The sequence below is a fragment of the Lissotriton vulgaris genome, chromosome 2_1 (genome assembly GCF_964263255.1).
Source record: "Lissotriton vulgaris chromosome 2_1, aLisVul1.2, whole genome shotgun sequence".
Classification (NCBI taxonomy): Eukaryota; Metazoa; Chordata; class Amphibia; order Caudata; family Salamandridae; genus Lissotriton; species Lissotriton vulgaris.
Genome location: NC_141687.1, coordinates 1535242236 through 1535386414, shown reverse-complemented (window position 1 = coordinate 1535386414; position 144179 = coordinate 1535242236).

Genomic DNA, 144179 nt, shown 5'->3' with positions numbered 1-144179 from the left:
TTAGACATCATTTAGGTCATGGATGGCATTGGATTGTGGTGTTTTTTGTTTTCGATTTTTTGGGGTGTTGTTGGGGCCTGGTCATGTGGGTGGGAGGCATTTTGATGCCTGGTCCAGGCAGGGCCATGTGGGTGGGGGTCAAGGGGCCATTTTGAAGTCAGGCAGTGTACTTTGTGCTATAGGCCTGCACCTAGTCTGCTCTGCTTTCATCCAATATGCCCAGGGGTACTCAGTGGTGCATGGACCAAGGCTTTCTGTGGGGTCTCTTTAATTTAAACATCATTTAGGCCATGGATGGCATTGGATTGTGGTGTTTTGTATGTTTAAAAAAAAAAATTGGAGTGGTGTTGGGGCCTGGCCATGTGGGTGGGGGCCATTTTGAGGCCTGGTCCATGCAGGTCCATGTGGGTGGGGGTCAAGGGGCCATTTTGAAGCCAGGCAGTGCGCTTTGTGCCATAGGCCTGCACCCAGTCTGCCCTGCTTTCATCCATTATGCCTAGGGGTACTCAGTGGTGCATGGACCAAAGCTTTCTGAGGGATCTCTTGAATTTAAACATCATTTAGGGCATGGATGGCATTGGATTGTGGTGTTTTTCGATTTCTTGGGGTGGTGTTGGGGCCTGGCCATGTGGGTGGGGACCATTTTGAGGCCTGGTCCAGGCAGGACTATGTGGGTGGGGGTCAGGGGGCCATTTTGAAACCAGTCAGTGTGCTTTGTGCCATAGGCCTGCACCCAGTCTGCCCTGCTTTCATCCAGTATGCCCAGGGGTATTCAGTGGTGCGTGGACCAAGGCTTTCTGTAGGGTCTCTTGAATTTAAACATCATTTAGGGCATGGATGGCATTGGATTGTGGTGTTTTTTGTTTTTTATTTTCGATTTTTTGGGGTGTTGTTGGGGCCTGGTCATGTGGGTGGGAGGCATTTTGAGGCCTGGTCCAGGCAGGGCCATGTGGGTGGGGGTCAAGGGGCCATTTTGAAGTCAGGCAGTGTACTTTGTGCTATAGGCCTGCACCTAGTCTGCTCTGCTTTCATCCATTATGCCCAGGGGTTCTCAGTGGTGCATGGACCAAGGCTTTCTGTGGGGTCTCTTTAATTTAAACATCATTTAGGCCATGGATTGCATTGGATTGTGGTGTTTTGTATGTTTTAAAAAATAAATTGGAGTGGTGTTGGGGCCTGGCCATGTGGGTGGGGGCCATTTTGAGGCCTGGTCCAGGCAGGGCCATGTGGGTGGGGGTCAAGGGGCCATTTTGAAGTCAGGCAGTGTACTTTGTGCTATAGGCCTGCACCTAGTCTGCTCTGCTTTCATCCAATATGCCCAGGGGTACTCAGTGGTGCATGGACCAAGGCTTTCTGTGGGGTCTCTTTAATTTAAACATCATTTAGGCCATGGATGGCATTGGATTGTGGGGTTTTGTATGTTTAAAAAAAAAATTGGAGTGGTGTTGGGGCCTGGCCATGTGGGTGGGGGCCATTTTGAGGCCTGGTCCATGCAGGTCCATGTGGGTGGGGGTCAAGGGGCCATTTTGAAGCCAGGCAGTGCGCTTTGTGCCATAGGCCTGCACCCAGTCTGCCCTGCTTTCATCCATTATGCCTAGGGGTACTCAGTGGTGCATGGACCAAAGCTTTCTGAGGGATCTCTTGAATTTAAACATCATTTAGGGCATGGATGGCATTGGATTGTGGTGTTTTTCGATTTCTTGGGGTGGTGTTGGGGCCTGGCCATGTGGGTGGGGACCATTTTGAGGCCTGGTCCAGGCAGGGCCATGTGGGTGGGGGTCAAGGGGCCATTTTGAAGTCAGGCAGTGTACTTTGTGCCATAGGCCTGCACCTAGTCTGCTCTGCTTTCATCCATTATGCCCAGGGGTACTCAGTGGTGCATGGACCAAGGCTTTCTGTGGGGTCTCTTTAATTTAAACATCATTTAGGCCATGGATGGCATTGGATTGTGGTGTTTTGTATGTTTTAAAAAATAAATTGGAGTGGTGTTGGGGCCTGGCCATGTGGGTGGGGGCCATTTTGAGGCCTGGTCCAGGCAGGGCCATGTGGGTGGGGGTCAAGGGGCCATTTTGAAGTCAGGCAGTGTACTTTGTGCTATAGGCCTGCACCTAGTCTGCTCTGCTTTCATCCAATATGCCCAGGGGTACTCAGTGGTGCATGGACCAAGGCTTTCTGTGGGGTCTCTCTTTATTTAAACATCATTTAGGCCATGGATAGCATTGGATTGTGGTGTTTTGTATGTGTAAAAAAAAGATTGGAGTGGTGTTGGGGCCTGGCCATGTGGGTGGGGGCCATTTTGAGGCCTGGTCCATGCAGGTCCATGTGGGTGGGGGTCAAGGGGCCATTTTGAAGCCAGGCAGTGCGCTTTGTGCCATAGGCCTGCACCCAGTCTGCCCTGCTTTCATCCATTATGCCTAGGGGTACTCAGTGGTGCATGGACCAAAGCTTTCTGAGGGATCTCTTGAATTTAAACATCATTTAGGGCATGGATGGCATTGGATTGTGGTGTTTTTCGATTTCTTGGGGTGGTGTTGGGGCCTGGCCATGTGGGTGGGGACCATTTTGAGGCCTGGTCCAGGCAGGACCATGTGGGTGGGGGTCAGGGGGCCATTTTGAAACCAGGCAGTGTGCTTTGTGCCATAGGCCTGCACCCAGTCTGCCCTGCTTTCATCCAGTATGCCCAGGGGTATTCAGTGGTGCGTGGACCAAGGCTTTCTGTAGGGTCTCTTGAATTTAAACATCATTTAGGGCATGGATGGCATTGGATTGTGGTGTTTTTTGTTTTTTGTTTTTGATTTTTTGGGGTGTTGTTGGGGCCTGGTCATGTGGGTGGGAGGCATTTTGAGGCCTGGTCCAGGCAGGGCCATGTGGGTGGGGGTCAAGGGGCCATTTTGAGGTCAGGCAGTGTACTTTGTGCTATAGGCCTGCACCTAGTCTGCTCTGCTTTCATCCAATATGCCCAGGGGTACTCAGTGGTGCATGGACCAAGGCTTTCTGTGGGGTCTCTTTAATTTAAACATCATTTAGGCCATGGATGGCATTGGATTGTGGTGTTTTGTATGTTTAAAAAAAAAAATTGGAGTGGTGTTGGGGCCTGGCCATGTGGGTGGGGGCCATTTTGAGGCCTGGTCCATGCAGGTCCATGTGGGTGGGGGTCAAGGGGCCATTTTGAAGCCAGGCAGTGCGCTTTGTGCCATAGGCCTGCACCCAGTCTGCCCTGCTTTCATCCATTATGCCTAGGGGTACTCAGTGGTGCATGGACCAAAGCTTTCTGAGGGATCTCTTGAATTTAAACATCATTTAGGGCATGGATGGCATTGGATTGTGGTGTTTTTCGATTTCTTGGGGTGGTGTTGGGGCCTGGCCATGTGGGTGGGGACCATTTTGAGGCCTGGTCCAGGCAGGACCATAAGGGTGGGGGTCAGGGGGCCATTTTGAAACCAGTCAGTGGGCTTTGTGCCATAGGCCTGCACCCAGTCTGCCCTGCTTTCATCCATTATGCCCAGGGGTATTCAGTGGTGCGTGGACCAAGGCTTTCTGTAGGGTCTCTTGAATTTAAACATCATTTAGGGCATGGATGGCATTGGATTGTGGTGTTTTTTGTTTTCGATTTTTTGGGGTGTTGTTGGGGCCTGGTCATGTGGGTGGGAGGCATTTTGATGCCTGGTCCAGGCAGGGCCATGTGGGTGGGGGTCAAGGGGCCATTTTGAAGTCAGGCAGTGTACTTTGTGCTATAGGCCTGCACCTAGTCTGCTCTGCTTTCATCCAATATGCCCAGGGGTACTCAGTGGTGCATGGACCAAGGCTTTCTGTGGGGTCTCTTTAATTTAAACATCATTTAGGCCATGGATGGCATTGGATGGTGGTGTTTTGTATGTTTAAAAAAAAAATTGGAGTGGTGTTGGGGCCTGGCCATGTGGGTGGGGGCCATTTTGAGGCCTGGTCCATGCAGGTCCATGTGGGTGGGGGTCAAGGGGCCATTTTGAAGCCAGGCAGTGCGCTTTGTGCCATAGGCCTGCACCCAGTCTGCCCTGCTTTCATCCATTATGCCTAGGGGTACTCAGTGGTGCATGGACCAAAGCTTTCTGAGGGATCTCTTGAATTTAAACATCATTTAGGGCATGGATGGCATTGGATTGTGGTGTTTTTCGATTTCTTGGGGTGGTGTTGGGGCCTGGCCATGTGGGTGGGGACCATTTTGAGGCCTGGTCAAGGCAGGACTATGTGGGTGGGGGTCAGGGGGCCATTTTGAAACCAGTCAGTGTGCTTTGTGCCATAGGCCTGCACCCAGTCTGCCCTGCTTTCATCCAGTATGCCCAGGGGTATTCAGTGGTGCGTGGACCAAGGCTTTCTGTAGGGTCTCTTGAATTTAAACATCATTTAGGGCATGGATGGCATTGGATTGTGGTGTTTTTTGTTTTTTGTTTTTTGTTTTCGATTTTTTGGGGTGTTGTTGGGGCCTGGTCATGTGAGTGGGAGGCATTTTGAGGCCTGGTCCAGGCAGGGCCATGTGGGTGGGGGTCAAGGGGCCATTTTGAAGTCAGGCAGTGTACTTTGTGCTATAGGCCTGCACCTAGTCTGCTCTGCTTTCATCCATTATGCCCAGGGGTTCTCAGTGGTGCATGGACCAAGGCTTTCTGTGGGGTCTCTTTAATTTAAACATCATTTAGGCCATGGATGGCATTGGATTGTGGTGTTTTGTATGTTTTAAAAAATAAATTGGAGTGGTGTTGGGGCCTGGCCATGTGGGTGGGGGCCATTTTGAGGCCTGGTCCAGGCAGGGCCATGTGGGTGGGGGTCAAGGGGCCATTTTGAAGTCAGGCAGTGTACTTTGTGCTATAGGCCTGCACCTAGTCTGCTCTGCTTTCATCCAATATGCCCAGGGGTACTCAGTGGTGCATGGACCAAGGCTTTCTGTGGGGTCTCTTTAATTTAAACATCATTTAGGCCATGGATGGCATTGGATTGTGGTGTTTTGTATGTTTAAAAAAAAATTGGAGTGGTGTTGGGGCCTGGCCATGTGGGTGGGGGCCATTTTGAGGCCTGGTCCATGCAGGTCCATGTGGGTGGGGGTCAAGGGGCCATTTTGAAGCCAGGCAGTGCGCTTTGTGCCATAGGCCTGCACCCAGTCTGCCCTGCTTTCATCCATTATGCCTAGGGGTACTCAGTGGTGCATGGACCAAAGCTTTCTGAGGGATCTCTTGAATTTAAACATCATTTAGGGCATGGATGGCATTGGATTGTGGTGTTTTTCGATTTCTTGGGGTGGTGTTGGGGCCTGGCCATGTGGGTGGGGACCATTTTGAGGCCTGGTCCAGGCAGGACCATAAGGGTGGGGGTCAGGGGGCCATTTTGAAACCAGTCAGTGGGCTTTGTGCCATAGGCCTGCACCCAGTCTGCCCTGCTTTCATCCATTATGCCCAGGGGTATTCAGTGGTGCGTGGACCAAGGCTTTCTGTAGGGTCTCTTGAATTTAAACATCATTTAGGGCATGGATGGCATTGGATTGTGGTGTTTTTTGTTTTTTGTTTTTTGTTTTCGATTTTTTGGGGTGTTGTTGGGGCCTGGTCATGTGGGTGGGAGGCATTTTGAGGCCTGGTCCAGGCAGGGCCATGTGGGTGGGGGTCAAGGGGCCATTTTGAAGTCAGGCAGTGTACTTTGTGCTATAGGCCTGCACCTAGTCTGCTCTGCTTTCATCCATTATGCCCAGGGGTACTCAGTGGTGCATGGACCAAGGCTTTCTGTGGGGTCTCTTTAATTTAAACATCATTTAGGCCATGGATGGCATTGGATTGTGGTGTTTTGTATGTTTTAAAAAATAAATTGGAGTGGTGTTGGGGCCTGGCCATGTGGGTGGGGGCCATTTTGAGGCCTGGTCCAGGCAGGGCCATGTGGGTGGGGGTCAAGGGGCCATTTTGAAGTCAGGCAGTGTACTTTGTGCTATAGGCCTGCACCTAGTCTGCTCTGCTTTCATCCAATATGCCCAGGGGTACTCAGTGGTGCATGGACCAAGGCTTTCTGTGGGGTCTCTCTTTATTTAAACATCATTTAGGCCATGGATGGCATTGGATTGTGGTGTTTTGTATGTGTAAAAAAAAGATTGGAGTGGTGTTGGGGCCTGGCCATGTGGGTGGGGGCCATTTTGAGGCCTGGTCCATGCAGGTCCATGTGGGTGGGGGTCAAGGGGCCATTTTGAAGCCAGGCAGTGCGCTTTGTGCCATAGGCCTGCACCCAGTCTGCCCTGCTTTCATCCATTATGCCTAGGGGTACTCAGTGGTGCATGGACCAAAGCTTTCTGAGGGATCTCTTGAATTTAAACATCATTTAGGGCATGGATGGCATTGGATTGTGGTGTTTTTCGATTTCTTGGGGTGGTGTTGGGGCCTGGCCATGTGGGTGGGGACCATTTTGAGGCCTGGTCCAGGCAGGACCATGTGGGTGGGGGTCAGGGGGCCATTTTGAAACCAGGCAGTGTGCTTTGTGCCATAGGCCTGCACCCAGTCTGCCCTGCTTTCATCCAGTATGCCCAGGGGTATTCAGTGGTGCGTGGACCAAGGCTTTCTGTAGGGTCTCTTGAATTTAAACATCATTTAGGGCATGGATGGCATTGGATTGTGGTGTTTTTTGTTTTTGATTTTTTGGGGTGTTGTTGGGGCCTGGTCATGTGGGTGGGAGGCATTTTGAGGCCTGGTCCAGGCAGGGCCATGTGGGTGGGGGTCAAGGGGCCATTTTGAAGTCAGGCAGTGTACTTTGTGCTATAGGCCTGCACCTAGTCTGCTCTGCTTTCATCCATTATGCCCAGGGGTACTCAGTGGTGCATGGACCAAGGCTTTCTGTGGGGTCTCTCTTTATTTAAACATCATTTAGGCCATGGATGGCATTGGATTGTGGTGTTTTGTATGTTTAAAAAAAAAATTGGAGTGGTGTTGGGGCCTGGCCATGTGGGTGGGGGCCATTTTGAGGCCTGGTCCATGCAGGTCCATGTGGGTGGGGGTCAAGGGGCCATTTTGAAGCCAGGCAGTGCGCTTTGTGCCATAGGCCTGCACCCAGTCTGCCCTGCTTTCATCCATTATGCCTAGGGGTACTCAGTGGTGCATGGACCAAAGCTTTCTGAGGGATCTCTTGAATTTAAACATCATTTAGGGCATGGATGGCATTGGATTGTGGTGTTTTTCGATTTCTTGGGGTGGTGTTGGGGCCTGGCCATGTGGGTGGGGACCATTTTGAGGCCTGGTCCAGGCAGGACCATGTGGGTGGGGGTCAGGGGGCCATTTTGAAACCAGGCAGTGTGCTTTGTGCCATAGGCCTGCACCCAGTCTGCCCTGCTTTCATCCAGTATGCCCAGGGGTATTCAGTGGTGCGTGGACCAAGGCTTTCTGTAGGGTCTCTTGAATTTAGACATAATTTAGGTCATGGATGGCATTGGATTGTGGTGTTTTTTGTTTTCGATTTTTTGGGGTGTTGTTGGGGCCTGGTCATGTGGGTGGGAGGCATTTTGATGCCTGGTCCAGGCAGGGCCATGTGGGTGGGGGTCAAGGGGCCATTTTGAGGTCAGGCAGTGTACTTTGTGCTATAGGCCTGCACCTAGTCTGCTCTGCTTTCATCCATTATGCCTAGGGGTACTCAGTGGTGCATGGACCAAAGCTTTCTGAGGGATCTCTTGAATTTAAACATCATTTAGGGCATGGATGGCATTGGATTGTGGTGTTTTTCGATTTCTTGGGGTGGTGTTGGGGCCTGGCCATGTGGGTGGGGACCATTTTGAGGCCTGGTCCAGGCAGGACCATGTGGGTGGGGGTCAGGGGGCCATTTTGAAACCAGGCAGTGTGCTTTGTGCCATAGGCCTGCACCCAGTCTGCCCTGCTTTCATCCAGTATGCCCAGGGGTATTCAGTGGTGCGTGGACCAAGGCTTTCTGTAGGGTCTCTTGAATTTAGACATAATTTAGGTCATGGATGGCATTGGATTGTGGTGTTTTTTGTTTTCGATTTTTTGGGGTGTTGTTGGGGCCTGGTCATGTGGGTGGGAGGCATTTTGATGCCTGGTCCAGGCAGGGCCATGTGGGTGGGGGTCAAGGGGCCATTTTGAGGTCAGGCAGTGTACTTTGTGCTATAGGCCTGCACCTAGTCTGCTCTGCTTTCATCCAATATGCCCAGGGGTACTCAGTGGTGCATGGACCAAGGCTTTCTGTGGGGTCTCTTTAATTTAAACATCATTTAGGGCATGGATGGCATTGGATTGTGGTGTTTTGTATGTTTAAAAAAAAAAATTGGAGTGGTGTTGGGGCCTGGCCATGTGGGTGGGGGCCATTTTGAGGCCTGGTCCATGCAGGTCCATGTGGGTGGGGGTCAAGGGGCCATTTTGAAGCCAGGCAGTGCGCTTTGTGCCATAGGCCTGCACCCAGTCTGCCCTGCTTTCATCCATTATGCCTAGGGGTACTCAGTGGTGCATGGACCAAAGCTTTCTGAGGGATCTCTTGAATTTAAACATCATTTAGGGCATGGATGTCATTGGATTGTGGTGTTTTTCGATTTCTTGGGGTGGTGTTGGGGCCTGGCCATGTGGGTGGGGACCATTTTGAGGCCTGGTCCAGGCAGGACCATGTGGGTAGGGGTCAGGGGGCCATTTTGAAACCAGGCAGTGTGCTTTGTGCCATAGGCCTGCACCCAGTCTGCCCTGCTTTCATCCAGTATGCCCAGGGGTATTCAGTGGTGCGTGGACCAAGGCTTTCTGTAGGGTCTCTTGAATTTAGACATCATTTAGGTCATGGATGGCATTGGATTGTGGTGTTTTTTGTTTTCGATTTTTTGGGGTGTTGTTGGGGCCTGGTCATGTGGGTGGGAGGCATTTTGATGCCTGGTCCAGGCAGGGCCATGTGGGTGGGGGTCAAGGGGCCATTTTGAAGTCAGGCAATGTACTTTGTGCTATAGGCCTGCACCTAGTCTGCTCTGCTTTCATCCAATATGCCCAGGGGTACTCAGTGGTGCATGGACCAAGGCTTTCTGTGGGGTCTCTTTAATTTAAACATCATTTAGGCCATGGATGGCATTGGATTGTGGTGTTTTGTATGTTTAAAAAAAAAAATTGGAGTGGTGTTGGGGCCTGGCCATGTGGGTGGGGGCCATTTTGAGGCCTGGTCCATGCAGGTCCATGTGGGTGGGGGTCAAGGGGCCATTTTGAAGCCAGGCAGTGCGCTTTGTGCCATAGGCCTGCACCCAGTCTGCCCTGCTTTCATCCATTATGCCTAGGGGTACTCAGTGGTGCATGGACCAAAGCTTTCTGAGGGATCTCTTGAATTTAAACATCATTTAGGGCATGGATGGCATTGGATTGTGGTGTTTTTCGATTTCTTGGGGTGGTGTTGGGGCCTGGCCATGTGGGTGGGGACCATTTTGAGGCCTGGTCCAGGCAGGACTATGTGGGTGGGGGTCAGGGGGCCATTTTGAAACCAGTCAGTGTGCTTTGTGCCATAGGCCTGCACCCAGTCTGCCCTGCTTTCATCCAGTATGCCCAGGGGTATTCAGTGGTGCGTGGACCAAGGCTTTCTGTAGGGTCTCTTGAATTTAAACATCATTTAGGGCATGGATGGCATTGGATTGTGGTGTTTTTTGTTTTTTATTTTCGATTTTTTGGGGTGTTGTTGGGGCCTGGTCATGTGGGTGGGAGGCATTTTGAGGCCTGGTCCAGGCAGGGCCATGTGGGTGGGGGTCAAGGGGCCATTTTGAAGTCAGGCAGTGTACTTTGTGCTATAGGCCTGCACCTAGTCTGCTCTGCTTTCATCCATTATGCCCAGGGGTTCTCAGTGGTGCATGGACCAAGGCTTTCTGTGGGGTCTCTTTAATTTAAACATCATTTAGGCCATGGATGGCATTGGATTGTGGTGTTTTGTATGTTTTAAAAAATAAATTGGAGTGGTGTTGGGGCCTGGCCATGTGGGTGGGGGCCATTTTGAGGCCTGGTCCAGGCAGGGCCATGTGGGTGGGGGTCAAGGGGCCATTTTGAAGTCAGGCAGTGTACTTTGTGCTATAGGCCTGCACCTAGTCTGCTCTGCTTTCATCCAATATGCCCAGGGGTACTCAGTGGTGCATGGACCAAGGCTTTCTGTGGGGTCTCTTTAATTTAAACATCATTTAGGCCATGGATGGCATTGGATTGTGGTATTTTGTATGTTTAAAAAAGAAATTGGAGTGGTGTTGGGGCCTGGCCATGTGGGTGGGGGCCATTTTGAGGCCTGGTCCATGCAGGTCCATGTGGGTGGGGGTCAAGGGGCCATTTTGAAGCCAGGCAGTGCGCTTTGTGCCATAGGCCTGCACCCAGTCTGCCCTGCTTTCATCCATTATGCCTAGGGGTACTCAGTGGTGCATGGACCAAAGCTTTCTGAGGGATCTCTTGAATTTAAACATCATTTAGGGCATGGATGGCATTGGATTGTGGTGTTTTTCGATTTCTTGGGGTGGTGTTGGGGCCTGGCCATGTGGGTGGGGACCATTTTGAGGCCTGGTCCAGGCAGGACCATAAGGGTGGGGGTCAGGGGGCCATTTTGAAACCAGTCAGTGTGCTTTGTGCCATAGGCCTGCACCCAGTCTGCCCTGCTTTCATCCAGTATGCCCAGGGGTATTCAGTGGTGCGTGGACCAAGGCTTTCTGTAGGGTCTCTTGAATTTAAACATCATTTAGGGCATGGATGGCATTGGATTGTGGTGTTTTTTGTTTTTTGTTTTCGATTTTTTGGGGTGTTGTTGGGGCCTGGTCATGTGGGTGGGAGGCATTTTGAGGCCTGGTCCAGGCAGGGCCATGTGGGTGGGGGTCAAGGGGCCATTTTGAAGTCAGGCAGTGTACTTTGTGCTATAGGCCTGCACCTAGTCTGCTCTGCTTTCATCCATTATGCCCAGGGGTACTCAGTGGTGCATGGACCAAGGCTTTCTGTGGGGTCTCTTTAATTTAAACATCATTTAGGCCATGGATGGCATTGGATTGTGGTGTTTTGTATGTTTTAAAAAATAAATTGGAGTGGTGTTGGGGCCTGGCCATGTGGGTGGGGGCCATTTTGAGGCCTGGTCCAGGCAGGGCCATGTGGGTGGGGGTCAAGGGGCCATTTTGAAGTCAGGCAGTGTACTTTGTGCTATAGGCCTGCACCTAGTCTGCTCTGCTTTCATCCAATATGCCCAGGGGTACTCAGTGGTGCATGGACCAAGGCTTTCTGTGGGGTCTCTCTTTATTTAAACATCATTTAGGCCATGGATGGCATTGGATTGTGGTGTTTTGTATGTGTAAAAAAAAGATTGGAGTGGTGTTGGGGCCTGGCCATGTGGGTGGGGGCCATTTTGAGGCCTGGTCCATGCAGGTCCATGTGGGTGGGGGTCAAGGGGCCATTTTGAAGCCAGGCAGTGCGCTTTGTGCCATAGGCCTGCACCCAGTCTGCCCTGCTTTCATCCATTATGCCTAGGGGTACTCAGTGGTGCATGGACCAAAGCTTTCTGAGGGATCTCTTGAATTTAAACATCATTTAGGGCATGGATGGCATTGGATTGTGGTGTTTTTCGATTTCTTGGGGTGGTGTTGGGGCCTGGCCATGTGGGTGGGGACCATTTTGAGGCCTGGTCCAGGCAGGACCATGTGGGTGGGGGTCAGGGGGCCATTTTGAAACCAGGCAGTGTGCTTTGTGCCATAGGCCTGCACCCAGTCTGCCCTGCTTTCATCCAGTATGCCCAGGGGTATTCAGTGGTGCGTGGACCAAGGCTTTCTGTAGGGTCTCTTGAATTTAAACATCATTTAGGGCATGGATGGCATTGGATTGTGGTGTTTTTTGTTTTTTGTTTTTGATTTTTTGGGGTGTTGTTGGGGCCTGGTCATGTGGGTGGGAGGCATTTTGAGGCCTGGTCCAGGCAGGGCCATGTGGGTGGGGGTCAAGGGGCCATTTTGAAGTCAGGCAGTGTACTTTGTGCTATAGGCCTGCACCTAGTCTGCTCTGCTTTCATCCATTATGCCCAGGGGTACTCAGTGGTGCATGGACCAAGGCTTTCTGTGGGGTCTCTTTAATTTAAACATCATTTAGGCCATGGATGGCATTGGATTGTGGTGGTTTGTATGTTTTAAAAAATAAATTGGAGTGGTGTTGGGGCCTGGCCATGTGGGTGGGGGCCATTTTGAGGCCTGGTCCATGCAGGGCCATGTGGGTGGGGGTCAAGGGGCCATTTTGAAGCCAGGCAGTGTGCTTTGTGCCATAGGCCTGCACCCAGTCTGCTCTGCTTTCATCTATTATGCTCAGGGGTACTCAGTAGTGCATGGACCCTGGCTTTCTGTGGGGTCTCTTGAATATAAACATCATTTAGGGTATGGATGACATTGGATTGTAGTGTTTTTGTGTGTTTTTCGATCTTTTGGGGTGGTGTTGGGGCCTGGCCATGTGGGTGGGGGCCATTTTGAGGTCTGGTCCAGGCAGGGCCCTGTGGGTGGGGGTCAAGGGGCCATTTTGAAGCCAGGCATTGTGCTTTGTGCCATAGGCCTGCACGCAGTCTGCCCTGCTTTCATCCAGTATGCCCAGGGGTATTTGGTGCGTGGACCAAGGCTTTCTGTGGGGTCTCTTGAAATTAAACATCATTTAGGGCATGGATGGCATTGGATTGTGGTGTTTTTTGTGTTTTATTTTTTTATTTTTTGTGGTGGTGTTGGGGCCTGGCCATGTGGGTCAGGGCCATTTTGAGTCCTGGTCCAGGCAGGGCCATGTAGATGGGGTCAAGTGGCCATTTTGAAGCCAGACAGTGTGATTTGTGCTACAGGCCTGCACCCAAACTGCCCTGCTTTCATCCATTATGCCCAGGGGTACTCAGTGGTGCATGAAACAACTCTCTCTGTGTGGTCTCTCTTTTGTCAATGTAAACATCCATTTTTGATTAGAAATAATTGCAATTTTTATTTTTGGTCTTTCCGTTTTTGGGTGTGTTGTAATAATAATAAATGAAAAACCTAGTTGCAAATATTAATTGAAGCACAACATATGCAACATATATTTAACTGATGTTCCTCTGGCTTCCTTTGCTTTTAGGTGCACAAAGAGAACCAGGAATAAATCATCCTCATCATTCATCAGCAGTGCCAGGAAGAAGTCCTGCTGCGGTGTGTGCAGCACAACGTCACGTGACGTCACGTGTGGCCACAGACAACTCTGCAACTCGTGCAACTGCGGCCTGCTGTTCTGACATCTGAAGAAGATGGGCCTAAAGAAAGGTGGCTGTAGCTCCTCTACCAAGAAAGTTGCCAGTGCCACTTCCAGTAAGAAGGAGAAGAAGAAGAAGCAAGTGGAGCCACTTACCAAGGAGACTGGTGTGCCCACAGACACTTTTTTGGGAAAAAAAACTACGCCTGCTGCAGAGGTGTCCGCCGAGGACCAAGCTGGGAGCAGCACCTCAGCTTCATTGGTCTCAGTGCCACCACGCCAAGTTTGGCCCAAGGCCATGAGTGCCGCAGAGGCAGCCACATTAATTGCTCAATCACAATCGACCAGTGATGTTGGTGTTGACTCATCGCAAGTAAGTAGCTTCCAATCAACGCAGGGTGTAACTCATCTGACGAGTGTTCAACCACAGCCGCAACGACAACCACATGTGCAACAAGGAGAGGCGCAAGGAGAGGCGCAAGGAGAGGTGCAAGGAGTGGCGCAAGGAGTGGCGCAACTAGAGGTGCAAGTAGAGGTACATGGAGAGGCGCATGGAGAGGCACAACTGCCCACAATGCTTTTCCTCCAGAAGTAGGGGCACATCAGGAAATCGAGATTCAAGCAGAGGCATTATCCATGCAAGCCACTCCTCCTGATGATCCATTGTCTTCCAGATTCCCAGCAAAAAAAAGGTCAAGGAGGGCTAGTACAAGTTCTTCTTCAAGCCCCCTTCCATCTGATGTTCTTGATCTTGATTGGAACCCACCAATACAGTCTGAGAGGGAGGTACGCCATGAGCCGACAAAGGTAGCTAAGCCTAAAAGGAAGTTTCCCGCAAGGCTTTCACTTATGGGTGATGACGACGAACAAGAAATAGAAGTGGTGGATTCTGCTGCTGAGGAACAGTCTGACGATGACCTCCCATTCATCACAGTCGTCACTCCAGCCCCAGCAGGCATGCAGCAGACAGATATTTTGACCCTATCCCGAATTGCTGCCGAGCGGGATATGGGCAGCGTGGCACTGGTACCACCACCAGCACAGGTAACTACTACACCAACATGACCTACAGCTTCCATATTTTCTCATCAGAGGGGCCGTCAGGTCGACCTCCATTACCTCAAGTAGTGGTGATGTAAGTGCACAACAGAGTCACATTCAGCCACGCCCATCCTCCACTTCATCTGGCATTGAAAGTAGCACCTCCACCACTGCCAGAAATCTCCAGTCCTCAGTTTGGGACTTCTTTAGTATTAGCAAAAAGGCGGAAAACCTAGTCATTTGTTCGATTTGTAAACAAGTAGTTATTTGGGGTAACCTTGGTACCAACTATGGTACCGGAGGCCAGAGAGATCATCTAAAAAAACACCACATTATCCAGTGGGAGGCACGCCTAAGTAGCATCCGGAAAGGCAAAAGTACAAATCCAAATGTAGACATTGATATTGCATCTGATGCCGAAAAGGAGCTGATCGTGCAGGGGGGAGGTGAACAACCGAGAGATATTTTTTCTGGTACACACAGTACCCCTGGCAGCAGCACTGCAGTGGTAGCGCACACACACTCCTCTACCCCAACAACATCAAGTAGATACAGTAGTCTGGTAGAGACACCAATGCGAAAAAGTACATCAATGAGCCTAACTGGGTTGAAGAGTTCTGCATCCTCATCACATATAAAAACAGTCCAGGCCACCATTAAAAGCATGTTTTGGTCAGAGGCGCCATGTGACCGCAACGACCCAATGGAACGTCTTTATAATGCAATGCTGGCTAAAACGTTAGAGCTGGACCTTCTCCCTTTTTCTTTCGTGGAAGGGGTGGGTTTTCGACAATTTGTGGCAACAGTCTGCCCTAAATGAAAGGTTCCCAGCCGATCCTATTTTGCCAGAGTTGCGGTTCCAGCACTACATGAAGGTGTGCTGGAGGTGATTGCAGAAGAGTGCTGTTCACACTATCCACCTGACAACAGACATGTGGACCAGTTGCCAAGCCCTTGATTATATGTGTATCACTGCACACTGGGTCTCTTTTGCAGAGGTTAGAGAAAAGATGTCTGCAGGTGTTGACCCTGCCACAATTTTTCAAGCTAGTCGGAAACATGCAACAGTAGCCATGTTTGCCATGGAGAAATCTCACACTGCAGTAAACATTTTGGCGGAGTTTAACAGTAAGGTCTCTAAATGGCTGGTGGCAAGAAGTTGCATGATTGGTTATGTTTCCACGGATAATGGCAGTAATATAGTTAAGGCCATGAATGATGGTGGCTATTTCAGAGTGCCGTGTTTGGCACACAGTATTAACTTTGTTGTTCAAGATTTCTTGAAAAAAGAAAACACAGTCAGCAAGTTACTGACCACCTGCCGAAAAATCTGCACACATTTCAGCCATTCTTTTAAGGCCCGGTAGCAGCTGAGGAAACTTCAACATGAACGTAGAGTGCCAGTCAGAGGACTCATCCAGGAGGTGGTAACACGTTGGAACTCACCTTCTACATGCTTTAGCGTCTGTCTGAGAAGTGCTTGGTAATAAATGAGTATGTCTTTAGACTGGGTTCTGCTATGAAAGACATGAGGCTAGAGTTAAACACCTGACAGACATGCTTCATCCTTTTGAGGTCTTCACGCGTGCAGTCAGCAGGGAGGACTGTACTTTGGTCAAAGCTATCCCACTGTTGCGCATGCTAGAGCACCAACTGACGGTGGTGTCTTCAATGTTCAAAGATGATACTGACAAGCAAGATGCATATCAGTTGGCTGAGAGCTTATTAACACGCCTAGTTGACAATGAAAGGCTTAAAAAATACATACAGAACAACATTACATTTGTGCCACTATTCTAGATCCACGGTACAAAAAGGCAGTGGCCAGCAAAGCATTCATTCCTTTTACTGAAGCAGATGTTTCAAAGTACAAACATTGGCTAGCTCTGTCAGCCACTCGGTTCAAAAAAGAGCGGCAGGAAATTGAAGGAACCGGTAGAAGCACTACTGAATCAGCAGGCCATCCGGCGTCAAGGTTCACTTCTGTGGCCGAAGGCAGTCACTTTTCCTCACAGCCGTTACCTACACCAGCAACCGTATCACCATCCTCACCTGCACCAGGACCAGCCATAATATTGTCGCAAGCGGATTGGATAACTCATCAAGGGTTTGCTTTCTCCAGTGCTGATGCAAAGGCCACAGATGGTACGCAAAGTGGAGCAGCCCTGGATGACAATGAATGGATGGTGCAGTCCTATCTGGATGGCCCAACAGAGGTCTACATTGATCACAACCCATTGGTGTATTGGTATGGGAAAAGGCCTCACTGGCCACTGATCGCCAAGCTGGCTCTAAATTATTTGTCTTGCCCACTCGCAAGTGTGTCTTCTGAACGTGTTTTTAGTGCTGCTGGTGCCATTGTAACTTCAAAAAGGACCCGCCTCTCGCCCAAAAATGTGGGGAGGTTAACAATGATCAAGATGAATCAGCACTTAATACCACCAGATTACAAAATACGCGAATCCACACAGGAAAAAGAGGACACCCAGTTAGGTGACAGAAGTTCTTCTCTGTTAGCTGACATACTCCTGTCTCAATTCACAGAGTTTGAGGACGAGCTATACTTCCCTGACACCTAGGCCTGAAACTGACTTCCTTTTTTTTCCGTCCTGACTCCTTATTCACTTTTACTCCCGTGTGTCTTTCTTTGTTTTGCAACTTTTACCACAACAAAACTCTAATCACAACAAATCCATCAGCAGCTCTGTCTTCATCTTATTTCCTTATTGAAGGTGCCTCTGTCTGCAATCCTGAAGTTTAAAAGTTCACAACATCCATGCAAATATTTTTTTTCCCATACTTATCTTCAGCATTGCTTAGGCTACAAATATATACTGTTCCTTCTAATACTCCTCTCAGGCCACTCAATGTCTCATTTCCTTTTTTTTCATATGCTGCTACTGCTAGTGTGGTACCACTCCTGCTACCACCACAACAATAGAATTTCTGTCCTGGATGGATTTCATAGGCAACCGTAATCGCCATTTGCCATGCAGCCAGCGCTGTGCCTAGCTCTATTCTCAAACACGAATCACAGGTAAGATAAGCTTTATGGGGAGGTAGAATAATGGGCTAGGACTCGGAGGAGAGGAGAGACTGACAGTAGTACTAGTAAAGTACTAGTAGGGCAATTGAATTCACTAACTCTGTTAGTGGCACTTTTGTACATTTTTGGCCATTTTAGATAATTCATGCTGGTAAGTTTGAGGAAACCAAACGTACAGTAACCCCCGCCCACCACCCCACGAAATAATATGAACGCGTACACTATGTTGATGTATGTAAAATAAATAATTATATTTCCCTAACAAAAATAAACTATTTAAAAGACCCAACCCACCCCCCCTCCCTAACCCTAACCAATGTCCATAGGAATGTCCCTCAAAAAGTCCCTCCGAATCGCCAATGCCCAATTCCCACCCCCCAACAGTCTTTAAAAAAGGGGCAAGGGACAGTCACTTCCGGCGGTGTCCTGTGGACAGGTGGTCCCGCATCTCTTTACGGAGGTCCTGGAGCTGGCGCTTCAGCTTCTCAACCGCGCGCACCAGGTAGTCCACTCTCCGGCGGAGACGGCGCTGACGTGCCATCCAGGCTCTGGGGGGGGGCAGCTGCTGTTTTTTTTGCTGCTCCGTGGCGGCGGCGGGAGGCTGTCGGACCACGGCGCCGTACCACTGGATGCTTCTGGCTGGTGGACCCAGGGGCACTGGAGGAGGATGCAGCTGTTGCTGCCTCCTCCTGCTCTCGAGCCACCAGCTGCCAATATTCAGCACAAATTGCCTCCAGCTTCCGGGCCCTGGCCCGGACAGCTATCTCCTTAGGGCTGAATTTTTGTGGAGCATCTATATGAAGAAAGAAAGAAAAATACTGTAACCAATACTCTTTAACATTAACACAAAAAAATTCAACAGAAAGTTGTCTCACAGTAACACTAGCACAGTATAACATTTTGGCATGTATATTTCCGCTGTCTTTGTAGGCCTGTAACATTAGTGGGAGTTTCAAGAATTCTACTAGCAGCACTATGGACTCACTACATAGTCAGAGAGTTAGAGAGTACACCAGTCTTCTTCTTTTTTACTCTTGTTTTGCGAAAGAAATTACTTGTACGTGTACTTGTGGTAGCCAGCATAATGCCAGCTCAGTCAGCTTGCACCCAAGAAAAACAGACACAAGCCATGATGACGCAGACTCATTTACTTTAAGCAGTACATGCGGGTGGGGATAGGGAAGCTCTTACTTTTCTATAGGGTTGGTACTGGCCATACTCGGTTACATCAAGGGCTACTGCTCAATGTAATTTATATTTTGCACTGCCCCCCCCTGGTTTTGAGTACTACAAAGGGAAAATGAAGATATTTCATTTCTGATCATATAGCCAGCCGAACACATGATCTTTGCTTATATGATGGATGACTTTAGTTGCTTTGTTTTGATAGATTGAGTGAACAACAGCGATAGGCCACCCATGTTTGACACAGCTGAAAGGAAATTATTAACAAAGGGAGTGAGTGTGGTACCCATAATTATCGAAGGAAGGGACTTGACTTGATATAATGTGAACTATAGAATATATACACAATATATGCTGTGCTTGCAAAGTAAACTACTGTACTGTTAGTCAGGGGAGTATTTCTGAACAATCACAACTTCTAGTATTTGGATTTTCGCTGCTTTGCTACTCTGGCACGGACATGCTGTTCAAAGTAACACTCTTAATCCACTGAGCGTCTGCTCTACATACACCTCTGCTATCTATGAGGAAGAAGATACATCTCAGGCTTCCAAAGTAAACGCTTATCATTCTTCTTAATGTCTCAACTGGACCAACTATACTTTTTCTCAACAACCAACTAACACCCTTTTTATTTTATTTGGTAAACCACCGTCTTGACTTGATTTGAGTTTCACCCAAATGATATATTGCAATGCACACCACACATGCATTTTCTGATTCACCAAAACAGGCAGTCATCTTTTCTTTCTCCTCCAACCATCCTTGCTTCAAGCAGCCATGCATCTGATTCCTTCCTATCAGCCATCTCTGCATGCATTCAAAAACACGTATCATTCTTTACAGTCATAAATGTTACGACTCGCTCGTCCTTCCTTATACCCTTCTTTCCCTTTTAGTTCATCACATCCCTCAAGTTCATCTGATCTGACTTGGCTTCAAGATAAAAGTTTCACAGCTGAGTTGAATCAATAGAGGGGGCCATTGCTTACTCGAGAACTACCGCTGCTAAGGCTATTGCTAAGTCAAGGGTGACTGTCTTCTCCATGATTGGCAAAAATGTAGTTGTAAAATAGTAACTGTTCTTAAGAGTACAGTGTACTTGTACTAGTGTACTGTCTACTGCACAGTACATCATACACCCCTTTGCAAGCCTACTCTAAAATGTCAATAAGTAAGGAGTATAATAACTTACCACCGTCCACCGCTTCTGAGCAATCCCCCACAGCAGCTCCTTCTGGTGGCACTTGTGGCGCCGCCTTATCAGCCCCTGGAGTGGTTACCTCCGCGATGCTGGCCCCGGCACTGGTGGTGGTATGTGCCGCATCCGATGTTGTGACGCCTAGAAAAAACATGTCATATTTTTAGATGCCATACACCACCCCCTATTTCTTCTCGTAATGGAAGAAAATGTTAATACATAAACAATTTTTAATTATTGGGACTGAAAAAATGTGACGGTTTTGGGGAGGGTGTTAACTTTTTATATGCTTAGCCATAACATGCAACACTGTTTGGCACAACTGATGAATGCTTGCTTTTTAACGTGCACAATTTTTCTAATTACAGACAGAAGATTCCATTGCTCTTCTGCCAATAAGAGCTTTTCAGTTTTCACCACCTACTCCTCATCACCACCAGTACTTGAAGTTCAAACAAGGTCAGGGCTCCTGCACAGTTATTATACTAATTAGATGTGTTAAGTTGAAGTATATTCTAGGGAAGGGTGTTTAAACTTTAACGTCATCTATCACCACTGCTCGCTGGGAATACTGCGCTATTAAAAATAAAGAAATTGTTTATTTATTTCTTATTTGAAAATAAAACTTTAAAACTTGGTAGTCTTCTTCTGTTCTTCTTGGTCGTATAATCATTGGTCAGACACACTAGATAGTCGGTCAGGGGATTTGGGGTTCAACTTCTGTTCTGACTGAGGTATGTGGAAAGCCGAACTGCACCTATCTTCAACAATGCCCTATTTCTCTTGTCCATACTCTGTATGTGCAGAATAGTCCCTAAAACACTAGCGGAATGGTATGTGCTCCTATCAAATCAAAAAGACAACTACTAGCTTATTCTTGGTGGATATTGACAATTTGTTGTTGGGAATTGTCGAAGCACTAACATTAAGAAGACTGGAATAGACAGCAAGGGCAATCCAGAGGACTGCACTCAGTGCCTAGAGCTATTTCTGGATCAGAGTTTTGTTTAACACAGTTTGCCGACTGGGCAAGCTTAGTTACCTACACAGACCGATTCATAATATTAGTATATAGTAGTAGCACAAAGAGTGATAGTAGAGGCAGGATAAGAATGTAGAAACAGTCTACAAGAAGATAAAAGACTATTTTGTAAAAAATAGAATTAGGAAACAGTTTGGAATGAATAGGTGCTGTAAAAGTTAGGGAAGTATAAATATTAATATTTACAACAGGACAACTTACTGAGGCCGATTCAGAAAAGGGGGTGGTGATGGACAGAGTGTCTGAATTAAGCAGACCACTCCTACCCAGTCCAAAGATCAGAGCTTGATCCATCACTGTTTTTTAGCTCACTGCACCATCCCAGCTCAGAACCTGGCTACATGCAAATTAGTCTGTCCCTGGCCCAGTGCATCATGGGAACAGGGCAGACCAAACTACCAAGCCAATTCTTATACTGGAAAGGAAACAAGCTTCCGGGGACCGGTTTCTGGCATTACAGCCGTCTTCGGCCCGGCTTGCTTGAATCCTGATGGTGCAGTGAGCAAGGGACTCATGTCTGAGTATACCCTTCCCCGCTTATGGTGAACAAAACGATTCAGAAAAGGGGGTGGTGATGGACAGAGTGTCTGAATTAAGCAGACCACTCCTAGCCAGTCCAAAGATCAGGGCTTGATCCATCACCGTTTATTAGCTTGGTAGTTCGGACTGGACTGTTCCCATGGGGCACAGGGTCAGAGCTGATTTGCATATAGCCAGTGTCTAACCCAGGGTGGTGTGGAGTGCAAAAAAACGATGGATTTAGGCCCAGATCCTTGTACTGGGGTGAATGTATGACATTGTTCTACATTCTGTCCATCAACTGTGTTTTTTGCAACTTACTGAGGCCAGCAGAAGAGACCCCGGAGGATTGATTCTGCCCACCTTGTTCGGCTGGCATCTCTGTCGTCGCCTTGCCCCTGGGAGGTGCTGCTGATGATCATGAAATAAACACAAACATGTTTGTATTCTTTGACCATAATCTAAAATTATCTCGGGGAAACAAATTACCAACAATTGCACTACATGTACTGACCTATCTGATCTGCTCAACTAGGAGGATAGTACAGTATTGCTCGATTCGCAGACCGTCTACTTGGAAAGTTATGTATATCAATAACTAAACCAACAACAAAAAGGTTCTACTATGACTGCCAGCACTCAGCAGCACGCGACGTGACAGACACAGTCCGTCATCATGATTGCAGAACACTAAGTAATGTCCTACTACTAAATAACAAGTCATAATATACTCAACCTGTCAATCCACCACTATCTCTTCTTAGTGGCAGCAGGAGTACAAATGAAGGACTAGACTTGAGTCTCTAGTCTCTCTAGCATTACGCAGTTCTGTAAAGTACTCACTCATACATAAACACTCAGGCCAAATGAGCACAAAATTGAAAACAAGTAAGCATAGTAGCACTGCCAGTGAGCAGGCGAGCACCTGCAATCACAGAAGCTTTTGAAACATAATTTACCTGTAATGTAATCGGCAGCATTCTTGCTCTTTGGAAAAAACAAATTGCAACATCATAACACAGAGCAAGAGAAAACAAAGTAGTGATTCAAATCTAGCTACTACTACTCACCAAGGTCCAGGATCTCGACTCCAAGCAGGTCGAGCAGGTCTTGCTCCTGGTCCAGGATGTCGGACCACCAGTGCGTCACCTAGTTGTAGGTGTGCCGGACCCCAGACTCCCGATACATGGCCCGGCACACCTTACCCCATAGCTGGTGATGCTCCCGGAGCCTGTACCCAGCACCGGGCCTGCCGCCTGCCGCGACGGTCTTGGGATGGTGTCGCTGGACGTAGAAAATCAGTGCGGCCACCTCCACCGCGCTGAAGATCTCACCGGGCTACTACTGCCTCCTCCCTTAAGCGCCTGCAAGGGAGCCGGGTACAGGGTGCGGGACCCTTCCCCTTCATGTTCTTCCCGACTCCCTTTGCCATGGTCCTGGACAGGAAAGGAAAGAAAGAATAGGGAAAAGGTAAATAAAAGAAAAGAGTTAAAAAAGTAGTTTTAAGTTACCAAACGTAGAAAAAAACACAAAATATGGATGTAGAAAAATAAAGAGATAGATAATGAGTAAAAAAAATTAAAACAAAGTTCAAAGAAACAAAGGATTGCAAAGATTAAGGGAGGATTGAAAAAGCATGCCCAGAACCATAGCAATGAATGAAAAACAAGATGGCTGCGCCCATTGCGACCACCTGGGTAAGTTTGCGTGATATTTTCCCCGCAAGCACGCAAAAACGGACGCAATCACGTAATTGCGCCCCGCACTTAGGAAATGCCCAACGCAAGTATGCAACTAGCGCCAGGAAACAGAAATACGCAACGTGAACACTGAAAACAAGATGGCCGCGCCCATGTACAACCGCATGGGTTACTATGCGGTCGGTATGCTGAAAAAAACCCCGCAAAGTGCCCCGCAAACACGCAAAAATAAAAAAATTTGCACGAATTCGTGGATTTTGCGTACCGCAAATTCGCTTTTGCACGAATTTGCAGACCGCGAATTCGCAAATTACGCCCATACTTAGTTTTGTATCAAGAGTATCCCATGAAATTATTAGGCCCCCGCTCCAGTAGAAGACTGTTTGCCCTTGGAAACTATTCTGCAGTAGGTTTTAGGTTGTAATTCTGGAAGATAATTGAACTCATAGAGGTATGCTGAACAAACTGAAAGTTTTTCTGATTTGCACAGATAAAGCAACAAGTACAAATGTGATTTTTAATTTTAGTTTTTTAGTTTGTTTAACTGACTCAATAGAAACCTTGGTGTTCAATATGTAGAAAGATGTAGAGTCATAATACTAGTAGTAGTGGCAATTGCCTTAGTTATACAAATGACTGGCTTATTAGTGGCTCTTAACTCTTCTGTTGAACTATTTATAAAACATTTTATTTGAATTCTGGAGCTAAATCTGTGGAAATGATGGGTCATTATTTGAAGTCTGTCACAGAAATTGATATTCCTAAATTTACTAAAGCTCGGGTTGCATGTAAGGCACTACACCTGAGAAGGACTTTATTGAAGAATTGGATGAAAGGTAAAAGAGGTTGCAAGAAGGTCAAGGAGAGTAAGTAAGATAGGTTGGGAGAAAGAGGGGAAAAAGATAAAATAAGCAGAAATACATCCAAAGGTACATTTTGATTTGAAAAGGGAAGGAAAGTTGTGATTAATGTGACAAAAGTTACAGGTTAAGAACCTGGTACTTTGGCTCGAATTCATACAGATCTTTGTGATTAGGGTGAGCAAATATTTTCATGGCAAGATCCAGTTATTCCTGTAGTTTATGTATGTGGGAAGAATGTATGTTTTCAACTTGCTGCAAACTGAAATTGCAGTTGCTATTTAGCTTTAATATGAATCAAATTGATGATAAAAAGACAGTAACACATGGAAGAGCTGTACAAAGTTTTTCAGAAGTAGTATGGGATATCTTTGGTGCCTGTATTTCTTCTGTCGGTATGGTTTTGAATGTTTTAAAAATTAAAAAGCAGTCAACTTTGTTGGATCACCTCACTACTAACTCTGCATTACTTTAACTGCTGTTAACTTTGAACTAATTGCAATACCGGCAATGGTTTTGCAGAATAGACTTGCTTTAGATATCTGACTCGCAAAAGAGAGTGGAGTCTGTCCAAAGTAACAATTTCACTACACGGATGTCCCTAAAAATGTAAGGAAATTTGCAAGTTTGTCCATCACATTTTGGATGTTTCTGGAGAGGTGAAGGAGTTGGAGAAAAGACAGGTGTCTTTGAAGCAATAAGGAAGGAATTTTTCCTAAAATTGGGAGTGGCTTAGTAGCTTTAGTAGTGGATTACTAGGCAATCTTTTAACCCCCATACTAATCATTGAAAGTACTTTGATGTGCCTATATCTTTTTATAAGAGGAGTAAAAATGATTACTGCAAAGGGTGTATAAAGATGAAATGGAGAAAGAGGACGGCCTTAATGAAAGGGGAGAAAACATATATGTGCAGAGGAGGATTTAGATACGTTGCAGGGTCACCTGTATGATGAGATAAAGAATTTGCAAGATTCCAAGTGCAAAAGGTAACAACTAGTGTGTAAAGGTAGATTTTAGAAAGAAATGTGGCTGCGAAGGTTGGTGACTTCCAGAGTTACCAGAGGAGGAATTTGAAGGTGATTTTTTCTTGATTCATTGTTTTGTACTTTTATTGATATTGAAACAACACGCTAATTTATTGAGTGTTTATTTTTCAGATTCTTATCAACAATAGCTAATGCAGGCCACATTTTAAAAATGGCTAACTTCTGTCTGTCATTTTGTGTTCTCACGTGTCTTCTTATTTCAGGAGAATTCGACTTCAGACATATTATATTGATGTGTCCTTGGTGTTGTGTTCTCATGTTGAATGCTTTCTTCTACATATTCCTTGTATTATCTGCTGAAAAGTTGATGTGATGCACCTGGAGAGCAAAGCTGACGTCATCAGCAGTGCATTGTGGGGGCGTGAGTTATAGTTAGCTGAACTAACTATAACAAACAAATTTCCCTGGTTTTTGTAAAATTGAAATGTCCAACTATCTATAACGTCCCTGAAACCTCTGGTTATTTCAGTGAATTTCAAAGGATTTTTAAATGCTAATTTCTAACTATAAAATCCCTGAAACCTATTTTTGTGAATTTTGAAGGTTTTTTAAATGCTAATTTCTAACTATGACATAGCAGTCGCGCTTGCAGACTCATGGAGAAAGGTGAGCATGGCCTCCAAATACCTTTAAATCCCACTGTGTGGGATTTAATGAAGGTAACAGGAGGGATATATAGCCCCCAACGTCAACCTTGGGGGCCAACTACCCCTTTTATTATCTCCAGTAAGTCCCACAGAGCAGGATTGTTAACTTGTTATATCAGGCCCCTGCCCCTCCCTGCACCACTGTACAAACGCACCCCCTGGCGTGTTGTCAGTTGAGGGATTAAATCCCCTTGAATCCTGAGGATCCCTGGGGGACAACTAGCCCACCAGGTACCTCCAGTAAGAGCCACAGAAGTGTGTTGCAGAGAGGTGTAGAGGTGTAAAAAGGGGTGGGCCTCGAACCACCTTTCTGCAACGCAGATCATTGGAGCTTACTGGAGGTACCTGGTGGGCTAGTCTGGGCCAGACTGGGGGAGCCCTCCTTGAGTCACCCGATAAGGTGTATACGATCACCATGGCCAGCTCCATATTTTACAATATTGTCCTGTGATTGAACACCCCTTACATTGCAGAGGATGCAGGCCATGAAGACCCACTGGTTGGGGACATTCGTACACATTCATTATATGTAGTAGATTTCATCAGCTGTGTGTAACAGGATGCATAGGTGTATGAGTACATATGATGAGTGAGTACATGTATGAGTGACTATATAGAACTGTAGGTGAATGAGTGGATGTGGATGTAGATATTGGAATTACTGAATAGGTTTTGTAACTGGTATTGGTATCTCCTTTTTCAAAAAAATGAGTTTCTGTTTTTGAATGTGTATATCAAAGTTTATATTACGGTGAGAGGAGGTCTGCCACAAGGATGATGTCATCAGTGATGTCATCACTGATGCCATTTGAGATGTCATGAGTGATGTCACTGACCATATGTGATGTCATCAGCAGCGCATTGCGGGCACGCGAGTTATAGTTAGCTGAACTAACTATAACGGGGGAATTTCAATGGTTTTTGTGTGAGTGAAATGTCCAGCTAACTATAACATGTGTGAAACCTATGTTTTTTTCAGTGAATTTCAAAGATTTTTTCAATGATAATTTCTAACTTTAACGTAACTGAAACCTATGATTTCTTCAGTGAATTTCAAAGGTTTGTTAAATGTTAATATCTAACTACAATATCCCTATAACCTATAGCGTTTGTGAAGTAAAATTTAAAAACACGTGTATACTTTTTATAGTAAAAAAAACTTAACAGTAGTGTTTTTTTACTTATAATAATACCTCCTGGTTTTATGGTATTTATTTTTTGGACATTTCCATCTATATGTATCTATATTTTTTTTAAATAATTGTATATCTATTTACACATATATATTTTGGATTTTGTAAAAAAATTAATCTGAAATTAGTATATCTCCACATTGATTTTACTGATAAATATGCACTCATGGCTGAAAGACTTCCTTCCGTAGACTACTAAACAACCAAAAACTATATAAACCACACCTAGTGTGCGATTAGTTTCATTTTCCCGAGTTAATTCTGAGTCGCCAATCTGTGATGCAGATTCCGTTTTCTAGCATTGGATTCTTCTTTTACATCAACAAACATATATCGGAGTTGTAAGTTGTTTCAATATGGCATAGGTATAATACTTAGTTATAATTTGTGGCAATTAGTCAATATTTAAACATTTATATCTAGAAAAAAAAGTAATTGCATGTTTTTTGCTTTTTCTATGTAACGTCAGCAGCTTGTTTTTAGAAACAGATAGATTTCAACAAACGTTACTCCTTTTCTGGCTCTTTTCACCTTATATATTGTGACTTTTTATATTATAATATTGCCACTGTACTTCGCTTGAGAGGTGTTGGTGACCCGTCAAATCAAACCCTAAACATTTACAATACACGTCACCATCTTCCAGTTTTCCCCTAGAGATCATATATTGTTAATATGTATATTATAACATTAACAGTTAGAGTGATCTCAGTGGAGTTCAAGGAGCATCAAGGAGTAAGGATATGTAAGCAACGTTTCCGGCTTCCAGTTTTCAGTCTGTTTCCTCCTTGTGATCATGAGCTGTAAGAACATATACTTATTTTAATTCTCACTGTCATGATCTCAGAGGAGTTTATGACCCGTCGCCATGAAGATCAAAATTTTTCACCTCCCGGAGAAAAGAAGTTCAGTAAATACCGCTCGAAAGTATTTCATTATGGATGTTCTGTTAAATACATAACTTTATTTTCCTTTTCTTCCTACTGTAACAATGGTATCAATCGTTATATTGTAATAGATTGTCCTATTGTTACAGAAGAGAATAGGAGATTTTTGAACGCCATCTGTATTATAGCTTTCAAATATAAAAAACCTACTTGATCAGATATTTTTTTCAAGAAACATATTTTATGGAAACTGCAGAATAAAAAATATAGCTATCATGCATACTTTGTTACTTTAAATATTTAATAAACCCTACATTTCTGAATGTTATTTTCTAATTTCTATTCTTATTTCCGGTTCCTATTCTCCTTTTCCTTAAAGAATATATTGGACCAGTACTATATATTATAGGAGTACCATCCTATATATTCTTTAGTGAGTATGTGATTTGTTAGAGGAACAGTGTCCAGCCTCTAAGCACTACGACAGAACGTTCCTGAATTCTACAGAATACAAATTTGAAAAATAATAATGCATGCATTTCTATGTAATATGAAGTCACTTGTATTTACCTGTTTTTTACTTGCTCTCTTGATCTCAGATAATGTAGTGCGGGAGTGTTTGTTGTAGCACTTCTATTCTACTTTATCTAAAAGTAACTGATGCCCTCTTACATTATCAAGAATGTGGGGCAACACTTTTACTAACTGTAGCAGAAAAAAGAAGGATATAGCCATGCTTAACTGATATTTTATGAAATTCCATTTTTAATTGTCACCCCTTTCATATATACAGCAACAGTTTATTTGTATTTGCTTGATAAAAACTTTTTCAAAGCTAGACTGAATTTTTTGCTGTGCAACCACACCTCCCCATCAGAAAAGTAGACACCACATTATAAGTAAATAGTACTCCTAAGAAGGATGTCACCCGCAAACTTGATTAAAAAACAGCGCAAGACACTGTCATGTTTCCGCCGTGATTTATACACCACACTTCAATTATATAAATGACCCTTAAAACATATAAAAACAATTTTTTCCCTCATAATCCCTCTCCAACACCTTATGGGCACTGTACAGAGTTAATAGTCTTCCTAACCTGCCCTCTACAACTTTCTTTTCCCATACTCCTTTGGAAGTGTTTCACAATATCACTAACAACAGTTAACCGTTCCCACCCAATATGGAACAAACTTGTGCTTGGAACACTGTAGCCAATAAAATGTCCATGTTGTTCCGCACAGGAGGAAGGAATAACTGCCAAAACGTATACTTTTAACACTTCACAGCCAATGAACATTAAGCTACGTAAAGTCCCGCTTGGAGCACGTTACCCTGATACTCCCCGAACAGGAAGGAATCGCCAAGAACACTTTTCCACTGACTTCTTCTACGACTAATGGTTCCTATGAAAAAAAAAATCTCCAGCACAGTAACTATTTCAATTAGCAACATATTGTGGTGAACTACGAGCCTTTGTGCTCACGTAAGTGTTCCATGAACTGTTACTATGGTAACAGGCAGAAAGCTGTTTGAGAGTAGCGTTGAAAGGTACTGGCTGTACGAAAACCGTTATATTTACCCTGGATCCTCTACAAAACAGAAACAAAGCAAAGTAAAACAAAACACTCTGTACAAGATTTACAACCCCCTTGTGCCACTTTCGCATACACAGACCCCCCCTACAAAATTAAAAGTGTGTGGACCTCAATGACGCCCCTCAAACCCCTGGAACAACCACCCCCCGGAGATTTCTGTATTGTGTGACAGGGGCTCGGTGGACCTCCGCCTGGTGCCTTCGAAAGCCCTGGAGACCGCCACGCCCAGAGCCGGTTCCTGCAGTGTCCCGGGGTGCCTACCCCTGGGACACTGAAATTTGCTATGAGAAAGCGGCTCCCGCCCTCCCATAGCAATCTTAGCTTGAACTTTAAAAGACACAGCAGTGAAATCTGTTCTCACTTTCAAAATCCAAACAAGAGTGCATATCCCCATGTGTAAAAGCAATGCCGGCTCCAGAAGGACACGAGGAGTCGGCGGGACAGTGGGGGCATTGTACGCTCCGTCTTTTTTATTGGTAGGGTCACCTGTGTTGTGACGTATGCACTGGATGGGTGTGGAGTGGCTATATACCAGCCATGAGGGAGTATGCGTGCCAGTCTGACAACTAGACATGGAACTAAGAAATCACTACAATGGAAATCTGGGCCATATAGTGGAGTTGTATTTTTCTGGTAGCGTAAGCAGAGTGGGCTGTACTAACGTATTCAGCCTCGATTAATTTACCACCACCCCGGGGCTTTTAAATGTTGGGAGGGGGACCGCGCGACTCCGGGACATTGCAGGAGCTGATCCTGGGGCGTGGCAGTCTCCAGGGCCTTTGAGGGCTCTGGGCATAGAGTCACGCAGTCTGCCTCACACAATTCACTAAAAAAGTTTTAGAAAGTGATGTGAAATGATGTCTGACGTGTTTAAGCTTCAGAGCCTGGATAATCCTTCAATGGGGTTTTGCAGTGAAGTGAGTACTTATTCTGGAAGAAGCCTTTTAGGATCTTCAAAGATATCTGTTTTGCTCGTATGTTAAAAACAGAAACTTTCAACACCTCTTTTTGATTGGTTGTGAAGCATTGTAAAAAGACTTATTAGTGACCAATCCCTTTCCTTGCGCAGATTTTGAAAAAAATGTCATTGGCTGTTGTGTACTTACGTCTACCCCTGATGCTAATTTTGATTGGCTTTCTTTATTGTATGTGACGTTACGATACACTAACCATGTATGTAGCCCATTTTGAGACGCACTTTATTTTACTATGCGTTTCAAAAACTAGTTGTGGTAGAGTGTTTTTAACTTAAACTGTGTACTCTACTTACGAGTTTGTTGACTGTTAAGGTATTTAAAAATATTATTATATTTTCGATTTTATCATAATTGTCCTGACTTTTCTCCTTTTGCGTGGAGTACTATGTTCTTTTATAAAATGTATAATTCTTCAAACCATCCTTGAAAGAAAAATGTTCATGTTTTCAAAATATTTTTATTGAGTCTTTTATATTCATCATATAGGTGAAATGCAAAAATTATTTTACATTCATTGGTATCACGTGTGGACCACATTTATTTTAATTTCTCATAAGCACTCATTCCTTATGTTTACATTATATAAGTGTTGCCCCATCATCTTTTCATAAAAGTTTGGGCTTTTTTTACTTTCAGATTTTTTACTTTCAAGAAAGGGCGATACATTATCGCCACTTTTATCGGCAGGAAACTGCTGCTAAAGCGGCGATAATGGGCTTGATAATATCCTTTTTGAATTCCCATAGAAGCCCAGGTTAACAGTAGAACCTAAGCTTCTATGGAAATTCACAAGGGCATATTATCGAACCTAATATTGCTGCTTTAGAGGCAGTTTCCTGCCGATAAAAGCGGCAATAATGTATTGCCTTTTCTTGATAATATGGCCCTCACAGATTCTGTGTATATTAAAGAATTTAAGGTCATATTGTCAAGACAGGGCAATACATTATCGCCACTTTTATTGGCAAGAAACTGCTGCAAAAGCAGTGATAATGGGCATGATAATATCCCTTGTGAATTCTCATAGAACCCAGGTTAACGCCAGAACCTGGGCTTCTATGGGAATTCACAAGCCCATGAAGCCCATTATCGCCCCTTTAGCAGCAGTTTCCTGCCGATAAAAGCGGCGATAATGTATCGCCCTTTCTTGATAATAGGGCCCTTAGTACTTCTCATTTCACTACCTTTAAGAGTTACAGACAGCCAAAGCAATGACAGGGCCTGTTCATAACACTCAAACACAAACTGTAGTGGCGTTGGAGTGAATCAATTAGGGATGTATAGAGCTCACTATTCAACTGTGAGGGTTTCCAGGCACTGGGAGAGTTTGTGGGGAGGATTTGTGCAGATTCGGTCATTCAAAAAGGCGGGTGTTATGACTCTTCCTGAATGCTTTCAGTGTGGGGGTTCCTCTGATACTGAGGGGGAGTTCTTTCCAGGTCTTGGCCATCATGTACAAGAATGGTGTGCATCTTGACTGGTTTTGTGAATACAGAGGATTTTGGAGAAGCCCTGGTCAAAGGAGTGGGCCCCCTACTGGGCCCCCCATGATAAATAAAATATTCCCCCGGGATTTAGCCCCCCCGGGGTTTAATTAACAATAAAGCGGGCTTCAAGTTTTTTTTCTTTTTCACGGCGTACGCGTACCCTATGAGTATACCGCGACTTTAAAAAAAAAGGGGGGGGTTTGCCTTGGGGGTCCCCCTGAACAGAACTAGGGGCTCAGGGTGTTTCTACCCTGCCCCTTTGCGTGTTTTTCACGCTTCTTTCACTGATTTCTTGTGCCTCGGTTCTACCGATGCACAAAATGGCTGCCAACACTTCCTGGTTTGGAGTGTTGACAGACAGTCGACAGCCAATTAGCATGCAGCCCGTGCTCGTAATGTTACGCATACTATCCTCGGTCAGTACACGTACGGTATTCCGTCTATAGATATATCTATGACTTTACTTTTGATTTTCTCAAGAACTACTGAACAAATTCACACCATTTAACTAAAAGCGTAAACTACAAACCGAACTCTACCTTTTTGCCAAATTTGGTGTAATTCCGTTCAGCAGTTCGGGCTGTAGCCTCACTTAAAGGTTCCTATGAAAAATTGCATGGGGAAAACACGTTTTGGGACCCCCCTTTTTTCTCGGCTCCCGCTTCACCAATCACCCCAAAACTTTCAGGAAAGGAACGGACGCCCAATCTTCTTGTAGAATTTCGCGAAGATTCCTCAACCGGCGCCAAAGTTATTCCAAATAGAATGTTGCGGATTTCCAATGGGAACTAGGTCTTAACTATAACTACCTACTGGCGACTGCCAGTTGGTAATATATATATATTCCACAGAGTTTTTTCGCGAAGGAACCCCAGCCGCTTAGGTGTGGCGGGTTCATACGGGGTCGCGAACCCCTAAATCTCCACACTATTGTTAAACACGTTTTTCAGAAAAACGAACTCTAAGCCACAAATCCTTTCCAGCACGTATTTAATCATAGCCTGGTCACTCTACACGTTTCGGAGGTAGACCTCCTTGATCAGGAGTACGTGTGTATGTAAATTCTCCATGTTTATACATAATCATGTGACACCTTTGTCAAAAACAACAAGTGAAAACAGACTCCTCTCGTGGTATACAGGTTTTAGCATGCAAAACTTTACACAATGCAAAGGAAATACGCATTATTTTAACACAAAATAAATATTGAATGTTAAAGGCAGCATGTAATTACTTCATTACATTTTTGTAAATATACATTGCATGAAATGCATACTATTCTGCACGCTGCGCGGTTCACTTCTTAATAATGATTAGGGGCAATCACCATAAAGGACAATTTGAAACTGTCTCAACAGTGTTTCTACACACTTGTGTGAATCAAATTATCGCACAGAAAAAGTGAATGCTAACAGAGATGCTGCCCCAGTGGGCTAAAAGATAATAAGGTAAGGAATGGTGGTTTCTGTGCGCCAAAGCACAAAACAGGTCCTGAATCGGACCTCTACTCACAACATGAGTTCATATCAGAGCATGTTTTTTTGGTCTATAGCCCAAGTGGGCGCAGTCTTTAAACCACTCCTTAACTCATACAACACTGTCCTTAAGTCCTGGGTCTTACCAATAAGCCTGTGGTTGCCCCTGAAAATAATGTTCTCATTCACAGTCATGCGTACTTTCAAAATTCATTAACATGCCTATACAGTCTTGCATTCCACTCTCCTTTCTAGATTCAGTGAGGACCTGTGTGAAAAGTGAAAAAGTAAAAAAGGGAAGGTGAAACAGTCATTCTTGATATATTGTTCATACACTGTTAAACATTAAAATCTAAAAAATTTCTAACAGAGCTAAAGGCTGGAGAGTCTAAAAATTACTGCAAATTACATTATCTCTGGCTAAAGAACTAACATACAATGGGTGTGAACAGATGTCATCTCTTTTATCCAAATGTACAGATAAGGCCTCATCGCAATTGTGTCCTTCAGGCTGCATCGTATGATATTTAATGATAAACCGGGATTCTAATCTTGGGTCCTATCACCCCCCCTCCCTCTGACTGGGATGCTATCTAGGACACAATATGAGATCAAACTGTTGTTACTTTTGTGGTGAGTGAAAAAATGTCTAGCTATTGGGTACTGTCGGTCATTGTTCTTGATTGCCCTCAGGTGTTCTAAGATGCGTTTCTTAGCTAGGTGTTTGGTGCTCCCTATGTAATATTTATTACATGGACATTTTTGTGCGTAAACTGCAAATTCTGTATTGCATGAAAAATGTTTCTGTATTTTGAAAGGTTTGCACTGTGAGGAGAGTTTAACCTCTTTCATGTTTTTGCTACATTTACAGGCTTTGCACTTTCCGCAAACATAAAACTCCTGTATAGTATTTATCTTGATCTTTGGGGGAATGAGTGTGGTGTAAACAATGTCTTTAAGAGATTTTGCCTTACGGTAAGTAGTCTGCGGGTAGTCCTCGATCTCAGTTATTAGATCTTTATCTGTTTTCAGGACATCCCAAAATTTTCTCAAGGAGTGTTTCACTTCCCAGGAGTGTTTATTGTATTCTGTGATGAAACAAACCTTGTCTGGGCTAGTGGCGGTTTCTTTAGGTTTCTCAGCTAAGAGATCTTTGCGATCTCATTTATTAACCTCTATCAAGGCATTTTCAATGCTAGCTTTAGAGTATCCTCTTTCCTGGAATCTTTCAATCATAATATTTGCCTCAGAGTCAAAATCTTTCTGTGTACTACAGTTCCTTTTGGCTCGTAGAAGTTCACCCAAAGGAATAATTTTCACTAGGTTACTAGGGTGACAACTATGGGCATGCAGGAGGCTATTGCCAGCTGTTTCCTTCCTGTTCAGACTAGTGTTCAATGTGTTGTTTTCAACAATGACTTTAAGATCTAGAAATTCGATAGTTTCTTTCTCAATGTGATTAGTGAATGCCAGATTGTAAGTGTTGATGATAAGTTCCTCAACAAACTCCCTGACTTCTTGTTCACTACCTTCCCAGATGCAAAAAATATCATCTATATATCGCACCCAGAATCTTATTTTGGTTTTGAATTGTTCCATGTTTCTAACCACCAGCTCCTTCCACCAGCCAAGATATAAACCCCCAAAACTTGGGGCAAAACAAGTGCCCATCACAGTCCCCAGTGTTTGGCGGTAGGTGACACCATTGAACACAAAATCATTCTGGGTAAGGCATGTTTGGATCATGTCCAAGATCATTTCTGTGTGAAATAAAAAATATATCGATCTTGTACTGAGGAAGTGTCTACACGCCCTGATGCCCATTTTGTGGGGTATGCTCACGTAAAGACTATTAACATTCAGTGTAATTAGTACACACTCTGAGTTCCAGTCAGTTTGCTTAATTTTTCGTAAAAAATCACCAGAATCCTTGAGGTATGAGGGAAGGGTCTGCACTAAAGGCTGGAGGTAAAAATCAACATACCTCGAGGTATTCTCCAGGCAGCTGCCTCTGGAGGAGACTATCGGTCTTCCTGGGGGGTTAGTCAAACTTTTATGTAGTTTGGGTAATAGGTATAAAGCTGGTATTTTTGGGTGTTTACAAGTTAGGTAATTGAATTCTTATGTTTCCAGAAAACCCCTGTCTTTCCACTCACCCAGCTATTCCTCATATTTCTGATTAGCCAAATTGCCTAGTGCTTTTTTTCATATTTCCTTTTGTCATTCAATTGTGACCACCCTTCCTCCAAATACATTTATTTAGATAACACAACAATATTTCCCCCTTTATCAGATTTTCTTATCACAATTTGGTCATCGTTCTTAAGACTGCTTATATCAGACATCTGGTTGGTAGTTAAGGTAGCTCTTGTGTGTTCATTCTTTTTAGATATCTTGTTGATTTCTTTGATTACACCCTTTTCGAATACATCAATTGCCTCATTAGTTAATTGGGGCAGAAAAATTGATTTTGGCTTAAAGCCACTGTCGTGGTTAAGGTCAAGTTGTGTGTTTTGATTAATAAGGTTCAAGATAAGGTCATCAACAACATTGGGGTCACCACCTAGATCATGAAATACATGTAACATTTCAGCATCACAAATCTGTAAATTATTTGGCTGATTTGGTAAATCTATTTCTTTGTCTTTTTCATTCCCTTTTGTGGCAAACCATTTTTTTAGTCTAAGTTTGCGCGTGAATTGAAAAAGATCAATTCTACTCTGTGTGTAGTCAAACTCGGTTGTGGGGCAAAAAGAGATACCATATGAAAGTACCTCAACTTCGGCTTCACTGAGCTTACGTTTTGAGAGGTTCACAACAGTCATGGTGTTCTTTATTTTCTTTTTTCTGTTGTCCCCTTGCCCTTTTTCCCACAGAGCTTGATATCTCTTCTCTGAAAGAAACGTTTGGTCTTCCTTCTCCTCTCCCACCTCTTCCACGTCCTCATTGTGTCCTGAGTTTAGTTTGTTCAGTATAGCTAGCCAACCCTGTGCGACCAGTGAGAATTCCTTTAAAAAAATTATTTTGGTCTAAGAAGTTCAATGCATGGCTCCTGGCCTCTTTCAGCATTCCGTTGTAGTACACTGGTCTGGTTTCCACTGGTAGTCGCATCGCTCTCTCTGGAAAATAATTCTTCCACCGGGGCTTCAGATGAATGGTGTCCCTTTGTTTTTGTGCGCATATGATTGTACTTTTTCGCAAAAGTTGGAATTTGTCCTTTTTCATAGTCAATAAAGTCTCGCATACATTTTCTTTGTATTTTGTCTTTAATATCCTTTTCAATTTTCTCCAATTTTGCATCCATTTTGGCCATATCTGCCTCAAATTCTTCTTTGCCACACAGGGCTTTTAGTTTCTCAGTGATTTCTTTAATTTCTTCTGCCATTCTCTCACAGTCTTTTTCGGCATATTTAACTAAGAGTTTCAACATAACCATTGAACATCGATGGCTATTATTTGCCCACTCCTCCACTAAATCTGGGTCCGGGTCACTAAATGTGGGTGTCGTATTTATCCTCAAGCCTCTGGGGACACGGCCAGCCTCCACGCATTTGGCTAATGTGGTTGCCTCCCACCATTTGTTTTGTTCTATCTTGAGTAGTTTCCATAATCTGTCCCAAATTCCTTTTTTATCGACCGCGCCTTCACTGACACCAGGTGTTTCTGCTCTGCCAAAGTCCTGTCTGGAATTGGTATTTTCGAACATCTTACTTGCCGCCTCGCTCCGTTTTAAATTTCTCAACGTGACCATTATTCTTCGCTTTGGTTTTAGACGCGTTACTCAAATGCATACACGCTGGCAGAAACCCGGGCTGAACTGATAATTCTTAGTTTTTTCCCGTTCCACTTGCCCTTCTTAAAGTTCAATACATCGAAAAACACATATGTTGCTCATTCACCAATTGCACCACTAAGCAGGAGTCTAATGGGTAATATTTAACCGTTGGGGCTCACTGCTAGTAGGCTGCCCCTGCGATGGCAATCCCGCTTTCTTTGCAATCCGGTAAATAGAAATGAAGGGCGGGCAGGGGTTCTCAAAAAGAACTCCACAGAGTTTTTTTCCGAAGAAACCCCAGCCGCTTAGGTGTGGCGGGCTCAGACGGGGTCGCGAATACCTAAATCTCTACACCATCGTTAAACAAGTTTTTCAGAAAAACAAAGTCTGAGCCACAAATCCTTTCCAGCGCATATTTAATCACAACCTGGTCACTTTACGCGTTCTGAAAAGCGTAGAGTGACCCAGGCTTTGATTAAATACGCGCTTTTAACGATAGTGTGGATATATAAATATATATATATATATATATATATATATATATATTTATATATATATATATACATATATATATATACAAACTCTCCACGCACCACTGCATTCTGTACTGCACCCCTACCTTTTATATATATAATTTACGAATGTTGCAAGGGTATGAAATTAATACTAAACAATGCATGTGCTCTAAACAAACATGAATTGGCAAAATACTTTTTTTATTTCTATGCACGCTGCGACGTGCATCACACTTTCACTTTAAATATGTGGGAATTTTCAGATGATCATGTGATCAAGAAGTCAGCCGAGATTGAAACACGTTGTAACTGTTTGCCTGAATAAACCTGTGGAATTTTTACCTGCATACCTGTTGTGGCTCGTCTTTGTTGCCCTGGATCGGCGAAAATCTTTGTGGAATATATATATATATAACCTTAAATATGGGCGTGTCATACAACACGAACTTTTGCCGAGCCTCTGATGAAGAGTAATGAACTCAGAAACGCGTCAGGCTTTTAATGATCGGCACAAGAGCTGTAAATCCTATCGGAAGACGAAATCCAACCTTACCCGATTGAACGCCTCTGTGCGTGCTGCTGGCCGTGTGCGCCTTTGCCTGGGGGCATTTGGGAGCAGATATATATATATATATATATATAGATATATATATATATAGATATCTATATATATATATATATATATATATATATATATATATATATATATATATATATATATATATATGTATATATATATGTATATATATATATATATATATTCTCTGCAAAGTGATCCTTCGACTCTGGGCGCTCAGCTGTGGGTGCTCTGCATAGGCGCCGGATCCAGGCCCAAACATTCAATTTTCTCACAAGGAATGCGGCACACAAAGTTCTGAATGACTCACAAAAGAGTTTATTACTCCAGCTCAGACCAACGCGTTTCAGCCTGGAAGCAGGCTTTGTTTAAAAAAAAAAACCTTTGAGTCTCTCCGTTCTTTTCTTCCATGAGAGAAACCATCTTGGACATATTTTGCGTGCAAGTCCTGGGCGGGCAATGGAGAGACCCACCTCATCAAAGAGGATCGAGCATTCCAGACAGCTTTGGCATTTTTTCGACTCACGGTAGTGAACAGCTCTTTCCCACCACACCCGCCATCGTTACCTGCCCACTGCCCAGCAGGATGTGACTTCACAGGGGGATCTCTGCCACTTGGAAGGAATTTCCCGGGCCACGTATAGGAGCGGAGTTGTGTGGTTGAGGCGTCACGGGGACGTGAGAGGAAAACTTTGTTTTAAATGCCCGGACTGCAGCAGATCCACACAGCGCTTCTGCATCAACCTGATCAACACGGAGCACACCGTTGTCGGACGCTGCACCTATTCAGCATGCGGTGGCAGTGCATGCTGGGATATGTGGTTCACCACACGAACTACAGATCTGCAGGTGACGCGGATCGACCAATCAGGAGGACAATAAGAGTTGAAGCGAATGGAGGTACACATATGGACTGCTTGCGGTTAGGGGGTGAGAGTCAGCATTTGATAAAGGCAGTTAGCCGAAACGCATCATGCTTTTGCTCGCATAAATAAAGCCTGCCTCCCACAGTACCCCTTTGTGTCTCTCCGTTCTTTTCTACCATGAGAGGAACCTTCTTGGACATATTTTGCGTGCAAGTCCTGGGCGCGCATTGGAGAGACCCGCCTCATCAAAGAGGATCGAGCATTCCAGACAGCTTCGGCATTTTTTCGACTCACGGTAATGAACAGCTCTTTCCCACCACACCCGCCCTCGTTACCTGGCCACTGCCCAACAGGATGTGACTTCACAGGGGGATCTCTGCCACTTGGATGGAATTTCCCGGGCCACGTATAGGAGCGGAGTTGTGTGGTTGAGGCGTCACGGGGACGTGGGAGGAAAACTTTGTTTTAAATGCCCGGACTGCAGCAGATCTACACAGCGCTTCTGCATCAACCTGATCAACACGGAGCACACCGTTGTCGGACCCTGCACCTACTCAGCATGTGGTGGCAGTGCATGCTGGGATATGTGGTTCACCACACGAACTACAGATCTGCAGGTGACGCGGACCGACCAATCAGGAGGACAATAAGAGTTGAAGCGACTGGAGGTACACATATGGACTGCTTGCGGTTAGGGGGTGAGAGTCAGCATTTGATAAAAGCAGTTAGCCGAAACGCGTCATGCTTGTGCTTGCATAAATAAAGACTACCTGTCAGGAAGGCCTGCTGGATCCACAGGAGTCGACGCTTAGTCCCAACGCCCCTCTGCCTCAGAAGCCACCCGACACTGCAATGTCAAGGTAACCCCTAAAACAGAAGGGAAAGGGGAAGTGGATAAAATAACAAAAGAAAAGAGAGACTGCCCTTGAGTGATGGAGTACACTCGTTGTATTGGTCTTCTGGGTCTTCTGGTATCACCTGCAAGGAAACCCTATTTAATTTCATGCAATTTGGTTAACATTCAGAGTCATATTTTACACTATCAAAACGCTTACCCATGGACCACAGGCAATTGCTTCTCTCTCACTAATTTTCAACTGAAACCAGGTTTTCTATTGACCTACGTAAAACACAGTATCATTAGCTATCAAGAATACTCTATGGAAATTATTTAGCGTGACTCTATGATTTTTCTTATATAAAGGTGTACCTGACAGAGTTGAGGTGTGCTCTGTAAACGTAGTCCATAAATGTAGTTTTCCGTAGTTCACAACATAAATATATAGTTCCAAGGAGACACAAACCCTAGCTATGAGTAAAATATGAGGAAAGAAATACAGCTTCCGGCGTATAAGTTCAGTCACTTGTAAACGCCTTAAATTGAGGACGCAAAGCGCGTCAAAATTGATTCAATACAGTCTAGAATGAGGCTTGAAGGTTCTTACTTCTTGTCCCTCGTTGCGCATGTGAATGTTGAATACCTTTGGACGATGAAATCGAAGATTTCTCAGGAAAACTCGGAACTCCGGAACTTCACTCTGACTTCGTGGACGATTCCAGTTGAAGTGCGCAGTTCGTTATCAGAACGCGCGCCTCACCTGCAGCATCAGTTGCGAGCGAAGAAACACTAGACCGGCAACCTTGCACTCTGCCGCGCCCCGTTCCTTCCGCCATGTGGCCGCTGCTATTTTGGAGTTCAATCAAACACCGCTTAAGGAAAATTACTGGAACCACATGACGTCTTTTCAAACGCGTATGTTTACATTGCGTCTGACCTCCTGACCTGATTTTAGAGGTTTTCCCACTACGTTGACTAGTGGCTAGGCAAGTCTTGACAGTACCTCCCTCCAAAATAGGCCCCCCCAGTTTTGGCTTTGTAGGGTACATTCTATGGAAGGTTTGGACTAACCTTGGAGCATGTACATTCGAAGAAGGTTCCCAGGATCTCTCCTCAGGTCTATAACCTTTCCATTCGACCAAGTAATGTAACTTCCCTCTGGAAATTTTAGAGTTTAGAATCCTGCTAACCTCAAACTCTTCTCCAGATTCTACATCTATGGGGGAAGGAGCCACTTTAAGTCTAACATTTTTTGGATTCTTTTTAAGTAGGAAAACATGAAAGGCTGGATGTATTTTTAATGATTTTGGAAGTTGTAACTTAACTACCACTAGATTTATGACTTTTAGCACTTTAAATGGTCCGATATATCGGGGTTGAATCTTCCTGTTGCCTTTTAATCTCAAATGTTTAGTGGACAACCACACCTCATCATTCACCTCATAATTTGACCCTGCTCTTCTTTTTTTATCTGCTTGTCTTTTGTATGACTCTTTAGCCTTAGTTAGATTCTTCTGGGCCTTATCATATGCAACCCTTAAATCAGTTATGACTTCAGTGATTGCTGGCACTCTTGTATCCATTTTGCCCAGAACTAGTCTCGGGTGTCTTCCTGAATTTAGATAGAACGGGGAATACCCAGTGGAGTCATGCACAGCATTGTTATAGGCAAACTCTGCCGACCACAACAACTCGGACCAATTACCCTCCTGTTCCAACAGAAAGAGCCGAAGATACTGTTCTAGCTCCTGGTTGACTCTCTCCGTTTGACCATCTGTTTCTGGGTGGTAACTGGTCGAGTATCGTGTGTCGATTCCAAGACTATGCATGAATTTTCTCCAAAATTTGGATATGAATTGCGTACCCCTATCTGATATAAGAATTTGTGGAATCCCATGGGCCCGCACTATGTGTTGATTAAACAGTTGAACTAACTGAGGTGCAGTGGGAACAGCCTTTAGGGGAATCAAGTGTCCCATCTTTGAAAAGGAATCAATGAGCACCAAAATGACCTTATGCCCCAAACTAGGTGGAAGATCTACGATTAAATCTAACGACACAGTATGCCACGGGCCTGGAGCATTAGGCAAAGGTTGTAATAACCCCTGAGGAGCACTTCAATTAGATTTCCCTTTGATACACACTTCACAGGTTGCAACATACTGTCCCACCTGAGCTGCCATGCCTGGCCACCAAAAATGCCGTTTTATTAGTTCCAGAGTCTTTTTGACCCCCTTATGACCAGCAAGACCATCATCATGAAAGCTTTTCAAAACCTTTTCCTGCATTTCTTTGGACGGTAGGTACAACTTGCCATCATAAAAGGGGAGGCCATTAATCAAGGTTTTCTTGTCGTCGGACATCAACCAATTGGTGAGTTCCGTAGAGTGATTCTTCAAAATGTCTTCTGTAATTTCTTCCAGCTGGATAACTCCTATTACCTTTTCCAAGGGAATGATTAATTCTGGACGTGATGTTTTAGTTTCTTCTGGAGAATTCAATCTTGACAAAGCGTCAGCCTTGCCATTTTGAGATCCCGGTTTGTAGGTGATGACGAAGTCGAACTCAGAGAAATACAGGGACCATCTCAGTTGTCGTGGCGTGAGAGTTTTAGCGGACTTCAAAAACTGTAAATTGCTGTGATCTGTGAATACAGTCACACAATGTTTGGCCCCCAACAGATAATGACGCCAATCCTGGAAAGCTTCTTTCACTGCTAACAATTCCTTGTCGGCTATGGAATAATTACATTCTGGCTCTGACAATTTTCTTGATCGGTAGGCTACCGGGTGGAGTTGCCCCGTTAATTTATCTCTTTGAGATAGTATGCCTCCTGTGGCGAAGTCTGGCGCATCGGTTTCCACATAAAATGGTTGTTCAGAGTCGGGGTGTTTCAAAATTGGAGCCGTAACAAAAGCCTTCTTCAGGGTCTGAAACGATTTTTCTGCCTCTTCTGACCACTCAAACTTCTTTCCTTTCTTTAATAGTCGAGTGATAGGTGAAACCTTATCTGAAATATTGGGTATAAACCTACGATAAAAATTAGCAAACCCAATAAAACTTTGTATTTCTTTTACACTTCTTGGAGAAGACCATTCTTGTATGACCTGAACTTTAGAGTCATCCATTTCCACGCCGTCGGCTGATAACACAAAGCCCAGGAATTCCACGCGATCAGCGTGAAACGAGCACTTTTCTAACTTAACGTAGAGATGATTCTCAAGCAACTTTTGTAAGACAGCACGTACGTGCTGCACATGCTCCTGGACGTTATTTGAAAAAATCAAAATGTCGTTGATGTAGACGACCGCCACTCGATCCAAGAATTCCCGCAGGACATCGTTAACGAAGTGCTGAAACGCTGCTGGAGCGTTGCTCAATCCGTAGGGCTTCAATTGATACTCGAACAGGCCGTATTTGGTCCGCAAGGCCGTCTTCCACTCGTCGCCTTCGGTCACTCTTACCAAATGATACGCGCCCCTAAGATCAAGTTTGCTGTATATTTTGGCCCCCTTAACTTGATCCAACAGCTGAGATATTAGGGGAAGGGGGTACCTGTTCTTTACGGTAACTTGATTTAACGCTCTGTAATCTATGCAGGTTCGAAGACTGCCATCCTTCTTAGGACGGAAAAACAGAGGCGATGACACAGGGGACTGGGACGGCCGGATAAATCCAATCTTCAAATATTCGTCCAAGTTTTCCTTCAGGTACACATTCTCGGCTTCTGTTAACGCATAAATGCGACTACACGGTAACACAGCCCCGGGTTCTAGTTCAATTTTACAGTCATATTCTCTATGAGGTGGGAGTCTCTCAGCATTTTTCTTATCAAACACACTAGCAAGATCACTATATTCTTGGGGAATTTCCTGAGTTATAGTGGCACAAATTCTGTTGCCTAGTTGAGCAAGCTGAGAAGCCGGTGAGTCTTCACTTTTGGGCTTAATTCTCGAAAAGCAATTCTTCAGGCAATGTTGGGAAGTCATTTTCACAGTTCTTCGTTCCCAATCTATGGAAGGGCTGTGTTCCGACAACCATGGTAATCCTAAAATTAGTTGGAATTGTGGGGCGTCTATAAGATTGAATCTTATGAATTCATGTGTCCCTGCAACCCAACCAATTCCAAAGTTTCTGTCTCGTTAATGATGGGACCGGAGGTGAGGTTAGTACCATCTACAGCTTTTACTACTTCGGGATGCCTCTTCTTGCTGGATCTGACTCCAATTTCCTGAGCATAACGCAAATCACAAAAGTTTCGTGTGGCCCCAGAGTCGATCATGACCGAGACTCCCTGGATTTCTTGGATTCCGAATTTCACTGTGAATGAGACCGTAAGATGAGGGGCCGTCGACTGTAAGGTGTTAATCAATTGTTGAGGTTCCTGAGTTGACTCATTGCAACATCCCACCAGGGCAACTCCTTCTACTGATGGGATCTGTCTTTTACCCCTTGACTTGTCTTTGGTCTTTTCGGGCATTCTTTTACGAAATGCCCCGAAGTACCACAATACAAACACAGCTGATTGGTACGCCGCTTCTCCTTCTCTTCTCTAGACAAAGGCCCCCTTATGGAGCCAATTTGCATAGGTTCTTCGCTCCCGTTGACTTTGGTCTTGTTGCTCTCCGACTTGATCCGGTCTAAACGAGGAACGTAGGGTTTAAAATCCTTCTTTTTCTCGGATCTCCTTTCGAATTGACGGTGGTCAAGTTGGAGGACTAAATCAATCAATGCTGATATGTCCTGCGGCCGTTTCGGTATCTGAGCCAAAGCGTCTTTCAGCTCGTCCTTGATCCCTCGATAAAAAATTGCTGAGCGCTTTTCTTCTGGCCAATCTGTTTCCACAATTAATTTGTTGAACTGCGCAATATAAGCCACCAAGTCACGGTTCCCTTGTTTGAGGTCTAATAGTTCGTTGTCGATAGCTTGATTTGCAGTTCTTCTGTCAAAGATTCTCAAGAACTCTTTTTTGAAAAGATCAAAATTATACAGGGCTGGGTCATTGCGGGAGACCAAAGGCATGGACCAGGCAGCGGCATCACCGCTCAAATACGACAGCATGAAAGCAACCTTAACTTCATCTTCTTTAAACACCACAGCCCGACATAGAAAATGTAATGAGCACTGGGTGAGAAAAATCTGGGCTTTATGTGGATCCCCACTAAATCTCTCTGGGTTTGCCAATGGCACTACTGGGGCTACTGAATGAACTACTTGTGTGGCTACTTCCGAAGCTGAACCCATACTAGAATGGATTCCAGGCAATGGGGTAGCACCTGCTAACAACTCTTCCATTTTTAATTTAATTTGGTGAGTCTCCTGTTGGGAACGTTTAACCTCCTCTCTTAAGGCTCTATTCTCCTCAACTGAATGGGTTAACTGATTCTGCAACCCCTCCAGAATTCCTGCCAACGCCTTTAAGTCTAACCCCTCGGCCATGTCGACTCAGGTGGATATTTAGGGCACTTCAATCTGTCAGGAAGGCCTGCTGGATCCACAGGAGTCGACGCTTAGTCCCAATGCCCCTCTGCCTCAGAAGCCACCCGACACTGCAATGTCAAGGTAACCCCTAAAACAGAAGGGAAAGGGGAAGTGGATAAAATAACAAAAGAAAAGAGAGACTGCCCTCGAGTGATGGAGTACACTCGTTGTATTGGTCTTCTGGGTCTTCTGGTATCACCTGCAAGGAAACCCTATTTAATTTCATGCAATTTGGTTAACATTCAGAGTCATATTTTACACTATCAAAACGCTTACCCATGGACCACAGGCAATTGCTTCTCTCTCACTAATTTTCAACTGAAACCAGGTTTTCTATTGACCTACGTAAAACACAGTATCATTAGCTATCAAGAATACTCTATGGGAATTATTTAGCGTGACTCTATGATTTTTCTTATATAAAGGTATACCTGGCAGAGTTGAGGTGTGCTCTGTAAACGTAGTCCATAAATGTAGTTTTCCGTAGTTCACAACATAAATATATAGTTCCAAGGAGACACAAACCCTAGCTATGAGTAAACTATGAGGAAAGAAAAACAGCTTCCGGCGTATAAGTTCAGTCACTTGTAAACGCCTTAAATTGAGGACGCAAGGCGTGTCAAAATTGATTCAATACAGTCTAGAATGAGGCTTGAAGGTTCTTACTTCTTGTCCCTCGTTGCGCATGCGAATGTTGAATACCTTTGGACGATGAAATCGAAGATTTCTCAGGAAAACTCGGAACTCCGGAACTTCACTCTGACTTCGTGGACGATTCCAGTTGAAGTGCGCAGTTCGTTATCAGAACGCGCGCCTCACCTGCAGCATCAGTTGCGAGCGAAGAAACACTAGACCGGCAACCTTGCACTCTGCCGCGCCCCGTTCCTTCCACCATGTGGCCGCTGCTATTTTGGAGTTCAATCAAACACCGCTTAAGGAAAATTACTGGAACCACATGACGTCTTTTCAAACGTGTATGTTTACATTGCGTCTGACCTCCTGACCTGATTTTAGAGGTTTTCCCACTACGTTGACTAGTGGCTAGGCAAGTCTTGACACTACCTCCCACAGTACCCCTTTGTGTCTCTCTGTTCTTTTCTACCATGAGAGGAACCTTCTTGGACATATTTTGCGTGCAAGTCCTGGGCGCGCATTGGAGAGACCCGCCTCATCAAAGAGGATCGAGCATTCCAGACAGCTTCGGCATTTTTTCGACTCACGGTAGTGAACAGCTCTTTCCCACCTCACCCGCCCTCGTTACCTGGCCACTGCCCAGCAGGATGTGACTTCACAGGGGGATCTCTGCCACTTGGATGGAATTTCCCGGGCCACGTATAGGAGCAGAGTTGTGTGGTTGAGGCGTCACAGGGACGTTGGAGGAAAACTTTGTTTTAAATGCCCTGACTGCAGCAGATCCACACAGCGCTTCTGCATCAACCTGATCAACACGGAGCACACCGTTGTCGAACGCTGCACCTACTCAGCATGCGGTGGCAGTGCATGCTGGGATATGTGGTTCACCACACGAACTACAGATCTGCAGGTGACGCGGATCGACCAATCAGGAGGACAATAAGAGTTGAAGCGACTGGTGGTACACATGGACTGCTTGCGGTTAGGGGGTGAGAGTCAGCATTTGATAAAGGCAGTTAGCCGAAACGCGTCATGCTTGTGCTCGCATAATAAAACCTACCTCCCACAGTACCCCTTTGTGTCTCTCCGTTCTTTTCTACCATCAGAGGAACCTTCTTGGACATATTTTGCGTGCAAGTCCTGGGCGCGCATTGGAGAGACCCACCTCATCAAAGAGGATCGAGCATTCCAGACAGCTTCGGCATTTTTTCGACTCACGGTAGTGAACAGCTCTTTCCCACCACACCCGCCCTCGTTACCTGGCCACTGCCCAGCAGGATGTGACTTCACAAGGGGATCTCTGCCACTTGGATGGAATTTCCCGGGCCACGTATAGGAGCGGAGTTGTGTGGTTGAGGCGTCATGGGGGACGTGGGAGGAAAACTTTGTTTTAAATGCCAGGACTGCAGCAGATCCACACAGTGCTTCTGCATCAACCTGATCAACACGGAGCACACCGTTGTCGGACGCTGCACCTACTCAGCATGCGGTGGAAGTGCATGCTGGGATATGTCGTTCACCACACGAACTACAGATCTGCAGGTGACGAGGACCGACCAATCAGGAGGACAATAAGAGTTGAAGCGACTGGAGGTACACATATGGACTGCTTGCGGTTAGAGGGTGAGAGTCAGCATTTGATAAAGGCAGTTAGCCGAAACGCGTCATGCTTGTGCTCGCATAAATAAAGCCTACCTCCCACAGTACCCCTTTGTGTCTCTCCGTTCTTTTCTACCATGAGAGGAACCTTCTTGGACATATTTTGCGTGCAAGTCCTGGGCGCGCATTGGAGAGACCCGCCTCATCAAAGAGGATCAAGCATTCCAGACAGCTTCGGCATTTTTTCGACTCACGGTAGTAAACAGCTCTTTCCCACCACACCCGCCCTCGTTACCTGGCCACTGCCCAGCAGGATGTGACTTCACAAGAGGATCTCTGCCACTTGGATGGAATTTCCCGGGCCACGTATAGGAGCGGAGTTGTGTGGTTGAGGCGTCACCGGGACGTGGGAGGAAAACTTTGTTTTATATGCCCGGACTGCAGCAGATCCACACAGCGCTTCTGCATCAACCTGATCAACACGGAGCACACCGTTGTCGGACGCTGCACCTACTCAGCCTGCGGTGGCAGTGCATGCTGGGATATGTAGTTCTCCACACGAACTACAGATCTGCAGGTGACGCGGATCGACCAATCAGGAGGACAATAAGAGTTGAAGCAACTGGAGGTACACATATGGACTGCTTGCAGTTAGGGGGTGAGAGTCAGCATTTGATAAAGGCAGTTAGCCGAAACGCGTCATGCTTGTGCTCGCATAAATAAAGCCTACCTCCCACAATACCCCTTTGTGTCTCTCCGTTCTTTTCTACCATGAGAGGAACCTTCTTGGACATATATATATATACATATATCCTTGTAAACTCTGCATCCAGTGTACTTCGTACCACAGAATAACGTACCACCACGCAGCAGGGGTAAATATTTCAGGAAGATTTATTCTCTCTTATCGCGGCTCTTCTTGGCATGATGCGCTTCGGTTAATAACAGCCGAGCCCTCGAGAGAACCTGGCGCAGAGACCCAACACCGGACAACATGACTGCCCTCAAGCTCGCCACCCGAAAACACCACCAACTCATCCACGCCACCAAGAAAACCATATTCAAGAAACGACTGGACAACAACGCACACAACAGCAAGGAACTCTTCAACATCGTTAAAGAGCTCTCCAACCCCAACGCCGGAAACAACGACATCACCCCTTCGCAAGACCTCTGCAACTCCCTCGCCTCCTACTTCCACAACAAGATCGCGGACATACACAACAGCTTCAGTACTCAACCGACGCACGCCACGACCGAACCACCGCCCCCCACCACCACCCTCCGCGCCTGGACCCCGATCAGCATCGAAGACACCGTCTGCACGATGAACTCCATCCACTCCGGATCTCCTACCGACCCCAGCCCTCACCACGTCTTCAACAAGGCCGACGCTGTCATCGCACCCCACCTGCGGGACATCATCAACACCTCCTTCGACACCGCCACCTTCCTGTAGAGCTGGAAGCACGCCGAACTCAGCGCTCTACTAAAGAAGCCATCAGCCGACCCCACCGACCTCAAGAACTACCGCCCCATCTCGCTGCTCCTGTTTCCTGCAAAAGTCATCGAGAAGACTGTCAACAAGCAGCTGGCCGCCTTCCTCGAGACGAACGGATCCCTCGACCTCTCGCAGTCTGGCTTCCGGGCCAACCACAGCAACGAGACCGCCCTGATCGCAGCCACCGATGACATCCGAGCACTGCTTGACAACAGAGAAACAGCAGCCCTCATCCTCCTAGACCTCTCCGCGGCCTTCGACACTGTCTGCCACCGTACACTAGTGCAGCGACTCAGCAACATCGGAATCCAGGAGAAGGCACTGGAGTGGATCATCTCCTTCCTCGCCGGAAGGACACAGAGAGTTCCGCCTCCCCCCGTTCAGATCTGAAGCCACCAAAGTCATCTGCGGCGTTCCTCAAGGCTCCTCGCTCAGTCCAACCCTCTTCAACGTCTACATGAGCCCCCTCGCAGACATCGCACGCCAGCACAACCTCAACATCATCTCCTACGCTGACGACACCCAGCTGATTCTCTCCCTCACCAACGACCCCGCCACCGCCAGAGCCAACCTTCACAAAGGGATGAAAGAGGTAGCCGAATGGATGAAGAACAGCCGCCTGAAACTGAACTCGGACAAGACGGAAGTCCTCATCCTGGAATCCTCACCCTCCACCTGGGATGACTCCTGGTGGCCCCCCGCCCTAGGCAGCGCACCCAAACCAACAGACCACGCACGCAACCTGGGCTTTATCCTGGACTCCTCCCTCTCCATGACCAGACAAGTCAACGCCGTCTCCTCGTCGTGCTTCAACATCCTGCGCATGCTACGTAAGATCTTCCGGTGGATCCCCACCGAGACCAGGAAGACGGTCACCCAGGCCCTCGTCACCAGCTGTCTGGACTACGGCAACTCCCTCTATGCGGGAACCACCGCCAAACTCCAGAAGAGACTCCAGAGGATCCAGAACGCCTCAGCACGACTCATCCTGGACATCCCCCGTCGCAGCCACATCTCCGGACACCTGAGAGACCTGCACTGGCTCCTGGTCAACAACAGAATCACCTTCCGACTCCTCACCCACGCACACAAAGCCCTACACAACCAAGGCCCAGGATACCTCAACAGCCGCCTCAACTTCTACGCTCCCAAACGCCAGCTTCGATCGACTGGCCACACCCTCGCCGCCGTCCCCCGCAACCGAAGAGCCACCACAGGGGGACGGTCCTTCTCCTAACTCGCCGCCAAGACATGGAACTCCCTCCCGACCCACCTCCGCCTGACCCAGGACCACCTCGCCTTCAGGAAGCAACTCAAGACCTGGCTGTTCGAGCAGTAGCGGACCCCCCTCCCCTAGCGCCTTGAGACCCTCTGGGTGAGCAGCCTAAATGAGAGAATAAACTTATTTGGAATCAACTATTTTCACGGAGTCAGTGCCTTACTTGCATGAGAAAGTTTGGAGTGTTCCAGATATATATATATATATATATATATATATAAATGTTCCTCAACATGAGAAGTGATGAGTCAGGGTTCGCCTAGCACAGCAAATCAGCTGTGTTTCCTTTATGGCTCACAAATATTTGGTTACTCGATTGTAATGATGTCACTGATACCATCATTTCTTCTAGTTGATGGGTCCTGGACACCATCAAGCAAAGTATTGAGACGGATATCTGAGTGGAGCATTGTCTGTACATTGCACAGTCCATGATGAGTGAAGATCAGCAGTAACATGAGAGATAAGTGTGCCAGGGCCAAAGGAGTGTAGCTTCTTGGTTAGATTTGCAAGTCACAGGCACTCATGGTAGTAGTGTAAGCTTGCCTTTCTAAACTTACCAAGGCTTGACACATGGTAACTTTTATGACGGGATGATCAGTAGTAAAAGTGGAGACAAGTGAGAAGGGGCAAGAGGAGTGTAGCATCTTAGTTTGAGTTACATTGACTAGGCCTCCTGGTAGTAGTAGTCACTTCAATGTCTCCTTAGCAAAACTTGACACATGATAACTTGCATGAACAGTTAACATCAGTTGTAACATGGGAGACAAATGAGAAGGGGCAAGAGGAATGAAGGAAATTTGTCAGAGTTGGAGGTACTAGGCCTCATGATAGTTGTCGTCACTTCTATCTCACATTATAAACACCTGAGCAATGGTAGCCTGTCTGACTAATGAACTTCAGTAGTAACATGGCAGACAAGTGAGAAGGGGGCAAAATAAGTGAAACATCTTGGTTAGAGTTGGAGTGACAAGCCTCATGGTAGTTGTAGTCAGTTCAATGTCACTTCAGCAAAACATGAGAAATGATAACTTGCATTAACAGTTGTATCAATTTTAGCATGGCAGACAAGTAAGAAGGGGTAATAGGAGTGTGGCATCTTTGTTAGAGTTGAATTTACAAGGCCTTGTTGTAATTGTAGTAATTTCTATCTAACTTTAACAACACTTGACAAATTGTAACCAGCATGAACAGTTAATATTAGCTGTTACATGGAAGACAAGTACGTATGGGCAAGAGGATTGAAGCATCTTGGTTGAAGTTGGATTGAAAAGACCTCATGGTAGTTGTAGTCAGTTCAGTGTCACTATAGCAACTCTTGCCAAATAGCAACATGCAAGAACACTTAACATCAGCTGTAACATGAGAGACAAGTGAGAAGGGACATGTGGAGTGTAGCATCTTGGTATGAGTTCCAGTCACAGGGACTCATGGTCATAGTGGTAGCTTTTCAAGGCCTCATGGTAGTTGTAGTCAGTTCAATGTCACTTCAGCAAAACATGAGAAATGATAACTTGCATTAACAGTTGTATCAATTTTAGCATGGCAGACAAGTAAGAAGGGGTAATAGGAGTGTAGCAACTTTGTTGGAGTTGGATTTACAAGGCCATGTTGTAATTGTAGTAATTTCTATCTAACTTTAGCAACACTTGACGAATGGTAACGTGCATGAACAGTAAGGGTGGGCGTAAAATCCGTTTCGCAGGCGAATTTGCGGATTTTCCGTGATTTCGCGATCCGCGAATCTCGCAAAATCGCGGTAAAATCCGCGAATCAGCAGGGACGAATTTTCAGCCAATCAAGGGTTACAGCAGCAGGTGCAAAAGTTGAACCTAATTTCTTTGTAACCTTTTACAAAAGGGTTACAAACAAATTAACTTCAACTTGGACTCCTGCTGCTAATTGCTTCCTGGCGCCTCGTTGCCTACTTGCAACTATTCTCTGACCCTGCTCTGACCCTTGAAGCAGGGTCAGAGAATAGTTAAAAGTAGGCAACGAGGCACCTGTCCAAGGAATTAAACCTCATCAGGAAGCACTTACAGATATAAGAAACAGGAAGAAGGGAGAGGATGGCAAATACACCTATTTTGAGTTGTCAGGAGGGGTTAAACTAAAAGAGACCTTTACAGCACAATTTTCATATGCATTTTGCTAAAAATAAAAAGCTGTATGTTCTGTAGGGGCAACTCAGGAATCTGGCCCTTCAGAGATCCGGCCTCTCTTTCTTTCTCTCGTTCTCTCTCTCCCTCTCTCTTTCCCTCTCTTTCTCTCTCTTTCTATCTATCTATCTATCTATCTATCTATCTATCTATCTATCTATCTATCTATCTATCTATCTCTCCCTCTCACATAACGACTGCATGGGTAACTTCACTATGCAAGCGGCTCGCGAAGACGCAAAAAGCCCCGCGAACACGCAAAAAACCCAGCGAACACGCAAAAAACCCCACAAACACTCAAAAAACAAAAATCCGCAAATTCGCGAATTTTGCAGATCGCGAATTTGCAAATCCGCAAATTCACAGATCGCGAATTCGCAAAATTCGCCCATGCTTAATGAACAGTTAACATCAGTTGTAACATGAAAGACAAGTTAGAAGGGGCAAGAGGAGTATAGAATCTTGGTTTGGGTTTCAGCCACAAGGCCTCATGGTCGTAGTAATAGCTTTTCATCCTCACTTAAGCAACACTTGACAAATGGCAAACTGCATGAACAGTTAACATTAGTTGTAACATGGAAGACAATTGAGTATGGGCAAGAGGAGTATAGCATCTAGGTTAGAGTTGGAGTGACAGGTCCTCATGGTAGTTGCAGTCACTTCTATCTCACTTTAGCAACACCTGTGTAATGGTAGGCTCATTGACTAGTGAGCTTCAGTAGTAACTTAGCAGACACGTGAGAAGGGGCAAAAAAAGTGTAGCATCTTGGTTAGAGTTGGAGTGAAAAGGCCTAATGGCAGTTGTAATCAGTTCAATGTCATTTGAGCAACACTTGAGTAATAGTAAGCAGCCTGACTAGTGAATCTTCAGTAGTAACATGCAGACAAGTGAGAAGGCCCAAAAGAAGTGTAGCATCTTGGTTAAAGTTAAAGTGACAAGGCCTCAAGGTTTGTTTAGTCCCTTCTGTATCACTTCAGCAACACTTGATAAACAATCTATATACCATAGCTGTTGGCAACATGCCTTTTGGATGTACCATACAATCATATTTTCACACATTTAATGGGTCCTGGATAGAAATTTTGATGGAAACGTACTTACCAACAGCATTACAACATGTGGTATATCCTGGAGATGGATACATCTGCTCTTTTACGCAACAATACACATTGACACAGACAAAACAACGTCTCAGATACTTTGAATATTTCTTGTTCGGAAAGTAGATGGAGAACAGAGTAGAAATGTAGAGTTGAATGCAAATAGGACATTGTAATATTTTGGCGGTTATTGAAGTTTAACTTAGCAGAGCTGACTCTGCCCTCAATTCCTGACAAGCTCTCAGTATGCAGGATGGCAATGAACTTCTCCTCTAAGGGTAAGAGTTGTGATGGTGTGCTGGGTAGGGCATCGCAAGTCCTCTGAGCCTCCAACTGTTGGTTGTTGTAATTGGCCCTTACCTTCAGTCTGAGGTCATTCCACCTCTTCTAAAGTCTCCCGGTGTGTGCAGGGTGTTATCAACAGCATTCACTCTTTTGGCTATCTGGTCCCACATTTCTATTTCCCTACTGTGAGGAGTGTGCTGGACTTGGGACCCAAAAATGTGGGGCTCTTCATCCACCATGACTGTCAACTCTTGCTCAGTGAAGCTGTCTTGGTGAATATATAAATAAAAGACAAACAGGTGATAGGGGTAAAAAGGTGCCAAATAAGAAATTATAGGAGGTGGAGAGTGCTAAATGGAAAGATGAAAATCTGTAGCAGTGAAAATGGCTGGATGGCTGTCTTGTTGTGCTGCAGTTAGGAAGCAAAGATGCTGGGCAGGGATGGGTGTGCTTTATTGTGTAATTTGCAGGCATGACCATTTGCCAAAGCAGATCAGATGTGTAGCTTCTAAATCAATTCCAATAGTCACAATTTTGTATTTTTTTTGTGGCGCAACTGCGGTCAACCGATGTTAGGTAACCGCTGTTTGTTGATCACCGCTGTGAGACTGTATAGTCATAATAAGCTCAGTGGGTGGACCACAGACATGGCAGCATTATTGGATGCACCACCCTCATTGCTGACCTCCCCAATACCACCGGCTACATCGTCTCTGCCACAATCGGCATTACAGACAACAGAATTCGTAATACAGCAGGTGGTAGATCACGGACACAGCAATGGCATGAACTCCTTCGATGTGGTGCTCGTGCAGACGCACAGCCAATTTCATATGAAAGCCGTAAGGGGGCTATTTACAAGCCCCTGGTGCTGCTGGTGCATCACTTTTAACATGGAAAAAGTGACGTACCGGTGGCACAAGGGGCCTGTAAATAAGTGCCTATGTGTTCTCACCATTCTTTAATAGTCCAACACCAAATATGAATTTCATGGTCAAACCCTCTAACATTCAATGTTCTTTTATGACATATTCGATTTCTCTGTTCAGTAACAAAGATCTATTTAGGAACAGTAGGTATTCATACTGTTTGTTACAGTTAAAATTCTTGCTTTGATTAATCTGAGCATAATTCTTTAACCTCAAGTAGATTTATATTCCCCTTCGTGATTTTATTTGAAATAACTATGGGGCATATGTATGAAAGTTCAGAATTGCGATTCTGAAAATGCGATTCTTACCGAATCGCACATTCAGAAGCGCAAATCGGTATGTATGAAAGAAATCGCAAATAAATAGCGATTCCTTAAAAATCACTATTTATTTGCGATTTCCCAAAATGCGATTTCTGAATCGCACAATTTTAGAAATCGCACCTATAAATCGCAATAATAGCGAAAAATCGCAAATCAAAGGAAAAAAAATCGCAATTTAGCGATTTTCGCAAATGATCCAATCAGGAACTCTGGTGCAGCATGATGACATCACAACCAGGAAGTGAGTGACTTCCCATGCTGCACCTGACGTCCTGAATCTGAGGCAGAGTGAAGGAGTGTTTGGAACTGAGCAGTGTGCACCTGGAGAAACATGGCTGAGAGTGGAGCCACGCCCAGGCAGGATTCCCAGCAGCAGGAGACAGAGAGCTCCAGGAAGAGAAAACAAAAGTTTTCAGAGGCAGAATTGGAGGCTCTGATACATGAAATGGTGTTAAACCATGAACTACTTTTTGGAAGGAAATCCAGGGAGGTGCCAGAGAGCCGCAAAAGGAGGATCTGGGAAGAAATCCAGCACAAGGTCAATGCTGTGGGTGTTACACCCCGGAGTATAGAGGACCTCCGAAAGCGATGGTATGACCTGCGCCTGCGCTCAAAGGAGAAACTAGCTTCCAGGCTGGAACAGTCCAGGTTAACAGGTGGTGGGACCTCATCTGTTCCTGATTCTACACCCCTGGAGGAACTGGTTGAGGGGACCCTGCAACCAGAGAGTGTGGGAGGAGTGGCTGATTTTGACAGCTCTGACCAGCCAGCAGCAGGAAAAGGTAAGAATCATGCCCTCACAACCCTCACACCCCCTAACACCCCCCGGCAGTGAGCCAGGGGCGGGAAACAAGATAGGTAGTCCAGAGCAGGCACACAGGCAGCCATAGCAATGCAGTATGGGAGATGTAGTCACATGTAATTCAAAGTGTACAAATTGCAGCAAAAATAATCTACCCCATAATCTGCTGGTCTTGACAGTGAAACAAGAGCCCAATGTAAATGAAATATTTGTGAAAAATGTATTAACACAGTGCAAGTTAGTGAAGTAAATTAATGTGTGCTGTTCTATTCACAGCACCATCTACAACACAGCCCTCAGGCAGTGGCACAGTGGCTGAGAGTCACGGGTCAGGAGATGCCTGCCAAGATGTCGACACAGATGGGGATGACAGCCCAGTGACCACCCGCAGACATAGGAGGAGACAGATTGTCAGGCCTCTGGCACCAATCCAGGATGAGGCAGATGTAATTGGTGATAATGAAACCAATGTGGACACACAGCCAGAGCAAGAGGGACCTGCAACACACCAGCACGTCCCACGTAGTGCAGCCAGACGCAGACGACGCGCAGCCAACTTATTTGAAGGGCGAGGCGATGAATCTGTGTATGCAGGACTGGAACTGAACATATTGCAGTTGCAGCGCCTGCAGGCAAAAAATATGAAACTCTTACAAAGGGAGATGAGGGAGGGCTTCTGTGGACTCAGGAAGGACCTGCAGGATGGCCTACAGGCCGTATGTGATCAAATGCGCAGAGGTAGTCAACGCCAAGACAGGTACACCCGGGCCATCAACCGTTTGGCGGCTATGTCTAGCATCCAGGCCAGCGTAGCATTGAGATGCAGCGCCAATTTACTTATGCTGCACAAGACATTGCTAACGCACTTTTGCAGGTGACCACTGCTGAAGATGAGTTGTGCCAAATACGCGCAACACTGCCGGGAGTGCTGACTCCCAGTGAGGAAGACAACCAGTCTATTCGGAGCAGCACCACCCAACCGCCAACCCCCGAGAGACGCCATGGTGTCAGGACCACTAGGGCTGCACCTACAAATTAACAATAGGCTGTGCAGCATTTGACTCATGCTTCATTCCTTATTTTTTGAGGGCACTGTGATTTAACAGGTGCAAAAGATTTCTTGTACACTACTGTACGTTTTCACGTCATACATATCCTGCCATTAAGGATTAAAAGCTAATTTTCACACTTACATTACTTGGCATTGTGTTGTTTTTTCCTTACCTAAAAATAGTTGCGCATAATCTCATCACGCCTCTGTCGCCCAGCTGCTGCAACAGCTCTACCAGCTACCATACATCCAGGTCCTGGCCCCTCTACATCAGAGGATCCAGAGTCACTCAGTTCCACTGGTGTCCCTTTTCTTGTGGCAATGTTATGGAGCATGGCACAAGCCGCCACTATTTTACTACACTTATTGGGGCTGTATTGGAGTGCACCTCCACTCTTATGGAGGCACCGGAATCTGCTTTTCAGGATACCAAATGTCCGTTCGATGATGCCTCTGGTAGCAATGTGTGCCCTGTTGCATCTTTGTTCACTTGCATTGTTGGGATTGAGGTAGGGAGTCAATATGAAATCACGTACAGCATAAGCATTGTCACCTGTGGGTTAGACAAAAATATGTTAGCCTGTGACATGCACATGGTAGTTTGTACTAATGACCCCTATGTCTGAAGGTATTTACCGAGTAGGTATCCCTCGCCAAACTCCCCTCTTGAGAGTCTACGATATATCCCACTGTGTCTGAAGATGAAAGCATCATGTGTGAAGCCAGCCTACTTTGCTACAATGTCAGTTATGATGTGTTTGTCATCACACACCACCTGAATGTTCAGTGAGTGGTAGCATTTCCCTTTTCTGAAGATGTATTCATTGTTGGAGGGGGGGATATTGCAACATGTATGCCATCAATACATCCTATCACGTGTGGGAAATGCGAGATTTGATAGAAGTCCTGCTTTGTCTGTGCAATGGCCTGAGGTGTGCTGGGGAAGTAAATGTGATGGTGCATCCGCCGAACCATGGCATCTAGGAAGGCATGGAAGAATCGCGAAAGAGAACTTTGTGACACCCCTCCTGCTGACGCTATCACCCCCTGGAAACTTCAGAGGCCAAGAGGTGTAGTGAACACAGGACCTGTATTTCAGTGGGAATGGCATTTGTCCTGCGGGTGGGGTGTTCAAGGTAGGGTCTGAGTTCTGCTATTAAATCATTTATGCTGTCTTCATCAAGCCTGTAATGGGTTTAGAGATCCTCCTCAAGGCGCTGGGAGATGCTGATGCGCAAACGGAATACCCTCTCCTGCCGCAGCCTCCTCTGTGCAGCAGCTCTCAGTCGCATCCTCCTTGCTATGATGTAAAGCCCCGCCATTGTGGTAAACAGTTGTTTGAATTCTGTTGCTGCTTAAATATTTTGCACCTGGTTACCACCTGCTCCTACTTGGTGGTAATTGCGATTCTGTATTTTGCGAATTTGCGAAAATCGCAAATTGCGATTTTTTCTTACATATCATTGCAATTCTGTATATTGCGACAATTGCCATTCTGCGATTTTTATGCGAATTCCTACATTAGCGATTTTTATTTTGCGCTTTTCGCTAACGGGAAAATCGCAAAAAGGCAATATCGCTTTTTTTCGCAGAATGGCTATTTTCTCATTCTACAGAATTGCATTTTTTGCGATTCCCTATTTTCAATGGCTTTTGCTTTCATACATGCCGTTCGGCCTATTCGCATTCGCTAAGGCCGAAATTCGGCGAATTTCGGCCTTTGCGAATGCGAATTTGCTTGATACATATGCCCCTATATCAGCTCCCATCAAGAGTAATACTAGTGATATGATTTTATTTGTTGTCATTGTTCTTCCCCTATGACACAGTTTATTAACCTTTTCACTTATTTGGACCCCCCAATCAATCAGTACTGAAAGCCTGGGACACCAATATAAGCAATTTTTAGAGTGTAAACCTCAAAACAATACACAAACGTACAGCAAAAAATTTATAAACTATATTCAGAAAGCATAAATTATGCAAGAATTAAACTCAGAATGGGAAAGTTGTATATTCTAAAAAAGAGAGTTTATTTCTAAAAAGCAAAGCAATATGTTAGAATCTAACATGTCACTCTGTCTGTTTAACTCCTGATGCATGCTCAATTTTTATTGGTGCATATCAGTGCATTAATTGAGGCCACCAATCATCCATACTAAATTCTGTTGGCGCTACTTCCAAAAATCAAGCTAAGGATACCATCTAGTGGTCCGATTCTTATGTCGGGTGGAAAGCCAACCGACAGCTAGTCGGAGGCTTTCCACCAGACATCTATTGTGGTCCACCAACTGCCATATTATGATACTAGCAGTTGGAGGGAAACCCATGGAGAGATTTTGCTCTGCTTCTGACAGGCTCACAGAGCACGTCGGGCAGCGGATGGAATGATAATCCCATAATGACGGCAGAGCCAGCCTTGGCTCTACCACTAGGATTATGATGTTGCTTTCCACCTACCCTTTCATGAAGTCCGCCCTCCAAGGAAAATGACTTTGGGGGCCCCTTGCGCAGCCTCCTTTCCCCCTGGCTCTCCACTATGGGGTGCTAAGCATCCTTGCACTGTGTGACAGACATTGCATTGTGCCTGCCACACAGTGCAGGGATGTTTGTAAACATCCATTTTTCAATTGTAGCTTGTGCTGTGGCCCTTTACCCACAAGTTGCCATTGGAAAATGGATTTTTCGGAACGCTCATGGGGAGTTTGCATCCAAATACAGAAAGTAGAATCGCCGACCTATGGTGGGGCAGTTCCCCTTTTTCGACTGGCATCGGAATTAGGCCCTTATTTTCATCCACACAACTTCGAATGCATTCAAATTTTAAATTTTAAATGTTGCTTTCTTGTATTTATACTTTATTAGGCTGCTTGTATTTATTTGCCCAACAGTCGCAGAGCCTCTGAGTAGGGGTTGCAGATCCCCAGAGCTGCCCTAAGGTGTAATACAATGTTTTATGTGCCACTTATTTGACAGGGTTGTTAGTGGATTTCACAGTAAGAAAGAATTACTAAAGATGTGCTTCATAAATGTGACTGATTTTTTTGCAAAATCATAGTTTTGTGTAGGTGTTCCTGTTTCGTTCTCTAATGTATATATGTGGTGTAGCTGGGTTTGAGCTTTTCTTAAATTTGTGAGAGTCCACAGTCACTACTGTGTCACAGATTCTGTCTATGTCATACTTGCTTTCTGAGAAATGTTTACGGGACCTAATGGCTAATGTTAACTCATGGTTGAAAATAACCTATCATTTGAACTGGCTGTTACTGATTTTTCCATCAATGGTACATAGCTTACCTGGCTATACTATATCACCAGCTGAATATTGAAATGCAGACCAATTATTTTATTTGTTACATTTGTTTATTGTTTCTGAGTGAGGTAAGGGAAATGCAAATTCACAGAAAAACAAACAATTTCCCAGATATATTGTGTCTTGTTCTTGAAACAGGCCATATAGCCAACTATCCATACAGAAAAGTAGTCAGTTAAAGACTAGCTGGGAATATCTCAATATGTACATTCAAATGAGGCTCATAACCCGAGTGCATAGCGAGAACATAAACTAGGGAAGGGGCGGAATAAAGGGGAAGGAGGAGAGGAAAGGAGACATTAAAGGGGTAAATGGGAAGGTTAGCTACATAGGTAAGCAAGCAAGGTGTGGAAAGAAAGGTAACATAAAGTAAAGTAATGTAATGCAATTTAATATAAAGTAAAGATGGGTGGCCATGTCTCCTCCCTATAAGGAATAGATGTTGGGATCAGGTAGGAGGTCATAGTTGTGCCTGCTTACCTACCTGTCTGTTCCAGCCCTTGGAGTGTGCCTTGAATGGCCTGAAGTCACATGAAATCATTTGGGCTTCCCAGGGTCACATAATGTAAATATGCATTTCAAGTGGATCGCTGTACTCTCAACAGACAATGGCAGTAATATAGTTAAGGTAATGACAGATGGTAGCTAGTTCAGGGTGCTGTGTTTGACATACTGCATCAACATCATTGTACAGGACTTTCACTAAAAAGCAGACAAAGTCAGCAACTTAATGTCCACCTACGGAAGAGTCTGTACTCATTTCAGCCATTATTTTAAAGCCTGGTAGCAGCTGAGGATCATTCAGCGTGAAAATAGAATGCCAGTTAAAGCACTCATATTGGAGGTGCAAACATGTTGGAACTCGACTTATTAAATGGTTGGACATCTGTTTGAACAGTAAAGACCAATCAATAAATATGTCATGCAAAGGGGAGATGCAGCTGTGAAAAGCATGATCATTGAGACGGACCAATGGGGTCTAGTCAAATGCCTAACAGCAATACTGCTTACTTTTGAGGTGTTCACACAGAGAGTCAGCAAGGAGGGCAGTACCATTGGCCAAACTATCTTGTTGTTGCATATGCTTTAGGAACATCTATCGGAGGTGTCTGAAATATGCACAGGTGTGGCCAAAAAAAAGATGTGCATGAGTTTGTGGAGAGCTTAATCCTTTGCTTAGCTGTTAATAGAAGGCTGCAAAGAGACCTCGTACCATCCAAACATTACATCTGTGCTGAAATTCTTGATCCAAGGTCCAAACAGTTAGTGGCCACTTTGTTCCTTTTTCAGACAGGGATATTTCAAACTACAAGACATGCATAGCTTAGCAAGCCAGCAACCTAGGAAAAGAGTGGCTAGAAATTGGAGGCCCACTCCAGAGCACACCTTCTGTGGTTCAGCAGTCAACTTCATCAGAGTCAGAGGTCAGTGCTATTGGCTCACAGCAGCCACAACCAACAACAAGAACACCAGAAACAACTACAGGAATTGGAGCATTGACACAAAAATCTGCATTTGATTGGATACTAAAGGTAGAGCTTAAGTACAGTTCAGAGCAGAAGGCAAAGAAGATGGAGCAAGGTGGTGCAACAATGACTATTGAGAGGATGATCCAGGGTTATCTGGATTACCCAACAGAGGTAAATCTGGATTAAAAACCCATTGGTGCATTTGTATGGGAAGAGGCGACAAAGGCTAGTGCTCACTCAGCAGACTGGCGTAAAGTGTGTGGTATGCCCAGTCGACCGTGTGTCTGATGAGTGTGTGCTTAGTGCTTCTGGTCCAGTTGTCATAGTGAGAAGGACCAGTCTCTCACCACAAACCTTGGAGAGTGTACCCATAATCAAAACAAATCAGGACTTTATACCACCAAATTACTCCATACCTGAAGTACGGCAGGAAGAGGATGAGGGTTATTAGTCAGACTCAGGTTATGGTAGTGTGTTAGCTGACCAACTTCTTGGTGAAACACCTGAGTTTGAGGACAAACTCTAATTCCCTGAATACTGAGTAGGCCTGGCCCACCATAGAACTTTCTATCACCGTACTGCTTTTGCAAAAAAAGAAAAAGGATATGGATAGGGGAACATTTTATCATTTTGTTTGTTTGTTTCTGATTGACAAATGCAGCCCCATCGTTTTAAACAAATGTTTTGCCAGACTGGAATTAGACCAGTGTGCAGTGACTAAACTGAGATAAAATCCTAACTTTACATCTTTCGGTATTCACAAAAGGCAGTTAGTAGTACTTTATCCATCCTGCTTTAACCCAGCTGATCATTCTTTTCACCCACACAGGTAGGCATCCTTTCACCCATACCCTTTCACCTACCCAGTAAGGCATTCTTTCACTTGTGTACCCTTCCATCTATCCTTCAACCACCCATGCATCGTATCATCCACCTACATGTATCCTTTCAGTCACCCACGCATCCTTTCACCTATACATATTAGATTTGGACCATCCTTTCTCCTTCCATCTCCCACTGTATCTGCTGAAGCTTGTTGTTCCTGAGTCAACTCCCTTTCAGTAACTATATTACTAATTGTCAATAAGCAAGCAATGTGATCATCCACTGCCACCACTGGAGCCCCCTTTTTACTGCTGCTGCTGTGCCTGCTCCATTAATACTCTTGCTGCCTGCCCTAGGACTGGTGGTCGATGCAGCTAGAAAAAATATTACACATTTTAAATGCCAGATACGCCTCCCCCTATAATTGTTTTTTTTGTTGTAAAATACACCCATAATACATCACTACAGTACAGTTACAGTATCTTCTATCAAAATATCATGTTGGACATTTTGTTGGTTGGCAAAATTTGAAAAGCCTGGTAGCAAGTCAAATAAAAATAATTTTTACTGAAGGGGCATAACTATGATGAATTTGAGTCATTTAAGTGCAATGAAGCGATGGTATAATTGATCAACGAAACACATATGGACTTGGTTGGCAACTGCAAAGGAGCTGTCCTCATACTTGCAGCCATGTTGCACTGTCATCAACTGCTAGCATACTATCATAGGAATACATACACAACAATAAGTGCTCCACCATGACAATGGCAACTCTCTTGTTTTACTGTTTGAACATGAGCAAAAAAAGAAGGCCTTCTCAACAAGCATACGTACCATACGTTACTTGGGCATGCAATTTTCTAAGTAGAGTACCTGCCATAAAATAGATTCTGTGAGTCTTACAGTACCCCTAGACCACAAGATATATAAGGGGAGCTTACTGACTAAGCAGAAGAAATTAAGCTACTGACAGAATAGCACAGATAGTTTGTTTCAAATCTGCTTATTGAAGAAAAAGAGGGAAACATACAAGTAGAGACAATGAAACTCCATCAGCACAGCACAAAAAAAAACCTTATCACTCAATGCGAGGGCCAAGATATTTCAAATACAGGAAAAGCAGCAAAACAAGCTAAGGGAGACAATACATTCTCTCTCTTACCCGTACCATGGAGGAAGGGAGATAATCCTAAGCAGAGAGCCAGGCAGCCTACTACTGACCCTCATTAAGGGTACAGACCATTCCCCCACCCCATAGGAAGAGGGACCAATTGGAGGCAGCTGACTTCATAAAAAACGTATGAAAGCTTGTCTGTGTTAACATTAATAGATAGTGCTTATAAAACCAATTAATACGTAACCTGCTCCCTGGGGCATACCTTAAAACACTTAACACTCCCACTTGAGTGCTGCTGTGGACCGGATTCAAGCTTCCTAGGACCGGTTTTCTTTTGTACCGCTTTGTTCGCCATAAGTTGGCAGCGTATCCTCAGACATGTGTCCCCTGCTCACTTTGCCACTAGATTCAAGCAAGCCTGGCTGAAGACGGCTGTGATGCCAGAAACCGGTCCTAGGAAGCTTGAATCCGGTCCAGGGAAGGCATGGCTTGGCAGTTCAGGCTGGACTGTTCCCATGAGGCACAGGGTCAGACTGATTTGCATATGGCCATGTCTGAATTAGAGTGGCAGAGTGGGCTAAAGAACGGTGATGGATTAAACCCAGATCTGTTGACTGGGTGTGAATTTTTGATTGATTCAGATGCTCCGTCCATCACCACGCCCTTTTGTACCGCTTTGTTTGCCATAAGTTGGCAGGGTATGCTCAGACGTGAGTCCCTTGCTCACTTTACCACTGGATTCAAGCAAGCCTGGCTGAAGACGGCTGTGATGCCAGAAACCGGTCCTAGGAAGCTTGAATCCGGTCCAGGGAAGGCATGGCTTGGCAGTTCGGGCTGGACTGTTCCCATGAGGCACACGGTCAGACTGATTTGCATATGGCCATGTCTGAACTGGGGTGGCAGGGTGGGCTAAAGAACAGTGCTGGATTAAACTCATATCTGTTGACTGGGTGTGGGTTTTTGATTGATTCAGATGCTCCGTCCATCACCACCCCCTTTTGTACCACCTAGAGATCATGATAGGGCCCAAGCCCACACTCCACAGTACCTCCCGGAGAAAGCACCAGTCCACAAGGTCGAAGGCTTTCCCAGTGTCTAGGGACACTAGAAAAGCTGGTATGCCTCTGATATGTACCTTTTCCACTATATGGGCGAGTTGGCGTACATTGTCTGCTCCCTGCCACTGATGAATGAACCAGACCTGGTCCGGATCCATCAGACCCAGGAGGTGGAGTACCAGCCGATTCGCTAAGATCTTGGTGTAGGTGTTAGCGTCAGTATTTAAGAGAGCTATAGGACGATATGAGTGAAAAAAGCGTGGTCCTTTCCGGGTTTAGGAATAAGGACTATCTCTGCTTCTGCCATATTCAGAGCAAGACCTGAGACCTCTGTAAAGCTGTTAAAAAAAATGTAATAAGTGTTTCCACAGTTGCGGATAGAAAACCCAATAAAAGGTCACTGGTAAGCCATCAGGTCCTGCGAGGGCCAAGATATTTCAAATACAGGAAAAGCAGCAAAACAAGCTAAGGGAGACAATACATTCTCTCTCTTACCTGTACCATGGAGGAAGGGAGATAATCCTAAGCAGAGAGCCAGGCAGCCTACTACTGACCCTCATTGAGGGTACAGACCATTCCCCCACCCCATAGGAAGAGGGACCAATTGGAGGCAGCTGACTTCATAAAAAACTTATGAAAGCTTGTCTGTGTTAACATTAATAGATAGTGCTTATAAAACCAATTAATACGTAACCTGCTCCCTTGGGCATACCTTAAAACACTTAACACTCCCACTTGAGTGCTGCTGTGGACCGGATTCAAGCTTCCTAGGACCGGTTTTCTTTTGTACCGCTTTGTTCGCCATAAGTTGGCAGCGTATGCTCAGATGTGTGTCCCTTGCTCACTTTGCAACTAGATTCAAGCAAGCCTGGCTGAAGACGGCTGTAATGCCAGAAACCGGTCCTAGGAAGCTTGAATCCGGTCCAGGGAAGGCATGGCTTGGCAGTTCAGGCTGGACTGTTCCCATGAGGCACAGGGTCAGACTGATTTGCATATGGCCATGTCTGAATTGGAGTGGCAGAGTGGGCTAAAGAACGGTGATGGATTAAACCCAGATCTGTTGACTGGGTGTGAATTTTTGATTGATTCAGATGCTCCGTCCATCACTACGCCCTTTTGTACCGCTTTGTTTGCCATAAGTTGGCAGGGTATGCTCATACGTGAGTCCCTTGCTCACTTTACCACTGGATTCAAGCAAGCCTGGCTGAAGACGGCTGTAATGCCAGAAACCGGTCCTAGGTAGCTTGAATCCGGTCCAGGGAAGGCATGGCTTGGCAGTTCGGGCTGGACTGTTCCCATGAGGCACAGGGTCAGACTGATTTGCATATGGCCATGTCTGAACTGGGGTGGCAGGGTGGGCTAAAGAACAGTGATGGATTAAACTCAGATCTGTTGACTGGGTGTGGGTTTTTGATTGATTCAGATGCTCCGTCCATCGCCACCCCCTTTTGTACCACCTAGAGATCATGATAGGGCCCAAGCCCACACTCCGCAGTACCTCCCGGAGAAAGCACCAGTCCACAAGGTCGAAGGCTTTCCCAGTGTCTAGGGACACTAGAAAAGCTGGTATGCCTCTGATATGTACCTTTTCCACTATATGGGCGAGTTGGCGTACATTGTCTGCTCCCTGCCACTGATGAATGAACCAGACCTGGTCCGGATCGATCAGACCCAGGAGGTGGAGTACCAGCCGATTCGCTAAGATCTTGGTGTAGGTGTTAGCGTCAGTATTTAAGAGAGCTATAGGACGATATGAGTGAAAAAAGCGTGGTCCTTTCCGGGTTTAGCAATAAGGACTATCTCTGCTTCTGCCATATTCAGAGCAAGACCTGAGACCTCTGTAAAGCTGTTAAAAAAAATGTAATAAGTGTTTCCACAGTTGCGGATAGAAAACCCAATAAAAGGTCACTGGTAAGCCATCTGGTCCTGCGAGGGCCAAGATATTTCAAATACAGGAAAAGCAGCAAAACAAGCTAAGGGAGACAATACATTCTCTCTCTTACCCGTACCATGGAGGAAGGGAGATAATCCTAAGCAGAGAGCCAGGCAGCCTACTACTGACCCTCATTGAGGGTACAGACCATTCCCCCACCCCATAGGAAGAGGGACCAATTGGAGGCAGCTGACTTCATAAAAAACTTATGAAAGCTTGTCTGTGTTAACATTAATAAATAGTGCTTATAAAACCAATTAATACGTAACCTGCTCCCTGGGGCATACCTTAAAACACTTAACACTCCCACTTGAGTGCTGCTGTGGACCGGATTCAAGCTTCCTAGGACCGTTTTTCTTTTGTACCGCTTTGTTCGCCATAAGTTGGCAGCGTATGCTCAGATGTGTGTCCCTTGCTCACTTTGCCACTAGATTCAAGCAAGCCTGGCTGAAGACGGCTGTAATGCCAGAAACCGGTCCTAGGAAGCTTGAATCCGGTCCAGGGAAGGCATGGCTTGGCAGTTCAGGCTGGACTGTTCCCATGAGGCACAGGGTCAGACTGATTTGCATATGGCCATGTCTGAATTGGAGTGGCAGAGTGGGCTAAAGAACAGTGATGGATTAAACCCAGATCTGTTGACTGGGTGTGAATTTTTGATTGATTCAGATGCTCCATCCATCACCACGCCCTTTTGTACCGCTTTGTTTGCCATAAGTTGGCAGGGTATGCTCAGACGTGAGTCCCTTGCTCACTTTACCACTGGATTCAAGCAAGCCTGGCTGAAGACGGCTGTAATGCCAGAAACCGGTCCTAGGAAGCTTGAATCCGGTCCAGGGAAGGCATGGCTTGGCAGTTCGGGCTGGATTGTTCCCATGAGGCACAGGGTCAGACTGATTTGCATATGGCCATGTCTGAACTGGGGTGGCAGGGTGGGCTAAAGAACAGTGATGGATTAAACTCAGATCTGTTGACTGGGTGTGGGTTTTTGATTGATTCAGATGCTCCGTCCATCACCACCCCCTTTTGTACCACCTAGAGATCATGATAGGGCCCAAGCCCACACTCCGCAGTACCTCCCGGAGAAAGCACCAGTCCACAAGGTCGAAGGCTTTCCCAGTGTCTAGGGACACTAGAAAAGCTGGTATGCCTCTGATATGTACCTTTTCCACTATATGGGCGAGTTGGCGTACATTGTCTGCTCCCTGCCACTGATGAATGAACCAGACCTGGTCCGGATCGATCAGACCCAGAAGGTGGAGTACCAGCCGATTCGCTAAGATCTTGGTGTAGGTGTTAGCGCCAGTATTTAAGAGAGCTATAGGACGATATGAGTGAAAAAAGCGTGGTCTTTTCCGGGTTTAGGAATAAGGACTATCTCTGCTTCTGCCATATTCAGAGCAAGACCTGAGACCTCTGTAAAGCTGTTAAAAAAATGTAATAAGTGTTTCCACAGTTACGGATAGAAAACCCAATAAAAGGTCACTGGTAAGCCATCAGGTCCTGGGGTTTTCCTACCGGGAGCTGCTTCAGAGCCCTCGCTAACTGCTCTTTCGTAATGGGTTCCTCCATCAAGTCCTTATAATGAGCACTACTGGTGTCTAAAGGGAAGGAATCTAAGAATTCCATGATTGCCTCCGGGGGGTGGGGAATGAGCGCCGCGTAAAGTGTCCAATAAAAATCTGAGAGAACCTCAGGCTTACCGGGCTCTGAGATAGCCCAAGTACCATCCGGGCATTTGAGTTTGGCTATATGTGCCCGCGTATTCTGAGCCCAAAGCCGCTGCGCCAGACATGGCCCCACCCACGTAATATATTTGTTTAAGGCAAGTCTCATTAGTTCGGTGTAGTCGTAGCTGGCCCTGTGCCTTATTGCAAAGGGATGGTTGAAGGTGGTTCCATCGCTCTGGAGCTTTATTATCTGCGGCAAGAGTATTCTCAATAAGGCGGAATTCATGGATTCTCGCAATGGATATAGTAGAGATGACCCCCCTGAATGGTAGCTTTAAAGACATCCCACCTAATAGCTTCAGAGGTGTCCGTGAGAAAAAGCCTGAATCTCTTTGTGAACGTCAGCCCCATCAACAGGGTCCCATTGCACTTGGGGCGGAAGTCTCCACCTGACGACAATTCCAGCCTGGGGCCCAGGGGATTGTAGAGACATTGCTATATCTGCATGGTCTGACACGTATATGTCAGATATCTCGGCAATGATTAGCTTCTGTAACAGTGGTAAAGAAAAGAAAATAGTCATACAGGAGTATGAATGATGCATGTGGGAAAAGAAGGAATAGTATTTAGAGTCGGGATGTAAATTCCGCCTTGCATCTGTTAATCCCAGGTCTTTGATAGCCCAAGGAAACTGTGAAGAACCTCGGCATCCTATTAGATGATACACTATCTATGTCACCGCACGTCAACAAGGTAGTCCAGACGAGCTTTGGAATCATGAAAAGCCTCAGGAAAATTTTTAGGTGGCTTCCCATAGACTGTCGCAAACCCCTCATCCAAGGCCTCATAATTAGTCACCTTGACTATGGGAATGCACTGCTAGCGAACATCAACGAAGGAGCACTGACAAAGTTGCAGGTGCTGCAAAACACAGCAGCCAGACTGACTCTTAACTTGCCGCCTCGCACCCCTTCGGCCCCTACCCTCACTAAGCTCCACTGGCTGCCAGTAAGGAAAAGGGTAAAATTTAAGATCTGCTGCTTGGTACACAAGTCAGTTCATGCCCAGGGACCTGCCTACTTGAAGAAAAAACGAACTAGCTATCTTCCGACCAGAACCATCAGATCGCACAGTGAGGAATGGAGATCGCAGTTTTTCTAAACTCGCTCCTGATCTATGGAACTCTCTCCCACTGTCACTCAGAGCTGATAATAACTACTGATCCTTCAGGAAAAGCCTCAAAACATTGTTATTTTAATTCACCTCCCATGAGCTCCGCTTGACACTGCATTCTTGTCTGGGTACATCTGTTCGCGCTCTGAGACCATCTGCCGGTGAATTACGCGCGCTATAAATGCATAAACTAAACTAAACTAAACTAAACTATGATAGCGTGTTTTAGAGCGGCCAACATTGATCCAGCTTGGTGGAGAATCGGGGCAGTACAATCCCATTCCGGACTCCACACCAAGTTAAAATCCCCCCAAGAACGATCGGTTTGGTGACTGAGTGAAGAAGGTCATGAAGGTGGGAACATAGATAAGCATCTTGGTTCTGGTTAGGAGCATATATATTCACAAAGGTCAGGGATCCTCTTACCCAAGGCACTTGGATTTTTAAAAATCTCCCATTGCCATCTTTCATCACCCTGGTAGTTTGGACCCCCCAACCAGCTTTAAGGAAAATGACCACAGCACCTTTTTAAGTGGGGGCGCAAGCCCAGGATTGACGGGATACTTGGGGTGAGTCATAAGGAGAGTATCAGAGGGGAGGAGATGAGTCTCCTGGAGGAATATGATTTCAGGGTCTTGTTGTAGGAGATACCGCTACACTTGATATCTTTTATTGGGAGAATTGAGTCCCTTTACATTCAGTGAAAGGAATTTCACGGGGTTAGTCGAATCAATATTAGATGGTCAGTTTGCCCATAGCAATAACTAATCCAGCCCTGCAGGCTCAAAGGTTTTCCCCTAGCCTAACTACAGGAAATCAACATATTCCATAACAGCGCCAAAACCCCCATTTCTACTGAATGCCTCCCAGACAACCCCAAGATTTAAAAACACCACAAGGCAAGCCCAAACTTCCCAAGGACAGCACAGAAAAACACCCAAATACCAAGTCAACTGGGCCAAACATGATTAGAGCCCATAAGGAACAGCCCATAGTCTGTAGGACAGGCCATTCTGTAAAAGTCACTTTCCAAAAGGACTCCGGAAGAGAAGGAGGGTGGAAATAGAAAGCCTCCCATGGGTCTTTGCATACAATGGCTTATTAGAGCAAAAGTAAGGATTGAAATCGACCCCGCCCATGGCACACTGAAAACTATCGAAAACAGCTCCAAGAGGGTCATTGCTCAGCATAATTTCCCTGTAGGGGATGTATTTCTGGGGCAAAAGATGTGATATCTTCATATGTCATGATTTACCCAGATAGCAGCAGAGCAGAGCTGTTGAGGGAAAAAGATTCCATCGGAGCGTCCAAAATCTCGGTACCCCAAGTGACATCAAGGTGTCCGGGAAAGAAAAATCCCCTCAATTGTGTCAGTACTATTTCAAGGGGGCCAGTGAATGAGGTCGCTGGCAAGAGTCGCTCAGAGCTCTGATGTGATTAATGATTTCCTGCTTGGCTTGAGAAGAATTCTGCTTCTGGATATGTTGCTTATGCCGAAGTTGCCCAACCATGGACCAGACCAGTTATATTGGCCGCCTGGGGGGCCCCCGGGAGCAGAAGGGCCAGTTCTTCCAGTTTGGATGGGGGTGTAAGAGCTGTGTTGCTTCCATCATGGATAGCAAGTCGCTTCCCCTCCCAAGAAAACAACAGAGCAAAAAGATGGCCCCACTGATACTTAATGTTAAGAGATCAAAGTTTGTCCATAGCAACTTTAAATTATTTTCGCTTACGCAAAGTGGCTGGAGCTAAGTCATGGAAGATCTGTATCAACTGCATCGACTGGCCATTATAGAAGATGACTTTGGCTCCTGAGTCTTACTCAGGATAGCTTACTTGTCAGCAAAAATGTGGACCCTTGTCAGGATGTCTGGGAAAAAATCAGCTCTATTGCCTCACCGGATTATCCCCGGATGTGGCCGAGTTCGGATCTTTATTGGCTTTATTCTTGGGGGGCATGGTTAAAGTATGAAAAATATTGGTACCCCAGTGAATCGAGAAATGCGTTACCAACAAGTACGTAGCCCGCACAGTAGATCCACTCTTTCCAGAAACAGGCAGTCTGCAGGGAGGATGCAGGGGAAGCCCACCAGACCACCTAGTCACTTACAATCAATCATGGGTAGGTCTTGCAGTCCTCCAATTTATTCAGCAATGTATACTGCTTCTGTATATAGCCAGTAGAGTACGGGATCCTCACAAGGTGTCCAGGTGCCATACACTGCTCCTGTACCCCCCAAGGGGCTGTGAGGGGGCACAGGCGCCTAAAGCTGAACTCCGGATATAAGCTGTCAAGCCCTCGCCCCTCCCTGCAAAGCCTCCATGTAAGGGCCTTAAGAGGGTCATTCCCTCACTGCGGTAAAGAACATGGATGAGCTCACAGAGCGGGCAACAACAGCAGTAGCAATCCACCATCAACTCATACCGTGAGTTCCATGGCCTCTAGTAGTGGCAGGCGACCCCGGTTGATAAACAGGCAAGGTCCATTTGCCCTCTGCCCACCTTCAAGTGCAAATCCGGGCCAGTTGTCCACACCAGGACCAGAGGGCGCCATGGGAAAGGCCTGCCATACCTCATCGGGCCATCAAGACAAATAGAAGGGACTAAGGTGACCACTCCACCAGGGCGCCAATCCGCTCCCAGTTCAGCGATATACCCAGGTGCCGCACCGCCAAATCCCTCTTGCTACTCACTGTGACCAATCAGAAGGGCAATGGGGGTTCCAAGGCCACCAGAGTCTCACTCAGGTCTTATCCAGTATAATGGTCAGGCCGCATCTCCAGCCTCCACTGCGTTGGGCCCTTCAAGGCCCCCGGTGTACAGTCCACAGACATCCCGCCCAGAGATTAAGGAACAGGGCGTGGTGCTGCTGAGCAAGATGGCAGTCGCCTGCGAGCGTGTCCTTCAGATCATTGGTCGGTCACCTTATGGGGCCACCTCACAGCACCCGAGTTTCAAGCACGGACTCATGCAGGGACTATCCTCACAGCCCCTGTCTCTTGACTGGGGGTGAATGTTTTGATTTGTTCTGCATTCCGACCATCAATTGTATGTCTTTTGCTTTCTTGCCCTAAGTGCGCCAGGTATGCACAGACGTGGGTCCTAGGCTCACTGTGCCACTGAAGTCAAGCTATCCTGGCTGAAGAGGGATGAAACCCCGAAACCGGACCTTGGATGCTTGTTTCCGGTCCAGGGAGGACCTGGCTTGGCAGTTCGGGCTAGACTGTTCCCATGAGGCACAGGGTCAAGACTGATTTGCATATGGCCAGGTCGAAACTGGGGTGGCATGGTGAGCAAAAGAATGATTGATTTAACCCAGATCTCTTAACTGGGAGTGAATGTTTTGTTTTTTTCTGCATTCCGTCGATCAATCATGTGTCGTTTGCCTTCTCGCCCTAAGTGCACCAAGAATGCCCAGACGTGGGTCCTGGGCTCACAGTGCCACTGGAATCAAGCTATCCTGGCTGAAGAGGGGTGAAACCCCAAAACCGGTCCTAGGATGCTTGTTTCCGGTCCAGGAAGGACCTGGCTTGGTAGTTAGGGCTGGACTGTTCCCATGAGGCACAGTGTCAAGACTGATTCGCATATGGCCAGGTCTAAACTGGGGTGGCATGGTGAGCAGAAGATGATGGATTTAACCCAGATCTCTTGACTGGGTGTGAATGTTTTGATTTGTTCTGCATTCCGTCCATCAATCATGTGTATTTTGCCTTCTCACCCTAAGTGCGTCAGGTATGCCCAGACGTGGGTCATGGGCATCATGTTCCACTGGAATCAAGCTAAGCTGGCTGAAAAGGGGTGAAAACCCGAAACTGGTCCTAGGATGCTTGTTCCCGGTCCAGGGAGGACCTGGCTCGGCTTGTCGGGATGGACTGTAATCTTGAGGCACAGGGTCAGGGCTGATTTGCATATGAATTTAACACAACAAATGGAGGAGTACCCCCTAAAGGCGTGACAGAGAAAGTCTCTGTGCCTAAAGCTTAAGGCTTAATCAAGCATTTGTGCCCAACCTTTACGCAGGACAAAGCGTGTCCTTATAGAAGACCCCTCACTCACCAACCTAGTTGGTGACATGCTTCATCCTCGGGGTCCCACCTCGAAGGCCTAGTGCCAACAGGGTGTGCTACGACACCTGATTACAGTGGAGCGGGTATTTGTTTTCTTTTATATGTGCAGTGATAAAAAAAGGGATACGTGATTTAAAAAGGGGCCAATTCTACTCACTACAAGACTTTATTCCTGAGTGACTGGACACCCTAATAAAAGAACTGTGACACCTATGTCTAATTAGGTAGACTCCGGTGTTCAATACGTGTAGTGTTATAAAAATGCGACCTGTGCTATGTGATTTAAAATACAGGTCTACATGTTTCAACCATCTTGCGATTGTGGGTTTTCATCAGGACCAGTGAAAAAAGGGGGACCTGGGTGGTACGCACATGCTAAGGCGCACCCTACCCTAGATCCGTGGAGAGTGGAAACACAAACTTGTGTCCCTTTGCAAAATGTTGTCTTCTCCCCAGTCTGGAAGAAAAACCTGTGAAGAAAGATTCCAGGAAAAGGGTGGTTGGGATCACAATACAAAAGACAAACATTTGTTGTACATATAAAATATAGAAAAACGAAAAGATAAAAAGAGTGCCCCTCTATGTATTTGGCAGACATACTAAGTCAGTTACCACAGTATTGACTAACACACTATGAGCGTACCCGGCCATAGGGATAGGTACATGGCTCCGGTACTGGTGCTACTCTCAAAGGACTTCCTGGCTTTAAATACTGAAGGCTTTTAACGGGAGAATACTTGGGCGGTGAAAACTATGCAGATTATGCATATCGCTGTGAAAATAGCACTACGGAAAGTCAAGATGTCTCACAATAAACATCTTCCCGCCCGTCCCCACTATAATGGCCAGCTCACTCAAGGGACCTCGGCGCCTTTTGGCGCACTGGCAAAGTTACAGGCACACGTGGTCACATATTTGTGCAAATGGCACAAAAATCCGCGAGTTCGCGGGAAAATTCACGAACTCGCGGATTTTTTTGCCATTTCCCACGAATTCGCGGACCGAGAATTCGCAAATTTCGCCCATACTTAGTCCTAGGATGTTTTATTTCCGGTCCAGGGAGGACCTGACTTGGCAGTTCAGGCTGGACTGTTCCCATGAGGCACAAGGTCAAGAATGATTTGCATATGGCCATGTCTAAACTGAGGTGGCATGGTGAGCAAAAGAATGATAGATTTAACCCAGACCTCTTGACTGGAGGTGAATGTTTTGATTTGTTCTGCATTCCATCCATAAATTGTGCGTCTTTTGCCTTCTCACCCTAAGTGCACCAGGTATGCCAAGACGTGTGTCCTCCTGGGCTGACTGTGCCACTGGAATCAAGCTATCCTGGCTGAAGAGGGGTGAAACTCGGAAACCGGTCCTAGGATGCTTGTTTCTGGTCCAGGGAGGATGTGGATTGGCAGTTAGGCCTGAACTGTTCCCATGAAGCACAGGGTCAAGACTGATTTGCATATGGCCAGGTCTAAACTGGGGTGACATGGTGAGCAAAAGAATGATCGATTTAACCCAGATGTCTTGACTGGGTGTGAATGTTTTGATTTGTTCTGCATTCCATCTATCAATTGTGTTTCTTTTGCCCGCGATGTCGGCGGTACCACTGGTCCTGTCTTCACCCCCAATCCAAGGCAGTGCATCAGCAAGGGCTCACAGGGTCACTGAGGCCAGCCACATGTCCCGCTGACTCAGGATGCTTACGTCGGTAAGGTCACCTCAGATTAGGCGCTAGATTTCGCCGCCGCCCTCCACAAACCGCAAATTGCTGCCCAGCGGGGTCCGCCCCTTGGCTTTCCTCAACCAAGATGGCAGCAACCAATCTCCGACGTATGAGCAGGTCTGTAATCCAGTCCGTTGAGCCCTGCAAAAGGTCCCCGTGAGCACCAAGAGGGGTCCAAGGCACCAGGAAACAGCCCCGGCGACAGGGGTAGATGGCTGAAATCAGGCACCATGGAGCAGATATCCAAGCAAACACGTCTCACCCCATGCACGACTTGGCCACGCCCCCATTCAGACAGTTTGAAGCCAAGTACAGAAACGTGAAATGTAGAAATTAATTTAATAGGATAATGCAGAAATTAGATGAATTTAGGAGACAAACAGAACGAAGGGGAGTTGGAAAGTAATTAGGAGGCAGGAACAGCAAAAAAGGAAAAATAATTCTTAATGTGAAGTGGTAAAGATGGGTAAATGATAATATTAATAACATGAGGACTTATTGGGGCATTTGTGGAGAAACCTTCCGGCTCCATCTCCCACCTCTGTGGATCCAGGCCCAGCCCTCTTTAGCCCCTGATTTGATGTACGAAAAAAATAAAGCAGTTAATAATAATCTTTCCAAAAATATTTTGAAGGGGAAGGCAAACACAGTAACACTGGACTTTTCTAACTCAGATTTCCTATAGTACTAGTATCGTGGACCGATTCCTAATATCCTAACCCTATTCTAAATTTCCTAAACTACATTTTGGAACTACTAATAAACTGCAACAAATGATCTTTGTTCCCATCTCATTCTTAATATTCTAGTCTCAAGTTCAACCCACATTTGGCGAGCCAACTCAGTTTGCATTTTGTTCAAAGCAGAGATGCATGCATATACTACACATCCCTGGGAGATTGCTTGGGTTTGGTATTGGGAATGTATGAGCTGCAACAAAGAAAGGCACAGAGAAGTAGGAGAATGCTCTAACTCACTAGTAGCTACTATCTTAGTGACAGGACAAAGGAGTCCCTGCATAACTTATTAAAGAAACAGAACAAACTAGCACCAATGAGTAGGATTAGGTTGTGCCAAGGAGCACCTGTCTAGATGATGATCACATAATATTTGGAACATAAACTTAACTTACCAGAGTGTGAGAAGCATGTGTGCTATTTGTGAAAAAAATTAACATATAACTCAACAAAAAATTATTAGTCACCCAGCCCCACAACCTCAATGCCAGGCAGTTTGAGCAGGTCCTGTTCCTTATCTAGGATGTCAGCCTACTTGTGTGTAAGCTGATGTTGGGTGCGCCAGACCCCAGAGCAGGATCTCACAGCCTGGTGCTCCCTCTTGCAATGCTACTGATGCTCCTAGCGGCAGTATCCACTGACAGGACTGCTGGCAGTGTGGAGGGGAGATGGAAATGCATATAAAAAACTTATGCAGACATCTCCACCAAAATGGGAAGGGCTGCAACCCTTAACGGCGCTGCAGATCGAAAAGTAGGTGGCTGGTGCTACTGCTACAGGTGGTTCGAGGGGCCTGGCACTGCCGCTCCTTTGCTCTTCCATGGCGCTGGGTGGGGGAAAGAGAAGAAACGGGAAAAGGAAGGAAGAAAGGAACAAATAATAAAGTAAAGCAAAAAATTAGGGGCCAGATGTAGGAGGCCATTTACCGACCGGTAAATGGGTATTTGTGATGTAGGGGGCCAATTTTACCGATTCGGTAAATTTACCGAATCAGTAAATTTACCGAATTGGTAAAATACAGAATCGGTATTTTACCGATTCGGTAACTGCCAGATGTAGGTGGGACTCTTCTGAGTCCCAAAGGCCTTACAGATTCGGTATTTTACCACCCAATCCAATTGAGTGGTAAAATACCGAATCCAGGTGTGCATGCACATGTGTGCATGCACACCTATGCCATGTGCCAGACAGGCATGCCCTTAGGGCATGTCTGTGTGCCACATGGCACACATGCCTGTATTTGGGGTGCTAGAGGGTGTCAAAGTGACACCCCCTGCACCCTTGCAGGATTCTGTGTTTACCAAATCAGTAAATACCAATTCGGTAATGCCCATTGATTCCTATGGGCTTCAAGGCCCATAGGAATCAATGGGCATTACAGAATCGGTATTTACCGATTCGGTAAATACCGATTTTTACAGATTCGGTAATTCAATCACCGAATTTACCTAAATCTCCCTCCTTCAATTTTACCGATTCATAAATACCAAATCGGTAAAATTCGGTATTTATGAGTCGGTAAAATATAATTACCTACATCTGGCCCGAAATAAGAACAAAAGTCATGCAAAAAATACACAAACACAAAGGGACATGTAAGATAATACATAAAAATGGGGAAGATAAGGTTTATAGACATTAAGGAAGGATTTAAAAGCAGGCCCCAGCACCATAAATGGAGCAAAAACAAGATGGCCCTGCCCAGTTCCATTTCCATGCGATTTCCAGACCACACTGTGCCATTTGCGTGCGATTTCCAGTGCGAAAATTCCTTTTAGTTTGAGTATGTCGTAAAACATCACACGAACAGGCAACTCCACCCGCTTGCAGAACTTCGTGTAGTGATACAGAGTTTGTTTTACACTACGCAAAGTTCCGCATAGCACGGCAACTCAAACTCTGCCCAAGCCTAGTGTTTTCACTGTGTGACTGTGTGTGTTTTCAAAAATATTTTACACATTGTCTCTGAGATAAGTCTGGCTGCTCTTGCCGAGCTACCAAGGGGATGAGCAGGGGTTGTCTTAACTGTGTGCCTCTCTTATCCTAACTAGAATGAGGGTCCCTACTTGGACAGGGTGTAAATCACTGCCAACTAGAGGCCCCATTTGTAAAATTGTTGTCCGGGAAGGGATAGGTCTTGTGTTTGTTCTTTGCATATAGTGATTGATGTACACTACTCAATATCTCAGCCCACTATGCAACCCCATACAGTCTTTGATTTTTCTCATCTTTGCAACTCTTGGGTTTGATCCTCAATAATGTCTCCGTCTGGTAGCCATCAGAAGTACCTGCAGAGTTAGTGTTTGAGCAGGAGTGGTTGGTGTCTGAGCTCAAAACATTCTTCAGGGATTCCAAGTGTTCTTTTAAAGACCCCACTGGAAAGGAGGAACTGCAAAAGGCGCAGAGGGCCTGGTTGGCTGCCAGGGAGGCTTGGAATGATGTTGTGAAGGAGGAGAAACATGTCTGCATATGGCAAGGCTGGAGGAGCCAGCATTTCCTCTGGGGTGGGGGTTCAGCCGGTATGGTGGAAGAGATCCCTCCAGAGCGAGCTGGCAGCAGTGTTCCATCTCCAGGCATGTCTCCAAGATTCAAGTTGAAGCCGGAGAGAGAAAATGATTTGAAGGTAATGCAACTGGTCCTGGTGGGGAAGAAAGTTCCTTTTGCTCAGGAGCTCAGCCTGAAGGAGCTGAAACTGAAAGCCAGGTGAGCTGAGACCAGCACAGATGGTGGCAGCAAAAATATAATATCCAGTATTGAAGAAAAGGTCAACATACCTAGAGACTTGGTGCCTGAATTCAAGGCGGGGGATGACCAGGGTGGTCAGGTTTATGAGGTAGTGCCAGAGGTGCGCATGATCCTTGTGAGGGATTGAGGAACTGGCACAGGGAGTCATATTTCTAGTGGTAGGAGGGATGCTCTACTGGCTCTAGGAAGGAGTGACAGGGAGAGGTGTTCCCCCATGGTAGAACGCCTAGTAAGGAAGTATGGAGACACTGCAGAAAGTGAGGGTAGACTTTCAGAAATAGTAAGATACTGTTTCACTAGTCTTGTGGCGGTAATTTTCAAAGGCACTGGATGGTTGAGTAAATGGTAGTATGGTGAACATAGAAGAGGGACTGTACAATTCGATTGCTGGAAAGCATTTGTTTAGTAAAGCTTTTCCAGAGCTATGCCAAAACCCAGTGGAGCGTGAATTCTCTGACCCTAGGGTGCATACACTGGAAGAAGACCTCTTGGTGGATACCAGAGGATCTGAAGAGGATTTGGCGAGTAATCCTAAAGGGAGTGGCTCAGGCTATCCCCAACCGTGGGAGGCTTGGGAGTTTTTTAAATTTAATTTATTTATTTAATTCAATTTTATGTAGCGCAAACTTTACCCGAAGGTGTCAGAGCACTTTACATAAGAACCAGTTGTGAAACATAAGGACTAAGGAATACATGGGTTACATAAAAGATACAAACAGAAAAAATTGCAAATGTACAAGATGTAAAGTCACATATGAACAAGATACAAACAGAAAGAAAAATTGCAAATGTACAAATAGTAAAATCACTAAAGGAAGAGATACGAATGGATATACTCAGTCACATAGGAATGGTAGAGAGTACAAGGGTCTACTGCATATACTAGTGATTAGAGTTATCTCTATATACATAGGGAAGGGATACAAATGAATATACTCTAAGAGTCACATAGGAATGGTAGAGAGTACAAAGGTCTACTGCATATACTAGTGATTTGAGATATCTCTATATACATAGGGAAGGGATATGAATGGATATACTTTAGTAGTCACAGAGGAATGGTAGAGAGTACAAAGGTCTACTGCATATACTAGCGATTAGAGTTATCTCTATATACATAGGGAAAGGATACGAATGGATATACTCTAAGAATCACATAGGAATGGTAGAGAGTACAAAGGTTTACTGCATATACTAGTGATTAGAGTTATCTCTATATACAGAAAAGCAGAGTTCCTTTAAGTGGGGTCGGAGGGTGGATGCAGTCACAGCACCAAGGGAGGGTTTGAGGGATACACGGGTATAGAGAAAAGGCAAATCAGAAAAGAGAAGAAACATTTGAGGATGGTCAAGGGGGGAAACGAGGGAAAAGGGTTGAAGGACGAGGGAGTGGCCAAGATGGCGGGTCAGGGTCCAGAGTAAAGCGACCGAGAGCAGCAGTAAAATGGCGGCCAGGACAAAAGAAAAAGTAAAGAAGTCCAGGAGAGTCTGCAGCATAGTTTCTTTCAGTCGAATGTGGCTGCAGGGCTGCTGCCTGGAACCGTTTTTTTTTTCCACGGCCCGCTGCTTTGGTTTGCGGAGGGGTGTGTGTGTGCCCCGAGGGCCGCTCCGCACTGGCCCTCTCTACTGGCCCAGAATTGCAGGTGCTGCTGCAGACGTGGGGTAATGGGGCAATGTAGGTGGTGCTTCTGGTACTAGGGAGCTGAGGGCCTGCGCAGTCTGCGTGCTCTTCTAGTGCCCTCTCCCTTCTACGTGCGCGGTTTTGTCTGTCCGCCAGTCTGAAATGGCGGTGCTCTGTTGTTCTGCTTCCAGTTTTGTTTTGATTCTTAGTGTCACTGGGCTTTTTCCGCACCCCACTCCTGTCTCTCTACATCTCCCGGTTCTCGTGTGATCACCCCTGGGAGTGCCGCTTCTGACAGGGGTCTGGAGGCTCTTAGACGCCATGCGGATCATTTTATGCGGCTGTCTCCTCTCGCCGTCTGTGTGGTACAGCTGACGCAGCTCCTCTCACTGGTCGTGGTTTTAAGTTCTAAAATGGCGGCGCATCTTTGTTGTGTAGTCGTGCCTGGTTTCAGTTTTGGTTATGGGTTAAGCACATAAGCAGGCTTTTTGGTTCCCCTTTTCATCTCTCCCCCCGCGGGCCCGGACCGATGTTTCTTTCACCTGTTGCTCCCTTGTTTAAGTGCCACTTATTTTGGGCGCGTGTCGTTTGCAGCTCCGTGCTCTGTCGCTGCTCCTCGCCCTCTCTCTCTCCCGGTACTCGTCTGCTTGCGTGTTCGCCCTCTGGAGTACTACCACTCTGGGGCTGGGGTGTGGGGGAGCATAGGCCCTGCGCAATCTGTTTGTTGGAGCGATCGGCTCTTACCGTGTGAGCAGTGTGGCTGATCGCGGTCCCACTCATTAGTGGGGATGCTCCTGCAGCACCATTTTCCTTCACTGGAGCCGACCTGCCGGAGGGAGCCTCTCAGATCTTCTTCGCTGCTGCGGTGTTCTTCATGAGTTTACTCTAGTTGGCTGTGGGGGACCTTCCGATGTCTTTAAATATTCATTTTTCCCAGATTTGCTCGGTGTCTAGTCGTGGGATTCAGTGTTTTCATTCCCGGTTTGTCACCATGAGATCACTAGGCTCCTGCAGGCAGGGGGAAGGAGGAAAGGTGGGGATGGGCATAGGCCCTGTTTGCCCAAAACCCAGTCCTATATCCTGGATGGTTCCTTGAGAGAGCACCAGGAGAGAGGTCTAGTCTGTACAGGAGGCCATCCACTGGGGGGGCCGCTGTCACAAAGTCCTACCTGTTCTGGTGTCTGGCTGCCCCGCTCCAGAAAGGATGGTGCAGAAGTCCAGATAGAGGAGTGAGAGGGGGTGACAGTAGAACCTGCCCTGCTTTTGTGGATTGTGGGCCATGGCCCTTGTTCTATTGCCATAAGCAGGGAAGTCCATCAAGGTATTAATTAGTTACCTTGGCTTTTGGCTGGACAGGGGTTGTCCTGGACCTGTCCCCTTTTGCAGTGTTATCCCCACAAATGTTTGTCTTATTCCTCCTAATTTTTCTAATCTTTTTTGTTGGCTTGGGGACTTCACCACTGTTAACCAGCGCCAAGGTAAATCTATCCAGTGTGTAAATTGTATTATGATTAGTTTATCCATGATTGGCATATTTGACTTACTGGTAAGTCTCTATAAAGCACAGCAGTTGTGCCCAGGGCCTGCAGCACTATTGTGCCACCCACACAAGTAGCCCTGCAAACATGTCTCAGACCTGCCACTGCAGTGTATGTGAGTGCTGTTTTAAACTGATATTTGGACCTGGCAAGCCATTCACCTGGGTTCGGGGTCTCTGAACTCTTTTTAAAAATACATATTTTTGTAAAGTTGTTTTTTAAATTGTGCATTTGAAAATGCTACTTTTAGAAAGTGAGCTTTACCAATTATGTGCCTCTGCCTGTCTGTAGAATACTCATCTGGGTTGGCTGACAGTTGGGTTCTTGTGCATTCATTCTAGACAGTCACACAAAGGAAGCTGAGGTGTGCAGCGCTAAGGTGTGTGCATGAGTCTAGCATAGGTTTTGTACAGAAAGGGTACCCTTCCTGTATAAAAAACTATGCTAGACACAAGGGAAAGCTTTTCCCACATTATATGCGTGCTGCATAGTGCAGCATGCATGCAAAGTCACAATTTTGTCCAGCTAAACCCAACCTACTGTTTTTAGTAAATTAGGTTTAGCGTGAGAAACCTTGGCTGGTTGCATGGGAATGCCCATCCACCACCATTGGTGGCGCTAAGGTGTGTGCATGGCACACAGCAGCTGTAATCAGTGCCGGTGCGAGGGAAAGGGGAGGAGAAAGCCATATCTCTGAAGATATGGTGCTCTCCTGCTACCTCCCTGTCATGCAACCCAGCGTAGCCTCGCGGGGTGCTGCGCTGCATTGCGTGACTTTTTAGTAAATCTCCCCCTTGGAATCCCCCACACAGCCTTTCATGTTGAATACAAACTCGAAACAAAACAAGGAAGAACAAAATTGAAATGTGAAAAGGTAGAAAAAGGTTAACTTTCCATTGTATCATTGTCAAACATCGAATTTATTATACAAAACAATTCAAACAACCCCTAAAACCATGGTCGGACACGAAGAAAATGCTAGTTTAAAATAGTCTGCAGGAGAAAGTATTTGTTAGAATAACACATAATATGAGTAAACAGAGAGCTTGTGGCTACGTGACGAAAGACCACTACTGGCTTGTGACTGAAGACGTTATTCAGAAAGCAAAACAGGATACATCATCCTTGTCATCAGACTAGCATGCTCAAAGATGTGCGTTGACCTGTGGCTAGACATTACATGTTCTGTAAAAAGTATGAAGATAACTGGCACCAATTCAATTCCTGTATTAAAGCAACATTTTTAAATATGATTGTCAAAAACGGGTAAATTAGCAGCTCATGTTACTATACTCCTATTACACATGAAGGGGGACATTTATTATGTTCATACAACACTGAACCAGCAAATCAAATGTGCGCTTTACACAAACTGGCAATGAACGCATTAGGGTTTCTAAATATACTCGGTGAGTCTATCCAAGCGTTCGGCACTCTTTTGGGCTTTTGAAGAGGGAACTGAGTGTATGGCAAAGATGTGTGTGACGTGTGTTGAGTAACTTGAAGTTCTCAATTTTGAGAACAAGTATATTTTCCATATTTGAAAAGTCTGTACGTTTGTATCAGAAGTTTTGCATTGATATGTACTTCTATAGAACTGAGTTAACTCTATGACAACAAGTACTCAACAGGGCGAGGGCAAACCACCAGCAGTATAATATCATGGAGAATTATTGCTTCTAGATATTTATATGCACTGATGGGGAAGAGAGATCGAACTGGGAGGCTGTGGGCCTTCCAGCATTGATCTGGGGGGAGGATCCTGTCTTCCTCCACTTGCATGTCTTGTGCCACTGGGATGAGGAGAATGTTACCAAACCCTGGAGCCATGGTTGGTTTTAGAGTTGCATTGTCTATAGTGTGCAAACACCCTCTAAACAAAATGTGAATGCAAATTCTGCAGGGGAATCCTTGGGATCCCCATTCTGTAGGGAGCACCAATGCACCCCAAAGAAGGTAATCATAAGGATTAGCTTGACTTCTTAGGGCCAGTGGGCCCTGGGGAGCCAGTGGTCTTCTATACCCATTATGGGTTCCACCAGACATCCAGACAACAGCTAAACACAGCCTCCAAGTGAAACAGGAACATCAGCCTAGTGTTTTTCAGCATGTGAAGTACCTGAGAAGGCGAGGACTCTCTGCACTGAGAGCCCTTTTCAACCCACAATTTGGGGCCTTTAGGATATTTGTTTCTGCTCCCTAGCTTCCCAGAAGGGAAGTGTTGTCTCGCTTCATCTCTAGTCGTGGGAACTGGCTGGTGTGGTTCATTCCATGGGCAGAGTGACCTCAAAGGTTCAAAGGTTTTTATTTGCCTAATTAGTTAAAATTATTAAAAAATTCGCATAATAAAATAACGATACAAAATGTATTAAAAAAAATTTACTAAAATGATTGTCTCTCGGCCATTGTTATGTTTGGGGGCGGGGCTTGTGAGGTCCTGGGGTTAAGCTGGCCCTTTTTGCCCACCAACTGGATGGTCCTCATATTCTATTAGGTCTAAAAGTTTCCTTGCTTCTGCCAAGAATTTGACTCCACGGCATACTAGGATTATGTTGGAACCACCGAGCCAGCTTGTGACTGCGTGTCTGCAGGATCGAATGTTTAGAGCATTGAAGATGGGTTTCAATAAGAGTCGTCTCTGACTTATCAGGGCCGGACATAAGCAGAAAAGGTGGACAAGTGTTTCAGTTTTGTACCCGCAAAGGCGACATTGATTCGTCTGGTGTGATGATTTCCAGGACGGTAGAAAATCCTTTGTGACATGCATCCCCATCCGATAGGCTGTAAAAGACTTTTGTAGGTGACCACTGAAGTGGGATGTTAGATATGTGTGTGTTTTTGGGGTTGTAAAGCTGTTCAGAATGGTCCAGGCATGCCGCCGTTTTGCCAATAACTCTTTGTTCTCAAAAAAAGATTTCCATTTTGCTGCCGCATTGGCTGATTTTTTTAGACTTACTTTATCTATCCCTGATTTCCAAGCGACTTCTAGCTCTAACTTTTCCACGCAGAATGTCAAATACTTTCCCCAATTGTTCATGGATTCAGTTTCCCCTCATTTTTTAATTTCCTCCCATCTTAGCCAGTCCAAGGAGTCTGGATCTGCAGATCTAAGTTTGTGGCAGAAGTTCACGAAGCCGCTCATGCTCCGGAACTTCTGATTTTGCAGTCCAAATTCGAGCCTGACTTGTGCGGCTGAAGCAGATTTAGGAAGATTGAAGACCGCTTTATAAATTTTAATTTGTAGTTCATTTAAAAGGTCCACCTCCTTACCGCACCACGTGACTAAGCCATAAGATAAAGTGGGCATAATCTGTGCAGCCATTGTTTTTAATAAATGATTGTAGTTGGGGCAGTCCATTTTTTCCTTTAGAGAGCGATACGCGAAGATTAAAGATTGTACTTTTGCTTTGAGTGCTATTTTGTGGTCCTTATAATTTGGTCCTTTTGTTATTGTAATTCCCAAGTACTTATAGTGTTCTTGTTCTTTCACTGGTGCCCCTTGGGCCATCCATTTGTACTTTAGGTTTTGCCGGTCAACTAGGCGGACCACTTTAGTTTTCTCTTTGTTAAGTGCTAGGCCTTCCAGTTCTAGGTACAGAGTTAATTTATTAATAGCTCTTTGTAAGCCAGTAGGTGTCTTGCTCAATAATACAATATCGTCGGCATATTGTAAGTAATATATTGGATTGTTTGCCAAAAATGGGGGATGGTTGTCTGCTGATTCGATTGCGCTTGTGAGGTCAGAGAGAAAAAGGTTAAAAAGGGTAGGGGCTAGTACACAGCCTTGCTTTAAGCATTGGGGCGTTTGGATGCTACTGGTGGTACTGCCACCATTTCCCAACTTTACTCTTACCCAAGTACGGTGATGAAGAGCTTTGATGGCTCCTAGGAGTTGGTAAGGTATCCCCCAACTCTCTAGTTTGCTCCACAAGCGCACTCTGTTTACCCGATCAAAGGCAGACTTGATGTCTATGGAACAGGCATACAAGCGAGTGCCATTTGCTATCGCTTGGTCCGTTAGGATAGACAGGCAGGTTAGGTTAGTTGTTGTTCCCATTCCTTGCATGAAGCCTGTTTGAAATTTTGGCATGATCTTTGTTTCTGATATCCAGTAATTCACGTAGAATGCAAGAGGCGTAGAGTTTAGCCTCTACATCTAGTAAGGATATCAGTCTAAAATTTGCAGGATTGCGATGATCGCCATGCTTAAAAATTGGGTGGATGATACTTCCCTCCCAAGAGGCGGGTATCTCTGCGAGATTGTATATTCGATTGAACAGTGGCATTAGAATTTATGCCCACAGATCCGGGTCATGCTTAAATATCGCATTCGGTAGCCCGTTTGGTCCTGCTGCACCCTCTGACTTTTAGTCTTGAAATTATACCTCTTAGTTCAGTTTTGGTGATTAAGTCAGCTGGTTCTGTTGACCCCTTGAGGGGTTTTTCCTGGTTGGATTTCCAATTGTCCTTCTTCGTCACTCCTTTTGGTTCCTCCATGTTGGCTTTAACTGCCCCTGAATCTTTACCGAGGCCTGTATTTGTATTGCTATATAGGATTTGCACATGTCTGATCCAGGTTTCTGCTCCAACCCTGGCTTCTTGTAGGATTTTTGCCCCTTGGTTAAGCTGGTTTATGATGCCCCAGAAGACCCTGCTATTAGGTTGTTTTCCCGCAATTAGAAGTTTATTCCAAATAGATTCTTTGTATGAATACTTTGCGGCCCTCAATGCCTTCCTGTAGATGTTCCTTGCTCCCCTCAGATTAGATTTGTTTACCGCTAGCCCCAACATTTTTTGGCTTGCGACGGCTCGAACCTCCTTAGCGACCTTTCTTTTTTTGGCTCTTAAGTCCATGTTGAACCAGGGCTCCTTCTTGATGTTAAAGTTACCATGCTTCCCTTCCATTGCTGGGAACTTTTGCTGCAAAACTCAAATCATTTGCTCCCAGCTCATTACGAGGTCCTCTTCATTTTGAATTCCAAAATTGGCTATATGTGATTTTACTGTGTCCGTAATTTTGCCCAGCCCCTCTCCGTGCCATTTTAATTTTTTCAAGTTGAACTTTGATGCATGATGCAGGAGGGCGGTCGTTGTTGGCGCCATACTTGGTGCAATATTCAAGGTTAGTATTTGTGGGAAGTGGTCGCTTTCTACCCGATGTTCTATATGGAATGATTTGATGTTGGAAGTTAATTTGTTACTTACTAAGGAGTAGTCGATTATTGAGTGTACCCTGCCGCTCAGGTATGTAACCGCTGCCGGCATGTCCCCCTTAGTATTGCCATTCATAATCACCAGACCATGATCTTTTAATCTGGATGCAAATTTTTTTCCACTACCATTTCCCGTCATCTTCACCTTCGCCTTGCTTTGATCAATAAGGGCGTTGTTGAAGTCCCCCGAAATTACCATTGGGTATTGCGAGTAGGTTCTTTGCATGGACTTGATAAGTGACAATAACGTTGCGTGTTTTCCTTTTTGTACCTTTTTGTCTGGATGGATGTAGACGTTAAATATTAACAATTTCCATGGTTCAGTCCCCGGTGGCGATACTTCGGTGATTTTGATCACTTGGGCCCACTTCTGGCTAACGTCTATTTCCTCAGATACCCAATTATATTTATGGGTTACGTAAGTTGATAGTCCACCACGGGGATGGCCGTGCATGGAGAGTCTTTCTGCGTATATTTGATGTTCATGGAAACCTTGGACTGGGGTTGATTGCAGTTTCCAAGATTCCTGAATCAGAATTATATCTTGTCATTGGAAAAAGACTCTGGTTTCACTATCATGGGCCATTTCTCGAAAACCATGCACTTTCCATGAACAAATTGAAACTGATGAGTTCTTTGTTAGGTTCTGGGGGAGCGTTTCGTTGTGCTGGTTTACGGGGAAGTTTGGATCTGGGTTAGGTAGCTTTATTGCTGAGGACATTAGGTATCCATGACCAATCCATTCTATCAGCGTGGTGAAAACCGTTTCTTTGAGCTTTACAACTTTCGCTTAATGGCTCTATCGTGGAAGCCCTGGTGCTACGTAGACAAGAGATGTTTTGACCTCTGCTCCCCTGTCCCTTGTCTTGAACAATTGTATTTGATTGTAGGGAATGGGGGTACCTTGGGCGTTATGTCTCATTATAGATATTCCCCATGATTCAAACTGCGATTTTTCAAGATATATCCTTTCTACCAGATCCTTTGAGGCCCAAGTTGTAACTGTTTCCTCAATCGCCCCATTGTAAGCATTTTGTTGAAATTCAACGGAGTTGAAGTCCTGGGAACTGATTTCTTTTAAAGCCGGTAGTTCGTTAAACAGTTTTAACAAGTTGCCTCGATTTAAGAAATCCTGCGACCCCCTCGTTACATATTTGGGGATAAAAGTTAGCTTTAAATCAGACAACTCTGGGTAATTAGTTGGCTCCATTTGTGATGTTCCGGTTTTGCAAAGTAGTGAGTTATAGGGTTGCATTTGGGTTTGGGCTGAGTTGATTAACTTCGTTTGGGCCGTTCTTTGCTCACTTCGTAATAACGAACATTTGCGTTCCTTTGCTAGAACTGTGATTCGTATGGGGGTTGAGGCTGTTTGAAATTTGGGTATTGCTACTGGTCCTTGAGGTTCATATGCATTACTTTCCAATATGGTAGAAAGTTGTTGCTCAATTGTAATTTTTGTACCGACATTGTGGCCCTCTTTGGAGTCACATTTAGAATCCAAACTATTTTTTACCCGGGCTGTGGTCGGCTCATGTTGCTCGATGCCTCCCTGTTTGACCACCTGTTTTGGCTTTATTTGTTCTTTTCCCGGTTCTGGAGCTTGTGATTGGTGGTTCAATATTGTGAGCGTTTTACTAATTTCCATTGTGGAAGGGGATTTGGTTGATTTGGCTCCTGACCGGCGGCCATCACCCCTTGATATGAATGAAGTGTTTGAGTGGTCGAGTCGGTCTATGTGGATTTCCTCACTCACTGGCGGCCCATTCAAAAGGTTAGATTTTTTTTCTTTGAGGGTATTGGTGTTAAAGATAGGGAAAGTTTTGCCCTGGTCTATATGTTGATTGTTCTTGTATTTGAGCCTTGCCTTCCTTGCCCTTTTCCTTTGTCTCTTTGTAGGATGCTCCTCAAATGTGGATTGGTGGGATGGTTCGATTTCTTCAATATTTGGGTCTCCTTTATCTGGGCCACATTCCTTTAGTAATGGTACTTTATCCATTATTTGTTCGCTTTTCTTTGGGCCGTTTGAGAGATTTCTCTTGCGCGACTGAGAGTTCTCCGGGGTTGGCTTAGTTTCTGTCATCTGGCTGTGGCCACAAGATTGTTTTACTTCCCCTAAAATGTCCATCAAAATGACCGGGAGGCTTGCCAGCTTTTCAATAATACTTTCACATCCGCAGATTTGTTGTTGGTTGCTCCAGCTAGTTTTGGGTTCTAATTTCCCCTGGGTTGACAGGAGCAATGAAAGGGAGTCCAATTTTGTGTTTATACTTGAGATATGCCCAGCCATCAAAGTGACGAGGTCGATCTGGACTTCCATTTTGTTTGATTGAAAGTTCAGCACCCTTATTGCTTGCTCTAGAGTGCTTAGCAAAGGTTGGGTCCATGATGCGGCGGGCTCGGCATTTTGGATTTTACTTGGGTCCTTGGGCTCTAAGTCCAACGCGCTCCCTGATGAAATTGTAATTGGGTCGGTATGGGCGCGGTATGGTTGATTTGCCTGCATGATGATGCTGTCATTTATGCTTCCGTTTTGTTGGTCACTTTTTGGCCCTAGGCCACGCGGGGTTGAGACCCGCATAACCGGACTCAGATGTGGGCCATCAAAACCGTATTCTTCTCGTGACGTTCTTCCTTGTGAATCGATATACTTTATAATTCTCTCTGAGAGTTCCTCAAGTTGGGAGTCATTGGATAGAAAAAGAGGCTTTAACCATGGGTCTCCTTCTTGCCCAGATGTGATGGATTGGTTTTTGTGGTCTGTATTAGCCTCCTGCGCGCTCTTGCTCGCCATTCCGTGATCTCTATTCTCTGTTGGCTCCATGATTGCCTCACTTTTGTTCTCGCTCGGCCTGATGTCCTTCTCGAGGCAATTATCTGTGGTATTCTTTTCTGCGCTACCTCCCTCTATTTCGTTTGTAGCTGTGGGTATGTTGGGGCCATGCACCTGGGCGATGACTTACTCTTGTTTGCCTTGACAGTTGGGGCCCAAAAACGGTGGTGGGGATACACACGCTGTATCGCTACATGGCCTATTCTGCAAAATATTGGCCCGGGGGGAGGGTGCGTTCAATGGCGCGATGGGGCTTGGTAACTTACCCGCCTCCGCCGTCTGTGCGTAGATCGCCGCCATTGGATCCTTGAGATAAAAGAATTTTAGGAGTCCAGATTTCCTTCTGGGGTCTGGTTTTAACTCAGGGGTTGGTGCAGATACCAGCCTATCCCTGGGGTTTAATTTAGGCCCTATACCTGATGACGTATTGGGTTCCGTGGTTGTCATTCTTAGTTTTTTGGGGGTTTTTTTGCTCTCCACAGGTTGTCGCATTTTTCCCAATCTAATTTCCCCAATTGGGTCCCTTTGACCCCCCGTCGAGACTCTGGTCGTGGTTGGTGGTAATTATTACGATGTGGTCTTGACGAGGTCGGGGGTATGTGAACAACTGCTCAGTTGAATGAGTGGCCCAGCCTAGCTGGGCACGTCACTTCCCTGGGCCTGGCGCACAGGCTCTCTTGGACTCTCTCTCATGCTCCCAAAAGTCCCATGTCCTCAGCTGCTCTTGTGCGCTGTCCCTTTGTTCTACTGGCTCCCCGTTTTGCTTGCTCCTGGCGGGCTTCGAGCGTTTGCTTCCTCCGCTCGCCGCTACGTCCCTTCTCCTCCTTTGCGACACTATGCATCGTGTGGGGATGCCGTTGCGGTGCGCTGCTCCACCGCTCCCGTGACCCGCTGCAGGATGCTATGGTTGCGTTTTATTTTCTTCTTTTATGTTCCCTGCTGGACATGTCTCTCTGTTTTGGTGATGCAGTTCCTGCTTCTTTACCTCTGGCATCGAGGTGTCGTTCATATGCCCTTATATGCTCTGCGTGGTCCTGCACTGGGGCCTTCCAGGTGTTTTCCCCCTCTGGTGTGCTTTTTCTTCTTTCCTCTGTGGGTCCCCTTGGGTTGTTCTCTCCGCCTTTCGCGGAGTTCTCTGTTGCCTTCCGTATCATGGCATGCTCTGTTATTCGGGACATGTATGGTGGCTCGGTGGACTACGGATTCTGCTGTAGGGGCCTGTGTTGGACCTCTGGTCACTGGTTCATATCCCGGCGTGTCCCTCTGCCTATCATCCATCTTAGGTTGGTATGATGAGTGCCGTTGGGTTGGGTGACAACAAACTTCTGTTCTTCTGCGCCTGCATACCCGTAGTGGTGCACTTGCGCTTTACTCATACACATGTTATGTTTACGGTTCTAATCTCGCGGTTTGTTTTCCTGTGTTGATTTTCTGCTCCGAAGTTTGCACGGGTTGCGTGTTAGCGCAGGTGGCTTGGGGTTACAGGGCCTCGGCTTCTTTGTTGCTGTATTGTCCCGGCCTCCTTCCTCCCTTTCGGGCTTTGGGCCTGAGGTCCTCCAATCCTGTGGATTCCTGTTCATGCGGTTGTTGTGCTGTTTCGGTCCTCAGGGGGGTTCCAGGGACTGTGGACTGCAATGTGTCTGGTGTGGGCTGGCTGCGTTGGGCGCCTGTTCGTCTGTCTCTGGGCTGCTTCAGTGGTCTTCTGGTGTTTCCTTGCTGGCTGTATTTTTGCTCCTGGCGGGCTCACTGTCTAGGTGGGTAGCCCCTGCACCCCTTTCCTAATGACTTCCTGCTGTCACCATGCTTCTCCTCGCCTCCTGGGGGTCGGAGTTTTGTTATGGTCCTCTCATCCTGTGTGGCACGGTTCCTTGACTCCTGCCATCTGCCTGCCTGCTCCGGTGGTCGGTTCTTGGGCTCCCCTGCTCCTGTCTATGGTTCTGTGGCTTTGCTTGTTCGGGTCGGGGTTCAACGCCCCTTTTTTATGGGGATGCTTTGACGGTCTCGCTGGTCCTTCTATGACGGGTCTGGTTCATCGAATTTCGCTTGGCTTCCGAGTTGCTCGGGTTGAGGTTGCCTACCTTGGTGGGGCCTTCCTCAATTCATGTTTTGGTCTGGCCCTTTCTTGTTTCTCTTTTGGCCCAGGCCCTTCCCGCTGTGTCTCCTGGTATGGCTGGGTATCTCCTTTCCGTGTGTTGGTGACAGTTGCCTTCCTGGGGGCATGCTTGGGTTCCAGTTCTGTACTGGTTCGATGGGTTTTCCAGTGGGTGGTTTTCCCACCTGGTTGCCATTCCTTGGCTTCTCTGAGGTTTTCCCCTGCCTTGCTGGGGCTTGTTTGTTGCCATTCTGGTGGGTTTGTTCCCTGCTTCGTGCTCCGGGGTGTTTGGGGAGTTCGCTCCTGTTGGCTTTTGGCACATTGGTGCTGTCCCTGCCTGGGCCATTCTGGCCCCGTATGCTCCTGTTCGCAGGACCTCTCATTCGGTGTTTTATGGATCGGGCCTCTTTGATGCCTGGTTGGGGGTTCTCCCGGGACCGTTTGGTACAGTCTGCCTCCTTTGGGTCCTCCGTGTTGGCTCTTTGGCCTTCTCATCTGGGCTCCTGGCTTATGCGCCTTCCTGGTTGCTCGCCTGGGTGTGTCTCTTTTGGGGTCTGCTTCTGCTTGACTTGGGCCCTGTTGCTCATTGGTCCTTGTTTTGCCTGTGGGGGTGTTGGTTTTGTGTCCAGCCCCTGCTTTCTTTTTCTCTTGCTGGTCTTTGTTTCCGGCTGAGCTGTTGGATGTCTGGGGGTGCTGGGACTCCCGGTTCTCACCTTCCTTTCGGGGCCCTGCGCTTCCGGTGTGGGTTGTGTCCTTGTCTTTTGTCCCTGGTTTTGGGGTCCCGGGACCTGGTGGTTCCAGGGGAGTTCTGAGGTGGCTCGGGCTCATTTTCGCCCTGCCCTATTGGCCTTCTCGCCTTTGTTTTTTTTCTCCCTGTGCGCTCCTGTTTTAGTTGGTTCTTCGTTGTCAGGCTGGGCAGGTCCTGGTTGTTTACTGGCTGTCTGTATGGCCGCCTGGGTGCTCACTTTGGCGGCTCGCTTCTTGCGGTGCTTTCCTGGGCGGTTTGCTTGGTCCCTGTGTGGGGCAGTCTCTGGCCTTCACGCCGCTTCTCCTTTACTTCCGGGCGTGGGCGGACCAGTGAGTTTTCCGCTTTACGCTGTTGACCGGTTGGGTTTCCTCCGGTCTCTTCTGTGTCGTTTCCGGCACCTTCTTGGGTCCATTTTGCTGTGTGCCTGCCTGGGTTCTCTCCTTGGGGTCACTGTCCCTTACGGGAGGGGGGGTCATTGTGCGACAGGGGTTTGTCCCCCTTCTGTTTCTCTTCTGTGCCCCTTTCCATTCGTGTGGCTCTTGCCAGTCAGTTGGATAGCGTCTGGTGCTGCTGACCCGTTCCCCTGGTTCAGCTCTCTTGCGGGTGGTGACCACCCTTGCGGTGTTGCTGTGTTCGTCGGAATGTGTCTCTCTTTGTGCTGTGACTTTCTTGTTGGGTCCCTGTAATGTGGATGCCTTCAGTCCGTTCGGTTCCTCTCTCTGGACTTTTGCTAACCTCTTGCTTTTGGGCTGTCCGTTGGGCAGTTCTGGTGTGCTTAGTCCGGCTGGCACTTTCTGTTCCAGACCCTGGTTACTGTTACCTTTGGGTCTGGTCCCGTACCTTTCTCTGTCTTCCTTCGACTTTTGCTTGGGGCAGTTTTCCTGTCTTTCGATCCTGGGCTGGTTCTTCCTGCTCGTGGTTGCCTCTCTCCTGGGTGGTCCTTCCACTCGAGCTAGTCTGTTGGGTTTGCCCTCTTTTTGTGGGCGTCTCCTTCTGGTCTGTAGGTTTCTTGTGAGTTTTTTCCATGAAGCTGCTTGGCTTTGGTATGTGCTCACTTTGTTAATCATGTGGCGAGAAAGACTAACAAGGAGGTAATGCCCCGATTACTTACAGGTAATTTTCATTACTCTGATTTAGTCTTCCTCGCCACATGAGTTGCCATCCCTTCCTCCCTGTCTGGCTATCGGCTTCATGTTTTGGCTTGGTAGTTTCAGGCTCTGGAATTGAGCCGGCCCGCCTCCTATAGTGGTCATGAAGTGTATGGGTCGGCCATATTGGGAAGGAATGGGAGGCTAACTTTTTTTGCTTTGGAGAGTTCTGTGGTGGAGCTGAAGCTCACTTTGTTAATCATGTGGCGAGGAAGACTACCTCGGAGTAATGAAGATTACCGGTAAGTATTCGGGGCATTCACACAAAGAGAAGTTACAAAACCATGCTCTCCATGGCCCCATTACAAGGCTGGAGGTTATTGGTTCTTGCTACTTGCATGTACTATATCCATCAATACCTCTTGGTGTCTTATCAGAAATGTAACGGGCCCCATGAGCGACATAGCACATTTGACTAAGCGCATTTCTCTTCGGTGATGAGGAAAAGAGATGGACGTGCAGCCCAATGGCCTAGCTAGCAATTAGGCGCATCCCTGTGATGGGCACACTTATGTGGTGCTGCGTGTGGAAGACAACGCAGTGAATTCCAACTGTGATTCAAATAAAGTTCAAAATAGTTTAAAGTTTCAAGATTTATTTGCAGTTTTCCATTAGAATGTCTTTCATATTTTCTTCCTATGAGTCATCAGACAATCGATTTTAGTCACATCAAAAACTGAAACAGCTCCAATGCATTTCAGACTGGAAGTCCTTTTTCAAGGAGCACTGCAACAAAGAATATACAAGGAATACGAATCAATGCAGACACGTGAATAAAAAATAACAACAAAGTAACAAGGGTTACGTTTGGTGTCTCAGTGCGTTAACCTCATGCACCCTTAAGGAGAGGATGAAAATAGCGGTATAGTTCCACCAAGTTATTAAACGTGGTCCAAGGTGTGATTGAATCGAAGAGGAAACGTGAACGGAATTAAAATGGGGATCGGTGAAAGATAGGCATCGGTGAAAGTTGAGGCTGGAGGCAAAAGTTAGAGGAGGTGTGTCCGGGAGGCGGAAAAAGTGTGCAGGAGAGAGTGAACGGAGTGAAATATTCAGACAGGGTGACTGAAAGGCTCGGAAAAGTTCAAGGCTTACGTAAACATTTTCAGTATTCGAAGAGGTCCTGAAAGGAGAAAAAGGTAACCTTGTATAAGCTGAAGAGGCGGGGAATGAAAAGGAAACTGTCCGTACGGAGGGGTATGGTAAAGACTTACTTGGTCTGGCGGTTAAGCGGGAATGTAAAAGTCAGGTTCCAAGTGCGAGGAACTCCGCGGAGTGAATGCGGAGTTTTGGAAGGATAGGTAGTAATAATGGAAGAGGGACAATTGGGGAAGGGTGAAGTGGTTGGATGCAAAAATGGCGCGGCCATTTTGGAGAGGGAAAAGGGACGGAGTAGAACGAAATGGGATGAGAATGAAAGTGGAAGGACAGATGTGAACATGCGGCCAGTACAACAGAATTATAATGCATCAATAAACGCCCGAAATCTGCATCATAAAAAACAGCTCAGTTCAGTCCGGTCATTAAGACCAAAGGGTTTCTGCGATTGCAATCTATACATCCATGCAGTTTCTCTTTGCAGAAGAGTCTTATTGTTATCTCTCCCTTCAATTTTAGGGACAATTTCCAGGACCATGTACTTGAGTTGGGCCACGTTGTGATTGGCCTCATTGAAATGAATGGCGACATTGGATTTGGTGTTTTTAGTCCGTATGTTGGACTTATGTTCGTTCAAACGAGTCTTAATTTTCCTGCTGGTTTTGCCCACATAGGTTTTCCCACATGGGCACTTGATTAGATAGATCAAGTTAGAGGAGTCGCATGTGGCGTCCACGTTTAGTTTGATGTTAAACCCTCTCATGGGGTGGTTAAGGATGTTTCCTTTGATTACATTTTTGCAGTTGCTGCAGTGGTGGCAAGGACGTGTACCAGTATGGTGAGTTGGAGTGGGTTGGGTTATGTTCTTAGACAGGATTTCTTTGAAGTTCATAGGACGGGTGTAAGCGAAGATGGGGGGATCCTTGAAGAGGTCCCCGAAGTCTGGTTCGGATGATAAGATGCGCCAGTGTTTCAGAATGATTTTCTTATAGCTCTTGCTTGAAGTAGTGTACCTAGAGACAAGTACCATTCTTTGATTGTCGGTTTTGGGCATACTCCGTAGAGCTTCTGTCCGAGATGTTGCAGAGGTTCGGTCAATGGCCTCCTTGAGGATAGTATCTGGGTAACCTCTATTACGGAATCTTGATGCCATGGATAGGATTTGGTTGGTTCTGATGTCTGGATCGGAAACTATCCGGGTAACTCTTAACATCTGGCTGTAAGGCAAATGTCTTTTTAAGGAATTTTGGTGGAAACTGCTGAAAAGGAGAGCATTATTGCGGTCAGTGACTTTGCGAAATAAGTCTGTCTGGATTCCATGAGGGGTTATTTTGATGAGGACATCGAGGAATGCTATCTCCTGATCGTTGATGTTCCAGGTGAAGTCTATGCGATCGTCTTTAGTGTTGAGGTCTGTTAGAGCAAGTTCTAAGCATTCTTGAGAGTCCTTCCAGATGAAGAACAGATCGTCAATATAACAAACATAGAGTTTGAGGTTGTCCATCCAGTGTCTGTTTTTGTAAATGTGGTTGAGTTCGAAATTGCCCATGTATAGATTGGCGTAGGTGGGCGCCGCACAATTGCCCATAGCCATTCCGGACATTTGTAGATACCAATTCTCGTCATGTTTAAAATAACTGTGGTATAAGGTGTAAATCATGAGTTCGAGAATGAAGGGTTTCAAAGGATCGCTAGTTTCGGATTGAAGTAAGGCATGTTCCACAGCATTTATACCCCCTTCATGGGGGATGGAGGTATATAAACTCCTTACGTCAGCTGTGCATAGGATTAGTTTCTCACTTTCAAGGAATTGTATGGAGGAGAGTTTATTCAGAAACTCTGTGGTATCTTTGATGTAGCTTGGAAGACTTGAAACCATGGGTTGTAGGTAATGATCAATAAATTTACCAGTGGGTTCATGGATTGAACCTCTGGTAGAAACAATCGGACGAAATGGGGGATCCATCAGATTCTTATGTATTTTGGGCAGCATGGTGATTGATGGGCTCCTTGGGTGTTCTGTGGTTAGGTATTTCTTTGTTCTTTCATCAATGACTCCATCTGCTGCGGCTTTATCAATGATAGTGAGTAGTTCCATTCTGTACTCGTTGGTGGGATTACCATCCAGAGGTAGATAGACGTTTGAATCCGTGACATGTTCTGTCATTCTCTGGTTGTATAATTCCGTGTTGAGGATGACGAGGGCGCCCCCCTTGTCTGCTATCAGGCATTTGATAGAAGGATTCCTGGCGATGTTTTTTAGGGTATCCATATCTTTGTTGGTTATATTCTTACAAGTCTTCTTGCGAAAATTGATTTTAGAGATGTCCTGTTTCACAAGGGTCTCGAAAGTGTCAATGCTTTTGTGGCTTACAGGAGGTACGAAAGTGCTGGAGGGTCGTAAACCCATTAGTTGGTCAGGTTTAGGGTTTGTAGGTGGATCTACAATGTTTTCAAAAAAGTGTCTTAGTCTTAATTTTCTTGTGAGCTTGAACGCGCTCACGTCTAATTCGAGTAGGTTGGTGTTGCTGGTGGGAACAAATGACATGCCTTTTTGAAGAGTTCTCGTTTCGTGGTCCGTGAGGTTGACATTTGAGATATTGATTACTAGCGATGTTTCCTGGTCTTCTGTTTGACCTTCAGAGGTTGTTGGGTATCTGCGTTGTCTTTTTCCTGCCCTTTTGCCCCGTCTGGGTCTGCGGTTTTGTCTGGGCCTCCCTCTAAAAAAGACTCAGTGGAGATTAAGTCGATGTTATGTGTAGATTATGAACATAGGAAGGAAGAATAATGTGAGGTGGCAAAGCAGGTACAGAGACTGACCAAAAAGGAACATGGTACTTTATTTTCTAAGAGGTAAGCCCATCCTCTCCTTAGGTTAAAAAGTGAACCCTTTGCCGGTTATTTTTCTTGAAGGAAATAGAGGCCTAGCTTCCATACATTCTGGCTTTCAGATTGAATGACCCTTCATTGCCTTTCTTATATGTGAAATTTACAGCACACATCCTTATTGAAGACTATTTGGAGCTTAATTTATTATGCATACCTTTATATCATTTTGGTATAATGAGTATTTTGTTTGAAAATTTACCTGTTCCTGACTTTATTGCAAAGAGCCAAATAGGACAGTGGCAGCGTTTTACTAGGGCCCAACTTATACTTATCTAATCTTGATATTTAATTACACCCTCAAAGGCTTTTGGTCCTTCAGTGAACCTTGCTCATGGCATTAAGGGGCAAGGAATCAGGGTGTCCATTGTTGGCTACTGTGAGAAGTTGGCCTGGTATATAATGCTCACTAATTCTAGTGATCACTTTGTACCATGCCAAGCAACCCTTATGATGATTGGTTGTAAGTCAACCTTATAGACCAGTTATCCTAGTGGTAACGTGGACAAAGCAGTCTTAGGCTAAACTCTGAAAGGCATGTGAAGCCAGCTGTATTACCATACACAACCCCCTTGAATACCAAATGAAAGGACACCACACAGATATATATTGAAAATATATATTGATTTATTAACTAAAAGTATCCCCTGGACTCTTTATGAGCACAGAAGCACAAGCGTTAAACACAAGACAGTTTAAAATACACAAAAGTTGCACAATATGGATGAGCCCTAGGGGCCACCTAAACCATATACTAAGAAAGTGGTATAAGAGATACCAATCGGAAAGGAAACAGGCCTAGGGCCTTGGGAATCGCTGGAGCTATTCGAGACTAGCTGTGACTAAGTCGGGAAAGGCCCGCGGGACTCGGTGCAGTGTTTAAAGTGCACGCACTCACCAATGCAAAGTCTATGGTGCATAAAAAGTACAAAGTTAGTTAGTTCGGAACCTTCCGAGTGACCTATAAAGCTGAAACTTGAGACACAGGCCGTAGAGGTGTGTACCAGTGTAGGAACACCGGCGGAGCTGAGTTACCTCACCCACAGGAAGCGGGTGCACAGGGTCGGATTAGTGTCGGGTTTCGTCACGCTGGTCGATGGTGCTTGGAGCTGAAGATGCTGCAGGCGGCTCGATGTGAAGAGTTCCGGTGGATCCAAGGGTGGATCTGAAGATGTGAAGACCTGAAAGCAGAGGGGACAATTGTTCAAAGTCACTAGCCAGTGACTACGTGGAACCAGATTGGAACCAGGCGATGTCGGGTGCAAACAGGCGTTGAGGTGTAGCTTCTCTCTGCAGCCACGTGGACACCGGGGGTCGAGGACGTCCAGGAGTCAGTCACAAGCTGTCCCACGCAGGCTTCTCGCTGTTGGCGGTGTCGGCAACTTGATTGTAGCAAACAGGCCTTGGCTAATGCAAGCCACGCAAGAATCGAGAAAGGCTTGTTACTCGGACCAGCAAGGTCAGAGCAGGGGCTCCTTTTTACAGGAGCGAGGGCAAGTCTGGAGCAACCAAACCCGCAGTGTAGTTTATAGCTGTAGTCGCCAAGATGGCCGCTGACCACGTGGCTAGTGGCCGGGATGGCGCGTCGAGTGGCACAATGCAAAAGGGCCCCACCCAGATCGTGGAGATGCTGGGGGGCTGATCTTCGGTGCAAGGGCTGCTCGCTGGTGGGGGTTCTCAGTCCCCAAAGCACAACGTCGAGGATGCCTCTGGTTCTGCGCTGTCAGCTCTTCGGGTGTCTTCCAAGATGTCCAGTCCCACGTCTCTCGGTGCCTCCACGGGTCACTGGATGGTGCCTGCTTTCGCAGGGTGGCCACTCCTAGGCCACAAGGGAGATTCTCTTCAGTCTTCTGTGCAGCAGAATGTCGAAGTCCAGTCTTCTTCTTCGTGTAAAGTTGATTCAGGATGATCTGCTGTGCAATGGCACTGCTCCCACTCTTATTCCCAATCTGAGGGGTGGATCACCTACTAGGTCCCTCCTCTGGGAGGAACCAGGAAGGGGGCGGTTACACCCCCTTTCCTTTGTCCAGCTCCTCACCAGGCCTGGGTCTGGAAAGTCCCAGGACTGGTTTGGACTGGCTTATGCACGGGGACACCTTGTGTGCCCCGGGCATGTCTGAATCTATTCAGCCCTGTCCTACCCTATACACAAAACCCTGTCTGGGGTGGTGCTCGCACCTCCCAAGGCAGGAAACCCTTTGTCCAAGCCTCCCTCGCTGGAAGGACTCCCAGCAGCAGGAGGTCAGACTTGTGTCTGCGGTGGCAGCATCCATTTTGTGATGCTGAGGCTCTGGTTAACTTTAACCGGGGTTAAGGCTACGCACATGTCGTGTCCCTCTAGAAGGGTGGAATTCTATCCCCGTCAACAGAACTGTCGAGGGGATAGTATTCCAATTCGTATGACACCTTACTCGACATGTTTTGACTGCCAATGCACTTTAGGTGCATTACGAATTGGAACTGGTTCACCTTGTTGGCCCCTGTAACAGAGTACCCTAGGTACCCAGGGCATAGGTGATTTAGAGAGAGAACAGCAGGCTGTGGGTCTGATTAGCAGGCCCACAGCCATATTAAGTCATAAACCAGTGAAGCAAAAAGCAAAAATTTGGGGTGACCATAGGATAGCAGACCCTACTCTCCTACACAACCCCCCCCCCCCAAACGCAGGGATATTAGACTAACCTTGACCAGTTGTGTCTTCATGTTCTAAGTGGAAGTACCTGGAGAGACCATCTGCGTTGCCATGGTCAGTCCCTGGGCGGTGCTCCACTGTAAAGTCCATCCCCTGTATGGAAATGGACCACCTGAGTAGTTTGGGGTTTTCACCCTTCATCTGATTAGGCCATAAGAGGGGCTTATGGTCGGTCTGAATCTTGAAGTGAGTGCCAAATAAGTATGGTCTCAACTTCTTCAGGGCCCACACCACAGCAAAGGCCTCCCTCTCAATAGCTGAACAACGTTTCTCTCTGGGGGTCAGCCTTCTGCTAATAAAAGCAATGGGCTGGTCCTGGCCATCTACATTAAGCTGTGAAAGCACTGCTCCCACTCCCAACTCAGAAGCATCTGTTTGGACAATGAACTCTCTTGAGTAGTCAGGACTCTTCAGGATAGGTGCAGAGCACATGGCCTTCTTCAGGTCATCAAATGCCTTTTGACAGATTTCTGTCCACTGAACCTTTTTGGGCATCTTCTTATATGTCAGATCATTAAGAGGAGTCACAATGGACCCATAGTTCTTAACAAACTTCCTGTAGTACCCAGTCAGGCCCAAGAAAGCTCTGACCTGAGTCTGGGTGGTTGGAGGGGACCAGTCCATTATGGTCTGGATCTTACTCTCAAGTGGTTGAACTTGGTCTCCACCTACAAGGTGGCCCAGGTATACAACCTTGCTCTGCCCTATCTGGCACTTGGTTGCCTTGATAGTGAGGCCTGCCTTCTGCAGAGCCTCAAGTACTTCCTTCAGGTGGACCAGGTTATCCTCCCAGGTGGAGCTAAAGACAGCAATATCATCCAGATATGCTGCGCAAAAGTCATCCAACCCAGTAAGGACTTGATTCACCAACCTTTGGAAGGGGGCAGGTGCATTTTTCAAACCAAAGGGCATCACCACAAATTGATAATGCCCACTAGGGGTAGAAAATGCTGTCTTGGCTTTAGACTCCTCAGCTAACCTGATTTGCCAGTAGCCAGCTGTCAAGTCAAATGTGCTCAAATATTTGGCAGAAGCCAACTTGTCAATGAGCTCATCTGCCCTTGGAATAGGGTGTGCATCTGTCCTGGTGACAGCATTGAGTCCTCTGTAATCCACACAGAACCTCATCTCTCTCTTGCCATCTTTGGTGTGAGGTTTGGGGACTAGAACCACTGGGCTAGCCCAGGGGCCCTCTGAAGGCTCAATGACACCTAATTCCAGCATCTTTTGCACCTCAGTCTTTATACAGTCCCTGACATGATCAGGTTGCCTGTAAATCTTGCTCTTTACAGGAAGACTGTCACCAGTGTCCACCACATGGGTACACCAGTTAGTCTGACTGGGTGTCAATGAGAACATATGCCTGTATGCCTGCAGAACTTGTCTACAGTCATTTTGCTGATGTTCAGTGAGGCTGCCATCTAAGCCCACACCATCAACTGAGCCATCCTCAGGGTTCTGAGTGAGCAGGTCTGGGAGAGGGTCACTCTCTTCCTCCTGTCCCTCATCTGTAGCCATGAGCAAGCCCATGTCTGCCCTGCTGACATATGCCTTTAGTCTGTTGACATGGAGCACCCTGTGGGGTCTCCTGGGAGTTCCTAGGTCCACCAAGTAGGTAACCTCTCCCTTATTTTCCAGAATTGTATGGGGTCCAGACCATTTGTCCTGGAGTGCTGCTGGGGCCACTGGCTCCAACACCCATACCTTCTGTCCAGGCTGAAACTCAACCAGGACAGCCTTTTGGTCATGCCAAGCTTTCTGTAATTCTTGGCTAGCCTCAAGGTTTTTGGATGCCTTTTCCATGTACTCTGCCATCGTGGAGCGGAGACCAAGTACATAGTCCACTATGTCTTGTTTAGGCTTTTTGAGAGGTAACTCCCATCCTTCCTTCACCAGACACAGGGGTCCTCTTACAGGGTGCCCAAACAACAATTCAAAGGGGCTGAAGCCAACCCCCTTTTGAGGGACCTCTCTGTAAGCAAACAAAAGGCAGGGTAGAAGGATGTCCCATCTTCGCCTGAGCTTTTCAGTTAATCCTTTGATCATACCCTTTAGGGTCTTGTTAAACCTTTCAACAAGCCCATTACATTGTGGATGATAAGGAGTGGTGAACTTGTAGTTGACACCACATTCCTTCCACATAGCTGTCAAATATCCTGACATGAAGTTGGCACCTCTGTCAGATATTACCTCCTTAGGAAACCCCACTCTGGAGAAAACTCCAAGTAAGGCCCTGGCCACAACAGGAGCTGTTGTGGTCCTAAGAGGAATTGCCTCTGGGTACCTGGCGGCATGGTCCACCACCACCAGTATGAATCTGTGCCCAGATGCTGTAGGGGGGTCCATTGGACCTACAATATCAATCCCCACTCTTTCAAAGGGGACCCCCACCACAGGTAGTGGTATCAGGGGGGCCTTTGTGGTTCCACCTGCTTTACCACTTACCCAGTGAGTACCAATAATTGGTCACCAACTCACAAATTGGAAATTAATTTCAAATATACTACTTTCAAAACCATGCTGTAAATGTATAGGATGCGCTACAAAAAGGGGGTGGTGATGGACGGAGCATCTGAACCAATTAAACACTCACACCCAGTCAACAGATCTGGGTTTAATCCATCACCGTTCTTTAGCCCACTCTGCCACTCCAGTTCAGACATGGCCATATGCAAATCAGTCTGACCCTGTGCCTCATGGAAACAGTCCAGCCGGAACTGCCAAGCCATGCCTTCCCTGAACCGGAAACAAGCTTCCTAGGACCGATTTCTGGCATTACAGCCGTCTCCAGCCAGGCTTGCTTGAATCTAGTGGCAAAGTGAGCAAGGAATTCAAGTTGGAGCATACCCTGCCAACTTATGGCGAACAAAGCGGTACAAAAGGGGGTGGGGATGGACGGAGCATCTGAACCAATCAAACACTCACACCCAGTTAACAGATCTGGGTTTAATCCATCACCAATCTTTAGCCCACTCTGCCACCGCAGTTCAGACATGGCCATATGCAAATACATCTGACTAGCCGATCAAAACTATAAAAAAGTGTCAGAAGAGGGAATGCAACCAACCAAGAGAGAACCTGCTAAAAACAACTATTCGGGAGGACCCAGAGGATCTGCTAATCTGCGTTACCACATACAACACAGTATACAACTCAGTGAAAAAGATCATCAACAAGAACTGGAAGATCCTCACCTCACACTCCCGCAAAAGGCCAAAAGTCAAGGTTTGCTAACAAGAGAACCAAAAATCTAAAAGATATTTTGGTACACACAAGACCCAACACTGTGAAGATGAGCAACACCCTAACGACGGCATGGAACCTGACCCCCATTGTGGGACACTACCCATGCGGAGGCTGCTCCGTATGCAAACTTACAAAAGTAACTAAGAATCTCCAACTTCTCCCAAATCCAAATTGGGAGTTACGCAGTCATACAACCTGCAATACCACACATGTAGTGTACATGATCCTTTGCCCCTGCGGCCTAAAATATATAGGAATGACCAGCCGCAAGGTGAAACAACGAATAATTGAACACAGAAGCAACATCTCTTGTAAAAAAAGCAACCACGAAGATGAGCAGGCATTTCATAGAGACCAATCATTTTACAGAAGAAGTCGATTGGGTGATTTTGGAAACCCTCACTATCAAAAATTACAACGCAGAACGGGTTCTGTACGATAAAGAACAACGCCGGGTCCACCGTTTGGAAACTGACAGGGAAGGAATGAATGATAACATCCCTTGGCATTCCTTTGCTTAAGACCAAATCACTAAACATCACATAAAGTATCACAATGTGTTCCCTCATATGAATCACTCAATTTGTCCTAATGTAAAAGAGCCAATGCAACCTGATTTTCAGGAGACTCTACAGTGAACATACACAAATCTATTGACTATCATCTACACATCTTGGTGTCAAATGGAATACATAGACTTCCCTTGCCAACCACTGTGCCAACCATATAGTCTCTCTTTACTTCCCCCGAGTTATCACAATCACTCCTTTTTTCCACATGTAACATAGTCAATATGACCTAAGTATCAACAGATTCTGCAATGAGCATACATAATTTACTGGCCTACACATCCTCTTGAAAAATGGAATACATAGGACCTCCCTTGTCAACCACTGTGCCGACCATACAGTCTCTCTTTACTTTCAACTCCCGAAGTAACACAAAACCAGTCCTAAGTGGTTGCGCGTCACCCGAGGAACGAGAGTTAAAACAAGTCCTTGTGACAGCAGCACCGGTAAGACTGAAAATGGTCGTCCGCTGGTAAACGGGAACAAACTGTTAGTAAAATTAAAATGATTTAATGGCTATTCATTTTAACTACTAGCAACAGGTCTGCTGAGCTGGCTGAATCCCTCGATGCCCATGTAATAGAAAAATTCCTAGGCAACAACTGAACTGTCGAGAATACAGGTTAAATATAAACCCTTGATAAGAAAAAGAAAAAAGCCTCAATATACTGACCAGCACCACAATTTTTGTAAAAAAAAATATATATATATTTATTAAAATTATGTTATGTTATGTTATGTTATGTTATGTTAATAACATTTATTAGGCGCAACAGCTGCCCCAGCGAAGGGGCGTCCTGGCGCCTGATCATATGCAACAACACAACCGATCAGAGCTGATGAAGGGGGATATTAGCCTACAGAAATGAACAAGTGGGTTTTGATGGCCCTTCTAAAAAGGGTCAAGCTGTTGAGGGCCCGAATGTGAACAGGAAGGGAGTTCCACAAATCTGCCGCCAGCACGCGGAAGGAACGTCCTCCCATCCTGCTAAGCTTGAACCTAGGCTTGTTCGCCAAATACTGGGCTTCGGATCTGAGGGATCGCGTGGGGACATAAAAAGAAATAAGGCCTGTCAAGGCCGGAGGAGAAGAAAGCTTTAAGATTTTAAATGCCATAAACAATACACATCAAATATTCAAACAAAAAATTGTAAAAAAGGGGGTTAAGCAGTGAAACGTGATATAACCACCTTAATTGATTAAAACATTTCATCTTGAGATTGATTGCGACATTAAATACACTGGTTCATTACTTTGTTTACCACTGTGTTATTTTCTTTGAAATGTTTTTAATCAATTAATGTGGTTATTTCACATGTTTCATTGATAAATATTGAGATTGATCAAAATTGAGAACTTCAAGTTACTCACCACACGTCACACACATCTTTGCCATACACTCTGTTCCCTCTACAAAAGCGCAAAAGAGTGCCTAACGCCTGGATAGGCTCACTGAGTATATTTAGAAACCCTGATCCATTCATTGCCAGTTTGTGTAAAGCGCACATTTGATTTGCTAATTCAGTGTTGTATGTATTTTAAACATAATAACTGTCCCCCTTCACGTGTAATAGGAGTTTAGTAACATGAGCTTCTTATTTACCAGTTTTTGACAATCATATTTAATAATGTTGATTTAATACTGTCATTAAATAGGTGACAGTGATCTTCATACTGTTTACAGAACATGTAATGTCTAGCCACGGGTCAAAGCACGTCTTTGAGCCTGCTGGTCTGATGACAAGGATGATGTATCCTGTTTTGCTTTCTGAATAATATCTCTTCAGTCACAAGCCAGTAGTGCCCTTTCGTCATGTAGGCGAAAGCTCTCTGTTGACTCATATTATTTGTTCTTCAAATAAATACTTTCTCCTGCAGACTATTTTAAACTAGCATTATCTTTGTGTCCAAACCATAGTTTAATGGGTTGTTTGAATTGTTTTGTAAAATAAATACGATTTCCGACAATGATACAATGGAAAGACAACTTTTTCTACCTTTTCACATTTCAATTTTGTTCTTGTTCTTGTTTTGAATTTATATTCAACATGAAAGGCTGTGTGCGGGATTCCAAGGGGGAAATTTACTAAAAAGTCACGCAATGCAGCGCAGCATCCCATGAGGCTATGCTGCGTTGCGTGACAGGAAGGGAGCAGGAGAGTGCCATATCTTCAGAGATATGGCTCTCTCCTCCCCTTTCCCTTGCTCCAGCACTTTTTACAAATGCCGTGCGGCATACACACACCTTAGCGCCACCAAGGGTGGTGGATGGGCATGTGACAAAACTGTGCCCTTTTCAACTAGGCACAAGGAATGAGAAATGTTTTCATTTCTCCTTCCTTTTCAGACTTTGCATGCGTGCTGCACTATGCAGCACGCATATAATGTGAGAAAAGCTTTCCCTTGTGTCTAGCATAGTTTTTTTTTTACAGTAAGGGCACACACCTTAGCGCTGCTGCGCTAAGGTGTGTGCCTTGATGAAGCAGGAACAGTGCATCACAAACTTCGGAGATCCAGTGTTTGAACATCATGCTGTGGTGGTTCTGATGTGCTGTGATCAAAAGTGGGACGTGATGAAAGCTATGGTCAATGCGCTGATCAGGAACCACATTCCAGTGCTGGCAGCAGCAATTCGTCAACGTTTGTAGCGATGCAGTGATAAAAACAGATGCTGGGAGTTGATATATGGATTTTCTCCTTCAGATACCAGATTCAACTTCAAAGGGTGCAGGAACTGTATTCGGCACCACTTGGTTAGTCAAGACTGTGGTAGTTGAAGTTCTTTATCACCCTGAGACTTCTGAACACGTGGCAAGCATTCACAAGCCATTGAAGAACCTTGGGAAGCACGATACAAACCTTTTCACTCTCAGGAGAGAAGCAGCACGCAGCAGGCCAGCACAATAAATAACCAGGCAGAGTGGCATTCTCTGCCACAGCATCCATCTCTTCTTCCTGACAGAATGTCCTAAGCAAAAAAATCAGGTAGGGGGGGAATGAACCACTTGTCCTGTGTTCCCAGGGTCTATGGTAACGTACGGGGGGTCATGATAGTAAAAAACCCTCATATGCGAACACAAGCGTTAAGCGGTATACCTTGGTTCTCCGCCATTCAGTGCCGCAACAGCATTATCATTGGGTCTTTTCCTTAGTAGGTTATGCTGACCTCCATATGGAGGAAGACCAACTGGAGTGACAGTACTGGCCAGGAGTAAAAAGAGGGTGTGTTAGTGCTCAAGTGAGTGTGGTATAATATTCCTTATATCCAGCCTCAAGTGTTTTTATTCGTTAGAACACTGTTATAGGAAGCTAAAAACAGAGACGTGCGTTTTCAGGCCTACTTACTAGCCTTTCGCACTGATGAGAGCGGTCAACATGTTTCAGCCTGCTGGCATCTCTAGAGGCTTTCATCAGGACCAGGTGAATAGGAGTATATATTGGCTCTTAATTGGCAAAAAGTGGTGTACTAACCACCTTTATGTTTTAGGAGGTAGATACATTGTATCTGTACCTGAAAGGAAAGTTTCACAGTAGTCATATCATGTGGTAGTATCGCTGTTGCAGTATATTATACTCTTGGTGCCCAATTGTAAACATATTAGGTGGACAATTCACATGTATTAACGTTAGTTATTGGCAAGCTAAAAAGTGGGAGTTTGAGAACAAGTTAAATGGTTTGAGAGCAAGGTAAAAGCTACACATAGCAGTTTCAAAAAACTTGAGGGGTTCGCTGTGCTGTGATGTTAAGAGTAACACATAACTAGGTAGGCCGTCTACAGTGAATGTTTAAACAAAAAAAAGTTAGGTGCAATCATTATCATTGTGGTTCCGGTTAAACTAACACCACGACTGTATCGGAAAATTGGGGTTATCTTCCCTCACACAAAGGCTCGAAATGCGTCAGTTATCTTAGGAGCGGACATCCTGTTTAGACAAGAAACGTTAAGATTGTGAAACCCACAATGTGAATGGTAAATTTTACTGTTTGTTTGTTAGTCATCGCCGTTTTTGATACTCGGACATCATTACCTTAGTTCATTGTGATTATGGCGGCATCGAGGGATTCAGATTAAAGTAACAGGGACCCCCTGATTCCAAATGGAGTTCCTAGGACAGGGTAAATGCACATGTAATAGAAAAATTCCTAGGCAACAACTGACCTGTCGAAAATACAGGTTAACCAAAAACCCTTGATACGAAAAAGGAAAAAGCCTCAATATACTGACCAGCACCACAATTCTTATAAAAAAATATATATATATGTATTACAATTTTAAACAATACACATCAAATATTCAAATACAATTTGTAAAAAAGGGGGTTTAGCAGTGAAACATGTGATATAACCACCTTAATTGATTAAAAACATTTCATAGAAAATAAGACATTACATAGGTACAGTGGTAAACAAGGTAATGAACCAGTGTATTTAATGTCGCAATCAATCTCAAGATTTAGATTTAGCCAATCAAGATTTAACCAAGATCGTACAAACCAACAATTTTGCCAATGCAATATAGAACAATAATAGAAGAATCTGATGTTTTGAAAATAATCTTTGACTATCTCTGTTATGCATTAGAATCCTGATTATTGTATTCATAAACTCTGTGGAAAGAACATTTAAGAATACAATTTAAGGAATATTCTGACATATGTTGAATTAGTTATTTGTATTAAACAGAATTAGAACTCAAAGTAATACTCAGCATTTTAGGCAACTTGTCATGAGTCTTAATAAGCAAATACAAAAATGTAATATAAAACTACACATTTAGCAAAGTATAGTTGAAAGAAAATCTTATGGGGTCATTTGGGAATCTATTGTTCAGCCAAGAGTAGATGGAAAGTTTGCTAGGCAAGTAGGTTCCTGCCACCAGTAAGGGCATGGGGACAGCTCAGGAAGAGTTCTCTCAGCATAGGCATAGGTTCAGGTCAAAATTAGGATAAGAAAGGAGGAAAGTAGTGGCAAACCAGGGGTGTCAACGAGACCATCAGCAGAAGCAAAGAAATCTCTTCTCCCAGAGCATGATAAGTCAGCTCAAAGAAAAGAGGATAGGTGCATTCAAAGCGCAGAAAAAGAAGCGCACTCTCAACCCTCCAGGGTGTTCTTTAATAATATTGTTTGACAAGTCCAGAGATTAAATCATTTGTCACCCCGTTGTGGTCCATCAACGCACATGCGACCATCCTCTGCTCACAAGGTGCAAAGGTAGATACTTTGGAATATTTTCACCAGCAAGTCATGGGAACTGATCGTATGTTGTGGGCACATAGGTTGACCCACAAATAACAGGTGGTAGGTTTAAGAGTTTAGTTTCTTATGTTATAGTTAATTTTGATTCTGAGTAGGTGTTTCTGACCATCAGACCAGCCTAGTTTTTTTGCTTTTTGATCAACTGGTTTTAACCTCTTACTGTGTGACAGCCTCATAACCTATGACTTATGCACAGTAACCTCATGATAAATTGGACAGATTGTGTTTACCACCAGTGTCCCCCTTTTAAGATAATGCTGCAGCAACATAGCCAAGGTAAGGAACACTTGGCTGCTTACACGTGAACAAGTGTGCACATACTTGTGCACACACGCGTGGGCTGTGTGTGGGACACTCCTTTTGTGCAAAGCCAAAAAAAACATACATAGGTAGACTGCCACAGCAGAGAATATGCTGGGTCGGGTATTGAACTGGATTATGCCTTATAATGTGGGTGTACACATGTAATGGATAGTCAGTTTGCTTTATTGTTTGACTATAGTGTTACTCTATTATACCCCTATGGAAAAGTCTGCTTTAGAGCGCAGCTCCTGGGTTCGTTCGGGGAGAGACTCTCGAGTTGCACCAATATACACTGTTACACTTGTGAAAAGAACAATTCTGTTAAGTACAAAATCATAACTGTACAGCTTATGGGTCATCCAGGAATGCCAAGTTTCTCTGGCTCAGCTCACAATCAGAGCCCACGGTTGTTGTTACTCTGCTGGACTGGTTTAGTTACTTTTCCATCCAGTAGCAGTAACAAAGGCCTTCCCCCACAAATGGAGCAATTAGTCTTAATTAGGTCAGCTCCTCAGAAAGTAGGGGTTTGGTGGACTGCTCTACATCAACCAACCAGATGTTATCCTGTGCCAGAAAGATGGCCGGCCCAATCTCACTCAACAAAGGAGATAATCCAGACCCCTCGAGCCAAACTAGAGGGGTCTCCTTTGAAGATCTGCTGAGGCAGGCTCTGGCAGTGATGTCAGCGAGGGAAGGAGCTGATACTCATAGCACAAGTGACTGCTAGGTGACACCATTTTGAGTTAACTTAGAAGACTGTGCAGGGAGATTGGAACAGGGGTGGAGTGATGATGTGGCACATCAGAATGAGCTAGAGACACAATCCTGTTTGACACTTCCCATCTCACTTAAAAGGACTTGCACAGGGGATAGTGCTTTTTTATATGCTTTTCTGCATACCATAGGACTGGGGGGTAGACGCCATGGACAATTGGAAAAAGGATCCCCCTGACTGCCATCTGGCACCAGGACTCTGACTTTGATTGACCCCAGGACCAGTGGGTCACTTCCCAGTGCCAGGGAAGCTGGTCTCCCAACATTCCCTGAGGACCTGTTGGGGGAAAGACTGGGTTTCTGTGCCAGGAGACAGCACTGCCCAGAGAGACCACAAATTGAATACCTGGACGGGGAGCCAATGAGGACTGCTCCCTACCAAGTTTGTAAACTTGGAGGGCAGAAGACCTAAAGAAAGGGTTCCAGGTGGCAAGTGCTTGCCACCAGGAGCAAAAAAATACCCCAATGATGAAAATCAGCCAGACAGGCCCTAAGTCATGGATGTTTGAACTTATGTGACCTGTGACCCCCTGATACTTCTGTTGACCAAGTGCATGGGGCTTTGCCACCATTTCTTTGCAGTCCCCTGAGTGGGCCAGGGCCCGGGGTCAGCCCCTAAGAAGACAACCTGTCCTGGAGAGTAGTTGCACCCCCCACAAAGATGCCAAGGGACCCATGACCCCATCCCTGGTCCCCAACCATGAGGAGAAGTCAGAGAGTACTGTCACACCCAATGCAAAGCTGAGAGGGGGCCAAGGACCCCATCCCTGAGTCCTAATGGCTAAAGTAAGGAAGGAGGAGTGCCATTGCACTGCCCTGTGCGGCCAGGAAGACCACCAACAGCCCATGCATCTGTCTGGGGAAGCTGGCAGACCAGAAATGAAGTGTTGGCTCCACAGCAGCACTCAATGGTGCTGGCCAGGTGAGCAGCTGGCTATAGCAGAATGAGTGGGTCTTCGCAATCGTCTCTCCAAAGTAGGCAAAGGTTGCAGGAGGCCAGGGTGGGGCAGGCACCTTGAGAAAAAGTAAAGTGCATGCAAGGATGCCAAGGAAATCAAATGGAAACAAAAAAAAACAATGCGGCTCTCCCCAGCTGGGTGGGAGAGTCGCTGTTCAAAAATTCATTAATAAGCATGAGGAGCGCCCCATAATGTCTTGTGCTGCTTGTCCATTTTAGGGGTATTCCTATGAAAAACACACTAATTTGTGGCTTGTCATGATCCTAGGAAAGCAAGATCACTATCAAAATATTCACAGAGTGTAGGGGGAGCTGCAGAAGCAGTGTAACAAGCGGCAGGGAGTGGAGCGCTCTAGCTTCATTAGAGTGCCATACATTCTGATGAAATAAGGTGTGGGGGGGCTGATTATGGATCCTGAGTCGGGGCTCGACACATTGTTTTTGGACCTTGTCTGCGCCACACTTCATCAAGTGGCTTACAAGCTTATCAGCCTCATCACATTTTGGGTTCCAAGTGAGCTTTTTACTTTATTCCACCTATGCAAGAAGGCTTTTAATTACCTGTGGGGGTGACTCATCTGACCTTTTTGGATTAATGGAGGGTTATTATAGATTGATAACTAGCCTCGGGTGAGACACGCTTTAGAAGTTGCTTAATCTGCAACAAAAGGTGTTTCTTAACTATTGGTGACTAAGCCTTGATAAATAGGATCTCTGGTTGATCCACAACTGAGAGCGTTTTGTGTATTTGTCTCTTATTTGTTTATGAGAAAAGTTTTTCTTTTGCTTTGCTCAAGGCCAATTGAAACCTGTTACTGGCACTTGTAGAATGCTTTACGCGTGAGATACCTAGGACTTTGGTTTGCAAGGACTGACTATTCAGATGGGATGCACTATTTCAGCTACTGATGTCCACCCGTCCACTGGAACTGAGTAAGAATTATGGTGTACCTTTCATGTTAGTAGCCTACTACTACTCGTTTGACTACAGTGGTGCACACAACCACACCCCTCTTTAAGCCTCCTTGTTGTTCATGTTGACCTTCCTTGTGTTTATTCTCCCTGACCTTCTATAGTGTGTGATTATGAAGGACACCATCCCTCCCTTGATCCAGTCACTGGTATCCCTTAATGCAAGGGTAAGGATTAAGGGCCAGATGTAGGAAGGCTGTTACCGGTCAGTAACAGCCGAAATTAACTAATTTTGTCCGTTACCGACGTGCAACGGGCCATCTTCTCTGTGTGAGCTTCACTTCCCTCAAATATCTTTAGCACTTCTGAAAGACAGGTAGACTGGAAAAATGCATTTATCAACAATTAGTTGCCGATGCTAAGGAAAAGCCTGACCATATTGCTTTGAATCTATGGACGGCCCCTATCCATTTAGCATGTGCCTCTTCCCATGTACATGTCCTAGTCATTTTCCATACCAACGTGGAAATGATGGTGTCTTATCTGATTTCCATTTCTGGTGTATCAGCGACCTAGCTACAGCTATGGCAATGAAAACAAAATATTGCTGATATTTTTCAGATGGTAAACATCAAATGGAGACCCAAATAGGACCAATCTTAGACAAGGCACTGTTTGTGCTGAAATGGATGAACTAATAGCTTCAAACACTTCCGACCAAAAACGTTGTATATGAAGGCAATGAAAGAAAACATGATTCTAAGTCCCCATGTCCAAATCCTGACAGCTAAAAAATGCACTGGTAGGAGTGAGAACAACTTATAAAGCCTTTGCGGAGTGTTTAAAGTGAGCCAGCTTGAGAGAATAGCCATGCGTATATAGTTCGCTGCTCTTAACGCTCTCCATCCCACTACAATTGGGCCGAAAGACCGTCTGCCGCTTTCCCGCCCGGTCAACTCGTTGACCGGGCGGAAAAGGGTTTCATATGGTGGCGGTGTCTGTTAGACACTGCCATCCATATTAGGATGTGGGCAGGAACATGCTTTTCCATGGCGGAGTTGCTGCCACGGAAAGGCATACAGGAATGTCTTGTGAGGGCCCATTGCGGAACCCCAGGGACTCCGGGGGATGGAGGGTGCACATGGGGGGTACCTATGGTACCCCCCTGCACTTCACGGTACAATGTGGCAGGCACCGCACGGTGCCTCTCATGTTGTGCATTGAAGTGCGCAATGTAAAAAATGTGGGATGCGCCTGCCAGTAAGGCGGGCGCATTCTAATGGCCCCCATGGGACCGCCACCTTTTTGGCGGGTGGTCCCATTTTATGTCAGGATGGCGGGTGGACTTTGTCTGCCTGCCATCCTAATAGGGCCCTTGGTGTCTGCCATTCTTTAATATTAAGACTCCATCCAGTTTCAATTTTAAATGTTAACAAAAATATAGCAACCTCGTTCAGCTCCCCCATCCGGCATAGCAAGGAGTACCAAAATCCCACTCTGGATTAAGTATGCTTACCTAATTGTGAGAGTACCATTATGACGAAGTATTCACCATCACATAGTTTTCACTTTAAAAATGGTTAGTTGATTAAAACTTAAAACAATAACTGAATTGGTAGAACCCAACTGCTGAGCCTGCACGATACCATGTAATTGGATTTGCTGACTTATAGAAATCACCTAATTGTTCAAATCATGCCTCCTTCCAAAAATCAAGAATCCCCTGAAAGAACTGGAGGCCCCACCCTTCACAAAACAATATTTTAATGAATGAATGACATAGACGGATTTTGGCTGCTTTAAAAAAGAATTGGATGAGAGAGACTAGGGGGAAATTGACGCAGATTTTGCGCAGTGATTACGCTACAAAAGAGACCCAATTCGGAGAACAATCTTTTTATTCCAATTTACTTTCCAGCGCAAAACTTTAGCACTAGAAATAATGGAAAAGTAAAGCAAAGCAGCGCATAGCGCTGTTTTGTATTACTTTACACCATTGCGGCATGCCAAGGCTAGAGCATTGGCATTCCCATGAAACCATCCAAGGTTTCTCATGCTAAATCCAATTTACTAAGTAAGGTAGATTGGGTTAAGGGTGAGAAAACTGAGCCCTTTTCAAGTAGGTACAAGGAAAGAGAAATGCTTTCATTTCTCCATCCTTTTCTGACTTTGCATGTGTGCTGCACTTTACAGCACGCATACAAAGCGAAAAAAGGTTTGAAGGGAGTCTCAGCAAGTAGTTTTTACTGCAAGGGTACCTTTCCAGTACAAAACCCACGCTAGACTCACGGAGGCACCCTTGCACCAATGGTGCAAAAATGTCTCTGTGACGCACAGCAGTGAATTTCATCTCCAGCGCTCGTTATGAGGGGAGGATAGTGACTTATTTTAGAAAATAGGGTGCTCTCCTCCTCTCTCCTTTTGTAATGCACTGCAGCATTTGCGGCTACGGCCTTGCTCTACGTGAAATGTTGGTGGCAAATCAACCCCCCCCCCGAAGTCTTTTATAGTCTTTTGTCTTGTACCCTGGGCCGGTCACCCCACGCACCGCGCACACTCCCCGAGAGTGGGCCCAGGCTGCCCCCCGTTCCCACCGAGTGCCGCCGCTGCCCGCAGCTGTGCTCCTGGCCCTCGACTGCTACTGCTGCGTTTGCCCTGTTTGCGCAGTGTTGTTTTATCCCTGTGTAAATTTTGTTACTTGGTTAATTTTTGTGTAATTCTCCCCCTGTTTGCCCCCTGTTGTATTATTCTTGCTCCTTATTTCAATTTGGTGTATATCTCCCTCTGTTTGCCCCCTGTTCTGCCCTGCTGCGTTTCCTGCCACCTCCCCGCTCCCCGCCGCTGCCCCCCGCCCCTCGCCCCCTTCCCATTTGCCGCCCCGCTCCCACTTCCCAGCTGCTCCTCCCTCCCACTGGGCCATATAGGGCAGAGTGCACGCGGTGGTGAGCCGTGACTTCTGACCCTCTGGGCCGGTCACCCCACGCACCGCGCACACTCCCAAGAGTGAGTCCAGGCTGCCCCCCGTTCCCGCCGAGTCCCGCCGCTGCCCGCAGCTGTGCTCCTGGCCCTCGACTGCTACTGCTGCTTTTGCCCTGTTTGCGCAGTGTTGTTTTATCCCTGTGTAAATTTTGTTACTTGGTTAATTTTTGTGTAATTCTCCCCCTGTTTGCCCCTTGTTGTATTATTCTTGCTCCTTATTTCAATTTGGTGTATATCTCCCTCTGTTTGCCCCTTGTTCTGCCCTGCCGCGTTTCCCGCCACCTCCCCGCTCCCCGCCGCTGCCCCCCTGCGGCCCCGCCCTCGCCCCCTTCCCATTCGCCACCCCGCTCCCGCCTCCCAGCTGCTCTTCCCTCCCACTGGGCCATATAGGGCAGAGTGCAAGCGGTGGTGAGCCGTGACCTCTGACCCTCTGGGTCAGTCACCCCACGCACAGCGCGCACTCCCGAGAGTGAGCCCAGGCTGACCCCCGTTCCCGCCGAGTCCCGCCGCTGCCCGCAGCTGTGCTCCTGGCCCTCGACTGCTACTGCTGCTTTTGCCCTGTTTGTGCAGCGTTGTTTTATCCCTGTGTAAATTTTGTTATTTGGTTAATTTTTGTGTAATTCTCCCCCTGTTTTCCCCTTGTTGTATTATTCTTGCTCCTTGTTTCAATTTGGTGTATATCTCCCTCTGTTTGCCCCTTGTTGTGCCCTGCCGCGTTTCCCGCCACCTCCCCGCTCCCCGCCGCTGCCCCCCTGTGGCCCCGCCCCCTTCCCTCTGTCGCCCTTCCCATTCGCCACCCCGCTCCCGCCTCCCAGCTGCTCCTTCCTCGCTCCGCCCTCCCACTCTCCAAATATGGCAGAGTGGCAAACGCGCAGCGTTGACGCGCAGCGGTCGCGCCGATTGTGCGCTGACAGTGCGCCAAAGGTAAGCCCGTCTGCGCCCGTCCGCGCCTGGCCCGCGCCCAGCGCCAGGACCCCTGGCCCCCACCCACGCAAGACGACCTGCCAAACCTACGATGCCGCGGCCCTCAACGCACTCAATACCGGCCGGAACCCCACCTGCTGCCGGGCCGCCCCAAAACGCTTCCACGGACCCTTCACCTGCACAACATGCAAGTTCACCTGCCTCCGAACATGCACCGCGCCCGCCAAGCCAAACCCCAGCAGCGACCTCCAGTATATCCTGCTCAACACCCGCTCCGTCCACAGACATGCCGTCGAACTCTGGAACCTGCTCGACACAACAGCACCAGACGTCGCGTTCCTCACTGAAACATGGATGAACGCCTCCTCAGACCCCGACATCACCATCGCCATCCCGGATGGATACAAGATCATCAGGAGGGACCGCGTCAATCAGACTGGGGGAGACATCGCCATCGTCCACAAGAACACCATCCACATTACGACCGACGCCGACGTCACCTACACCGCCGCCGAACACCTCCACTTCCAGATTCACACCCTCAGAGGCACCCTCATCTACAGACCCCCGGGACCACGCACACAATTCAGCGAAGACATCACGGACTTCATCAGCCCACACGCCCTTCCCTCTGCCGACAACATCCTCCTAGGGGACCTCAACTTCCACCTGGAGAACAACAAGGACCGCAACACCGTCACCCTGCTGGACAACCTCGCCAACCTCGGACTCAAGCAACTGGTCAACCACCGACGACATCCAAGCCCTTCTCGACAACGGGGAAACAGCGGCACTCATCCTCCTGGACCTCTCTGCCGCGTTCGATACTGTCTGGCACCGCACCCTAGTCCAACGCCTCAGCAACACCGGCATCCAAGAGAAGGCACTGAAGTGGATCATCTCATTCCTCGCTGGAAGAACACAGAGAGTCCGCCTCCCCCCGTTTCATTCCGAGGCCACCGAAGTCATCTGCGGCGTCCCGCAAGGATCATCACTCAGCCCCACCCTCTTCAACGTCTACATGAGACCTCTCGCAGCCATCGCACGCCAACACAACCTCAACATCATCTCCTATGCCGACGATACCCAGCTGATCCTCTCCCTCACCAGAGACCCCGACACCGCCAGAACGAGCCTTCATGAAGGGATGAAAGACGTCGCCGAGTGGATGAAGAACAGCCGCCTGAAACTGAACTCAGACAAGACGGAAGTCCTCATCCTAGGACCATCACCCTCATCCTGGGACGACTCCTGGTGGCCCCCAGCCCTGGGCACCGCCCCCAAGCCAACAGACCACGCACGCAACCTGGACTTCATCCTGGACTCCTCCCTCTCGATGACCAGACAAGTCGACGCCGTCTCCTCTTCATGCTTTCACACCCTCCGCATGCTCCGCAAGATCTTCTGATGGATCCCGATCGAAACCAGGAAGACGGTCACCCAGGCCCTCGTCACCAGCCGTCTGGACTACGGAAACACCCTCTACGCCGGAACCACAGCCAAGCTACAGAAAAGACTCCAACGCATCCAGAACGCCTCCGCCCGACTCATCCTGGACATCCCTCGACGGAGCCACATCTCCGGCCACCTGAGGAACCTGCTCTGGCTCCCCGTCAACAAGAGGATCACGTTCAGGCTCCACACCCACGCACACAAGTCTCTCCACAACCTGGGCCCCAATTACCTCAACGACCACCTGACCTTCCACATGCCCACACGCCCACCCGCCAGCTATGGTCTCGCCCTCGCCGCCGTACCACGCATCCGAAGAGCCACCGCCGGAGGCAGATCCTTATTCTACCTGGTGGCCAAGACATGGAACTCCCTCCCCATCCACCTTCGGCTGACCCAGGACCACCTCGACTTCAGGAGACAATTCAAGACCTGGCTTGTTCGAGCAGTAGTGGCCTCCTTCCCCCAAGCGCCTTGAGACCCTTCCGGGTGAGTAGCGCGCTATACAAGTGTTATGATTGATTGATTGATTGATTGATTGTTTAGGCAACTTAGGAGAGCAAAGTAACACGGATCATTTTATTGCACTTTCAGATAGCATCATATCAAAAATAAAACTTTCTAGTTTAGTGGGTAATGATGGAAGCTGAACTATTACATTAAAGAAAAGCTGCCTAATATTATAATTCAAAATTCGGGTGGGGTAAACCCCTCTGCAATATATCAAGTTGTAGTATCAAAATGTTTGTTCTTGGATGTTTGTTCACCCAAATAAATGTTCGGATTACTGTATCTAGTTCCTGAAAAAAGATTTGGGTATTTAAAGAGAAATATTAATTAACAAAAATAGGAATAATGCCAAAATTGACTTTTTAATCATTGAGACTCGACCAATTAATGATAAAGGAAGCATAGACCATTTGTTCAAAAGCCTTTTTGCTTTTTTGAGTGTATTTCCATAATTAGGCATAAACAATTGAGCTTAATTATTTGTTATGAATATTCCCTGATATCCATTGTAGGGGCAATGGGAGACACTCACCTTTAGCATTGAAACATCAAAATCTCAGTTTTGGCTTGATTTAGCCTGTAGCCCCTATCTGTGTGAACATTTGTATTTCATCCAAAGCATTTTGGATGTTTAACATATTTGCGAATAAATATAGGATCATTTCATCCGCAAACAATTTCATCTTGGACATCCCATTTAGGGTTGATACTACCTCTGAATTGCTACAGATTTTTATTGAGAGAGGTTCTATAAATAACAAAAACAATCGAGAGGACAATGTGCATCCCTGCCTGGTCCCGAGTCTGATCCTTACCACTTCTGTTTCTTCTTTATTCATGACAATTTTTTGCCTCTGATCCTGCATAAAGCTCTAGTATAATTTTGACCAATTGTATTGGAAAGCAGAATTTTTGTACTAAAAAACAAAGCTTGCCAGCCAACAAGGTCAAATGCTTTTTCCGCATCAAACATTAGGATAGCTGCCTTCACCTTGATGACCAACAGGTAATTATTTGCTTGTGCTCAAAAAACGAGTATTAGCAGTTATTAATCTCTGAGGTAAAAAACCTGTTTGATCCAAGTTGACCACCTGGTGTGCGCACGGGTCCAATCTTGTTGCCAATATTTTTGTAACTAATTTAAAATCTACGTTTAGTATACTGATTGGGCAATCCTTGCCTTTCTTTAAAAAACATATCACCATAGCTTCCTTAAAGTTTTTTATACAACCTCACCATCATCTATTTGAATAAAAAATGTTAAGAAAAAAGGTAGAATCAGTGACGCAAGGTCTTATCGACTTCTACAGGTAATCTATCCCCTCCTGCGGCTTTTGCATTGGCCATACTTTTTAGTATATTACTAACTTCTTCTTGTGTAATAGGCTTCATAAGGAAATCCCACAGAATATTACAAATACAAGGTATTTGTAGAGATTTGAAATACTGTGAAAAGAATTAAAGATCGATGCTTAGAATCTTCAACTACTCCCATTTCGGGATCCCTGATCTGAACAATTGCATTTCCACTGCTTTGCACCTTAGTAGCCTAAGCCAAATATCTACCTGCATGTTGCCTTTCCTCATAGACTTTTTTTGGGAGCTTACTGCCTGTAATTTTACCCAATTTAAAATATTGTTTTAGTCATTCTCTGGCTATGGCTAAATCCTCCTGAAAAGCCATTTTCTGACTTTCCGAGATAGCCATATTTACCTTACACCTTGAATTCTCTACATCTGCCAGTAGTGTCTGAATTTTATGAGCTTGTTCTTTATTAACCGGAGCCTTATAGCTAACAACCTAGCCCCTGAATGCTGCTTTAAAAGACTCCTAAAGGGGGTGTGGCCAAGATGGCGATCTAGGACGTGGTTTCAGTCCCTCTGACGCCACGATTCACATCGCCTTGTAAAGCGCCCTCTTCGGGGCCCATCCGTCTGTGATCCTACGCTACCTGGTACCCTTGTGACGATCCTGAGCTGATTGTGGGTTTCAGTTTTGATTGGGGTGGCGATCCGCCACAAACTGTGGTGCAGCCTATACTCGGACAGCCCTGGGGCCCAGCTTGAAGTCTGGCGGCAAGACCGAAGCGGCGTCTGGAGCTGGGTCACTGCCCTCCGACTTGGCAGCGCTCCGCGACCTTGTCGAGGGCCGGCGGTATAGGCACCGTTGACTGCTGAGCACCAGATGGGGCTCCCGCTGTGAGTTGCTACAGCGATGCCCTGCGGACCCGGGAGTGTGCGGCACCATTAGCGGGTGCCAGGTGTGGAGCAGAGGAGTCCGGCGGGGCTGCCTACCTGAGGGCGGGGCGTAGTGACCTGGCTGGAGCCTGGAGAGGGACGTGCTCCGTGGCTATCTGGACGAGCTGCTGTTACCGCCGTCGGTTACTGGTGAGGAGCAGTAAGGATTGCTGGCAGCGGGAGTGGCGGAGAGGAGGTGGTGGTGAGCGCGGGAGATGTGGGGGGCCCTGATTCCCCACGGTGGAGGACCACGAAGGCATCTGAGAGGCCAGGAAGTGAGTGACTGGCAGCGGCCTGAGCTGGAGTGGTGTGCGGCCTAGTGAAGCCCAACGGCTGAGGGGGGGAAGATTGCCCGGCCTCACCGAGGCCCAACTAGGGACCTGAGTGGCCGCAAGGGTGGTTGTGATTAGCGGTCCGTGACTTGGTGGTTGGTGTTTGCCCGGTGCGTGGGGCAGAGAATGAGGTGTTGGCCCGACCATCCCCCAGATACAACAGGCCATGCGGCACGTACTGAGTGTGGAGGTAGCACTACACTGACGGCCCAGGGGGTCAGAAGAAGCACAGGAGCTGCATTCAGATTTAGGAGTGGCCCCTACCTGCAACGCACGTACGGTCAGGGAAGCTGTATGATATACAAGAGTGGAAGTGTGCGCAGCCAGCCGGGTGAGGTCTTAAAGTGGTTGTCCAGGGCTTAGCTGTTCCCAGCGTTCTCGTGTGGTGAGCGAGGCGACATTGGACTGGTGTGGTGCCCTTCCTCATCCCCCACTGTGCTGTGGCATCAGTACATTAGGATGGCAACAACTAGACGGAGGAAAGATAAACCCCTAAAGGATGGGACCCCTAAGGGGGCCGCGCAGCCAGCTTCTCCAATGGCGGATACGTTCCTGCGGAGGGGCGAGAATGAGGAGCCAGCAACCAAGGCCTTCATGATTGAGCTCTTTGCGGCCACTAAGGAAGATATATTGGAACTGCGCTCCCAATTGGCCTCTGACCTGCGCGAGGTGCGGAGAGACGTAGATGGAGTGGGGGAGCGTGTCGCAACGCTCGAGGAGCATGACTTGGGGACAGCAGAGGACATCCATCGGCTTCAGCAAGACGTGATACGTTTGACGGAGGAGAACCTGGACCTAAAAGCACATGCCGAGGACCTGGAGAATAGGTCCAGGCGCAACAACATTAGGATTTGAGCGGTGCCCTGGAAAGGTGAGGGGGCGGACCTGAGGGAGTATGTGGAGGCCCTTTTCAGGCACATCCTCAATGAAGAAGACCTGCAAGAAATTTGAATGGACCGTGTGCACTGAGTCGGTTTGCCACGAGGTCCCAGGGCTCCCCCGCCTGACATATTAGTCTGCGTACATGATTTTCAGTTGAAAGAGCGGATCCTCCGTAAAGCAAGCAACTTTAATCCGTGAGGGAGTCCTGTATCAGGAACTGGAAGACTGGTGACTGGTGCCATGTCCCCTTACCTTTGGGGCCTATTTTACGAACTGTTGTTTGTTGCTCTCTCTTTGTCCAATTATGTTTAAGTTGTGGGGTTTTTGTTGCTTGTTGCTGGAGGGAGGGGGTTCAGAGGGTGGGGGAGGGACTCCGTGTCAGCTGTAGAAGATTGTCAGGTGGGGCCATGATGGAGACATTCTTCCCCCGCCATGGTGAGGATGAGATGCCGAGAGTTACGCCGCGCTATCAAAAGGGGAATGCTGGGGACAGATTCGACGTACCCGAAGTACTTACAAATCCTACAACTTATCCCTCTAGAACAGGTAGGTGCCACACAACGTACCTGAGACTTAGAGGGTCTTCCTTCAAAGAGATGGGCGACGCCAGGGATCAGGGGGTGTCAGTTAGAGCGGCTGCAGAGTGGGGTAGGGGTGGGCGGGAAGGGGTGGGTGGCTGGGGGTGGCTGGGGGTGGCTGGGGGGGAGTGGGGAGGGAAGGTTTTTTTTTCATTGTTTCCTTGTTTGTCTGGAATTTCTTTAATTTAAAATGGCGGATGTGTTGCACTTGGTAAGGTGGCAGTGCTGTCTCGAATACGCGGGGTCGACCTCCGGGTTGTAGACCCATACGCTGTATATGATTAATATTGACCTGCGCCCTGCCGGCGAGTAGATGTAGGCAGCAGGGCTGTGTATAAAGGTGTTTTGTACGCTTAATAAAATGTTTGATTCTAAAAGACTCCTAAATAGAGATTATCAAAGCTGACTTCTCATTAATTTCCCATTTTTTTTTTAGAAACAGCTGCATTTCTTTGATTCAGTCCAAATCTTCAAGTAAAGATTTATCAAAGTGCCAGTGCTGATTATTTTTCACCCCAAGTCTATCTAATTTGATTATCTCTGACTCCACTCTTACCAATGATTTATCCACAACACAATCTATATTTGAAGCCGATTTGAACCTAGAGGAATTACAGCTGTATTGTAGATGGTCTGGATGGCCTTGATGCCATAGATCTAAAAGGGCCAAATCCTGTTTCAACTTACTAATCAACTTAGGTGTTTTAGGGCTTAGTGGCTTCTTAGATTTATTTGAAGTATTGAGCCTTATATTTTGAATATGGTTAAAATCCCCACCCAATATTATAGACACTTCCGATGAAATTAATATATCATAAATTTGCTGTAGGGCCTGAACTTCATCGTATATAGGACCAAAATAGATTTATCACTGACTCATCGACCTCAACCTTTAACCATATCCATCAACCTAGGAAATCTCAGAAGATTTGTTAAACCTCACACTTTTGGATGTTAGAAAATATTATATCCACCCCATGAACAGCCGAAAAAAGCTTGAGTGAATTGTTTTGGTTAGAATATTCTTGACATATTTGTCTTAAAATGATTTTCTTGATCAAATACAATCTGAGGAGAAAAGGATGAAAACCAATTTAGGATAGGAACGGTTTTTTAATGATTCAGCAATCCAATAACATTGCACAAGATTATTTTAAAACTACACATTTCTTATAGTAATAGATTTCAATCTTTGCTTTGCCTCTAGATTTTTTCTAGCACCACTGAACCTGAGGACTGAGCACCTAGAAAAAACAGGAACAGAAACAGCACACATAAACATTTGAACCAACTTAGTCTGCTTTTCACATTAATGTTTTTCTCTGCAACCACACCCCCTCCTCCCATCCCATGCTGCTGTAACCTGCTTCCATCCCGCCTCGTGGAAAACCCGTCTCTAAGAATGCAATGGAATCACATCCGATGCCCACCCAACCCAGTACCTCCCAGCCCTACCCCTATTGTTCATTCCTTTCATGAATAGCCATATTTTCAACTTTGAATGAATTTTAGGATAGCTTGCCCTTCTGCCAAGGATGTAACAGCCTAAACTGGCCTTTCCATAACACTTTTAGCTTGGTAGATTGCACTGTTTAAGCCTAAACTCATGTGCCAACTATTGAAAGGCCTTTCTGCGCCATGCTGAGGCCACTGATAGATCTGAGAAAATGTTCAGAGTCAAATTTATAAAGACAGTAAAAGATAGTGCTGGATAGTTCTAGAGAGTACTTGCTCTTTATTCTGAAAATCCAAAAAGTTGACCAAGATAGTTAGTGGATATTTGGCATCTGGATTTTGGTGAAAGGGTACTCTATGCCTATATAATCGTAAAATCCTCTAGAGCTGAAGGTTGAATATGTTTCTTGATTAAGATATTCATGAGCAATGGGATAGACTGTATTTTGCCCTGTGACTCACTTCCTTCAAGAATTTCTGTGAATCTTAACTTCGAGCATCTTGAGTGATTTTCCATTGTGTACTACATTGATAGAGCACCATGTTTGTGAAATGGAAAAAAGCAGGACAGTGCCACATCAATTAAGATATGGCACTGCACCTCTCCTTCTAGGCATGGTAGCCAGTTCTGCTCCCTTGCAGCACTCACACACTTTTTCACTGTGATGTAAAGGTGTGTGCATGAGTCTAGCATTGAATTTGCACTGGAAGTAGAAAACAAAATGGTTTGACTAACCTTAAAATTGTTCCCACTTTGTATAGGTCCTGTAGAGTGCATCACATCTGCAAAATGTGACTGGTTTGGAGAAAAAAAACTTTCCCGTGGAGGGGCATTTTTTGCACAAAGACCTGTAAACAAATGTTAGTAGCCAGGGGCTTGCATACAAATCATGGGTGGTAGCATGGGAACACCCTTGTACCACGCATGAAACGTCCCCTTTGCACAAAGTAGCACCTAGCACTACTTTGTGTTATTTAAGAAAAGTCAATACCAAACCAATTTGTGTCACTTTTGAAGACTTTGCACTATTGCACAGTGTTGATAAATCTGGCCCCTCCTGTTGCTTTCAGAGACAAGAGATAGCAATATGTGAACATAACTACTACAATAAGAGTGACTGTGCAAAGAAAAAAACAAGATTTCAGAAATGAGAAAATGAGAAAATGAAAACATGGCCCTTGACTATGAACACATTTGTTTATCAAAGTGTTGTAGATAACTAGATAATATATATTTTTTTCCCTGACAGAAGCACAGACGGGAGGAGGAGAGCCATTCATCTACCTGAATATTTAGGTTTGGCTTGGCAGTGTAACTGTCACCTGACCTTTTAGTCAACTCCACTATAATTCTATAGTCATTTACTTCCACATGAATATATATCTATTTCCATGCTATTTACCTGTAATGCTTCACATTAACATACGATTCAGAAAAGGGGGTGGTGATGAACAGAGTGTCTGAATTAAGCAGACCACTCTTACCCAGTCCAAAGATCAGGGCTTGATCCATCACCGTTATTTATCTCACTGCACCATCCCAGCTCAGAACATGGCTATATGCAAATCAGTCTGTCCCTGGCCCAGTGCATCATGGGAACAGGGCAGACTAAACTACCAAGCCAATTCTTCACCAGAAAGGAGACAAGCTACCGGGACTGGTGTCTGGCATTTCAGCCGTCTTCGGCTCGGCTTGCTTGAATCCTGATGGTGCAGTGAGAAAGGGACTCATGTCTGAGTATACCCTGCCACACCTATAGTGGCCAAAAACGATTCAGAAAAGGGGTTGGTGATGAACAGAGTGTCTGAATTAGGCAGACCACTCTTACCCAGTCCAAAGATCAGGGCTTGATCCATCACCTTTATTTATCTCACTGCACCATCCCAGCTCAGAACCTGGCTATATGCAAATCAGTCTGTCCCTGGCCCAGTGCATCATGGTGCAGTGAGCTAAAAAACGGTGATGGATCCAGCCCTGATCTTTGGACTGGGTAAGAGTGGTCTGCTTAATTCAGACACTCTGTTCATCACCACCCCCTTTTCTGAATCGTTTTTGGCCACTATAGGTGTGGCAGGGTATACTCAGACATGAGTCCCTTTCTCACTGCACCATCAGGATTCAAGCAAATGGCTGAAATGCCAGAAACTGGTCCCCGGTAACTTGTTTCCTTCCCAGTATAAGAATTGGCTTGGTAGTTTGGTCTGCCCTGTTCCCATGATGCAATGGGCCAGGGTCAGACTAATTTGCATATAGACAAGTTCTGAGCTGGGATGGTGCAGTGATATAAAAAATGGTGATGGATCAAGCCCTGATCTTTGGACTGGGTAAGAGTGGTCTGCTTAATTCAGACACTCTGTTCATCACCACCCCCTTTTCTGAATAATTTTTGTCCACCATAAGCGTGAAAGGGTATACTCAGATGTGAGTCCCTAGTAAGCATGGGCGGAAAATCCGTTTCGCTCGCGGATTTTGCGGATTTTCGGTAAATTCGCAATCCGCGAGATTTGCGAATCTCCCGCAAAATCCGCAAATCCGCGAGCAGCGGATTTTGCTCGCACTGTTCGCGTGAGTTCGCGCCCCGCGAATAAGTGCAAAATTGCAGAAATAAGATCTTAGCAAAACTGAAACTACTTACCAGGTTCAAAAGTTCAGGCTCATCATTAGTAGCCATTTCCTGTAGTGCTTCCTGAGGGGCCCCTCCAGAGTTCAGTTGCCAGTTGAAACTATTATGTGACCCTGCTCTGAACCTCAGAATAGTTACACATATGCCACAAAGGTCCTGAATTACAGCTAAGGGAGACAAGCAGGAGCCAGGCTGGAAGTTCAAACCCATTAATCAGCCCCTAATTCATTATTGTCAGTTGGGGCAGGGCAGGTGTTGTAACTAATTTTGCAACAATGAAAGCACTTAGCAAGTGCAAAAGATCACTAATCAGGAAGCACTAAGGAAGCAGGTGCCAGCTAAAAAAATATTCTGTGACACATTAATCAGCCCCAAATTAATTCAGGTCACTTGAGGCAGGGAAGGTGTGCTTGCGTTGCCACAATAATGTACACTGACTGGACAACCAGAGGGTGCTGTGATGAAACAGAGGGTGGCATGGGTGGGCCAGAGGGTGGCATGAGTAGTCAGAGAGTGGCAGTGGTGACAGAGAGTGGCAGTGATGAAGAAGAGTGTCCCAAACAGGCTGGACACGTAGAAACAACAAGTTCGCGAAACTTGCGACCCGACAGGTAAGTTCGCAATTTGCGACATTGTACGAAACCCTCGCGAACTGGCAGAAACCCGCGCAAACACAAAAAAAAAAAACCGCAAATTCGCGAGAATTCGCGGATTTTGCGGATTGCGAGTTCGCAAATCCGCAAAATTCGCGAACGCGAGATTCGCAAAATTCGCCCATGCTTAGTCCCTAGCTCATTGCACCATCAGGATTCAAGCAAGCCGGGCCGAAGACGGCTGAAATGCCAGAAACCGGTCCCCGGTAGCTTGTTTCCTTCCCAGTATAAGAATTGGCTTGGTAGTTTGGTCTGCCCTGTTCCTATGATGCACTGGGCCAGGGTCAGACTAATTTGCATATAGCCAAGTTCTGAGCTGGGATGGTGCAGTGAGCTAAAAAACGGTGATGGATCAAGCCCTGATCTTTGGACTGGGTAAGAGTGGTCTGCTTAATTCAGACACTCTGTTCATCACCACCCCCTTTTCTGAATCACATTAACATACAACATTCATTTAAAGTGAGACCTATTGGCGTTACTAATGCTTGTTTTTTATTCTATTTTCAGCTCGGATAGACAACAGTCCATCAACGCATTTTTAAAATAAATGCATCATTTGCACAGTAATAAAAATTTATATTTCCATAAAAGTCAAAGATAAAATTTGTTAATCTTTAAAATTAGGTCACTAAAACACGTGCCTGTTTGTCTCACACAATGAGATAACTAAGTAGAGAAACCTATTTGTAGTGAGCACTGTTCCTAATGGAAAAGGTACTCTTTTCTGACAATAAAAGTGAAACAGCTAATCAAATAGATCAAGCGTTAAACAATATGAGATTTCACGTTCTATTATTTAATACTCATTCATAGAACGGTTATTCAACATATGTACATACAGGCAATATGTTTATAAATCTTATTAAGCACCTGTCTAAACTAAAGAAAAATCGAAATGCTGACATGAAGGTATAATTTGTTGCAAATCAAATATTCTAAATTCACATTTCTCGTTAGTTCAAAAACCAGAGTTCATAGTTATTCACAAGTCAATATGAGTCGATTTGCTGAAGACATGATGCCCGATGCATTTCGGGACCCGAAGGTACCCTTCCTCAGGGGAAAAAAAATCCTAAAACATACTAACAGCTTATGAGTACAATCTACGAAAATGATAATATACAACATGATGTCATTTATGTAGAAATATTTGAGACACTAAAGGGGGAAGCAACGACATAGTAGCATCATGGCTGAGAACAAAGACTCTGTTGTTATGTACTGCTAAACAGTGAGAACACATATGGAATTGCGTTACACAGATACTGGCATGTATTAGCCTCAATAAAGCATCATAGAAAGCTGACATAGCATGCACCTCTTATAGTTCATGGAAATAATAGGAAAAAATCCACAATATGATAGATAGATAATATGATGATATATAACTCAGGCTGTGTCCTGCTTAATTACAAAATGCCTTAGGGCTGAAATGGAATCCTATTATAAGATAAGAAAAAAAGAAAGAACTGCACCGGAAATAAACTGTGTGATGAATGACGGAACAAAGGCCTCTTGGTAAATGAAATAAAAGATGACTGATGTAAACGCAACACTTCTGATACAAAGGACACAGAAATTGCTGAGTGAGTATAACAACATTTACCTAAAAAGCTCAAAGCCTCTTCGATGAAAACAACGTACTGATGCGAAGGTAATGTGTGCGTAGATATGGCGCTGAGAACCATGGAGTTCTGCCGATGGGACAGTGGGTAACTAATGAGAGACATGGAAAATGAAATGATGTACTAGGCTAGTGCAAAGAGACACATGCTCACTAGGGGCTATACTAAAAAGCACATACCTTAGATGTTGTCAAATAAAACCCAAGAATGGAGTTTATAGATATGCCGTGTTGAAAGCGGAAGAGACTCGTGGGTGTCAATACTAGATAATGTTCATAATGCAATTAAAAAAGCATTTTAGCATCTTTATTTTCAAATCCCAACACCGAGAGTGATCAAAGTCAGAGTGAAAGATAATCAATCCTTCATCGCAATATTTAAAATGTTAGCTACGTAGGCTTATATAACTTAATTAATACAGATTTAAAAAAATATTTCAGCACCTTTATTCCGAGTTTATCTATCGTATGTTGTAATCTATAAATACATTCCTAGATTATCTTGCAATGCATTCTTAAAGCACTTTAAGAATATTTAGGACTATGTTCTCAAATCCCGATATTGGAAGTAATTAGGGATCAGTTCGAGGATTAGCCAATTGAGTATTGCGATCCCTAGAACATCGCTACTTTGACTCACAGGAGTCATCTCCTATTTTGAGGGTGTCATTTTTTTTGTGAACTATCCCTAACTGCCACGGTTTGCCTGGTGGTGACCGACAGCCCAATAAAAACGGTTATATGTAAGCCCATCCTATTTGGCCAGGCATGCATGTAACCATTTCTCCTATGGACCTTACTCTGTCGAGCTGTCAGAGAGGTCCAACCATGCCGGAGACGGAGAAGTCTCCACCATGGTTACACCAATCCCCTGCCTGCATATAAATTGGGCAGGCGGACCATTATCTCAGCAGTAAGGTTACTTTGTGACTGTTGCGACAGAGTATATAGGATGACCCCTTAGAGAATTATCACTATGTTGCAGAGCTGGCCTAGTAAAGTGGGTTTTGTAAGAGGGAGTCAATTGGGGAACATCCCAATGAGTGTCTTCATCGTATTCCACCTCCCTAATAAATCTTGAAGGGCCAATGGCTTTAAGTAGGATATCGAGAAGATACAAAGTATCTAATTGAATGGACTTATTGATATTTCTGTAATAAATGTTAAATAAAAGAGTAAACTTATAATTCTTTAAAATGATCTTACTAGCTAGCAAAATGGTGAGTCAGTTGGGATTTGCCTTAGGTCACACAAGAGAATGTTTGTGCCCGCACACAGAATCACCCTGAAGGTCTGCCCATCCCTCTCTTCTTTGCCAGGACTTGGACATTTTTGTAACCCACTCTCTAATATTCCTCAAATGCCCAGTTTCTTGAAAAATGCAAAAATCAAAAGTGACTGTAAAAGATCTCAAATTACAAGTAGCTAATTTCTAGAATCTCTGGGGAGCCACACATTTCCTTCTACCTAGCATTGCCTAAAATCTCCTGATAGAAAATGCTACCTCACTTGTATGAGTAGGCCTAGTGCATGAAACAGGAAACAGGCCAAAACGTACCATGGAAAAGAAACATTTTTCACTCAAAACTGACACTCTTTTTGCAAAGTGGGTAGCTGTGAACTTTGGGCCATAGCTCAGCGAGCAACTTTGCCATGGCCAGTCCCAAATCTAGCTGCAAAAGGAGGAGGATTATGCAAGGAGCTAGCTACCCCACTATGTGAAAAAATCGTTGCTACAGATATGTCCACCAAAAGACATCCCAGCCTTATATAAAAAGGAATCTCCTTCACGGAGAACTATGACACCTTGCGGTTAAAGCCAGAGATCCATGGGAGCCACAAGATTCATCCACCTGCTTTCAACAATCACCATCATCATTTGGACATGACGCATGAGGACCATGTATGAGACAGGCAAGGCAGTCCAACTGGCAATGATGATGAAAAAAGATCCACCTTACCCTGCTTGGCATCAGCAAGACAAGATGGACACAGTGCAGACAGAAAAGGCTGGCTCCAGGAAGAATGCTGCTTTATTCTGGACATGTGGAAGAGAACGTCCAGCATTCTAAGGGTGTAGCGCTGATGCTAACACCAACAAATCAACAGAGCTCTGATTGTAAGGGAAGGCGACGGTCCCAGAATCATCATGTGAACATTCTGCACAAAGAAAAAGAGGATTAACATGAATATGATCCAGTACTAAGCACCCACAAATGACTGCAAAGAGGAGGAAAAAGACCAGTTTTACAACAGAGTCCAGTACATCATGGAGAAACATCTTGAGAGAGACATGATCATACTGATGGGGTACCACAATGTCAATGTTGGAAGTGATAACACTAGGTATGAAGAAGTCATGGACAACCAGAGAGAATGGTGAAAGGGTCTTAGAGCTCTGTGCCCTGAATAGTCTGCTGATAGGCTGTTGTGTATTCCCACATGAAAAAATGTGTAAGGCATTGTGGGTGTCACCAGACCTTTCAACTGAGAATCATATTGACCATATATACATATCCAGGAGGTCCCTGCTGGATGTGAGAAGGATGAGAGAAGTGAACGAGGCATCAGAACATCATTTTTCCATGGCCAGGATAGGACTAAAGCTGAAGAAAGCATGGATGGAACTGACAAACCAATGCAAGTGATAGAACACCACCCTGTTCAAAATGCACAGAAAAGGAGTGAATACTCAGTTACCCTCCATAACAAGTTTCAAGTCCTGCAAGAACTAGAGGATGACAGAGACCCTGTAGACAGTCAGTTGTAGAAGATCAAAGAAACAGTGACATCAACCTACCAGCCGGTACTGGGTCACAAGAAACAACAGCATAACGAATGAATCTCCACCAAGACACTCCACAAAATACAAGCAGGGAAGGAAAATAAAGCTGCAGTGAAAACCAGCTGAACAAGAGCAAAAAAAGGGAAAGCTCAAGGCGGTTACACCAAAACCAACGAGAAATCAAAGAGAAGCTTAAGAGCAGACAAGTAAATATTCATCGCTGGTCTTGTCACAGAAGGTCAGGGAGCAGAAAGTGAAAGAAACTTGAAGGAACTCTATGACATAGCATGGAAACTCTCTGGAAGATACGAAAGCCTGAAAGACCTGTAAAAGACAAAGGTGAGAAAATAATCACGAGTAACGAAGGCCAGCAACCAGTGGCATTCCGTGCAGCTAAGCACAGTGAGGCAGCGGGGGCAGGGCAGGCATGGTGGGAGGGGGAAAGTCAACAGATGAGTAAATACGTAAAGTTAAATAAATACATTATTACTATTTCTTTGTCGACATCCCCCTGCCCTGCCCTGCCCCTCTCACCGCGCTTACCTGCCTGGACAGCTGCTGCTACCACTGAAGATGAGTGGAGCCCTTGAATAACTGCTGGACCCGCCTGTGCTGCAGTCTCCACTAGACATACAGCCAGTTAAAGAGGACTTGTCAATTGACTGCAGCAGTCCAACCAAGAATGAAATACAGCAAGACAGCTAACATATAAGATTTGGGAAGGCGGCAGGACCTGACAACATACCTGCATAGGCACTGAAGGCAGACATTGAACCATCAGTAGACATGCTCTATCCCATGTTTGGAAGGATCTGGGAAGAAGAGGTGCCATCAGACTGTAAGGAGGACTATCTCATCAAGCTCCCCCAGAAAGATTACCTGAGTAACTGCACAAACTGTAGAAGGATAACTACTCTAGCAACCCCAGGCAAAGTGTTCAACAGAGACATACTGAACAGAATTAAGGAACAAATCAACACTCAGCCATGAAACTAGCAAGCTGGTTTCCACAAAGATAGATCCTACACAGATCGGAATGTCGATGTAATGGAACTCTACCCTCTATGTCTCTGTCACCAACAAAAAGCATTCATTCAACACTGTGGACAGAGAGACCATTCGGAAACTTCTCTGCCACTTCTGTGTGCCAGATAAAATTATAAGAAACATCAGCAACTTTTATGAGGGCTTGACCTGCAAGATATTCCATGAAGGACAACTCACGGAACAATTCCACGTGAGGAATGGAGTCTGCCAGGGCTGTTAGCTCTCTTCTTTTCCCTTCCTCATGTCCGTAGACTGGATCAATAAGACATCCACAGCAAGGAGAAGAAATAGAATCTAGTGGACACCTTGGATGCAGCTTGATGACCTGGACTTTGCAGATGACCTGACCCTACTCTCATTTTCCTTTCTACAGATGCAAGAGAAGACTGACAATGTAGAAACCACATCAGAACAAACTGGTCTTAACATCCACTGGGCGAAAAACAAGATCCTGAAAGCTAACATGGCCAGCAAAACTGCAGTCACTCTTGCAGGTAATGAAGTGGAAGTGGATGAAGCATTTAAACATCTGAGGAAATCCAGAGTGGGGCGACTTATGTGGCTCCCTTCAGGTCTTTTTACCCAGAATCCCTCTCTCACCCAATCTTTGAGCAAAAACACACAGTTTCCACACGTTTTCCTGGGGACAACTTTTATAATCTGCATACAGCCATAAATTTCCTACCACTAAGCATTCCCCCAAATCTCCTGATAAAAATACTACCACACTTATGTGGGTAGCTCTAATGGCTGCAAAAGGAAAGTGCCCAAAACGCAACATACACACATAACAATATTGCATTAAAAACTGACCAATTTTTGCAATGTGGGTAGCTGTGGGTTTTGGGCCATAGCTCAGCTGGTACCTAGAGAAGCATAGCAAACCTGCCCATTCTTGAAAACTAGATGAGCGTGTTTTACTCTCACTGGGATAATTTTACCCAGAAGCTCCAACAACCTCAAACTTTGGTAAAAGACACATTTTCCTCAAATATCTTTGACTGAAAGTTCAGGAGTCTGAAGAGAGCTACGCTTTTCCTACCACGCTGAATGTCCACATGTTTCCCAATAAGAACAGTACCCCACTTGTGTGGGCCAAGAGACCACAACACCAAATACCTCAAAGCACACATTGAGAGGAAAGCAATAGGGGTAGCTGCGGGGTTAGGGGCCATGCGCAGCCGCCACAAATGGAAACCTACCAGTCACAGATATTTTTTAAAACTAAACAGCCAGGGAATTCCTTACTGGTCAGCTTTGCTTGAACCAAAATAGGTTTTCATACCTACCAACCACAGCCATTTTTTAAAACTAGACAAGAAGGGAATTCCAGAGCTGTATGCATTGCAATTATCTCACAGTTTTCTTACCCACAATTCCCGCAAACCTCAAATTTTGCCTCAAATCATGCATTTGCCCTACATTTCTGTAATGGAAACTTCTGGGATCTGGGGGAATCCACACAATTCCTACCACGCAGTGTTACTCCACTTATGCCAATGAAAATTCTGTACCACTGTGTGCTAGGGTCTAGTGTCCACACAGGAGCGGATCAAAGCAATATAAATGGGAGCCCTTGCAAGGTGACTCCCATTGACCTGGGTTCGATCTGTTCCGAACATTCAGTGCTCAGGGGGCTGAGATAAGTGCCCAAGCACTGCTTGTGCTTTGTCCAAGCCTTGGTCATTTTGGATTTGGATTTTTGAGGGAAAGAATCACCCATTCTCTGTCTGCAATCTCAGCTGCAGCATCCACCCTTGGAAATTGGAATCTTTACTTTTTTGGGAAAATAAAGTAAGTTCAGAGCAGTTCTTTTCAAAATGTGTGTATTGGCAGCCACCACTATTTTTCATCTTTTTTTTAAAGAAAAATTCATTCAGTTTGTTTGTTGTTAATAACCTGGAGTATACTTTTGGGAGTGTGCAGTTAAACCCACATGAGATTAAGGTGTAATTAACTTTTTGGGTAGTGGATGCATGTGGATAATAATATTTCTTAATTTCCAAGGCTTCCACTTATGGGTGATCATGAAGAAGAAGTAGAAATGGTGTATTCTGCTGCTGATGAACAGTGTGACGATGACGGCCCAGTCATCACAGTCGTCACTCCAGCCCCCGTGGACATGCAGCAGACAGGCATTTTTACCCTATCCCGAAAGGCTGCCCTACAGGTTGTGGGCGGCGAGGCACTGGTACCACCACCAACGCAGGTACTACCACAAACACAGGTACTAACCACTACACCAACACGACTTACAGCTGCCATATTTTCTCGTCAGAAGTACCGGCAGGGACCTCTATCCAGCTTGACCTCCATTACCTCAAGTAATGGTGCTGTAAGTGCACAACAGAGTCAAATTCCACCACGCCCATCCTTCACTTCATCTGGCATTGAAAGTAGCACCTCCACCACCACCAGAAATCTCAACTCCCCAGTTTGGGACGTCTTTAGTATTAGCCAAAGGGAGGAAAACCTGGTCATTTGCAAGTAGTTAGTCGCGGAAAGCTTGGTACCAACTATGGTACCGGAGGACAGAGAGGTCATCTCCAAAAACACCACATTATACAGTGGGAGGCGCACCTAAGTACCATCCGGAAAAAAGCAAAAACGACAAATCCAAATGTATCCATTGATCTTGCATCTGATCTGATGATGACGAGGAGCTGATCGTGCAGGGGGGAGGTGAAGAACCGGGAGACATTTTTTCTGGTACACACAGTACCCCTGGCAGCTGCACTGCAGTGGTAGTGCCGACACTCTCCTCTACCCCAGCAACATCTAGGAGGCACAGTAAGAGTCTGGTAGAGACACCAATGCGAAAAAGTACATCAATAGCCTAACTGGGTTGAAGAAGTCTGGATCATCAACACATATTAAAACGGTCCAGACCACCATTAAAAGCATGTCAACTCAGCGCTTGGACGCCCAAGGGCAGCAATCGCGCTCAATAAATATATTTTCAATTTCAATTCAATTCAATGTTTTGGTCGGAGGAGCCAGTTGAACACAACCACCCAACGCCACGTCTGTATAACGCAAAGCTGGCTAAAATGCTAGCGCTGGACCTTCTCCATTTTTCTTTCGTGAAAGGGGTTTGTTTTCTAGAATTTGTGGCAACAGTCTGCCTTAAATGGAAGGTTCCTAGCCAGTCCTATTTTGCCAGAGTTGCGGTTCCAGCACTACATGAAGATGTGCTGGAAGTGATTGGGTCAGCTTTGCAGAAGAGTGCTGTTCACACTATCCACCTGACAACTGACATGTGGACCAGTTGCCAAGCCATGGATTACATGTGCATCACTGCACAGTGGGTCTCTTTTGCAGGGGTTAGAGAAAAGATGTCTGCAGGTGTTGACCCTGCCACAATTTTTCAAGCTAGTCGGAAACATGCAACAGTAGCCATGTTTGCCATGGAGAAATCTCACACTGCAGTAAACATTTTGGCGGAGTTTAACAGTAAGGTCTCCAAACGGCAGGAGCCAAGAAGTCACATGATTGGTTATGTTTCCACGGATAATGGCAGTAATATAGTTAAGGCAATGCATGAAGGTGGCCACTTCAGAGTGCTGTGTTTGGCGCACAGCATTAACATTATTGTTTAAGATTTCTTGAAAAAAGAAAACACAGTCAGCAAATTACTGACCACCTGCCGAAGAATCTGCACACATTTCAGCCATTCTTTTAAGGCCCGGAAGAAGCTGAGGATCATTCAATGTGGCCGTAGAGTGCCAGTCAAAGGACCCATCCAGGAGGTGGCAACACGTTGGAACTCAACCTTCTACATGCTTGAGCGTCTATTTGAGCAGTACTTGGTAATCAATGAGTATGTCACTAGCATTAACATACTGTCTGCTGCTATTAAAGACGTGAGGCTTGAGGCGGATTAATGGGACCTAGTTAAAAGCCTTTTGAGGTCTTCACCCGTGAAGTCAGCGGGGAGGACTGTAGTTTGGGCAAAGCTATTCCATTGTTGTGCATGCTAGAGCAACAACTGAAGGCAGTGTCTTCAACGTTCCGAGCTGATGTTCACAAACAAGACGCATAACAGTTGGCGGACAGCTTAACCTACTTGACAATGAAAGGCTTAAAAAAATACATTCAGAACAACATTACATTTGTGCCACTATTCTGGATCCACGGTACAAAAAGGCACAGACCAGCAAAGTATTCATTCTTTTTGATGAAGAAGATGTTTCAAAGTACAAACATTGGCTAGCTCTGTCAGCTATTCGGTTAAAAAAAGAGTGGCAGGAAATTGAAGGAAATACCACAAGTACTACTGAGCAGCAGGCCATCCAGCATCAAGGTCCACTTCTGTGGACGAAGGCAGTCACTTTCCCTCACAGCCGTTACCGACAGCAACAACAGTATCCTCATCATCACCTGCACTAGGCCCAGCCATAATATTGTCAGAAGCAGATTGGATAATTCAGCAAGGGTTTGCTCGCTCCAGTGTTGATGCAAAGGCAACACATGGTACGCAATGTGGAGCACCCCTGGAGGGCCTTGAGTGGATGGTGCAGGCCTATCTGGATGACCCAACAGAGGTCTACATTGATCGTGACCGATTGGTGTATTGGTATGGGAAAAGACCTCACTGGCCACTGCTCTGCAGGCTGGCTATAAATTATTTGGCTTGCCCACTCGCAAGCGTGTCTTCGGAACGAGTTTTCAGTGCTGCTGGTGCCATTGCCACTTCAAAAAGGACCTCCCTCTTGCCCAAAAATGTGGAGAGGTTAACAATGATCAAGATGAATCATCACTTCATACCATCAGAATACAAAATACGCGAATCCTTTCAGGAAGAAGAGGACACCGACTTAGATGACGGAAGCTCTTCTCTGTTAGCTAACCTACTCCATGTTAAATTCACAGAGTTTATGGACAAGCTCTACTTCCCTGATAACTAGGCTTGAAAAACGTACTTTTTATTTTCTTCCATCCTTCTTGACTTTTATTTCTGTGTGTCTTTCTTTGAATTGCAACTTTTAGCACAACAAACTTTAATCACAACAAATCCATCAGCAGCACTGTCTTTGTCTTATTTTCCATATTGAAGGTCCCGCTGTCTGCATTCCTGAAGTTCACAGGTTCACAACTCAGTCATGCTCCTCTATCCTCCTCCTCCAGACTCCACCTATCCAGTTCCCCCAAGGCAGATGGCCAGTTTACGCAGAATCTTGAAACTGTCGCTTCAGTTCGATCACGAGTCCCCTCAAAAGAAGAGGGACTGGAATGACTCTCTATGCTGACTGCACCTTCTGAAATTGACACGAGAAGCTGCCCTGTGGCCCTTCAATTAAGAATAGGATGCTGACAAGTATAAAAGGTAATGAATGATGAGATGGCATGCAGTGGACAACACTTGCTGTCTGGCTCTGATGAAAGCAATTGTTGTTTGTTTGTTGTGCATGAAGTGAATCCTATCTATGTGTTCTGTTATTATTATTTAATCTTTTACACACTAAATGTAACTCTAGTGTACTCTTTTACCTTGTTTATTACAAATTGTACTTCTACTGCAGGGGCCAGCCAATACGTTGCATTTTTCAAAATGTTAAATTTCCTTGGACTCACTGTGTGTGTAAACACCGTACCTTATATCTTTTTCTCCCTGGTGTTTTAATATCAATTCCTGTTTTTCCATCAACAATTACAGGCCGGCTTTTACCTTGTGCGATTATGAAAAAATGATTAACCCAGGCTTGCCATTAGCGATCCGCAATTCCGCATCCGCCAGGCAGGCAGTGGACAGTGTGTCTGGGGACCAAAATTGATCGACGGAGTGTCAGATGGAATGGAGGAGTGCCGCGAATAAGAGGAATGGCTGGATGCATGCAACTTCCCAAATTGAACAGGAGTCAGGACAACTACAACATACAGTTACAGTATCCTCTTCACTTCTCCTTAACTTTTAAATATTGTTATTGTTGTGAACTTCTATGAGTGTGACTCTGTGCGTTTGTTTGCTCTCTGCTTGGAATTCATCCGTCCAGCTGTTTGATAAATTTCTTTGCTATTTTTAAAACTAATTTAATGTCTCTGAGGGAAGATAGGCAAGTAAAATTGCGTAATTACTGCTGCCCTGTACTGGCACATTGTTTCTTCATAGTTAGTGAGTTGTAGTAAATACTACTTTTCAGTAACCTAACCATCCATTTAGCAAACAACTTCATGCATGCAGTAGTGCATGCACTTCCTTTATGTCCCTTAAAAGATTTATGAATATCTTCGTATCCAAAGATTTGTTGTTCTTCATTTGTTGTTTGTCCACGCTGTGGTTTTTTTCCTCTCTCCACAAAACTTTCCCAAAAAACCCCATTCCCATCCAATTTACAAACCCTAACCCTCTTCCCCCGGGCTGTGTGGTTTTCATTGAGGTGTGACTGAATGATAACAATAATTCCATACACTTTGCTGGGGATGATAAGGTGCAAGCAACCTCCTCAAATCAATTTTAAGGCAGGATAGATGAATCCTAGGATATTGTAATTCTGCTTAAAAAAACACCAATGACTATTTTAAATCAATTCTGAATTTCATGCCCACCATCGATTGGATCCATCATCAACAGCATCCTCCTACATGTCAAGAAATGTTACGCTGCTGTGTCACTGTTCTTGTTGTAGCCATAATCATCCATGCAAATATTTTTTTTCCATACTTATCTTCAGCATTGCTTAGGCTACAAATATAATGTTCCTTCTAATACTCCTCTCAGGCCACTCAATGTCTCATTTCCTTTTTCTTACATATGCTGCTACTGCTAGTGTCGTACCACTCCTACTACCTCCACAACAATAGACTTTCTGTCCTGGATGGATTTCATGGGCAACTGTAATCACCATTTGCCATGCAGCCAGCGCTGTGCCTAGCTCTATCCTCAAACACAAATCACAGGTAGGATAAGCATTTTGGGGAGGTAGAATAATGGGCTAGGACTCGGAGGAGAGGAGAGACTGACAGTAGTACAAGTAAAGTACTAGTGGGCCAATTGAATTCACTAACTCTGATAGTGGCACTTTTGTACATTTTTGGAAGTTTTAGATAATTCATGCTGGTAAGTTTGAGGAAACCAAACGTGTAATAACCCCGCCCACCACCCCACAAAATAATATGAACGCGTACACTATGTTGAAGTATGTAAAATAAATAATTATATTTTCCCTAACAAAAATAAACTATTCAAAAGACCCTAAACCAACCCCCCTGCCTAATCCCAGCAAATGTCCCTATGAATGTCCCTCAAAAAGTCCCAACGCCCAATTCCCACCCCCCCAACAGTCTTTAAAAAGGGGGCAAGTGACAGTCACTTCTGGCTGTGTCCTATGGACAGGTGGTCCCGCATCTCTTTGCGGAGGTCCTGGAGCTGGCGCTTCAGTTTCTCCACCGTGCCCTCCAGGTAGTCCACTCTCCTGTGTAGACGGCGCTGACGTGCCATCCAGGCTCTGGGGGGGCAGCTGGTGTTTTACTTGCTGCTGCACAGCGGAGGCGGGAGGCTGTCGGACCACGGCGCCGTACAACTGGAGGCTGCTGGCTGGTGGCCCCAGGGGCACTGGAGAAGGATGCAGTTGTTGCCGCCTCCTCCTCCTGCTCCTGAGCCCAAAGCTGCCGATATTCACCACAAATGATCTCCAGCTTCCGGACCCTGGCCTAGACAGCCATCTCCTTCCTGGTGAGCTTTTGTGGAGCATCTATATGAAGAAAGAAAGAAAAATACTGTAACAATACTCTTTAACATTAACACAAAATAATTCAACAGAATGTTGTCTCACAGTAACACTAGAGTAACACTAGCAACTTGCAAGCACAGTATAACATTTTGGCATGTATATTTCTGCTGTCTTTGTAGGCCTGTAACATTAGTGGGAGTTTCAGGAATTCTACTAGCAGTACTATGGACTCACTACATAGTCAGAGAGTCAAAGAGTACACCAGTCTTCTTCTTTTTTTCTCTTGTTTTGTGAAAGAAATTACTTGTACATGAACTTGTGGTAGCCGGCATAAAGCCAGCTCACTCAGCTTGCACCCAAGAAAAACAGACACAAGCCATGATGACGCAGACTTGCATTACTTTAAGCAGTACATTCAGGTGGGGATAGGGAAGCTCATACTTTTCTATAGGGGTGGCACTGGCCATACTCGGTTACATCAAGGGCTACTGCTCAATGTAATGTATATTTCGCACTGCCCCCCCCCCCCGGGCCTTGACTACTGCAAAAGGAAAATGAAGATTATTCATTTCTGATCATAGATCCTGCCGATCACATGATCTTTCCTTATATGATGGATGACTTTAGCTGCTTTGTTTTGATAGATTGAGTGAACAACAGCGATAGTCCACCCATGATTGACACAGCTGAAAGAAAATTAATAACATAAGGAGTCATAGTGGTACCCATAATTGCCGGAGGAAGGGACTTGACTGTATATAATGTCAACTATACAATACATACACAATATATGCTGTGCTTTCAAAGTAATCTACTATACTGTTAGTACAGGGAGTATTTCTGAACAATCACAACTTCTAGTATTTGGATTTCCTCTGCTTTGCTACTCTGGCACGGATAGGCTGTTCAAAATAACACTCTTCATCCACTGAGCGTCAGCTCTACATACACCTCTGCTATCTATGAGGAAGAAGATACCATCCAGGCTTCCAAAGTAAACGTTTATCATTCTTCTTAATGTCTCAACTGTACCAACTTTACTTTTTCTCAACAGCCAACTAATACCCTTTTCATTTTATGTGGTAAACCACCGTCTTGACTGGCATTTGAGTTTCACCCAAATGATATATTGCAATGCACATTGCACACCACACATGCATTTTCTGATTCACCCACACAGGCAGTCATCTTTTCTTTCTCCTCCAACGGTCCTTGCTTCAAGCAGCCATGCATCTGATTCCTTCCTATCAGCCACATCTGCATGCATTAAAAAACCTGTATCATTCTTTACAGTCATAAATGTTACGCCTAGCTCGTCCTTCCTTACACCCTTATTTTCCTTTTAGTTCATCACATCCCTCAAGTTCATCTGATCTGACCTGGCTTCACAATAAAAGTTTCACAGTTGAGTTGAAGTCAAATAGAGGGGGCCATTGCTTACTCGAGAACTACGCCGCTAATGATATTACTAAGTCAAGGGTGACTATCTTGTCCGTGATTGGCAAAAAAATGTAGTTCTAAATTAGTAACTGTTCTTAACAGTAAGGTGTATTAGTACTAGTGTACTGTCTACTGAACAGTACATCATACACCCCTTTGCGAGCCTACTATAAAATGTCAATAAGTAAGGAGTATAATAACTTACCACCATCCGCCGCTGCTGAGCCATCCCTCACAGCAGCTCCTCCTGGTGGCACTTGTGGTGCTGCCGCATCAGCCCCTGAAGTAGTGGACGCCTCTGCGCTGCTGGCCATGACACTGGTGGTGGGAGGTGCCACATCTGATGTTGTGATGACGCCTAGAAAAAACATGTCATATTTTTAGATGCCATACACCACCCCCTATTTACTCTCGTAATGGAAGAAAATGTTAATAGATAAACAATTTTAATTATTGGGACTGAACAAAAGTCACGGTTTTGGGGAGGGTGTTAACTTATATGCTTAGTCATAACATGCAACACTTTTTGGCACAACTGATGAATGCTTGCTTTTACAAGTGCACCATTTTTCTAATTACAGACAGAAGATTCCATTGCCCTTCTGCCAACAAGAGCTTTTCAATTTTCAACACCTACTCCTCATCACCACAAGTACTTGAAGTTCCAACCAGGTGAGGGCTCCCGCACAGTGACTATAATAATTAGATGTGTTAAGTTGAAGTATATTCTAGGGAAGGTTATTAAACTTTAACGTCATCTATCACCACTGCTCGCTGGGAATACTGCGCTATTAAACATAAAGATTTTTTTTTAATATCTTATTTGAAAATAAAACTTTAAAACTAAAAAACAACTGTGTGGTTTTTGTTCACGAGTGAGTGAGCGGAAGGGTTTGCAGTTGCACTACTGCACTTTGCAAGCATGCTTCCGTGACTCTGATAGGTCGGTACTCGGTAGTCTTCTTCTGTTCTTCTGGGTCGTATAATCATTGGTCAGACACACTAGATAGTCGGTCAGGGGATTGGGGGGTTCAACTTCTGTTCTGACTGAGGTATGTGGAAAGTCGAACTGCACCTATCATCATCAATGTCCTATTTCTCCTGTTCATACTTCTGTATGTGTAGAGTAGTCCCAAAAACACTAGCGGTATGGTATGTGCTCCTATCAAATAAAAAAGCCAACTACTAGCTTATTCTTGGTGGACATTGACATTTTGTTGTTGGGAATTGTCAAAGCACTAACATTAAGAAGACTGGAATAGACAGCAAGGGCAACCCAGAGGACTGCACCCAGTGCCTAGAGCTATTGCTGGATCAGAGTTTTGTTTAACACCGTTTGCCAACTGGGCAAGCTTAGCTACCCACACAGACCGACACATAATATTAGTAAATAGTAGTAGCACAGAGAGTGATAGTAGAGGCAGGATAGGAATGTAGAAATAGTCTACAAGAATATCAAAGACTATTTTGTAAAAAATAGAATTAGGAAACAGTTTGGAATGAATAGGTGCCGTAAAATTTAGGGAAGTATAATTATTAATATTAACAACAGAACAACTTACTGGGGCCAGCAGAAGAGACCGCAGAGGACCGATCCTGCCCACCTTGTTCCGCCGGCCTCTCTGTTGTGGTCTTCTTGCCCCTGGGAGGTGCTGATGATCATGAAATAAACACAAACATGGGTGATTGCTTTTTTGAAATATTTGATTTCTTTGACCACAGTCTAAAACTATCTTGTGGAAACAAATTATTAACAATTACACTCTCTGATCTGGTCAACTAGGATAGATAGTACAGTATTGCTGGATTCGCAGACCGTCTACTTGGAAAGTTATGTTAATTACTAACTAAACCAGCAACAAAAAGGTTCTACTACGACTGCCAGCATTCAGCAGCACGCAACATGACAGACACAGCCCGTCATCATGATTGCAGACCACTAAAAAAAGTCCTACTACTAAATAACAAGTCATAATATACTCAACCTATCAATCCACCACTATCTCTTTTTAGTGGCAGCAGAAGTGCAAAGGAAGGACTAGACTTGAGTCTCTAGTCTCTCTAGCATTACGCAGTTCTGTAAGGTACCACACTCATACATAATCAATCAGGCCAAATAAACACAAAGTTGCAAAAAAGTAAGCATAGTCGCAACGCCACTGAGCAGGTGAACACCTGCAATCACAGAAGCTATTTAAATATTAATTTACCTGCAATGTAATCGAATCGTCAGCATTCTTGCTCTTCGTGAAAAACTTATATTAGCAATATAACACAGAGCAGAAGATAACAAAGTAGTTAATAAATATCTACTCACCAAGGCGAGGGATCTCTACGCCTAGCCGGTGGAGCAGGTCCTGCTCCCGGGCAAGGATGTCCGACCACCGGTGCATCGCCTGGTTATAGGTGCGCCGGACCCCCGACTCCCTACACATGGCCCGGCACGCCTTAGCCCAGAGCTGGCAATGCTCCCGGAGGCCATACCCTGAACCGAGTCTGCCCC